Below are 144,179 nucleotides of genomic sequence, written 5' to 3' on the forward strand. Positions count from 1 at the left end.
ATTGGCTAAATTATATTGTTATCATCATGTGCATGTGCCATTATGTAACAGCAAATTCCACCATTATGTATAAAAATATGGAAAAATCTTTTAATAAAGCCTAATAACTAGACGGAAAACTTGACTGGATGTGAAATCCTTGGTCCTCTTGATAATCTCAATTATTCAGGTTATTGGTTCTAGAGCCTCTCAAATTCAGTTGTAATTTCTTCAGTATTCTTACTTGCTTCTTTTTCCTTTTAACTTGTAAACAAAAATATTGTGAAAAATGTTAGACTGTCAAAATCTCCATATTGATTATGACTGCAGTGACTAAGTTAATTTAGGCATACATCTTTTAATCCAGTTACTGTGTGTCTTCATTCTTGTATGGGACCCACCATCTGAAGTGAATTCGTCTCCACCCCCCGCTTCTACTGTAATGGCCTCATACCATTTCCCTGCCACAGTTTTCTTTCACCACTCCCCAAATATTTCATAAAATATTAATATAACTACCATTAAGTACTGCTAGGAATTAAAATGTATTACGATTCCATGCAACAGCTCTAAGTCAAAGGTAGAATCATCCCCTTTTCCATTTGGGAAAATTGATTTCAGAAAGGATGGTAATTGACCCATTTACAGTTCTAGATATTTAAGCTGGCACAAAAGGAAATTAATAAGTCATGGTGCATACAGAATAGGGCCCTGTAAACATTAAAATGATGATGGGAAAGCTAATGAGGCTTACAAAGCCCTTAGGCTTTATAAAAGCCTTAGAATTTATAAAAAATCTCAAACAGGGAAGAAGTCTTCAAATTGTCAACTGTGGTTGCCTCTGGGAATTGATTATATGTGAACTTCTTTTTGAAGAAAATGGTGAATATGGGAACACCACAGATATGACAGAGGCATAGTAAGGAGATAGTTGACAAAAGCAAACATCATCTACTCTTTATTTTTTATTATGAAATAAATAGACACCGAGAATTAGAACCCACCCATAAACCCACAACCAGTTTTCTCAGATTTTAATAATTATTTGCTTATTTTAAAAAGAAATACATAAAGAGATTTCCCACTGCATCCTTTCCCCAATTTCATTTTTCTTCCATCCTAGAGATCACCTGTTCCAGGTTGGATGATTATTTCCATGAATGCATTTACATTCTTCCTATATTTAGTCATGAAAAATATAAGTAACATTGATTTACATATTTTCAAGCTTTGTATAAATATGTCATACTCTATCATACAAAATACTCTCTACTTCAATTTCATTAATACTATTTTTGAGATTTATCCATTTTAACTTGCACTGTAACTTCTATTCAGTGTAATGATTAATTGCTTTTGGCTTTTCATTCTCACAAACAATGCTTCAGAGGGCCTTCATGGGTACCTCCCTGAGACATGAGGCAATAGAGGAAATGCTGGGTCAAAGATTAAATCTTCATCTTTACTAGATAATGCCAATTTTGGCTAAATACAAGCACTTCCAATAGCATTGTATGAATGCTCCTAAAGCTCCACATCTTTCCAGTAATTGACACTGTGATTTAAAACAGTTCATTGTGGTTTCATTTTGCAAGTCCCTTACTAGTAACGACGTATAAAGTCAATTTTCCTAATACTCCCCAAATCCTTTCTCTGGTGTGAATCATCATTAACATATGCAAAGTTTTTACAAATATATTAGATTCAATAATTTTCTTGCTGTTCTTAAGAATTTACACTTCAGGGCTGGGGTTGTGGCTCAGGGGTAGAGCACTCGCCTAGCATGTGTGAGGCACTGTGTTCGATTCTCAGCACCACATAAATAAAACAAAAATAAAAAGGTCCACTGACAACTAAAAAAAATGATATTAAAAAATTATAAAAAAAAAAAAGAATTTACACTTCAGCCAGGTGCAGTGGCACACGGCTGTAATCCCCGACTAGGGAGGCTGAGGCAGGAGGATTCAGAGTTCAAAGTCAGCCTCAGCAATTTAGTGAGGCCTTAAGCAAATTAGTGAGATGTGTTTCAAAATAAAAAATAAAAAGGGCTGGGGATATGGCTCAGTGGTTACCTGGATTCAATCCTCAGTACAAAAAAAAAGAAAGAAAGAAAGAAAAAAGGGTTTACATTTCATAAGTAAATTTCAGAACAACTTGTAAAATTAAAGGGCGAATGGGTCCATTGAGGAATTCTGGCTGGAATTGCAATGAATTCATGAATTAGGAAGAACAGCTAACTTTGTTGAGTCTTTTCAGTCTAGGCTATATTTTCTTGTTATTCTTCAGTTTTCTGGGGTTAGAAAATCTATTGTTTTATATTTAAGTAGTAATATAACTGTCTCAGCCTCTGGAATTGAACTCCATTCAGCACATGATTTTCACATTGTTCACTGTTGTCTTCTCATGCCTTAAATAGTATCTAGCAAATACTAGCTACTCCATACTCAATGGGAAACATATATATCTATATTGGCCTATTATTTTCCTCATTTGATTACCTTTCAAATTTGATTCCAATTTTGAAATTCACTGGATAAAAACTTAAAAACTTTACATTTTTTTTTTTTTTTTTTTGCGGTGCTGGGGATCGAACCCAGGGCTTTAGTGTTTGCGAGGCAAGCACTCTACCGACTGAGCTCTCTCCCCAGCCCAAAAACTTTACATTTTTTTGTGTAGTATAAGACAATTTATATGTTTTTAAAATTACCTGAATTCACCCATACAATCAGTTGGTTTGGTGTTTTTTTAATGGCACCTATGAATTTTTTTAAAGAATTAATTGTAATCATTTCTATTATTTCCTAGACCTAAATTTAAGTTTTGTATTCTTTCCAGTGAATCCTAATTTTCTTTATTTTAGTGTTTATACAAGTCATTCTCTTTAGAAACTTTCTAAAACTGGTTATAATAGTTCTACTACCTGTGTCTATATTGATTATTCACTTGGAGTACAAAGATTCCCTTATGTTCTAAAATTTTTATGTTTTTCCAACTTTGATCTGATGTTTCCCAGGGATACTGTCTACCTTGTCCACTAATGAATATTGTTTTCAGTGTGGGATTGAATGAGTTAACATGAGTTATGTATAACAGTGCCTAATGCATAATAGGCACCCAATACATATTAGGTTATCTGCTATAGTTGACATACTATGTGAAGTACTTTACATGCAAATTCCTCATTTAATAAGCATCAATTTACAACAGACAGAATTTCATTTAATGCTCACATTTCTACAATATAGTATCTTTTATCATCCCTATTTAAAGAATGAAAGAAAAAATCCTGAGGTTTAGATAAGTCAAACGAGTTGTTCAAAGTCACACAATGCCATTAGTAGTGATTTTCCAAAATCTAAGTTCTCAGTCCTCGGAAGTACCTAGTGCCTAGAAGAGACTGGACTAAAATAAGGCTGTGTGGTATGTAAGAACCAGATAATGGAGAGTCTCACTGACAATTACAAGGCTGTGGATATTAGTTTAAGAACAATTGCTAGCAAAAAAAACGTTTTAACTAGAAATATGTTAATTCTTAAACTTTAAAACATCAATTTGGGTGCATTATGGAAAATGGATTTAAGGGTAGCAAAAATGAATACTGGAAGACCCATTAGAAAGCTGTAACACTGATCTATGTGAGATGAACCCTAGACTTAAGGTAACAACATTGAAGATAAAATGTTCCAGAAATATTTAGGAGATTAGATTTATAAGACTTGGTGATTGGTTGGATTGGGTGGTGAGAGGGATTCCCCAATGTGAATTCTCTGATGATGAGCAAGGTGTGCATGCTGCCTGAAGGTTTTCTTGCATTCTTTACATTCATAGGGTCTCTCTCCAGTATGAATTCTTTGATGCTGGGCAAGGGATCCACAGTAACTAAAAGCCTTTCCGCAAACATTACATTCATAAGGTTTTTCTCCAGTATGAACTCTCTGATGTTGAGTAAGGGATGAGTCATTGCTAAAAGCCTTCCCACATTTAATACATTCATAGGGTTTCTCTCCAGTATGAACTCTTTGATGTTGAGCAAGGTAGGCAATCTGGCTGAATGCTTTCCTACATTCCTGGCATTTATAAGGTTTTTCTCCTGTATGAATTCTCTGATGTTGAGCAAGGTGTGAATTCTGACTGAAGGCTTTCCCACATTCCTTACATTCATAAGGTCTCTCTCCAGTATGTATTCTCTGATGTACAGTAAGGTATGCACGAAGGCTAAATGCTTTTCCACAAACATTACATTCATAAGGTTTCTCTCCAGTATGAACTCTCTGGTGTTGAGCAATGGATGACCTATTGCTAAATGCTTTTCCACATTCAATACATTCATAAGGTTTCTCCCCAGTGTGAACTCTCTGATGTTGAGCAAGATAGGCAAACTGGCTGAAGGCTTTCCTACATACCTTACATTCGTAAGGTTTTTCTCCAGTATGAACTCTCAGATGTTGAACTAGATGTGCATTCTGACTGAAAGCTTTTCTACATTCCTTACATTCATAGGGTTTTTCTCCAGTATGAATCCTGTGATGTTGAACAAGGTTTGATCTCTGGCTGAAGGCTTTCCCACATTCCACACATTTATAGGGTTTCTCTCCAGTATGAATTCTTTGATGAAGAGTAAGGGATGAGCTCTGGCTAAAGACTTTTTCACAATCATTACATTTCAAAAGTTTCTTCTCTGCATAGACATTCTTGGGTTTAATACTCACCAAATTGTTTCTTAAGCTTTTCTTGCATGTTTCATGTTTATACACTTTTTCCTCTTTGGGGATTATTTGTTGTGTATGAAGCAGTGTGTCCTGATGGAAACTTCCCCAAGATTTGTTATGTTCTTCTTTTCCCTCATCAACAAGGGCTTCTTCATAAGGGATTGTCTCTTTCTTCAAACATGCCTTCTGATTTTCTGGTTGTCTTTCGAAAGGGCCCTCACATTTCCAATCTTCTCTCAAACTGGAGTACTCAAGGCCAAAGCTTGTAAGTTTTTCTATTATATTCTGGGATGACTGTTTTTCATAAAGTTCCTGCTTTGGCATTAATTCTTCAGTCTCACACATAGATTCCCAGCCTGAAAAAGTTATAATAAGAAAAAGAGTCTCTTCTATTCTGTGTCAGAAAGATCATTTATTAAATTACATTTATAAAGTTACCCATGTAAGCTGGGCATGGTGGCACATGTCTGTAATCCCAGTGACTTGGGAGACTGAGGCAGGAGGATTGTCAGTTCGAAGCCAACCTGAGGAACTTAGTGAGGCCCTAAGCAACTTACTTAGACACTATCGAAAAATAAAAAAATAAAAAAGGGCTGGGGAATTCTTGGTACTAAAATAAAGTTAATCATGTGAATTTCATAGCAAATAAACCCAAAGGAACATTGACTTTCATAGTTTTGAAGTTGGCAAGAACCGAAATTGAAATGGATCATTTAGAAACCTACAGAAGAATGATTAGAATTATAAGAAAATCAGTAAGGTAAATCTCAGGGTGAGAAGGAATTATATGGATATGGTTGGACTCAGATATAATTTTAGGTCTACTTTATTCAATACAGATATTGAAATGGTCTCCATTCTTATAGCTGTTTCATTTAAGAACATTCATTGAACAAATATTTAGGTTGTACCAGATACTGTCCTACATGCTTTTTTAATGCCATAAAAAATAAAGATCCTTACCTTCATGGACTTTATTTTCTTAGAAAAGTCCGAAAATAAATAAGCAAATTTTATTGTGCATTATAAGATATAAAATATTCAGGAAGAGGAAAGCAGGTTAAGTAAGGGAAATCAGGAGTGCTGGTGAAGTCAAAGGTAAGAATCATTAATTAGTTAGCTGGGTGTGGTGGTGCATGCCTGTAATCCCAGCAATTTAAGAGGCTGAGGCAGGAGGATGGCAAGTTCAAGGTCAGACTGGGCAGTTTAGTGAGACCCTGACTTGAAATAAAAAATAAAAAGGGGTAGGGATGTGGCTCCATGGTAAAGCACACCTGTGTTCACTCCATAGTACAAAAAAAAAAAAAAAAAAAAAAGAAAGAAATTCATAAATTAACATTCAAGCAAAGATTTGAAGGAAGTGAAGAAGTTAGTCACCTAACTATAGGTGCAGAAGAGAGCTGGTTTAAAAAGGTTCAAAAGTAGAAGCATGCCTGGAGTATTTAGTGAACAGTGAGAAGGACTATTCCTTTTCACACTAGAAATATGGCTAAAAAGGACTGAGTAGTAGGAGATGAAGTTAGGAGGTAAAAGGTGACCAGGTTATTTAAGTTTTATAGACCTTTTAAGGAATTTGGCTTTTGCTCTGTATAGATGGAGTGCTCTGAGTACAGGTTGCTGTATTATGAAATTACTGTAAGGTAGGAAGCAAGGGGAAAGGTAAGGAGACTTATTACAGTAATCCTGGTGAGAGATGATAGTCACTCAGCCCAGGGAGATATCAGTAGAGGTTTGGAGAGGTGGTAAGATCCTAGGTATATTTTATAGGTAGATCCAAGAGGATACCCTGACAGGATATGGAATGTGATAGAAAGAGATGAATCAAGCATGATTTCAAAGTTTATGGTCTGAGCATTGGAAGCTATCAATAATGATAGAGGAGGAGGATGGGTATTGCAGGTTTGGGCAAAAAGGTATGGAAGATCTGGAGTTCAGTTTTAAACATATTTAAGGTATCCTTTAGAGTGAGCAAGTGGACTCATGATGCTGGAACTTAAGAGGTTATTGTGGACTAGGATTTAAAACTGGAAGTTGTCAGTATATAGAGAGTATTTAAAGATATCATATATCTGAAAAAATAAGTGTAGGTAAAGAGAAGAGAAAAGAGCACTCCCAACATTAAAATATATGGCAAAAGAGAATTAGTCAAAGAGAAGTGGCAAATGTAAATAAAAAGGAGTCAGGACTTCAATAATACCACATGATATTAAAGGTTATAATATAAACCAACTTGTTTCATGATTACTCTGAATAACAATCAAATATACTATTACATAAAAAATAAGGTATTAAGATATATTAGGCAAGGAATGTCCAAAAATTATTAATAGTAATAAAAATAAAGTAGCTATTAAAAAGAATTTTGATTATGTGGTGGTTTGAAAAAAATCCACAAGTGATTTTTAAAAAGAGGGCACATAATAGAACATAGGAGCTATGGGAGAGGTTATTGTTTATGCATCTACATTTTTATTAAATAAAAATATAAAAAATGTATTTTGGGGCTGGGATATAGCTCAGTGGCAAACTGGGTTTGACCCCAAGTTCCAAAAAAAGATTTAAAAGAAGAACCCAACCAAAAAAAAAAAAAAAAAAAGGATTAAAAATTGTATTTTTCAGTGGTAGAGCACTTGCCTTGCATAAATGAGGCACTGGGTTCGATTCTTAGCACCACATAAAAATGAGTAAATAAAGTATTGTGTCCACCTACTACTAAAAATATTAAAAGAAAAGAAAAGAAAGATACCTTTAACATTGACAACCACCATCACCAAATGGGGAAAATACCCTAGAAATAAACTACATGAAATGAGCAAAATCAAGTCAGACGTGAGTGGTGCATGCCTGTAATCCCAGCAACTCAGGAGGCTGAGGTGGAAGGAACAAGACCCTGTCTCAAAATAACAAAAAGTAAAAAGGGCTGGGGAATGTGGCTCAGTGGTAAAGCACATCTTAGTTAAATCCCCTGTACCAAAAGAAAAAAATACTTGAAAAAATAAAAGGCCTGGTGGGGTGCAGGCCAGTGGTAGAGTGCTTGCCTCACATGCACGAGGCCCTTGGGTTCAATAACCAGGTCTGGGCGGGGGCAGAGGGGAAAGAAAGAGAAAAAACAAAAACAATGAAACCAAGAATTCATGCTTTAAAAAGATCAGCAAAACTGATAAGCCTTTAGCTAAACTGACTATGGAAAAAAAAAAAAAAGAAAGAGAGAAGACCTAATTAAAATCAGGAATAGTGACATTACTGTCACTTTTACAGACGGAATTACAAGAGGGCACAATGAATGGCTGTACACCAACGAACTGGGTAACTTGAATGAAGTGGACAAATACTTGGAAGCACACAACCCAAAATCATAACAACAGGAAATCTGAAGAACACTACAATAAATAAGGAGACTGAGTCAATAATTTAAAACTTCCCAACAAAGAAAAGGCCAGGATCAGATGGCTTACCTGATGACTTCTATCAATATTCGAAGAAGAAATAACATCAATACTCTTCAAACAGAAAACTGAAGAGCAAACATATCCAAACTCATTTATGAGGCCAGCATTATCTTGATACCAAGGCCAAACATATTATTAAGAAAACCATAAATCGATATCTCATAAGAATACTGACTCAAAATACCTCAACAAAATGCTGCCAAACAGACTTCAACTGCATACTGAAAGAATTACACAACATGACAAAGTTTGAGTCATTCCTGAAACATAAGGAAGATTCAACATATGAAGACTGATCAATACAAAACATCACAATAACAGAATGAAAGAAATCACATGCTCATCTCAATTAATGCAGAAAAACAGCTGACAAAAGTCAACAACGTTTTGTATCCTTTCAACTTTTCATGGTAAAAATTCTCAACAAACTAAAACTACAGGAAAACTTCTGAAACATAATAAAAGTTGTACAGGTATAAAAACCCCACAGCAAAGATCACATTCAATGAAGAAAGACTACAAGTTGTTTTAAAAATATTTGTTAGACGTCAACAGACCTTTATTTTATTCATTTACTTATATGTGGTGCTGAGAATCCAACCCAGTGCTTCACATACTAGGCAAGCACTCTACCACTGAGCCACAACCCCAGCCCAAGACTGAAAGTTTCCTTCCAAGATCAGAAACAAGGCAAGGATGCCTCCTATGCCCCTTCTACTAAATCACAGTATTTGAAGTCCTAGCTGAAGCAATGAGGAAAGATAAAGAAATTAAAAGCACCCAAATTGGTAAAGAAGTAAAATTATCCTCACAGATGTCATGATCTTATATGTAGATACCCTAAAAATTCTACGAAAAAACTAGAGCCAATAAAAGAATTCAGCAGGGCTTGAGGTATAGCTCGATGTCAGGATACAAAACAAACAACACAAAAATCAGGTGCATTTCATACATTAATAATGAATAGTCTGAAAAGAAAATTAGGAAATAAGGAATAAATTTAACTAAAGTGGTGAAATACTTATACACTGAAAATTATATAACACTGCTGTAAGAAATTAAAGATACCAATATATGGAAAGATATCCTCTGTTCATTCATTGTAAGATTTAATATTAAGATGTCAAAACTTCCCAAAGTGATTATATGTTCAATGCAATTCATATTAAAATCCCAATAATCTTTTTCCAGAAATAGAAAATCTGATCTTGAAATTTATATGGCACCTCAAAGGATTATGAATAGCCACAACAATTTTGAAAAAGAAAAATGTTGGGAGTTCTTACACTTCCTGACTTCAAAATTTACTACAAAAGTACAGTAACTAAAACAGTATACTTCCGGCATAAAGACAGACACACAAACCAATGAAATAGAACAGGAAACACACAAGTAAACCCTCATATATGTGGTTGAATTATTTTCCACAAGAGTGCCAAGATCATTCAATGAAAAAGGACACTTTTCAATAAATGGTTCTGGGAAAATTGGGTATCTACATGAAAAATAATGAAGATGGGCTCTTATCTTACATAGTATACAAAATTGAACTCAAAATGAAAAAAGAAGACCTAAATTACAAAACTTGCAGAAAGAGGTAAAAAGATTCATAACATCAGATTTGGCAATAATTTCTTAGTTATAACACTAAAAGCAAGACAACAAAAGAATACCTAAACAAACTGGACTTCAAATTTAAAACTTTTGAGAGTGAAAAAGCAAGTAACAGAATCGAAGAAAATATTTGCAAATCATTTATCAGATAAGATATTAATATTCAGAATATACAAAGAACTCCTACAACTCAACAACGAAAACCCAATCCAAAAACAGGCAAAGGACATAGCCATTTCTCCAAAGATATACAAATGGCCAACAAACAAGCACATGAAAATATGTTCAACATCACTAATCACTAGGTAAATGCAAATGAAAACTGTAATATGCTACCTCACATTCATTAGGATGGCTACTATTAAAACAAAATGAAACAAAACCAGAAAGTTGGTAAGGATGTGGAGAAAAGTGGAACACCTGTGCATTGTTGGTAAGAATGCACAATGGTGTAGCCACTATGGAAAACACTATGAAAGTATGACAATTTCTTAAAAAATTAAAAGTAGAATACCATATGATCTAACAGTTCTACTTCTGGGTATGTGCCCTAAAGAATCTAAAACAGAGAACTGAAGAGATATTTGTACACTCATTCATAACTGCATTATTCACAATAGCTAAAAGGTGGAAGCAACCAAAGTATCCAACAATGGGTCAATAGAAAAACAATGTGGTATACACATAAAATGGAATTTAATTCAGACTTAAAAGGGGAAAAATGGGCTGGGGATATAGCTCAGTTGGTCTCGCATGCACAAGGCCCTGGGTTCAATCTCCAGCACCGCAAAAAAAAAAATAAATAAAAAATAAATAAATAAATAAATAAATAAATAAAATAAAAGGGGAAAAATTCTGACATATGCTACTACATGAATGAATCTTTAAAACATTATGTTAAATAAGACAGTCACAACAAGATAAATATTATATGATTCCACTTATATGAGGTACTTTGAGAAGTTCAGCAAAAAAGCAGTTTAGTTACAATGACAAGACTGCCTAGTTCATAAAAGGCTTACAATGCTGCACAAATTACAGAAAATATAGTTTTAGATGACTTTCAAGCTGGCAAGATGCAGGTCAAAAAGACTCCACGAGGTACTTTCAAGTAAGGAAGAATTGAAGCTAGGAGCATCAATTTACCTTGAGTTGGAAGGTCTTAAGCATATCTAACTGGAGTTTTTGTTGTTGTTTTGTGGTACTGGGTGTGGAACCTAAGGCCTTGCACATGCTAGGCAAGAGCTCTACACCCTCAGCTCTTTTTGATACAGGGTCTTGCTAAGTTGCCCCAACTGTCCTTGAACTTGCAATCCTCCTGCCTTAGCCTTGTGAGTAGCTGTGATTATTGTGAGAAATGCAGTAATGGCTTAAATGGAAATTTAGGAAAAGAAGAATGGCACTATGTAAAGAGATAACAACCAATGATTACCCAGAGTTCATAAAAAAATGAGAAAGGTCGGACACAAAAATCATACTAAATCTCAAATTCAGCAGTTAAAATGAAATTTATATCAAGAGGACCACGTGCATTAGCATGTGTGAGGCCCTGGGTTTTATCCACAGCATCGATAAAACAACAAATTTATATCTAGATACAACACTGAAAATACAATAACAAGGGAAAAAAGAAAGTTCTCAAAAATAGTAAGGAAGAATACATTAAGAGAGCTGACTTCTTAATATCAACAACAAAAAGTCAGAAATGTATGGAAAGATATTTTTAAAGAGATGACATAAATACCTGTCAATTTGTTCTTGTATGCAAGACAGAAAAATCAACATACAAAACAAATGAATGTGGGCTGGGATTGTGGCTTCGTGGTAGAGTGCTTGCCTAGTATGCATGAGGCACTGGGTTCGAATCCCAGCACCACATATCAATCAATCAATCAATAAAATAAAGGTCCATCAACAACTAAAAAAATATAAAAACAAAAACAAAAAAACCCCACAAATGAACAAAGCAATAACAATAGCAAGAGAATTAATATGAATAGTATACCTCTAAAATATTTATAAAGAATTTGCCTTGGCAAAAATTTCTGGCGTAGAATGATTGAAAAAAATGACAAACGTAAATCTAAACAACACAACAAAATATAACTTCATAGAACAAAATCAATTGTAAGATTAAAAGAAAGCCGGGTATGGTGGTGCATGCCTGAAATCTGATCGGCTTAGGACTCTGCAGCAAGAGAACTGCAAGTTCAAAGCCAGCCTCAGCAACTTAGCAAGACCCTAAGCAACTGAGCAAGACCCTGTCTCAAAATAAAATATGAAAAGGGCTGGTGACGTGGCTCAGTGGTTAAGAGCCTCTGGGTTTAAGCCTAGATACTCCCCGCTCCAAAAAAAAGATTAAAAGAAAATAAGGAAGAACTGAAATGAGGATAATGAAGTTAATAAAATGTAAGGCTCTTGCATTTTTAAGGAAAGAAAATAGAAGGCTTAATTTCAGATTTTGTTAGAGTGATTATAAATGTTAAATTTTCTAAGGAAATCAGTACTAAATAGAAATATCATTTTCAAATTAGCAGATGGAGAAAAGTGAAGAAACAAGAAAAAACTGAAAAAGCACCAATTGATAAAAGCAAAAATAAGATGGTGAAAATAAAAACTCCGTTAGTAATACTAAAAAATTTGACTGACTGATCATTTACTTCGAAGACAAAGATTATCAGATTGGACTAAAAAAACATTGATCTATATACTGTTTACAAGATAAACAAGTAAAAAATAAGAGCAAAGAAGTAAAAAAAAACTATATCAAGTAAATATTAACAAAAGAAGACTAATACTGCTCTAATAACATCAAACAAAATTTTTTTTGCTTAATTAGACCATCACTAGATTTAAGGATCATCACTAAATTTAACAATAAATAAAAATTCACCAGAAAGATGAAACGATTCCAAAAATACATGAAAAAATTAAATACCTTCAAAATATAAAGAACCAGTTGTCAGAATTACATATTTACTATATAATTAGCACCAAAGTAGAAACTTTTTTCAATAATTACCACCAAAGTAGAAATTTTTAATATATCTCTTTCAGAAACATTGCTTAAGCAGATTAAAAAAAAATCATTAAGGACACAGATTTGACCAGAACAGCTAATGAGATTAATCAAATGAACATATATCAAAAACTATGTTCAGCTGTGGTGGTGTATGCCTGTAATCCCAGTGACTTGGGAGGTTGAGACAGAAGGATCACAAGTTCAAGGCCAGCTCTCAGCAATTTAGTGAGGCCATAAGCAACTTAGTAAGACTCTGTTTCAAAATAAAAGAATAAAAAGGACTGGGGATATGATTCAGTGGTAAAGTGTCCCTGGGTTCAATCCCCAGTACCAAAACAAACAAAAAAATGTTAGGGTTAACGAACAGAAATATACATTATTTAGAATATTTACCTAAATTAGCCCCTAAGACATAAAGTAAGTCTCAAAAATTTCGAAGAGCACATATTGAACAGACCACATTCTCTAACCACAATGCAATTAAGTCAATACCAAATAACTTAAAACTCCAAATAACTTATGGATCAAGAAGAAATCAATGAGAATTAGAAGATGCTTAGCTAAACATAATGACAAAAATATTACATTATCAAAACACATGCACTATGTTGCTCATATAGCCTTAAATACTAGTTATAGAAATGAAAAGCCTCAAAAACCATGAATCATCTACTTTAAAAGTTAAAAATAAAAGGGCTTGTGGTAGAGTGCTTGTATAGCATGTGCTAGGCCCTTGGTTTGAACCCTACCCAACTGGGCAGGGGGAAGACGTTAGGATAAATAAATAGAAGGGAAATTCAATAAAGCAGAGAAACACTTTATTAAAAAGATAAATTATATAGAATTAGGGAAGAAAAATATGTCTGAAAACACAAGCAAAAAGATAAACCCCTGTGAGCCTTCTTCCACCTATTTGGAAGGAGAAAGGGGTCAAAATGACATATCCTGTCAACTTTAGATAAGAGAAAATGATGAACAATTTTATTCAATAAGTTTTGTGACTCAGTGATGGAGTGCTTGCCTAGAATGTGTGAGGCACTGAGTTGGATTCTCAGCACCACAATATAAATAAATAAAAATAAATAAATAAAGGTCCATCAACAACTAAAAAAATGCTTAAAAATAAATAAATAAATTTGAAAACTGTAAATTCTTAGAAAAAAATCATAATTTACTGTAGGAGAAATAGAAAACCTAAAATATAACAAGTTGAATTATTAGTTTAAATTATTTTCACAGAGATTAACCAAATTCTACCAAACAATCAAAAGACAATTTTGAGGGGTTGGGGGTGTAGCTCAGTGGCAGAGCGCTTGCCTAGCACATGTGAGGCACTGGGTTTGATTCTTAGCAGCACATAAAATAAATAAAATATAGGTATTCTGCCCATCTACAACTACAAAAAAATTCAAAAAATTTTTTTGATTTTGGTACAAATTCTTCTAAAAAAGAATTCATGAAAGTAGTACAACCTTGATTCCAAAATCTAACAAGAAGAATATATGAGGGGAAAAATAAAGGACTAATTATAAAAACAGCCATGAAACACCTAAACAAAACTCTGGCAAAAAACAACTATCAATAAATTAAAAAGATATTAAGATGAGTTTATCTCATTGGTTCAGTGTCAAAAATATAATATGTAATCCATTAAATTAACAATCAAAAATTAAAACCACTTAATCACATACAGATAAAGAAAAACATTTAGTAAAACTTAAAAGTTTGCCATGATCAAAACTCTAGCTAATAGGAAAGAAAGGTATCTACGAAAACTTTTAAACATCAGAATTTTTTTAAAGTTTCTTTTAGTTGTCAATGGATCTTTATTTTATTTATTTATATATGGTGCTGAGAATCAAACCCAGTGCTTCATGCATGCTAGGCAAGCGCTCTACCACTGAGCTACAACCCCAGCCCCTACATCAGAATTATTGATAATAAAATATTACAGTACTCTCACTTGAAATTGTGTACCAGAAGTACACAAGAATACCTACTATTTCCACTTGAATTCATACTGTGCTAGAGATACAAGGCAGAGCAATGGAAAAAGGAAATTAAAGGTATAAAAATTTAAAATGAAGAAACTGCTGTTGTTCACTAGATATGTCTGCCCACATAGAAAATTCAAAGAAATTTAAAAATTATTAGCATTAACAGGAGAGACTGGCAAGGTTGCTGAATATAAAAGGTCAATGAATAAATTTAATTTCATTTCTATAAATGAACAACAGAAAACAGACAACATTTAACACAGCAACAAAACTAAGATGCCTTGGAGTTAATTTAACAGAAAATGTACACACTGTTAGGGATTAAATTATAAAACACTGGAAAAAATGAAAAAAAAAAACTAAATAATTTACAAGCTACATGTTTATGAATAGCAAAATTTCCAAAATTGATTATGAATAAAATTTGAATCACAGTCAATAGCTTTTTGTTGTTTTCTGGGAGAAACTGACAGGTTAATTCTAAACTTTATTTAGATGGGCAAAGAGCAAAATAAAAATGCTGAAGAATGTAAACAAGGTGTAGTGATTTTTTTTTGTAAACAAGATGTTGGGGAAACAGTCTTATAGTAAAGTATTTTTAAGATAGTACAGTACTCATCATGGAATAGAATGAACCTCAAAATCAGACACATAAATATAGTAAAATTTGATATATTACAAGGTAACATTCAGAACAACAGAAAAAGGGATCATTTATTCAATAAGCATCTGGGACACTTGGTACTTCAAATAATCCTCAAAAATCAATTCCTACTGGATCATGGGCCTAAATATACAAGGAAAATCTTTAGATGACAAATTTGGAATATCCATATGATCTCACAACATTTCTGAGAAAAATTTCTTAAAACTATTATCAAAAATATGAACTATAAATATGTATGTGAAAGATATATATATATATATTGTCATATATATTGGCAAATAACAACTAGCAATAAATGAAAAAGATATTATGATGAGTTTATCTCATTGGTTCAATGTTTTATATGTATATGTATATAGTACATGGTGATCTCCTTAAAATGAGCAAATGACTTGAGCAGACACTTCGCAAAAGAAGAAATCCCAATGGCTATTATAAATGGGAAAGATGGTCAATTTCTTTAGTAATCAAGGATGCTCACATTGTAAATATAAGGATATCATCTACCTGACAGGTTGTCAAAAAATTTTGAACTTACAAATTATGAGTGTTGAGCAACAGGTACTCTCACACACCACTTTTTGAAATGTAAATTAATACAAGCATTGTCTGATAAATTCATGCCTATATTATCCACATGAATTCCAGCATGTGTGTACCAGCAGTCATGTATAATGTGCATAGCAGTAGCATTTATAATAGCATAAATGTAACAACTGAAGTGACCATCAATGGATAAAATCCACAATGGAGGGTATGTAAAATTTTTTTTAATCAATCAATGGTTCACAGCTACAAAAGTCAACATGGATTAAATCTCAGGAAAATAATTTCAAGTATGAAAGAAAAAAGGTCACTGAATCACATGCATAGTATGTTTTTATCCAAAAAAAGAATGAAAATATATATTCATACATATATGTGTGTGTATATATATATATACACACACACACAGAAAACATAAATATAAATAAATACATAAAGTTGACTATATTGTATATACTCAACTTTTAATGAATGAATATACACTATGCATAAAAAGTGAGTATATATATTCTCAACTTTATATTTATATATTTCTCTCTATATATACATACATGTGTGTGTACATATTTTCACTTTTTTTTTTTTTTTTGGTATTGGGGATTGAACCCAGGGGTATTTAACCACTGAGACACATCTCCAACCCTTTTTATTTTTTAAGACAGGGCCTCACTAAGTTGTAGAAGTTGGCCTTAAACTTGTCATCCTTCTGCCTCAGTCTCCTGAGTTGCTGTGTGCCACCATGCTGTTATGTTCTCAACTTTTTTTCCCTGACTCATTATGGAGATTTTTACTTATTTTTTTAGATATATATGACACTGGGGTGTACTTTGATATATTACACATACATGGAATATAACTTAGTCTAATTAGGCACCCATTCTTGCAGTTGTACATGCTGTGGAGTTTCACTGGTATATTCTCGACTTTTTATGGATGAAAACACACTGTGTTTAAATACACACACACATGTACATTTTGTTTTGGCATCTCATAACAATAAAGAAAAGCCAGGACATAATAAGCAAAATCATAAGATAACAGACACCTCAGAGAGGGGTAGGGATGGGACATGGGTAAAGGAGTCATGTATCATCATAAAGAGGCCCTCAAGGACTTGAAATGGCATTGACAATTTTTTCTTTCTTAAGCTAAGAAGCAGTTATGTGGAGCCAAGCATAGTGGTACACACCTATCATCCCAGCTACTCAGAAGGCTGAGGCAGGAGGATTGCAAATCTGAGGTAAACCTAGGCAACTTATCAAGACCCTGTCTCAAAATAAAAGTATAAAAAGGGGTGCATTGTAGCTCAGTGGTAGAGTGCTTGCATAGAATGTGCAAGGCCCTGAATTCAATTCCCTGTACCACAAAAGAAAAAAAAAAAGTAATACATAGGTTTTTGTTCTATTATTTAAACCACATACATGTGCTAATGTATTTTTGAGTGATGTACTTAATATTAATGAAATTTAATCATAAATTCTTTGATACTATAATTGCACATCAAAGATTTTTTCTTAGAAAATTGATCAAGGACATAAAGGATTGGGTAGAGGCAACTGGGGAGTGACCTGGGGAGGGGGTTGACAGAACGTTTACAAAGAATAAACATTTATCTTTCATTTTACCTGTTTCCTATGTCTATCTGAAAATCCTTCCCATGTTGCAATCCTAAACTTTTAGTCTCTTCTTCCTTAAATGTTTTCCAGCTGCTGATCTCTGTTTTCATTAAAGACCAACATCTTCAGTTACCCACACTCCTCTGCCTCTCAACTTTTCTCTGAGTTTCTTTTATGTCAGCTTTCTCTTCCTATGTGTTGTTCTATAGCTATATTATATCCCTGCGACTAGCCTATCAATTGTTTGATTATTTGTACACATATATAACACCCTAGCATCTTGGGGAGTGAGTTGGGGAATGGAATTCAAAATACTCTGTTTAAATTGAAAATTCAAAAATGTTGATTAAAGGTAAATGAAGTAATCATTCAGAGAAAAATGAGTTTGGAAACATACTACTATTATTATTAATAGCAGCTAATAGGTATTGAGTTCATACTATAAGATGGAAGTGTTTAAAGTACTTTAAAAGTATTATCCCATTGTGGAGATGACAAAACAAAAAGCACAGGTGAAGGGGCTGGGGTTGTAGCTCAGTGGTAGAACACCTGGGCTTTGGGTTCGATCCTCAGCACCAAATAAAAATAAATAAATGTGTGCCAGGTGCCACGGCGCATGCTTAATCCCAGTGACTCAGGAGTCTGAGATAGGTTGATCACGAATTCAAAGCCAGTCTCAGCAAAAGCAAGGCAATAAGCAACTCAGTGAGACCCTGCCTCTAAATAAAATACAAAATAGGGCTGGGGATGTGGCTCAGTGTTCGAGTGCCCCTAAGTTCAATCCCCGGCACCCCCCTGACAAAAAAATTAATTAATTAATTAATTAATTAAAGGTATTGTGTCCATTCACAACTAAACACACACACACACACACACACACACACACAGGTTAAGCAACATTCCTAAAATTTCACTGGCATGTAAATGTTAGGCAGGATTTGAATCTGGTACTTCATTTATGGTTATCTGTATGGTTTAAGCTTATCAAATTGGGAAAAGTTGTTCTGTTTTGTTTTGTTTTGTTTTGTACTAATGATTGAACCTAAGGGCAGTCTACCACCACTTTTACTTGTTTTTTACTTTGAGACAGGGTCATATTAAGTTGCTCAGGCTAGCCTTGAACTGGTGGTCCTCCTGCCTCAGCTTCCTGAGTCACTGGAATTACAGGCATGTGTCCCTGTACCTGGGCTGAGAAAAGATTTTTTTTTAAACATTGGAAGAGGAGGGCTGGGGATATAACTTTAGTAGTAGAACGCTTGCCTAGCTAGCATGTGTGAAGCCCTGGATACAATCCCTAGTGCCAAAAGAAAAAAGAAAAAAAATACTAGGATAGGATTATGAAACAGAAAAGGAACAGGACTCAGAGAATAGTAAATAAGTTACAAGAAAGGAGAGGATGAAGTGTGAAAAGGAGAGTTAACAATAACAAATGTGGGAGAACATCCTAGAAGGCCCTAAGTTTCTGTTAAGTCCTAGAACATGTGAGAATATGCCTACAAAGAGTGAAGAGGTGATTTCTTTGAATCAAACTGAGCTGTAACTTACAAAGGTTTTGTTTGTTTGTTTTTCAGTGCTAGGGATGGAACCCAGGGTCTTGCATGTGTTAGACAAATGCTCTGCCAATGAACCACATCCCCATCCTATCTGCAAAGGGTTTTGCCTGCCTATTTCCTCTTCACTCACCTGAGCACAAGCCACTTGTGAACTCTCTCTTCACCATCCACGGTTCTTTTCCTTGTTCCAACAATAATATCACACTTGGCTTAGAAAAGCAAAGACCTGCACATATGTAAAGAAACAGTACTTGGTCATCTGTGGATAGCCCAAAATTCAGATTCGATTCTTGGCCAGTCAGGGAAGATGGAGCTTACAGGAAGTCAAAGAAAAATGTGTAAAGGACACGTATCAGAAGGACAAGGAAGATAAAGTTTCAGATGTAGATTTATTGTCTTGTCCACTGCCAACACCACAAACATTAAAGCATTTGTTTGGCACAGGCAGCAGACACTTTTGGATAGCAGCTACCTAGAAGTTCATAGAGGTGGTAGCAAACAGCCCTTTATGAATAGAAGTACAATTCTGCAAGGGGGAGATATCCTTACCCAGTGACACCAAGATCCTATAGTTTTCCAACATCACATTACTGTATAAATGCCTCTGAGAGGAATTCAGACAGTTCCACTCCTCTTGGGAGAAGTCCACAGCCACATCTCTGAATGTCACCAACTCCTGAAAGGAAATAAATCAATTAACTTCCTCTCTGACCATACTCACCTCATTTACTCTGACCCAGGCATACAGGATTCTCCCTTATACTACAACCTTAAATATGTCAACCATGTTCCCCCTGAGGGCTGATGTACTTCTCAGACTACTCTGAATGAAAGAGCAATGCTGGTCAGGCATGAGGGTGCACACCTGTAATCCCAGCTACTAATGAGGCTAAGGGAGGAGGATCGCAAGTTTGAGGCCAACCTCAGCAACTTAGCAAGATCCTGTCTCAAAATAAAAAATAAGAACCAGGGATGTAATTCAGTGGTGAGCACCCCTGTGCCTCTGTGTTCAATCCCCTAAATCTCTCTTTCTCTCTTCTCTTCTTTTCTTCCTCTCTCTCTCTCTCTCTCTCTGATAACAGACACACACACACACACACACACACACACACACACACACAGAGCAATGCTCCTAACCCAATTCCCTGCCTGTTCTCATAATCCTGCTTTATTTTTCTCCACAGTACTTATTTTTTTATTTATTGTCTATCCTCTCCCCCACCACTGCTATATCCTCAAAGGATGGCATCTGATCCACATGAGGCATCCAGCTACTTACTGAATGAATTGAATTAATGAATGAATTGTTTGAAAATTTCAAGAAGCTATACAGGGATACAAAGTGACATAAGGTGGGCTGGAGTTGTGACTCAGTGGTAGAGCACTTGCCTGGCATGTATGCGGCCCTGGGTTCAATACTCAGCACCACATATAAATAAATAAAATAAAAGATCTATTGACAACTAAAAATATATATTTTTTAAAAAGTGACATAAGGAAAAAAAGTGACATAAGGAAGTACTTCATATATTTCTGAAAACTATGCTACACTAAGCACAGCAAATCATCAATTCCATTAAAATTCAAATACTTTAACCCAGATTTTTGAATTTTTGTGTAAAGAAATGTATGTTTCTTTAATGTGACCACTTGTTGATGAAACTAACATACGTTATGTGTATTTTTAATTAAATTTTTTTACAAAAATAAAAAGTGTGAACATGTCAAGGCAATAAAAAGACATGACTTCTTTTCACATTTGATAGTTTTGTCTCCATTAAAGAAACTGTCCTAGCCGGGTGCAGTGGTGCATGCCTGTGATCCCAGTGGCTCAGGAGGCTAAGACAGGAGAATCACAAATTCAAAGCCATCCTCAGCAAAAGTGAGGCACTAAGCAACTCAGGGAGACCCTGTCTCTAAATAAAATACAAAATAAGGCTTAAGGTGAGGTTCAGTAGCCGAGTGCCCCTGAGTTCAATTCCTGGTTATCCCCACTCCCCCCCAAAAAAGAAACTGTCCCTAAAGAAACAAAGGTCTCCAAGAATTTTTCAACTCAGTAACATTTTTTTCTTACTTAATTACATGACAGATAATATGAATAGTTCCCTCTCTGCAACTGCTAACAGTTTGGCTGGTATGGTATAAATGCTTACCAAAATGTTTTCCTCAGCTTATATAAATATATGTAGTATGTATATGTATATGTAATGTATGTATATGTACATATTTATATATGACATTTTTCACTAATTCTTTAGGTTAATCTATAGAGTCAACAAAAATAAAAACCAAGTCAATATAAGGAGTTTAAATTCTAAACTTAAAACACTTTATTCCCTAACAAATTATGATAACAGTTATCCCTCCACATTTGTGGGTTCCACATCTGCAAATTCAACTGAGATAAAAATATTTTGGGGGAAAATTGTGTTGAATAGGTATAGACAATTTTTTCTTATCATTATTCCCTAAACAATGCAGTATAACATACATAGCATTTAGCATGTATTAAGTATTATAAGTAAATCTAGTGATGATTTAAAGTATATGGGAGGATTTGCATAGGTTATATAGAAATACTACACTAATTTATGACAGAGACTTGAGCATCCTTAGGTTTTCATATTGGCAGGGGTTCTAGAACCAATACCCCAGGGATTCTGAAGGACAACTATACTTCAAAATTCATTCATAATTATCAGTCAAATCAGTCTGAAGCAAAAAATAGTTCCCTTCACCTTTTTGCCCTTAGAAAAACAATGCTTTCGGCTGAGTGGACTACTCCCCTGATGCCCTGTCATCTGGTGACTCTTATTTTCCACATTCCTTGTGCCATGGTATTTGGAGGTGATGCAGGTGACCTCTTTGCTCTTCACATTGTTTCCAGACCATTTTTCCCTTCCTTCTTTCTAAAAGACAGTTTTAAATATCATGAAATTAGACCATGTCACTCACTATCCCTCCTTATTTTAGTTGTCTTAACAATTCTGGTAGGTATCAATTCTCTCTCATTCCTGGAACACTTCACCAACTGGCTCATTGTCCTCTCAAATGCTATTCCTAGCATAATATTTGGCTATTTCAATAGCCATATAAGTAACTCCCAACAACTTGGTCTGTTAGTCCTCCTGTTACAATTACCTTGTCCTCCATACTTCCACAGTCATTCACGTCCATGATCATGACCAGATCTTATCATTGTCAGTAAGTACCAATGCCTCCAAAATTTCAACTGCCCTACTCTGATTTATACCTCCTATATTTCAACTATTACCCTCTAATACCCAATCAGGATAACTCTTTGACTCCACTAGAACCTATAAGTCATTGATCTAACCACATTTTCACTGTTCCTCATCCCCACACAACCTCACTTTGTACCACAACAATTTGTTATGTACACCCCTTGCATATACCCTCAACTTCCCTGCCCTTCCCTTGACTGTATTCATTTGGTTAAACCACAGCCATCTGTCCACTTACTCTGTACCTATAACCAGCAGAGGTGAACTTCACTGGAGAAAAATCACACCAACTATGCTAACTAGTCTCACTTTAAATTCATGATCACTAATCTCAAGTGAGTCAAAATCTGTCTTCCATGATACATTTCCCTAGGACATTTGTTTCCCCACTGCTTTAAGTGACCACTTGATACTTTCCCTTTTCCCTCAAATCTTTAATACATCCTCTTCCTCCATCCTCACTCTCATGTGATGATCTGGTGTTCTGTTACACTGAAAAAACAAGTCCTTTGATGAGAATTTCCACAAACTCCCATAACACCTATACATTGACTACACCTATATACTCTAACTTGCCCTTATTACTATAAACGAAAGCTCACTTTCCTAGCAAAGGTCAACCTCTCAGCTCCTCTCACCTACTCAAGCACATTTTTTCCAGCAATTCCCTCCTCTCCCTTTGTCTTCAAAATGTCCCTTCCTACTGAAATGTTAACATCAGGCTACCCACTGTGTGAGTCATTTTTCTGCCACTGAAACAAAATACCGGAGATAATCAGCTCATAAGGAAGAAAAGTTTTTATTTCAGTTCCTGGTTTCAGAGGTTTCAGTTCATGGTTGGCCCTACTGTGCTGAAAACTGTGATTGTGCAGTATGTTATAGTATACTCATTTGGTGTGTGGCAGAGGAGCTGCTTACCTGATGGCAGTGAGAGAGAGAGAGAGAGAGAGAGATAGATAGATAGATAGATATGGGGGGGTGCCAAAAGAAAGAGAGAGTGGGGGTGACAGGAAGGGGCCAAGTTCTCAGTATCCCCTTCCAGGGCATACCAACAATGACCTAAGATCTTCTACTACCTCCCACTAGTCCACAGGCTAGGGACCAAGATCTCAACACATGGGCCTTTGGGGGACATTCAAGATCCAAATTTTAGCACCCACCATTCTGAAACTTAGTCAACTACACATTTTCCTTAAGTTATCATTCATTTTTTCCTACTCTTACAATAATTTGACTATGCTCTTTATTATTTCCATTCACTCCCCACGGCTGTGAAGAATATCAAATGTGTTAACAGGATCACTATGACTGCTCTGATGAGAACAGATTAAAAGAGGACAAGAATGGAAGGTGAAAAAAAAAAAAAAGAATGGAAGGTGAAATTCAAGTTAGGAAACTAGCATTAATCCAAATGAGAGATGATTCAGAATAGAATGGAAATGGTGGTAGTAAAAAGTAGTCTGGGGCTGGGGAGATAGCTCAGCTGGTAGAGTGCTTGCCTCGCAAGCACAAGGCCCTGAGTTCGATCCCCAGTACCAAAAAAAAAAAAAAAAGTAGTCTGATTCTGGATATATTTTGAAGGTAGAAAAAGCAGAACTCTGTAATGGAAGATTTTTACTTGTTATAGGAGTGTAATATAAGAGTTTCTTAGTTGATTTCCCTGTCTCTAATCTTGTCCCATTCAGTTTATTTTCAACAGCAACCACAGTGAGCTTACTAAAATGAGAATCAGATCATGTCACTCATGCTCCTAAACTTCCACTGGCTCGTTTCACTCAATTTGATAGATGTTTGCATTTGAGATATTATGAAACCAAATGAAGATATTGAGTAGGCAATCAGATACAAAAGTCAAGTTCAGGAGAGAGGTCTAAACTATATACAGTTTGGTGGTTGTTGGCATAATAGATAGTATGTCAAGCTATGAGACAGGATGATATCATCTAAGAGTGAGTTTAGATAGAGGATGGAAGAGGACCAGGACTAAGCCCTGTGGTATCCAAAATTAAAAAGTGCTTAACAAAAATTCATTGAATGCTTGCATGATTTTGGGCAGGGACCAGAATGAAGAAGTTGACTTGTATCTGTTATCTGAGGGAACAGCATGCCAAGAAGTGGCTCAGAGGTAGAGTGCCTGCCTGGCATGTGTGAGGCACTGGGTTTGTGACTAGAGTGAGACCCCCGGTTGTGATACCCTAACTGGGGCACATAAATAAATGAATAAATAAATGAATAAAATAAAGGTCCATCAACAACTAATATATATATATATATATATAATACTTTTTTAAAAAGAATGTATTTAACTCATTACAAGGAAGCTAGTAAGAACTGACTGAATGGGTGAAATCAGATAAGGTGAAGAGGGATAGTCAATAGGGTCCTGCAGGCCATTCATTTATCCTGAAAGAGATGGGAATACCATTGGAGGGTTTTCAGAAGTGACATGATTGGTTACTCAGAAAAGTTTCAGCAGAAGGAAAGTTAATGTTCGCTTGTTTTCAAAAGCAAGAAGGTACTTCAGGAAAGAGAAAAATCCTAACTCACCTGGTACATGGCATTGAGAAGTCCAAAAGCCATTCCTTCTTCCTCCTGGTTCTTCCCTTGAGAAATGGCAGTGACCTCAGTTGACTGACATGGGAAAGGGAACATGAGAAACTTCCCTTGCAGCATCCAGAATTACCAGTCTAGACTTTTAGGCTTCTCTTCCCTCTGGTTGCAATCTTCCCTCAAATACAGAAAGCATAATGGAGACCTAGGAATTTGTTTGCATACAATTTAACTCATTTCTAAATCACTTCCCAATTTATCATTTTAACAGATGACTTTCAGATTTAACAAAGACTCCGTGGATGCAATCATTTACATAAAGACATAACAAATAAGAGTTAGCAAGGTTTGATTGACTCCACAGTCCTTCTTCCCAACAGATCAGTGATTCTGAAACTTGGTGGCACATTGTCATCACTTGGCTAAAAGACACTGGGTGGGACACAATCTCACTCACTTCCTTCACATACCCCAAATCTTAAAAACTACTACAGTGTCAAACGACATACACCAGTTAAAGGCTAGGGGCATACAAGGTCTCTCACACCTCAAGCCTCAGTTAGGGTATCACAACCGGGGGTCTCACTCTAGTCACAAAGAGGCCGCGGGTACTGGTACCACAGGGGGGTGGAGACCACTCACCCACTCCTCCCTTTCTCACTCACCCTCTAGGGTACCAACCATCGACTCACTCCCATCCACAGTCACACAGACACGACTTGGTCACGCACATCGGGTGGCGGTCTCACAGGTTCGGTACGGACCACTGTCTCACACTCAGCGTCACCCAGGGCACCCGGGTAGGGGCGTCGGGCAGACCCACAGGCCACTCCTCAGCCCACACCCTCACCTGCAGAACTGAACTGAGGGAAGATCCCGTTCGCGCCCCAAGGCTCAGGGAATCTCCTCCACTCGGGCCTCGCCCGCCACCCTCAGTTGGACGGAACCCAGCCTCAGCGGGCCAGGAAAGAAGCACCTCAGCTCCCTCAGCTCCCGGAGGACACAAAGGGGCCGCCGGCCCAGCTCCCGCGGGGGCCGCTGGGAAACGTAGTCCGAGGCGAAAAAGGCCGCAGCGTTGCGGAGTCGGGCTCCGCGGGCGCCGCTCTGCGCCGGGTCCTCCCGCTCCGCCTCTCTCTGGCTTTCCAGAGCGTAGTCCGAAAGTCTTGATTTCTCTGGACTCTGACTGGGCCGGGCACCGGGACTGGCCGGAATGTCACATTGGATGGTCTGGGTTTGAAGTGCGCAGACCCAAGCGGGCGGCCCACCTCCCTTGGTCACCTAGGCGGGGAACTTAGAGTGCGCGCTCGCCGCGGGGGAAGAGGTTTGCGCCTGGACCGCAGAGGGTGAGTGCGGAGTGCACAGCTGTGCGGGAACACTCGTAGGAATGCGGGGCGGGGTGCAGGGAGGTGAAGGGCGCAGGCGTATGGTGCTTCCGCCCGGTCCTGCTTCCTCGCCCAGGGCCTCTGTCGCGGGATCGTTACCTTGAAGACTGAGAGCGGCGGGGATAGGACAGAGAGTGTCACCCGTGGCATGTGGTTCCTTTATTTGTGATTTGGTGACGGTGGGTGTGAATAGCTCCCCTTCCTAAAATGGCTCTTCTACCAGGTTTCTTTGAAGTTTCCCTTTAAAGTGCATACATACAGATACAAATGTCACATCTCCAAAGAGGCTGTTCCTAATGGCACCTCTTCCCCTCACACTCCACAGATCCTTAATCTGACTATATACTGTTAGAACACTTAATGTTTATATGTAAAGTTCTTATTTATTGTCTCCCCTCAAACCATTTGATTGTGCTCTTGCGTGTGAATACAGGACCATTTGAGTCATTGTATGTGGTTCTGAGTGTAATTGTGTGAAACTTCGTGTTGGGGTGGACAAACTGCATTTCTGTGATTATGTGTATGATTGTTACTTTTTCGTATGTGACATTTTTAATGTTAACTGTGGAACTGTGCTGTGATAGGGACTGATTTGTGGAAGTGGAGTAGGAATGTATATAACATACCATGCAATTGTGCCCTGTGGTATAAAATTAGAAACCACCTACTGTGTGCCATATGCCATTTGAGGTGCTGGGATAGATACAGAGAAACTTTAAAAAATAGTGATGAAGGATAACTTCAAGAGACCTAATAGATGTATAATTGGGTAGTACATGGAAATATGGATGTACACAAATAAAAAGTACCAGAAGGGCTGGGGCTATGGCTTAGTGGTGGAGCGCTTGCCCCTCAACTGTGAGGCACTGAGTTGGATCCTCAGCACCACATAAAAATAAATAAAATAAATAAAATAAAGGTATTGTGTCCATCTACAACTAAATGAACTACATGGTAAAAAAAAAATGAAATGGTAACTACATGGTAAAAAAAAATAAGACTCATAAGACTCCCCAAGAGATTAATTACTGTTTAAACAAAAATAAAAACAATTTAATTTTGAGTTTATAACATATATAGAAGCAAATTTTGTGAAAATAATAACCTTAAGGCCAAAAGAGAAGTAAATAGAATTATTAAGCTTCCTAAATTCTGTGTAAAGTAATATCACTTAAACAGTTATTAGGGTAAGTGAAAGATATACACTATAAATCCTTTGAAAAAGATTAATAAATGTCAATAAAACACTAGCCATATCAAGAATGAAAAAAAAAACCACTGGTGTACATACTTTAGATATCAAAAGAATAAGAGGAAGTTACTAGCTTTACAACAATAACTGAAAAATTGGATAAAATGTATAAATTCTTGGGAAAATACAATTTGCTAAAACCTACCTAAAAAATCTCAAAAAGTGACTGGATGCCATGCCACACAACTGTAATCCCATCAACTCTGGAGGTGGAGGCAGCAGGATCACAGGTTCTAGGCTAGCTTCAGCAACTTAGTGAGGGCCTAAGCAACATAGTGTGACCAATCTCAAAATATAAAATAAAAAGCTGGGGATATAGCTCAGTGGCAAAGTACCCCTGGGCTCAATTCCCAATACCAAAAGAATTTTTAAAAAATCTGATAAATTAATCTATTATTTAAAAAAGAAAAAACAGAGCTGGGAGTATAGCTTCATGGTAGAGTGCCTGCCTAGCATGCACATGCACAAAGCACTAGGTTTAACCCTGAGTATTGCAATAACAAAATAAAAAGAAAAAAGTTCTGACAAAGAAATGCTGATAACCGGTGGGCTTTATCCATCAAGTTCTGCAAGCCTTTAAGAAAGCAATAAAACCAACTAGATATGGTGGCGTGCCCCGTAGTCCCAGATACTCAGGAGGCTGCGGCAGGAGGATCCCAAGTTTGAGGCCAGCCTGAGCAATTTAGACTCTGTCTCAAAATTCAAAAAGATTGGGGGTGAATTCCACTGGTGGAGTGCTAGCCCTAACCCGTGAGTTCAATCCTTAGTAACACAACATATACAGAGAGACAGAAAAACAATAAAATCAATGTGTAATAATATAGCTCAGTGCTACAGCACTTGCCTACCATGAGAGAGGCCCTGGATTTGATCCCCAGTACCATAAGGACACCATTAAAAGACTGCAAAACCAACTTTCAAAGAGGGAGAATATATTCACAGTATATATATCTGGCAGAGGATACTCATCGAGAATCTTTAAATAACTCATACAAATCAATAAGAAAAAAGTTACCCACTAGATATTCATATATTGCTGGTGGGACTGCAAATTGGTGCAACCACTATGGAAAGCAGTTTGGAGATTCCTGAGAAAACTTGGAGTGGAACCACCATTTGGCCCAGTCATCCCACTCCTAGGTTTATACCCAAAGGACTTAAAATCGGCATACTACACTAACAGCCACATCAATGTTTTAGCAGCTCAAATCACAATAGCAAAGCTAAGGAACCAACCTAGTTGCCCTTCAACAGATGAATGGATACAGAAACTGTGGTATATATACACCATGGAATATTACTTAACTTTAAAGAAGAATGAAATTATAGCATTTGCCGGTAAATGGATGGAACTGACAAATATTATGCTAGTTGAAATAAGCCAATCCCAAAGAACGAAAGGCCGGATGTTTTCTCTGATATGCGGTTGCTAATTCACAATAGGGGGTGGGGAAGAATAGAGATATTTTGGACTAGATAGAGGGGAGTGAAGGGAGGGGAGGATGCATGGGGGTAGGAATGATAGTTGAATGAATTGGATATTATTACCCTATGTGCATATGTGATTACATGACCTGTGTAACCCTACATCATGTACAATCAGATGAATGAGAAGTTATACTCCGTTTATGGATGATATGTCAAAATGCATTCTACTGTCATGTATAACTAATTAGAAAAAATAAAATATATTTAGAAAAATTACCCACTACATAAATGAGCAAAAAAATTAAAAAAAAATTTTTTTAGTTGTCAATGGATCTTTCATTTTTATTTATTTATATGTGGTGCTGAGTATTGAACCCAGTATTGAACCATGTATAAAGATACATGCCAGGCAAGCACTCTACCACTGAGCCGCAACTCAAGCCCAAATGAGCAAAAATTTAAAAGCACTCAATGATAAAACTATGTAAAGTTAATCAAGGGAATGCAAATTAAAACCAACTTGTAGTAATACCATACAACCATCATAGGTGCCAAAAAGGCAAATACCAAATGTTAGCAAAGATGTAGAGTACCAGAATCCTCATACACTACTAATAGGAATTTTACTTGGTAGAAATATTGTGGGAAACTGGTAGTAGCTAATGCAATTTAACATGTGACCATATGATACAGTAATCCCACTCTTAGCATATATCCCACAGAAATGAATACAATTTTGCCCAGATAATGTTGTAAAAATTAATCAAAGCAAAATTAACAATAGCACTCAAATTCCTATTGCTACATTTATGAGTTCCAATGAAGTAGGTATTTTGGCATTCACATTTTTTTTTTGGTACTGGGAATTGAACCTAGGGGCATTTTGCCACTGAACCAAGTCCCCAGCTCTTTTTATTTTTTGTTTTGAGATAGGGTCTTGCTACATTGCATAGGACCTGGCTAAGTTGTTGAAACTGACCTTGAACTTATGATCCTCCTATCATAAACTCCTGAATCACCAGCATTATACCCCAGCCCCACATTCTTTTTTTTTAATTTATTTTTATTGTAAACAAATGTGATGCATGTTGTTTCTGTTTGTACATGGAGTAACAGCATGCCATTTGCATAATCATACATTTACATAGGGTAATGGTGTTTGAATCATTCTGTTATTTTTTCCTTCACCCCCACCCCTGCCACCCCTCTTTTCCCACTATACAGTCCCTCCTTCCTCCATTCTTGCACCCCTCCCACCCCTCATTATTTGTCATCATCCGCTTATCAGTGAGATCATTCATCCTTTGGATTTTTGAGATTGGCTTATCTCACTTAGCATGATATTCTCCAATTTCATCCATTTGCCTGCAAGTGCCATAATTTTATTATTCTTTATAGCTGAATAATATTCATATATATATATATATATATATATATATATCTCACAGTTTCTTTATCCATTCATCAATTGAAGGACATCTAGGTTGGTTCCACAGTCTGGCTATTGTGAATTGAGCAGCTATGAACATTAATGTGGCTGTATCTCTGAAGTATGCTGATTTTAAGTCCTTTGGGTATAGGCCGAGGAGTGGGATAGCTGGGTCAAATGGTGGGTCCATTCTAAGTTTTCTAAGGAATCTCCACACTGCTTTCCAGAGTGGCTGCACTAATTTGCAGCCCCACCAGCAGTGTATGAGTGTACCTTTTTCCCCACGTCCTCTCCAACACCTACTGTTGCTTGTATTCTTGATAATCACCATTCTAATTGGGGTGAGATGGAATCTTAGTGTAGTTTTGATTTGTATTTCTCTTATTACTAAAGATGGTGAACATCTTTTCATATGTTTGTTGATTGCTTGAAGATCTTCTTCTGTGAAGTGTCTGTTCATTTCCTTAGCCCATTTGTTGATTGGGTTATTTGTATTCTTGGTGTAGAGTTTTTGAGTTCTTTATAGATTCTGGAAATTAGTGCTCTATCTGAAGTATGAGTGTCAAAGATATTCTCCCACTCTGTAGGCTCTCTCTTCGCATTGCTGATAGTTTCCTTTGCTGAGAGAAAGCTATTTAGTTTGAATCTGCCCCAGTTATTGATTCTTGCTTTTATTTCTTGTGCTATGGGAGTCCTGTTAAGGAAGTCTGATCCTAAGCCAACAAGTTGAAGATTTGGACCTACTTTTTCTTCTATAAGATGCAGGGTCTCTGGTCTGATTCCGAGGTCCTTGATCCATTTTGAGTTGAATTTTGTGCAGGGTGAGAGATAGGGGTTTATTTTCATTCTGTTGCATATGGATTTCCAGTTTTCCCAGCACCATTTGTTGAAGAGGCTATCTTTTCTCTATTGCATATTTTTGGCACCTTTGTCTAGTATGAGAAAATTGTATTTATTTGGGTTTGTGTCTGTGTCCTCTATTCTGTACCATTGATCTACTTGTCTATTTTGGTACCAATACCATGACGTTTTTGTTACTATTGCTTTGTAGTATAGTTGAAGGTCTGGTATTGCGATACCCCCTGCTTCACTCTTCCTGCTAAGGATTGCTTTAGCTATTCTGGGTTTCTTATTCTTCCAGATGAATTTCATGATTTCTTGTTCTATTTCTGTAAGGTACATCATTGGGATTTTAATTGGAATTGCATTGAATCTGTATAGCACTTTAGGTAGTATGGCCATTTTGACAATATTAATTCTGCCTATCCAAGAACATGGGAGATCTTTCCATTTTCTAAGGTCTTCCTCAATTTCTTTCTTCAGTGTTTTGTAGTTTTCATTGTAGAGATCTTTTACCTCTTTTGTTAGATTGATTCCCAAGTATTTTATTTTTTTGAGGCTATTGCAAATGGAGTTGTTGTCCTCATTTCCCTTTCAGCTGTTTCGTCGCTTGCATATAAAAATGCTTTAGATTTATGCGTGTTGATTTTATAGCCTGCTATTTTGCTGAGTTCATTGATGAGGTCTAGAAGTTTTCTGGAGGAGTTTTTTGGATCCTCTAAATATAGAATCATGTCATCATCAAATAGTGACAGCTTAAGTTCCTCTTTTCCTTTTCATATCCCTTTAATTTCTATAGTCTAATTGCTCTAGCTAGAGTTTCGAGGACAATGTTGAATAGAAGTGGTGAAAGTGGCCGAGTTCTACAAGACTTTCAAAGAAGAACTTATTCCATTACTTCTCAAAGTATTCCAGGAAATAGAAAAGGAGGGTACCCCACCAAATTCATTCTATGAAGCTAATATCACCCTCATATGCAAACCAGGCAAAGACACATCAAGGAAAGAAAATTTTAGACCAATATCCTTGATAAATATAGATGCAAAGATCCTTGACAAAATAGTGGCAAACCATATCCAAAAACATATTAAGAAAATTGTGCACCACGATCAAGTGGGGTTCATCCCTGGAATGCAAGGATGGTTTAACATCTGTAAATCAATAAACGTAATCCATCATGTCAATAGACTTAAGGATAAGAATCATATGGTTATTTCAATTGATGCAGAAAAAGTGTTCGACAAAATACAACACCCCTTCATGCTCAAAACACTAGAAAAAATAGGGATAGTAGGAACATACCTGAACATTGTAAAGGCTATTTATGCTAAGCCCATGGCCAGCATCATTCTTAATGGAGAAAAACTGAAACCATTCCCTTTAAAAATGGGAACAAGACAGGGATGTCCTCTTTCACCACTTCTATTCAACATTGTCCTCGAAACTCTAGCCAGAGCAATTAGGCAGATTAAAGAAATTAAAGGGATACGAATAGGAAAAGAGGAACTTAAGCTGACACTATTTGCTGATGACAGGATTCTATATTTAGAGGATCCAAAAAATTCCCCCACATTCTTTTTGTATCCTACATTGACTTTGAGCTTAGCTTTTGATTTGATGCAGTTGGAGGTTTGGAAAACACTTTTATCTTGAGGTCCTCTCCCTCTTACTTGTATCTGCTATCACATGAAGAAGCCATGTTTAGTTTTCTAAAGGATAAGAGGCTACATGAAAGAGAATAAAGAATCACCATAGTAACAGCTATGGGATAGTTTTAAAAAATTGGAGAAATCTTCATAATAAATCCAAGTATTTACTAATAAGGGAACATTTAAATAAGCTATGATATATCTCTACAATGGAATATTATTCACTCTTTTTTTATTAGAAGGAGATATTCTATCTATTTATGTGCAAAGAACTCCAGGATGTATCAGTAATGTGAAAAGAAAGGAAGGTGCAAAAGAATGTGTATAGTACACCGCCTTCTACATAAAATAGGAATGGCAGTAAATATAAGGGTATAATAGAAGAATCACTTATATAGGGGGAAGAAAATTATATTCCACCACTAGAATTTAGAAAGGATAAGCTTATGTTCATGAAACGGAGCAGTGTGAAGAGGAACTGTAGTGATAAAATGAGAAAGATAACAGGTTTGCTTCTATTGTCTATTACCACCCAAAGACAAAAAGCACCCCAGGAGTGAGGATATTCTCTTGTTTCCCATAACACTCTGCTACTCCTCCATCTTAATCCAGTTAACCCCCCTGAATTTTCAGGGAACTGTGAGGAAGAACAATTCTTGGAGAAGCTTGTAAGGAAAATGAAGTTTAGGCTTCTGACTTTTGGACATTTTTTATGGTGTCCTGGGGTGCAGGGCTCTCCCAACTAAGGATGCCAGTGAATGTCTAGCTCAGCAACACTACCTTTTGGGAGTTGGGTACTGTCCTACTGGGTGTATTATACATTTGGAACCAGTAACTTATGTATAATGATGTTTCTCCCACAGGTGGAATGCAAGATCCAGGAACCTTGTACTATGATACACTCTAGATGATTCATGTATTTAAATGGGAAGAAGAAAACCATAAAAGTACTAGATGAAGCCAGGCACGTTGGCACACTTCTATAATCCCAGCTACTCTGCAGGCTGAGGCAGGAGGATCAAAAGTTCAAAGCCAGCCCCAGCCACTTAGTGAGGCCCTAAGCAACTTAGTGAGATCCTGCCTCAAAATAAAAAATAAAAAGAGCCGTGGATGTGGTTCAGTGGTTACGTACCCCTGGGTACAATCCTTGGTACCTTCCCCTCCCAAAAAGTACTAGATGAAAATATCGTAGATTTTTTAATGACCTAAGACAGGGAAAGGCCTGTCTAATTATGACTCAAAAAATCAGACATTACTAAGTGAGATGGTATAGCCCTGTAATCCCAGCTACACCAAAGACTGCAGCAGGAGGATCTCAAGTTTGAGGCCAGCCACCGCAACTTAGCAAGATCCCCCATTTCAAAGGGGTTGAGGATGTAGCTCAGTGGTAGAGTTGCCCTGAATTTAATCCCAATATCAAAATAATAAACAAACTCCCCAAAACCTCAGAAGTCATAAAGACAGAAAAGATGGATGAATTTAATGGTACATTTTTTTTTTTTTATGTCTGCATTGGTAAGTGATGTAAACACAATGTCCTTCTGGCATTGCAAGCGGAAAAGGCTTTAGCTTTATCCATAGGTCTGAGCGTTACAGTTCAAGAACAAAAGATAGTCATCCAAAATCTTTAACTCATATAGATTAATAAGGAAAAGAGGAGTTGGCAGAGTTAGGAGGCTCTTCAGGCAGTTTGATCATAACAGATCAATTCAATTCCATATGACAATATGTAGTCATTAGAAGTAAATTACGGGCTGGACACGGTGGTGCACTCCTATAATCTCAATGGCTTGGGAGGCTGAGGCAGGAGGATCCTGAGTTCATAGCCAGCCTCAGCAACTTAGTGAGGCGCTAAGCAACTCAGTGAGACCCTGTCTCCAAATAAAATATAAAAAAGCACCCCAGGGGGTTCAATCCTTAGTACCCCCCCAAAAAGAAAATAAATAAATAAATAAAGGAAGTAAACTTATCACATGCATTACATGCCATATGTTATAAAAGATGAGTACATTTCGTAAATCATAACTAGCTATAAATAGATATACTTAAGAAGGGTGCTACAAAAATCAGGAATATATCTACCACAATGACCTAAAGTGATGTTATTACTGCATTTTATCATTTTAAATGGCCAATTTCCTCTTTATCAATTTTTTTATCCAGTTATGTATTTAGCAGTACTGGGGATTGAACTAGGGCCTTACATATGCTAGGCAAGTTCTCTACTACAGAGCTATACCCCCAACCCTTTTTGATTTTTTGAGACAGGGTCTCAAATTTGTAATCCCCTTGAGTAGCTGGGATTATAAGTGTGCACTAAAGACTTTTTACCTTAATGTGCATGACTAGTTTTGTCATTATTGATTATGGAATGATTAGCAGTACAAAAATTAATAAAAGTTGATCTTCAAATAGTAGTTGAAGTCAAAGAAACTTTTACTTTCATGGATTCTCAGGGTATTTTATCAACAGTTGCTGCATCATGTGTAATGAATGGCTTTACTGTTGTCTAAAGTTCTAAAATTCTAAACAAACTATATTTCTATAGTTAGGCAGAAATAGCTTTTAGTCTGAAAGTAATGGCTAAAAGCAATTTTAGTTACTCTGCCTGTATGAGGAATGGATTCTCTGGTTGCCTTTTCATATTCCTATAAATACATTTATTTTGCCCTGTAGTCACAATGATTTCCAAACAGCTGTAGATTTATCTTATACCAGTGTTCTTACTTTATATATATCATCATAATAAAATTTGTGAGGAAAATGTTTTATTGCTGTTCTTTAAAAAAATCCATTCATCTCTACTAGGTTGCCATTGGCTCAGAAAAATATGTTGGTTATTACTTGACCTACCAGGGAATCCAGCAATGAAAATATTGCCTTTTTCTTCAAAATCTCTGTGGTGTATTGCTTATATGTCCCTGGATGTGCTCACCACAGTGTATTGGCAATACCTGCATATATACATTAATTTTCTTACTGGGCTACAATAATTTCAGGGAGCAAATATGTCTACTTTTATTTTTTTTTTCATGGTGCTAGGGCCTCATGCATGCGAGGCAAGGACTCTACCAACTGAGCTGCATCCCCAACCCTCTACTTTACTTTTTTAAAGTTTTTTGTAGTTGTAGATGAACAGAATGCCTTTATTTTATTTGTTTATTTTTATGTGGTGCTAAGGGTTGAACCCAGTCCCTCACACTGCTTGGCAAGCACTCTGCCACTGAGCTACAGTCCCAGCCCCATCTACTTTACTTTTGAATGCCTCTAAAATCTCCTGACATGGGGCCATGACCTTCCTAAATTTCTGATATTTGAGCTAGAGATCCATTTTCAGAAATTAGACCATGGAAATAACTGTACATATGCTGAAACACATATGTACAAGGTAAATTCCATAAAACATGATTAAAAAATTTTTTTTTGATACCAGAGATTGAGTCCAAGGGTCCTTAACCACTGAGCCATATCCCTAGTCCTTTTTATGTTTTATTTTGAGACCGGGTCTTGCTAAGTTGCTTAGGGCCTTGCTAAGTTGCAGAGTCAGGCTGTGAACTTGCAATCCTCCTGCTTCAGTCTGAGGAATCACTGGGATTACAGGTATGCTCTACCCATGCCCAGCCATAAAGTGTGATTTACGACAATTTTTACAAAATGGAATCTGAAACATCAGATTGTGTTGCATAAACTGTGATATACCAGAAGGAATGCTTCTAAGCTTAAGAACAGTGTCCATGGCACATTGAGGAAGGACAGGGACCAGACTCCTAAATGTATCACTATCTGCCACCAAGTTAAAAAATATAGGAAATGTTTTATCCTGAAATACAAGCAGGTCTTAATGCTAATTTAATTTTAAAAAAAGGAAACACTAACACTTAGACACATCTATGAGATGTGTAATGCCTTTTTGTTTCCTCCTGTGATCCCTCTCTTGGAGAAAAGTAGAACTGAGGGAGGAAGTAGGAGTCATGAGACACCAGGCTTTCACTAGTAACTCTCCCACAGACCAAGTCTGATGGTGCTCCACATCCAACCACCTGAATTAAGAGAGATTAAAACCATTTTGTTCCTTATTTTGAAAGAGAAAGGTCAGGTTCCCTTCTCTGTGGGATTCATTATTCCCCAAGTTCACAGTAGCATACTAAAGTACATTAGGCTTATGTAGGCGGTCCAGTGAAAATTTCATTGGGGGGGGGGGGGAGGATGAGAATTCCTGACTTTTGTGCCTCCTTTATTCTCAAAGAGCCTACTTTGGGTTTTAGACTAAGGTCTAAACTTCTGATCTGATTTAAACTCCTGATGAGATCTGTAAATCATGGCCTCAGATAAAAACTGTTACACTCAAACTGTCTGTCACTCTTGGGAACTGAGCATTACACGAATTAATCCTTTCAATGCTCGCCAAAACCCTTTAAGGAGTTACTATTTTCTCAAATTAAGAGTATTAAGAACAAAGGCAGAAAAGTTAACCCACTAGTCCAAGGGGCTGGGGAGATAGCTCAGTTAGTAGAGTGCTTGCCTCGCAAGCACAAGGCCCTGAGTTCGATCCCCAGTACCGAAAAAAAAAAAAAGTTAACCTGCTAGTCCAAAGTAAATGTAGTAAATGTAGTAAATGGCTGAGTCTGTTTAGAATCCAGGTAGTCTGGTGACACACTACTCCATCAATCATGCACAATTTCAGGTCACAGTTCAGTAGCACTGTCCGACACAATCCAGGAAGGTTGGGGCAGGAGTATCGCAAATTCGAGGCCAGCCTGGGCAAATTAGTAAGATCCCGTGTAAAAATATAAAGGACTAAAAATGTAGCTCGGCAGTAGAGCGCATGCCTACCATTGTGTGAGGCCCTGGGTTCAATCTCCAGCACCGGGGTGGGGGTGGGAAGAAAAAGGAAAAAAAAGTAACACCGTTTCTGACCATATTGCACGGTCAGAATTAAACAGTGACGAGAACACATGACGCGACCATTGGGTCACAATATGATTGTAATTTCGCACAATCTCAAAACTCCACACCCCAAATTCCGCAGAAGTCTCTCACACATACACACGTCACATAACATCAGTCCTCCCTCTTCTGAGTGCCGCCCGAAGCTTGAAGTTCAGACCGACCGGGCCTCCAAGAAGATCTTTTCCCATCTTCACCCCAAAAGAGCTAGTCAGTCCAGGGTGGAGCCCGATCAGACGGAACTAAACTGAGAGAGCTGTGCTTGTTTCACGGACCAGATAGCCTAACGCTTCCAACCTGCCCATCCAGCCAACGTAAAGAGGAAGTGATTTTTTACAGAAAAATAGAGTTGGACCGCGAAGGCCTCTGGGAGCTGTAGTCCTCAGTAAGAAAGCGGCGGACCTATTCAGGTTTCAGTACCAACTTGCACTCCCAGGATCCTGAGAAAGGGCTTCAAGGGTGGCAGCTCCCACAACATCTCTAGATGATCCTCCAGTGCGGAGCCGCGTGCCCTTAAATGCCGCCTTTGGCATTCACACAGCTCGTAAATAGCTCGGTCCTGCCGGGTGAGCCGCGGGGTCCTCTGGGAAGTGTTGCCCAGCTTCTAACGGATCGGAGCTAGTGCTGCTCTCTGCACCACCACTGCCACCGCCGACCTCGGTGGCTCGTATCAGAATCCTCACGGGCTGTGCCCCTTGGGCGGCGCTGGGGAGTGAAGTCGCGGCCTGTGTTGGTGGCCTGGGTGGTGAGTCCTCGGAAGGCCTGGAGCTCTGAGCCCGGGACTCTTTGTGCTGGGTGGGAGTACGGGCCTGCGGACCCGGCGCAGGTGTCGGAGGAGGAACGCGGTGAGGGGCGACGCCTGTGCGGTTGGTTTCCTGAGACCGTGGCAGTGGCGTGTGAAGGACCGTGACCGATTAGCGTGCTGTGATTGGCATTTGTGCTTTCCCTTTTATGTTTCGTTGTGAACGTGGTTGCGAACATGCACGACTGTGGGCTCGCGAGTGAATGAGAACCTCCGAGGATGGAAGGTAGGGTTGGTGAGACTGAACGAGTGCTGCATTTCTTTCGTTTTGGTAATTGGAAGTATGTTTCTATATGAAACATCAGTAGCCCCAACAATATTCAACTTTGTTTTCATATATTAGTCAGTTGGTTTTATGTATTTGCAAAATTCATTCTCCTTACTCCCTTCATTCCCCAAGTCTCAAATTACAGAAAATAAAAACCATTCATAATTCTACCAACTTTGCTACCACTGCCAAAATTTATTAACCATCTTTTTACCCTACCTTTTGTAAATGTACAGGCATGCATTTGTTTTTACGTTTGTGCATAATGACTTAAATATTGCAAGCATACTTATACTTATTCTATAGCCTGTTTTTCATTTAACAATATATAAATAGTACCATTAAAACTATTATAAATTTATGCCCTCAATTTAGTTTTTTATGTATACCTTTCAATACACTTATCCCTGTTGAGTAGTTTGGATCTTTTCAACTTCTTGCAATTATAAACACTGTGCTTATCAGGAACTATTTGGCACATTTTATAGTGCTCATTTTTTGTTACTTTTTTTTTTTGAGGAGGTGGGTAGGCTCCTAGAAATGGAATTGATAATTCAAAATGTATATTAAAGAATTCCTAAATCTCTCCAAGTATTCCCAGCCTAAGATTCTAATAATCTGCAATATTATTGGCATACTATAAGACTGCCTGTATCCATACACCCATGATAACAATGGATATTATAAATAATAGTAATCTTTGTTAACCTCATGGCTACAATTTTTTTGCATAAAAATTTAATTTTCAATTATTGGGTTACTACTGAAGTCAAGTATTTTTAGAAATCTTTTTTATTTTGGGTGAATTTTTTCTGAAGTAGTGTAATACTTTCAAATTTCTTTCCAGAGTTGTTCTATTAAGGATCACTCATAGAGTCACCACGTATTAAATGCTGTGTAGCAGGTACAAATTTTAGGTGCTTGGGACAAAGGAGTGAACAAGAGACAAACCTCCTGATATCATGGTACTTACACTGTTGTGGGCCAGATAATAAACAAGGTAAGTAAATTAAATATCAAATTTATTAAATGGTGAAAAATGCTAAGAGAAAATATAATGTGGGAGCATATTTAGAATTAGAGATGGGAATTAGAGTTTTAGATGGGGCAGCCAGAAAAGGCATCTTAAGAAGATAGTAATAAAGACATGGAGGAGTAAAGGAACAATTTATGTGTATAACTGAGGAAGGGTTATCACATGCAGAAGGAATAAGAGTTGTAAAAGATTCTGAGCTGGCAACATGCTTGTTACAGTGAGGAGACTGATGTGGCTGAAATAAAGCAAATGAGGCAGGGGAAGTTATGGGAGAAGAGAGAAGAAAACTGAGTGGAGAGAAGGGCAGATCAAGTTTGGCCTGTGGCCCTTAGAAGTGATTTTGACTTTGATGGGAAGCTGTTGGAGAGTTTTGTGCACGCGAGTGATAGTATTATCTGTTTACACTTTGCTAGTCATGCTTTGTCTGCTCTGGTAAGAATGGACTATGGAGAAAGAATGAAAAAAAGGTAGGGAGGGAGCAAAGCAAGAAGCCAAAAGACCTGTTAGGAAGCTATTGCAGTAATTCAGGATATTCAAAAAATTTCCTAAGAAATAAATTTCCTTCATCAACTTTTACTCACTCTTCTGTATTATTTGTGCAAGAAAGCCTGAATAAATGGATTCTTTCCATTTGTAGGGTTTTGGGATATCGAATTGGTTCCTCTCATCTCTTAGTTCTTCTCCTTATTACCATTATATATTCATCAATTTTAACATCTTTTTCATGTTTCAAATATTTACTGTTACTTTCTTTTAGAAGCTCAAATTCCTCATCTTTGACCACCCTTCAAGATGGCTTCTGAGTCCTTGTAACACATCCCCAGTGGTCTTTTTTTTTTTTTTTTTAATTTTTTAGATGTTGATAGACCTTTATTTTATTCATTTTTTTTTAAATGTGGTGCTGAGAATCGAACCCAGTGCCTCACTTGTGCTGAGCAAGTGCTCTGCCACTGAGCCACAACCCCAGCCCACCCCAGTGGTCTTTGATAGTGTCCTACATTTCTGTGATGACAGGATACCACAGGTCATTTTGAATATTTCCTGCTCTACCTAGGCATGAAATCAGAGTGTTTTTCTGTGGTACCCTGATGTCTTTTAGTGGGAAATGATATTTTAAGACCACAGTTATTGAGCTGGGGCTGTGGCTTAGTGGTAGAGTGCTTGCCTGGCATGTGAGGTACTGGGTTCTATCCTCAGCACCACATTAAAAAAAAAAAAAAAAAAAAAAAAAAAAAAAGAATAAATAAAATAAAGGTATTACCTAGGCCTAAAAAATAATAATAATAATCCCACAGTTATAGTGCTTATTACTATTATTTCTAGTTTTTGTGTGTTTATGTGAACAGAGCTAAGAGATTTTTTAACAGCTCAATTAAGGTATAATTCATATATATTTTACCCATTTAAAGTAAACAAACCCAAGACTCTGTCTCAAAATAAAAACTAAAAAGGGCTGGCTGGTGATGTAACTTAGTGGTAGAGTACCCCTCGTTTCAACCTCCAGTTCCTAAATAAATGAAGTGTACAATTCCATTTAAAACATACACATACATCAGGTTATGGAACTATCCACAATAAAATTTTAGAGCATTTTTGTCCTTGCTAAAAGAGACATTGTACTCATTAGCAGTTATTCCAGTAGCATTTCCCTCATTCCCATTCAGCCTAATCAACCACTAATCTGTTTTCTGTCCCTTTACTTTTTTTTTTTTTTTTTTTTTTTGAGGGGCTGGGGATTGAACCCAGGGCCTTGTGCTGGCAAGGCAGGCACTCTACCAACTGAGCCATATCCCCAGCCCCCTTTACTTTTTTTTAAGCCTGTTCTAGATGTTTCATAATACATGATGTCAGATAATGTGTGACCTTTTTGGACAGACTTCTTTCACTTGATATGTATTCATTAATCTTGTAGCAGGAAATATATTCTTTTTTTTTTTTTTTGGCAGTACTGGGGATCAAACCCAGGGCCTTGTGCTTGCAAGGCAAGCACTCTACCGACTGAGCTATCTCCCCAGCCCAGGAAATATATTCTTAAAAAAATAGACATCATGAGTTCATACTGTTTTTTCTATTATTGAACATTACCATTGCAGGATTTTAAGTTTTTGGGGTTTTTTTGTATTTTTTATTGACTCACGTATGTATCCGTATATGTATATACAAATAAGATAGTTTCATGCTGGTCTCTGGAGCACACCTGTAATCCCAGCAGCTTGGGAGAAATAAGGTAGGAGGATCAAAAGTTCAAAGCTAGCCTCAGCAATTTAGCAAGACCCTAAGCAATTTAGTGAGACCTTATCTCAAAGTAAAAAAATAAAAATAAAAAAGGACTGGGGATGTGACTCAGTGGTTTAAGTGCCTCTGGGTTCAATCCCTGGTACAGAAAAAAAAAAAAAAAGAAAAGAAAAGAAAGAAAAGTTTCAGAACAACTTTATCAGTATTTACATTCCTACTGAATATAATTTCACTTTCACTTTGTTGTTGTTGTTGTTGTTGTTGTTGTTGTTTTTGGGTACTGGGAACTGAACCCAGGGGCACTCAACCACTGAGCCATATCCATAGCCCCTTTTTTGTATTTTATTTAGAGGCAGGCTCTCACTGAGTTGTTTAGGACCTCACTAAATTGCTGAGGCTGGCTTTGAACTTGTGATCCTCCTTCCTCAACTTTGTGAGCCACTGGAATTACAAGCATGCACCAGTGCCTCTGGCTCACATTTCTTTATAGGTCTATTTGTTATAAGGATAGATCCCTCTAAGGAAGTATAATCCAATTATTGTGCTTTTAAAAAACTAGAAGTAATTTCTTTGCTTAAGCTATAAACTTGATAAATGATTCACTTTATTTTGCTTTTGATTTTTAGGTATAGCTTTTATTTTAATGTGATTTAACTTTGTTTTATAATTGTGTAAAGCAACATTTACATGGTTGGAAAGTCAAATATATAAAACCAAGTATCTTAAAATATCTATATATATAACAAATATAAAGAGCAAAGAGAAGTTTTGAGTTTATTCTCTTTGTGTCTCTACCACCTTGTCCTTCCATACTCCTTTTAGTAACTTCTAAAAATTTGTTAGTGTTTTGGTTTTTATTTATTTATTTATTTATTTAAGTTGTAGATGGATACAACACCTGTACTTATTTTTATGTGTTGCTGAGGATCAAACCCAGGACCTCATACATGCCAGGCAAGCGCTCTACCACTGAGCCACAACCCGAGCTGAATTTTTCTGGCTTTTAAATTTAAGCAAATATTTGTAAAGCGGTAGTTTTCTAACCTTGTTTTTTCATCTCACTTTCTCCAGCCCTTTTATCTTAAATAAATTTGAGGGTTGGCTTGACAAATTGAGTGATAATTTTTTGCTAATTATGATTGAAATTATGTTAATTTTATAGATAATATTGGGAAAATGGGCATCTTTGCCAAACTGACTTTTTGTATTTTTCAAAGTTGAGTGTAGGAGGCAGACACCTGTAATCCCAGCGACTCTGTAGAGACTGAGGCAGAAGGATTGCAAGTTCAAGACCAGCTTCGGTAACTTAGTGAGATCCTGTCTTAAAATAACAAAATAAATAGGGCTGGGGATGTGGCTCAGTGGTAGAGCATCCCTGGGTTCAATCCCCGGTAAACCCTCCCCTCCCCACCCCTCCAAAAAAAGAGTGCATTTACTCATTTAGTTCACTTTTATGAACTTGAATCAATGGAAGAAGTTTTCTTGGTTAGGCTCTTACACAGCTTTTGTTTGAATTATTTCTTTTGTTTTAGAGTTTTTGTCACTTTTGTGAATTCTGAATAGATTAGTTAAAATGGCACCCAGATCTCCTACAGTGTTTCATCACCTTTCTTCTGGTGTTTGCTTTGGTGTAATTTTGTCTCCTAGAGTTCCTGTAAAGTTGATTCTGACAGGATTTTTTTTTGGGGGGGGTACTAGGATGCTTTAGTACTCTGGGGACAGACCCTCAGAGTTCCCTCTTATTTCATTTTTGTTGATGTTACTCCCACCCCACCCCACCCACCTTTCTTTTTGTAGTACTAGGGATTGAACTGGGGATTGAATTACCATTGAGCTACATTCCCAACCATTTTTACTTTTTATTCTGAGACAGTATCTCACTAAGTTGCTGAAGCTGTCCTCCAACTTGTGATTCTCTTGCCTCAGCTTCCCAAGTAACTGGGATTTCAGGCATGTACCAACACAACTGATCCATGCCTTTTTAAAAAAACTGTTTATGTTTAAAGTGGGGCTTTTTGGTGGACACATAATTGGGTCTTGATTTCTCATCTCGTCTAACAATCTTAATTGGTGTGTTCAGAACATTTACCCTTGTAATTTTATTTTGTACCACCAGTTAAATCCAGTGTCATTTAACCACTGAGCCACATCCCCAGCCTTTTTTTGTTTTTATTTTTTTGAGACAGAATCTTACTAAGTTGCTTAGAATCTTCCTAAGTTGCTGAGGCTGACCTTGATCTAGGCACGTGTCACTGTGCACGGCTACCCTTCTAATTTTTTATGTAGTTAGATTGATATCTACCGTCTTCCTAATTAAATTATTTTGTTCCATTTGTTACACTTTTATTTCCTCTTCTTTGTCTCATCTTAATTGAAATTTTTGTGATTTCATTTAATCCAATTTATCTAATTTATACTGTTTAAAACTTTTTAATGTTTTTTATTTTAACTTTTTTTTGGTGTTGGGGATTGAACCCGGGGTCTTGTGCATGCGAGGCATGCACTCTGCCAACTGAGCTATATCCCCAGCCCTAAAACTTTTTGATGTTGCCTCCGAATTTTCAATATTATTTTTAACTAATCTAAGTACACTTTCCAAAAATGCTAGACTGCCTTGTACAGTTTGGGAGCCTTATAACTGAGTGTTCCCAATCCTCTCGCCCATCCTTTTGACATTCCTGTTACTCAGTTCACTTATCTATGTGCTATAATCAGCCAGGACATTGTTATCACTTTTGCTTTAAATAAACAATTATCTTTTAGATCAATTAAGGATAAAAGAGGACTGGGGTTGTAGCTCAGTGGTAGAACATTTGCCTGGCATGTGTGAGACACTGGGTTTGGTTCTCAGCACCACATATAAATAAATAAAATAAAGCTCCATTGACAACTAAAACAATTTTTTAAAGATTTTTTTAAAAAAGAATAAAAGACCCAAAATATTTTTACTTTACTTTCACTTTTCCTTCTCTGCCTTCCTTTCTTTATGTAGATCAATTTTTTAATATATAGCAATTTTCTTCTTCCTGAAGAATTCCTATTTAACATTTTGCTCAGTATAGGTCATCTTGGTAAATTACCTTAGTTTTCTTTGTTTGAGAAAGCATTTTTCCCATTCATGTTTGAAGAATAATTTTCTTGGACAGAGAATTCTAGGTTGGTGGGATTTTTTTCATTCCACTCTTCTTGCTTGGGTGCCAGAGTTTTTTTGAGTACTTCCGATATAGTAATCATACTTAACTTAATCGCACAAACTTTACTGTATCTTTTCATATGTAAATTATTGTGCCAGGCCCAAAATCATGAAGCCAAATGAGCAGTCCATGCCATAAATGGCTCATAGTCCTAGGGAAACAGACAAATCAACTGATACTGTTGTACAGTGAGAAATGCCACAAATTGGGCAAGCTTATAGGGTACAGGAATATAAATAGATTCTCCAGAGAGATATCCCAGTCAGGTTGATAAAATGTTTTTTTATTTCTTTAAAAACAGGAAAGCACTGATCAAAGGAAAGATGGAACTTATCAGGAATCAGGAGATGGTTCTGGGTAGGGGACATGATATGCAGTGCTGCTAAGAAGCAGTGATAAGGGTTGGGGTATAGCTCAGTTGGTAGAGTGCTTGCCTTGCAAGCCTGAGGCCCTGGGTTCAATCCCCAGCACTTCAAAAAAAAAAAAAAAGCAGTGATGTTTTGTATGTTTTAAGAAAGACATGTCATTATATATGGCTGGATTTTAATTTCAGGCATTGAAAGGTGAGACTAATAAGGCATTCAGAAACAAAATTTTTAAAGGAGTCATTGAAGAAATGTAAGCAAGAGAGTGTTAAGATATGTCTTATGGGTATAGAATTCTTGATTAAATCCTGGAATTTTTTTAAAATTTATTTTTATTGTAAACAAATGGAATACATGTTGTTTTTCTGTTTGTACATGGAGTAAAGGCATACCATTTCTGTAAAAATACATTTACATAGGGTAATGGTGTTTGATTCATTCTGTTATTTTTTCCTTCCCCCCCACCCCTGCCAACCCCTTTTCCCTCTATGCAATCCCTCCTTCCTCCATTTTTGCCCCCTCCCACCCCCCGTTACGTGTCATCATCCACTTATCAGCGAGATCATTCGTCCCCTGGTTTTTTGAGATTGGCTTATCTCACTTAGCATGATATTCTCCAATTTCATCCATTTGCCTGCAAATGCCATAATTTTATTATTCTTTATGGCTGAGTAATATTCCATTGTGTGTGTATGTATATGTATGTATATATATATATATATATATATATATATATATATATATATATACATCACAGTTTCTTTATCCATTCATCAATTGAAGAACATCTAGTTTGGTTCCACAATCTGGCTATTGTGAATTGAGCAGCTATGAACATTGATGTGGCTGTGTCTCTGTAGTATGCTGATTTTAAGTCCTTTGGGTATAGGCCAAGGAGTGGGATAGCTGGGTCAAATGGTGGGTCCATTCCAAGCTGTCTGAGGAATCTCCACACTGCTTTCCAGAGTGGCGGCACTGTTTTCAACCCCACCAGCAATGTATGAGTGTACCTTTTTCCCCACATCCTCTCCAACACCTATTGTTGCTTGTATTCTTGATAGCTGCCATTCTAATTGGGGTGAGATGGAATCTTAGGGTAGTTTTGATTTGCATTAGCCCATTTGTTGATTGGATTATTTGTATTCTTGGTGTAGAGTTTTTTGAGTTCTTTATAGATTCTGGAAATTAGTGCTCTATCTGAAGTATGAGTGATATTCTCCCACTCTGTAGGCTCTCTCTTCACATTACTGATAGTTTCCTTTGCTGAGAGAAAGCTTTTTAGTTTGAATCTATCCCAGTTGTTGATTCTTGCTTTTATTTCTTGTGCTATGGGAGTCCTGTTAAGGAAGTCTGATCCTAAGCCAACAAGTTGAAGATTTGGACCTACTTTTTCTTCTATAAGATGCAGGGTCTCTGGTCTGATTCCGAGGTCCTTGATTCATTTTGAGTTGAGTTTTGTGCAGGGTGAGAGATAGGGGTTTATTTTCATTCTGTTGCATATGGATTTCCAGTTTTCCCAGCACCATTTGTTGAAGAGGCTATCTTTTCTCCATTGCATATTTTTGGAGCCTTTGTCTAGTATGAGAAAATTGTATTTATTTGGGTTTGTGTCCATGTCCTCTATTCTGTACCATTGATCTACCTTTCTATTTTGGTACCAATACCATGCCATTTTTGTTACTATTGCTTTGTAGTATAGTTGAAGGTCTGGTATTGCGATACCCCCTGCTTCACTCTTCCTGCTAAGGATTGCTTTAGCTATTCTGGGTTTTTTATTCTTCCAGATGAATTTCATAATTTCTTGCTCTATTTCTGTAAGGTACATCATTGGGATTTTAATTGAAATTGCATTGAATCTATATAGCACTTTAGGTAGTATGGCCATTTTGACAATATTAATTCTGCCTATCCAAGAACATGGGAGATCTTTCCATCTTCTAAAGTTTTCTTTAATTTCTTTCTTTAGTGTTCTGTAGTTCTCGTTGTAGAGGTCTTTCACCTCTTTTTTTAGATTGATTCCCAAGTATTTTTTTTCGAGGCTATTGTTAATGGGGTAGTTTTTCCCTAAATTCTCTTTCTGAAGATTCATCACTTATGTATAAAAATGCATTAGATTTATGAGCATTGATCTTATAACCTGCTACTTTACTGAATTCACTTATGAGTTCTAAAAGTTTTCTGGTGGAATTTCCTGGTTCCTCTAAATATATAATCATGTCATCAGCAAATAGGGATAGTTTGAGTTCTTCTTTTCCTATTCGTATCCCTTTAATTTCTTTGGTCTGTCTAATTGCTCTGGCTAGAGTCTCAAGGACGATGTTGAATAAAAGTGGCGAAAGAGGGCATCCCTGCCTTGTTCCAGTTTTTAGGGGGAATGCTTTCAGTTTTTCACCATTTAGAATGATACTGGCCATGGGTTTAGCATAGATGGCCTTTACAATGTTAAGGAATGTTCCCACTATCCCTATTTTTTCTAGTGTTTTGAGCATGAAGGGATGCTGTATTTTATCGAATGCTTTTTCTGCATCTATTGAAATAATCATGTGATTCTTAACTTTAAGTCTGTTGATATGGTGAATGACATTTATTGATTTCTGAATGTTGAACCAACCTTGCGTCCCTGGGATAAAACCCATTTGATCGTGGTGCACTATCTTTTTAATATATACTTGTATGCGATTTGCTAAAATTTTGTTGATAATTTTTGCGTCGATGTTCATTAAGGATATTGGTCTGAAATTTTCTTTCCTTGAAGTGTCTCTGTCTGGTTTAGGTATCAGGGTGATATTGGCTTCATAGAATGATTTTGGGAGGGTTCCCTCCTCTTCTATTTCATGGAATACTTTGAGGAGTATTCAAATGAGCTCTTCTTTAAAGGTTTTGTAGAACTCGGCTGAGAACCCATCTGGTCCCGGACTTTTCTTTGTTGGTAGGCTTTGATGACTTCTTCTATTTCATTACTTGAAATTGATCTATTTAAATTGTGTATATCCTCATGGTTCAGTTTAGGTAATTCATATGTCTTTAGAAACCTGTTTACGTCTTCGAGATTTTCTGTTTTGTTGGAGTATAGATTTTCAAAATAGCTTCTAATTATGTTTTGTATTTCACTTGTGTCTAGTGATATTTTCTTGTTCATTCCGAATTTTAGTAATTTGAGTTTTCTCTCTCTTTCTCTTTGTCAGTGTGGCTAAGGGTTTATCAATTTTGTTTATTTTTTCAAAGAACCAACTATTTATTTTGTTAATTTTTCCGATTGTTTCTTTTGTTTCAATTTTGTTGATTTTGGCTCTGATTTTAACTATTTCCTGTCTTCTACTACTTTTGGTGTTGGTCTGTTCTTTTTCTAGGGCTTTGAGCTGTAGTGTTAAGTCGTTTATTTGTTGATTTTTTCTTCTTTTATTGAATGCGCTCCAAGAAATAAATCTTCCTCTAAGTACTGCTTTCATAGTGTCCCAGAGATTTTGATATGATGTGTCTTTGTTCTCGTTTACTTCTAAGTATTTTTTTTTTATTTTTCTCCTGATGTCTTCTGTTATCCATTCATCATATAATAGTGTATTATTTAATCTCCAGGTGTTGGAGTAGTTTCTGTTTTTTATTCTGTCATTTATTTCTAATTTCAATCCATTATGATCTGATAGAATACACGGTAGTATCTCTATCTTCTTGTATTTGGTAGCATTAGCTTTATGGCATAAAATATGGTCTGTTTTAGAGAAGGATCCATGTGCTGCTGAGAAGAAAGTGTATTCACTCTTTGTTGGATGGTATATGTCCATTAAGTCTAAATTATTGATTGTGTTATTGAGATCTATGGTTTCTTTATTCAGTTTTTGTTTGGAAGATCTGTTCATTGGTGAGAGAGGTGTGTTAAAATCGCCTAGTATTATTGTGTTGTTGTCTATTTGATTTCTGGAATTGAGAAGGATTTGTTTGACGTACATGGATGAGCCAATGTTCGAGGCATAGATATTTATGATTGTCATGTCTTGCTGATTTATGCTTCCCTTAAGCAGTATGAAATGTCCTTCTTTATCCCTTCTGACTAACTTTGGCTTGAAGTTCACATTATCTGAAATGAGGATAGATACTCCAGCTTTTTTTGCTGTGTCCATGTGCATGGTATGTTTTTTCCCATCCTTTCACCTTTAGTCTATGGGTATCTCTTTCTATGAGATGAGTCTCTTGCAGGCAGCATATTGTTGAATTTTTCTTTTTAATCCAATCTGCCAGTCTATGTCTTTTGATTGATGAGTTCAGGCCATTAACATTCAGGGTTATTATTGTGATATGATTTGTATTCCCGGTCATTTGGCTCATTTTTTTTTTTTTTTTTTTTTGACATGCCTTGGAATCTCCTTTATTTGGCTATTCCTTTAGGCTAGTTCCTCCCTTTGCTGATTTGCATCATTGTTTTTCATTTCTTCCTCATGGAATATTTTGCTGAGAATGTTCTGTAACGCTGGCTTTCTTTTTGTAAATTCTTTTAGCTTTTGTTTATCATGGAAGGATATTATTTCGTCGTCAAATCTGAAGATAAGTTTTGCTGGGTATAAGATTCTTGCTTGGCATCTGTTTTCTTTCAGGGCTTGATAAATGTTATTGCAGGCCCTTCTAGCTTTTAGGGTCTGGATTAAAAAATCTACTGATACCCGTGTTGGTTTTCCCCTGAATGTAATTTGATTCTTTTCTCTCGCAGCCTTTAAAATTCTGTCTTCATTTTGTATGTTAGGTATTTTCATAATAATGTGCCTTGGTGTGGATCTGTTGTAATTTTGTATATTTGGAGTCCTATAAGCCTCTTGTACTTGATTTTCCATTTCATTCTTCAGATTTGGGAAATTTTCTGATGTTATTTCATTGAATAGATTGTTCATTCCTTTGGTTTGTTTCTCTGTGCCTTCCTCAATCCCAATAATTCTTAAATTTGGTCTTTTCAGATATCCTATAATTCTTGTAGATTCTGTTCATGATTTCTTACCATCTTCTCTGTTTGGTCAACTTTGTTTCAGGATTAAATATTTTGTCTTCAATGTCTGAGGTTCTGTCTTCCAAGTGTTCTATCCTATTGGTTATGCTTTCTATGGAGTTTTTAATTTGGTTTATTGTTTCCTTCATTTCAAGGAGTTCTGTTTAGCTTTTTTTCAGTATCTCTCTTTATTGAAATGATCTTTTGCTACCGTATTTGCTCTTTTAACTGTTGATTGGTGTGATCTTTTAATGCCTGTATTTGCTCTTTCATCTCCTCCTTCAATGCCTGCATTTGCTCTTTCATCTCCTCGTTTGCTTTCCTGATCGTTTTAATTATGTACATTCTGAACTCCCTTTCTTATATTTCTTCTGCCTTGCTGTCATTGGGTTTTATTGGTACAGCATCTAGGTTTGTTTGGGACATTTTCTTCCCTTGTTTTCTCATATTGGTCAGATATCAGTGGGACTCTGAGATATTACAGATTCCTCTATTGGCTTATAGTGTCCCTGTAGATTTCCAGTGTATCACCTCCCAGCCTTCAGTAGCCTGAAGTCTTGGAGGAACTTGATAATGCAGTGCTCTGGAAGAAAGCTGCCCCTGGCCTGCTGCTGGGTCCAGGGGTGGGGTCTGGCTCTCTGTGGAAAGCCTCTCACTGGGCGGGCCTGCTTGGAGCAGCTGCCTGTGGACTGGGCCTGCCACTAGAGGGAGCCTGGCTGTTCACGGAAGGGGTAGCCCGGCTTCTCTGGGAAGCCTCTAGCTGCCCAGTCCTGCTCCAAGAAGCTGCCCACTGTCTGGACCTGCTGCCTGGGCCGAGCTTCGCCCAGTGGGAGAGACTCACCCAGCAGCTCTGCATTGGTCCAGGTCTTCAATACCTCCCCTTCTTGAATCCTGAGTTCTGGAGCAACACGAGATGCAGTCACCCTCTAGTCCGCCATCTTGGTCCCCTCAAATCCTGAAATTTTTAAAAAAAGTGGTTTTAAAGGATATTTTTGGTATAATTAGTAGAGTAGAAATAGCAATAATGTATTAGCTTTTATTACTTTGGCAGAGTTCAATAATTTTGGTGTGAAAATGGCAATACATGTAGGAGGATATTTTAGTTTTTGATGTACAAGCTGAAAGAGTTAAGGGTGAAGTTTGTATGGTTTTAGAGAAGGAAAGAATAAATATGGTAAAATGAAAGCAATCGTTAAATGTACGTGAAGGATTTATTTGCCCTTTCAACATTTCTGTAGTTTGAATTTTTAAAAATAGATACAAATTGGGAGAAAAATATGAAGAATATATACATACGAGTGTGTTTATAGTGAACTAGAGGAAAGGAGTTTGGTTTTAAACTGTTTTAGGAAGCTTATCTCTCATTTTCAATCTCCTGCTAAAGAAAAAGTTCTGTTAATAGGCAGTTCTTAATGCTTAACAAAGATGCGTGGGAAACTTCCTTCTCAAATACGAGGGCCCTGAAATTCCCTAAGATCAAGGAAAGGCTTATAAACAAACCTTGGTCCTTTCATTATTGACTTTTTTTCATTTATTTATTTATTTTAAACTAGAGATTTTGTTATCTGAAGTAAACAAACACACATGGATATACATATGTATTCATACCTAAATATACATACACATCTGTATCTCTATATATTAACATATGCACAGACCCAAGTATATATTCTCTTTCTACATATATTATTTTCCCTGAAGAAAAATTTGCATTTTAACTGTATCAGAACTCATTTCAGGAAGGAATTGTGCATGACATTCCAAAATCTGAATAAACTGATATACCTGGAAGTTAAGTTCATTGCAAGGAGAAAGAAAAATTACACTTGTTATCAGTATAATATCTAGGCAATGAATTTGTTTCTGAAATATTTCCCCAATTAGTCTGCTTAACTTTGAGCTTCTCCAATATGCTGTATTCTCTTTCCCTTAGGCCTTGCCAATTGCCATTGCTTTGCCTCTAATACTTTCTCATCCTGTACTCCACCCTAGTGACTTAATTTTATACTATTATCTTAATCCTAACTTCATGTAGTGGGTATTTGTGCCCAGTGTCAAAATAAACTGAGGGTCTTTTGCTGAGTGCCTTCCAAGCATACACATCTCAAAGGTTTGTTGTGTTGAGAAGTCTTAATGTTTGAGAAGTCTCTCAGTGGTGTAGAGACCTAGAAAGAGCTTTGCTTTCATCCTTACAATGAGGAAAAAACTGGAACAACTGCAAAATACTGACTTTTCTTGAACCTGTCAGAGAACTGAGGTCACAAGACAACCAAGTAATTTTCAATCTGGGGGAGAACAGATAGCTTGCTGGGAAAAACAGAATTCAAGTTATACTTTCCTAGTATGAACACTTCCAGACAGCATATAAGCTAGAAAGAAAACTTTTTAGTAAATCATTAAAGGTTGGATGCAATCTAGTAAGAATGTGAAACCACTAGGGTAGTTGCAAAATTTGAGAGTTTTCAACTTCTTGTAGACTTCCCCTCCAAAAATGTCACCAGAACACTCATAGGTAAGATGAGGTGAAGTCCTGAGAAATCTTTTCTTGTGGTTCTAGCTGGAAGAGAGGAACAGCAGTCCAAACCTGTCTTCCCTATCTCCCCTGTAGAACAGAAACTTTTGTCTACATAAAGAAAAGCAGCAAAAACTGTTGCCTTAGGGTACTTGTGAAAACTGCAGTTTATGAAGGGAACAACAAAAAAGCACTACCTCTGGGATGGGGGGGAATATGTGCTAGGCCCAGCACTATAGCTGGAGGAGAGGCAAGAGCACTTGTGAAGGTCACATATCCAAGATTCAGGGACCCACGCCTGTGTTAAGACTGAGGTTAGTGATAAATCTTACCTGGCCCCAGACCAAGACAATAATCAAGTAAAAACAATAGAAGAATGCAGCTGGGAGGTCTTCAAGAGAGATTTCTCTGAAAGCAAACAACACCCAAAGCCAAAGAAGAATCATACATTGAGAAAACAAGCATGGCAAACCAACCCTTTCCTTAAACAAAAATATTATAAGAATTTGAAACCACTAGTGCATTGGGGGTAATGATAGCCATGACAGATACATTGACTAGATTATCATAAACTCATTCAAAGGAAAGGCATGTCCTCTCAATGCATAAAAATACTTACCTTCTTATCTTCTTTGGTATCCAAGGTGTCTAGCTTTCAACAAAAATTTTGAGGCATGTAAAAAGCCAAGAAAAAACAAACTTCAAAGATACAAAGGAAATAATCATAACCAGACTTAGATATGACATAGATGTTTGAAGAAACCATCAGGAATTTAAAATAACTATGACTAGTCAGGTATAGTGACACATGTCTATAATCCCAGTGACTCAGGAGGCTGAGTCAGGAGGATTGCAAATTTGAGACCAGCCTCAGACACTTAGCAGGTCCTAAGCAACTTAATGAGACCCTGCCTCAAAATAAAAAATAAAAGGACTGGGGATGTAACTCGGTGGTAAACCCAGGCTTAATCCCCAGGACATGAATAAATAAAGTAATTAATAAAATAACTGACTAATATATAATAAACCAGATAGTTAATTGCAACAGAAATGGAAACTATATGGAAGAATCAAATAGAAATATTAGAAATCAAAATTACAGTTAACAGAGATCATAATGCTTACAATAGACTCATTAGTAGATTGGACACAGATGAGGGAAGAATCTGTGAATTTAAAGGTAGGTCAATAGAAATTATTCATACTGAAGCACAATGCAGAAAAGGAGGGGGGAACAGCGTAGAGCCTCCAGGAGCAATGGAACATACCAACAGTCTCACATAACTGTAATTGGAATCCTAGGAAAGAATGAGAAAGAAAAAAAATGAAGAAATAATGGCTGAGGATTTTCCAGAATTGGTGACAGAAAACCATAGATCCAAGAAGCTCAGAGGAAAAAAGCAGGATCTAATACTAAAACAAACATGTGTCTAGGTATATCTTATTTATCTTAACAACTGAAAACCAAAGGTAAAGAAGAAATCTTGAAGGTTAAAAAAAAAAAAAAAAACAACATTGCCTATTAAGGAACAAAGATAAGATATAACAAACCTCAGATCTATGCAAGCAAGAAAACATTGAAGAATATATATTTTAGTTATAGGTGGACACAATACCTTTATTTAATTGTTATATGGTGCTGAGGAACAAACCCAGGGCCTCAGGTGCGCTACGCAAGCACTCTACCACTGAGCCACAACCCCAGCTCCAAGAAATATTTTTAAAGCACAGAAATAAAAAGTTGTTAATCCAGAATTCTATACCAAGCGCAAAAAAAAAAAAAAAAAAAAAAATCCTTCAAAAACGAAGGGGGGAAGTGACATCACCAAGATGATGGAGTAGGAAACCTTGGACCCTTCCCCATTTCCCCAAACACTTCCATTCAGTAACAATTCATGGCAGATTTCTTTTGTGAGAAAACAAAGCAATGGAAAAAGCTGCTACATCGAGAAGAACATAAAACCAGACTCACTGAAGCCTCAAGGCAGATTCAGTACACCTTCTTGATGGAGACTCTGCCCCTGGTACAGAGCTGTTCATTAAGGCACAGGATGCCTTAATTCTCAGCCTTACCCAAGGGAGGGGAGGGGTTCATTTCCAGGTCCACTGCCGCATCTTCTGAGTGGGTTTCTCAAAGGACAAGCTGAGCATGGGTAGTGCATGCCTGTAATCCTAATCACGTGGGAAGCTGAGGCAGGAGATTGGCAAATTCAAGGCCAGCCTCAGCAATTTAGTAAGGCACTAAGCAGCTTAGTGAGACCTTGTCTCAAAATTTAAAAAATAAAATAAAACAGGCTTGGGATGTGGCTAAGTGGTTCAATACCCTGGGTTTAATCCCTGGTACCAAAAAAAAAAGTAGGAAACTTATTATAAAAGTAAATATATAGACAAATGTGTAATGTATTACTGTAATGACAGGCAAATCACTTTCAATTCTAGTATAACTATTAAGAGACAAAAGTATTAAAAATAAAACATGTTAAAGGATACATAATATGAATAGATGTAAATTATAACAGTAATAACAAAGCATGGAAGAAAAGTTAAAATGTATTTTTGTATGTGATTGAACTTAAGCTGTTATAAGCTTAATATAGACTTCATATATATAAAATGTTTTATGTAAGACTAATAGAAAACAACTTACAAAATAGTAATAGAAAATCCTCTCCTAGCAATAATTACAGTAAATGTAAATGGATTAAACTCCTCAACCAAGAGACATAGACTGAGTAGATGGATGTAAAAACAAGATCGAAGTATATGCTGCCTAAGAAACTCACTTAAGAGGTAAGGACATATATAGGCTGAAAATGAAGGGATGGAAAAATAATAATCCAAATTATAATTGTAACCCAAAGAAAGCAGGGTGACTATACTTAGACAAAAAAAGACTGTGAGTCAAAAACTATCTCGAGTTGAAGGACATTTTATAATGAGAAAAGGAAGATATAACAGTTACATATATATATATATATTAAATGTGTATATATATATACACATTTAATACCTGAACATCCAGATATATAAAGGAAACACTAACAGAACTAAAGGGAGAATTACATGGAAATAACATATAATTAGAAACTTAAGTATCACATTTTCTTCTTTTCTCCCTCTTCTTCGTCCTCCTCTTTCTGCTTTCTTCCTCTTCTTCCTCCTCTTTTTTCTTCTTCTCCTCCTCTTCACTGGGATTGTAGTCAGGTACTACCACACCCAGTATAATACCTTATTTTTAATAATAAATGGTACAGCCATTGAGAAGATCAATAAGGAAATAGGGTTTTAATAACACTATTGGGCAACTGGACCTAACATACACATAGAACATTCTACCCAACGGCAACAGAATACCTATTCTTTAGCACAAATGGACCTTTCTTCAGGATACATCACATGTTAGATCACAAAACAAATATTAACAAATTTAAGAGTACTGAAATCATACCAAAAATCCTTTCTGACTGTAGTGGAATGAAACTTGAAATCAATATCAGAAAGAAAACTGAAAAATTCACAAATATGTTGAAATTAACAGTCTTGAACAACCATTAGCTCAAAGAGGAAAGAAGATAATTTGAAATAAATGAAACCAAAAATACAACATATGAACACTTATGGGATATAGCAAAAGCACTACGAGTGGTTCACAACAATAAACCACTACATTAAAAAGAAAAAATGGCCAGGTGGGTGACCCACCTGTAATCCCAGCCTCTTAGGAGGCTGAGGCAGGAGGATTGCAAGAGGCCAGCCTCAGCAACTTAGTAAGGCCCTAAACAAATTGAAAATGAAAAAGGGGGCTAGGGATATAGCTCAGTGATAAAGTGTCCGTGGGTTCAATTTCCAGTACTGGGGGAAAAAAGAAAACAGGGCTGGGGTTGTGGCTCAGTGGTAAAATGCTTGCCTAGCATTTTTGAGGCACTGGGTTTGATCCTCAGTACCACATAAAAATAAATAAACAAAATAAGGATATTGTATCCATCTACAATTTAAAAAAGTTTTTTTTAATGATCTTAAATAGTAAACAGACTAACTTTAGATCTCAAGGAATTAGAAGAACAAACTCAGATCAAAGATAGCAAAAATGTAAAATTAAAATGAGAGATGAAATAGAACAATTATATGAATGAAAAATAACAGTTGGTATTTTTTGACTAAATAAAATTGACAAACCCTTGGTTAGACTAAGGAAAAATTTAAAAACAGAAGATTTAGATAAGTGAAATTGGAAATGAAAAATGAAACTTACACGACTGATAACACAGAAATAAAAGGACATAAGAGTATTGTGAACACTACTCAGCAAACAGGATGACCTAGAAGTAAATTCATAGAAATTTAGAACCTATCAGGACTAAATCATGAAGAAACCGAAAGTCTTGAACAGACTTATATCTACTATTAAGATGCAGTCAGTTACCAAAAACCTCACCCCTGTCAAAAGAAAACAGCTCAGGACCAAATGACTTCACTGATGAATTATACAAAACATTTAAAGAAGGGTACAAAACCTCAGAAATCTCTTAACATTGAAAAGAACAGAACACTTCCAAATTCATGAGACCAGAAATTAACAAGATAACAAAGCCAGACAAAGACACCACAAGAAAAGAAAATTATAGGCTAGTGTTCCTTAGGAATACAAAAGCAAAACAAAATATTAGAAAACTGAATCAGGTCATCGAGTGGCCAGATGTGGTGGCGCATGCCTGTAATCCCAGCGATTCAGGAGGCTGAGGCAGGAGGATTACCAGTTCAGAACCAGCCTCCGTAAAAGTGTGGTGGTAAGCAACTCAGTGAGACCCTCTCTAAATAAAATGCAAAATTGGGCTGGGGATGTGGGGATGTGGCTCAGTGGTCCAATGCTCCTGAGTTCAATCCCCGGTACCCCCCCACCACCCCCACACACAAAAAGTCATAGAGCATGAGCAAATGGAATTTATCCTTGGGATGGTTCAAAATATGAGAAATCAGTTTATGCAACATACCATGTTACCAGAATAAAGTCATATGATGATCTCAATAGATTCTGAAAAAACATTTAACAAAATTTGACACTCTTTTATGAAAAAAGATCTAAACAAATTAGGTATTCAAGGAATGTACCTCAACATAATAAAGGCCATATACGACAAGTTCATGGATGACTCCATACTTAACTAAAAAATATTGAGAACTTTGTCTCTAAAATCAAGATTAAGATAAGCCAGTCTTGCCAATTCTGTTTAACATTTGGATATATACCCAGAGCAATTAGACAAAACAAAGAAAGAAGAGGTGTCTAAATCAGAAAGGAAAAATAACCCACTCAGGAGGCTGAGGCAGGTGAATTGCAGGTTTGAAGCCAGCCTCAGCAACTTCAGGAGACTGTAAGCAACCTAGTGAGACCCTCTCTGAAAATAAAAAATAAAAAGGACTGGGGATGTGGCTCAGTGGTTGAGTGCCCTTGGGTTCAATCCTTAGTCTCAACCCCCTCCCCAGAAAAAAAAATAAAATTGTCTCTGTTTGCAGTATAACATGGTCACTCATTTTATATATATATATATGTGTGTGTGTGAACTTTTGAAAGGAATAAATGAATTCACTAAAATTGCAGGATAAAAAAATCAACATACAAAATCACTTGCATTTTTTATGTTAATTATGAACTATTAGAAATTAAGAAAACATACAATAGCACTAAAAGGATTAATATACCTAGGACAAACTTAAATAAGGAAGTGAGAGACTAATATACTGAAAACACAAAACCTTGGGGAAAAAAATTTAACAACCCAAGGGGAAAGATGTACAATGTTAATGGGTTATAAAAATATTGTTAAAATGTTTGTACTAATTAAAGTGATCTACAGATTCAGTGCAATCCCTACCAAAATCCCAATGCCAAAATAGAAAAGCAATTCTATAATTCATATGAAACTACAAAAGACTACAAATAGGCAAATCAATCTTGAAAAATGACAGAGCTGAATGGATCACACTGATTTCAAAATAGAGTAAGTATAGGGGACTGGGATTGTGGCTCAGTGGTGGAGCGCTTGCCTTGCATGTGTGAGGCACTGGGTTCAATTCTCAGCACCACATAAAATGAATAAATAAAATAAAGGTATTGTGTCCATGTACAACTAAAAAACTTTTTAAATAGAGTGTAGAACTTCATTAATCAAAACAGAATGGTTTAGGCATAAAGGCAGACATCTAGCCCATTAGAAGAGAGAGCCCAGAATAAATCTACTCTTGTATGATCAGTTGATCTTTAGCAAAGCTGCCAAGAGTACATATGGGGAAAGTATGTTCTTTTCAATAAATGTTGGGAAGATTGAATTTAATATAAATGTAGAGTAATTAAATTGAAACTTTATCTTATGCACAAAAATCAAATAAAAATGGATTAAATGCTTAAACATAACACCCGAAACTAAATCTCTTTGAAGAAAACAGGGGAAAGGCTTTGTGACCATGATTTAATGGATATGACTCTAAAATCACAGGTAAGAAAAACTAAAGTAAGTGAGACTACATCAAAATGAAAGGTTTCTCCACAGCAGAGACAACCACAGAGGGAAAACTCAGACTGTGAGAGGGGAATAAATATTTGCATGTCATATGTCTGAGAAAAAGTTTGTCCTCAAAATGTATAAGAAACTTCTACAACTCAGTTGTAAAAAAAGAAATAGAATACATGCGAATGACCAGCAGGTATATGAAAAGATGCTTGACAACATTACTTATCAGGGAAAATGCAAATAAAAAACAAAATGAGATATCAGCTCCCACCTATTAAGATGGTTATTATAAAAAAAAAAAAAGGTAACAAGTGTTGGTGAGAATATGGAGAAATTAGAATCTTTGTACTGTTGGTGGGGATATAAAATGGTGCAGGCATTTTAAAGCTCCTTAAAAAATTAAAAATAGAACTACCATATATTATTCAAGAATCCCACTTCTGGGTGTATGTCCATAATGACTGAAATCAGAACTTTGAAGAGATTTTAGCACTGCTGTGTTCATTTCAGCACTCTTCACAATAACCAAGATATGGAAAAAACCTAAACATCCATAAGCAGATTAATGGATAAAGAAAATGTGGTACACAAGAAGAATGAAATTTGAAGAAATTATGCTAAAGTGAAATACATCAGCCACATATAAATACTGCATGTTGTATCTTAAATAGTCAGATTCACAGAATTAAATGTGGAATGGAAGTTGCAAGGGATTGAAGACAGGGGAAATAAGGAGTTATCAGTGGGTATAATGTTTGAGTCAAACATGATTTATAAACTCTGTAGATCTGTTGTACATTGTACCTGTCATCAACAAAAATGTATCATACACTAAAAATTGTTGAGAGTAGATATCAAGTTTTCTGGCCATAATGAAATAAAATTTTAAAATGAAAGTAAAATAAGGACTTCCTTTAGACAGAGAAAATTCATTTTCAGCAGACCTTCTCTATAAGAAATTCTAAAGGATGTTTTTGTTTTGTTTGTTTCCAGCAAATAGAAAATAGCTAGGAAGATGGTGGATCTGAATTCAACTATATCAATAATAAATTTAAATATCACTATTTTAAACACAAGTTAAAAGATAAGAAAAAGTTTACCATTTTCCATAACAGCATTCATTTAACTGCTCTCTGTAAGAAACTCTTTTAAACATACATATGTGGGGCTGGGATTGTGACTCAGTGGTAGAGCACTTACCTAGCATGTGTGAGGCACTGGGTTTGATCCTCAGCACCATATAAAATAAATAAAATAAAGGTATTGTGTCCATCTACAATTAAAAATATTTGAAAAAAAAATACAGATGTGCTTGGGGTGTAGCTTACTGGTAGAGTGTGTGCTTTATAAATGCAAGGCCCTGGGTTCAATCTGCAGCATGTGCGTGCACACACACACACATTAAAACTGAATGATAGAGAAAAGTATACCACAGAAATACAGTAATAACCAAAAGAAAAATGGAATATCGATTTTAATATTAGACAAAGTAGGCTTTAAAACAAGTAATATCAGGGATGAAAAGAGACATTACATAGTGATGGAGGAAGCAGTTTTCTAAGAAGGGACAGTACTCCTTAATATGTATGCAGTTCACAATAGAACTTCAAAATAAATGAAGAACTGAAACGAGAAATAGGCAAACACAGTTATAGTTGGGGACTTAAAAATTCCTTTCTCATAACAGAGAAAGAATAATTTAAGAAATCCTCTTTCATTAATTGATGGAAAATGAAAGCAGAAAATCAGTAAGATTTCAGAAGACCCCCCCCAAAACATCAATATTCAAATGTTGAATGTCAGCTTTAGTGATCAAATGTCAATGACTTTTATAGACACCAAACAGCAGAATACATGTCTTCCTCAAATAATGTGGACATTCACCAAGATAGATCATATATTGGAATATAAAACAAGCCTCAACAATTTTCAAGCAATGGAAGTCATTCAAAGCATGTTCTCAGACCATAGCAGAACAACAGTAGAAATCAAGAACAGAAAGATGTCTAAAAAATGTCCAAATAATTGGCTTATATATTTCAAAACAGTGCATGGATCAATGGGGAAATCTCAGAAGAAAAAAATACTTTGAGATACTTTGAAAATGAAAATCCAATATATCAAAATGTGCGGGATGCTGTAAATTAGTGCATAGATGGAAATTTACAGCATTAAATGGTATAATTGGAGCTCAAATTAGTACTACACTTCTACCTTAAGAAACTAGATGGGAGGCATTCTTGCAAAACCAAGGAAGCAAGAAGCAATGCACACTTCTCTTTCTACCCTAACACTTTGCCTCCTTCCCATTGTCCCACCCCTCCTATCTGTAGCCCATATAGGAAGGTGCTAACTGAAGTTCAAGGAGTGAGAAGCATTGTCTGAAGTTTTACAGAAATGCCTGGGAAATAATGTGCCTCTGCATGATCCTATTCAAATCCAACCAGAATGTTCTGTCCTGCCACACCAGGCCCAGCTCCCACCACACGTTCCTGTATTGTCCCTGGACTGGGTTGCAGCATGTATTTTCTTCATGAACTCAACTGGATACTTACAGAAAAGATGGGAAGTCCTGACATAAACCACCTTAAGTGACACAATTTGGGGAAGAGAATAGCTACTCTGAAGGAAGAGCAAGAAACTATCGAACATGGCTACACATTCTCCTTTGTGTTCTTCCAAGAATCCATCCATTTCACTTAAATAGTCAAACTGACATGTTCATAATACACCATTATTAATATTTTAACTTGTACAAAATCTAAAGGATTTACACTCTTCTTTCTTCTACTAAGTTTGGGCTTACTTTGTTTTTTCACGTTAGAAGTGTCAATTTTAAAATAGGGAAAGGCAAATCAAAACTACTCTGAGATTCCATCTCACGCCAGTAAGAATGGCAGTTATCAAGAATACAAATAATAATAAATGCTGAAGAGATGTGAAGAAAAAGTTACACTTTTACACTGTTGGGATTAGAAATTAGTACAATTACTAGGGAAATCAATATGGAGGTTCCTCAAGACTAGGAAGGGAACTACCATATGATCCAAGTATACCACTCCTTGGTATTTATCCTGAAGAGTTAAAGTCATCATACTGCAAACATAACCATGTTTTTATAGCAGCACAATAGCCAAACTATGGAACCAGCCTAGGTGTCCCATCTATGAATGAATGGATAAAGAAAATATGGTATACACACAATGGAGTTTTATTCAGCCATAAAGAAAAATGAAATTATGATATTTGCAGGAAAATGAATGGAACTAGAGACCATTATGTTAAGTGAGATAAGTCAAACTTAGAAGGTTAAGGGTCATGTGTTTTCTCTCATATGGAAGCTAGAGAGGAAAAAGGAAAAGAAATGTGGGGGTGGATCTCTTGAAAATCAAAGGGAGATCAGTAGAGGAAAGGAACCAGGGTTGGGAGGTGAGGAGGAAGGGGGAAAGTGCTGGGGAGTGATATTGGTCAAATTCTAATTATCCTTTATGTGCATGTACAGATATGCAACAACAAACCCCATCAGTATGTACAACTGTAATGCACCAGTAAATGTGGCAACAGAAAGTGTCTCTTCTAAGGTAAACATTAAGCGTGCAAGGACATACATTTCTGAGAAAGACCTAATTGCATGGCACAATTTTTTTAAAGTTATGTTCTAATTTTCATTGAATTTGTAACTTCTCTTGTGTTTGGGAATAAGATAAGAATATACCTCTCACCTCTTCTATTAGCATTGTAGTGATATTCCTAACCTGTACATTAGGGAAGAAAAAATAGACATACAGATTAGAAAGTAAAGGGTTACAGAGGGAGAAAGAGCAAATCAAACTCAAAGCAAATAAAAGGAAGGGGATTTTTTTTTTCTCACAGTACTGAGGAGCAAAGCCCAGGCCTCCTGCATGCTAGACTAGGGAAAGGAATATTAATTAGAGCAGAATTCTATTTTTTAAAAAAAGAAAATCAGCGAACCAGAATCAGTTTGAAAATCAATTACTGTAATTCACCTGAAGAAGATTGAAGAACCATATGAACATCATCTCAATTGATGGAGAAAGAGCACTTGGCAAAATTCCTTGATTCATATAAACAAAAATAAAAACAAAAACCTCTTAGCAAACGAGAATAGACAGGAACTACCTTTACTAAAGGGTATCTACATTATAACTTCAGTCATTAACTCATCTTTCTGCACTTGAGATCCTGAATAAACAATGCCTGGCCTCATCCAAACTGTTGGATAGTTTTCTTTGGTTTTGTTGTTTTATTTTTTTTTTTCTAAAATAATAACAACAAAACCCTCACCTTGCGACAGAAGCCCAGCATACTAGCCTGTGTCATGGTCAGTGCATGACAACAGATACTGTGAACCATCACACTTTGTTTTCATTTCCTGTGCTCCCGATGGTCAATCCCGAGCCTCCTTTTCTTCCCAATAAGACTGATTTTTACGTTAATGTCTGATTGAATTCCTTCCACAGGATTGCTCTGGGGCCTCTGTGGGTAACTGTGTGTCTCTTCAGAGTAATTACGGTATTTTTCTGCTAAGAAGAGTCTTCATTCTAGCAGTAGATGCAGCCTATAAAACAGTTTAACTAGATACTATAAAACCAAAGAAAAAAGAAGTTACACAAACACTGTAATCTAATTGGTTTAAGTAAGTGGATTATGAACTCCAACACTATTTTATTTCTATATTAATGTTGAACAAATAAGTATATTGTAGAGAGACTAGCCAGATTTGCTGGAAAAAGAAGTTACAAATAAGCCAAAAAGGAACACCACAATGAACCCCAAGGGGCTGGATTAGAGTTCAAAATAAGTTCGAAGTTGTGTTTTTTTGTTTTTTGTTTTGAGTGTTTTTTGGGGATTGAACTCAGAGGCACTTGACCACTGAGCCACATCCCCAGCCCTACTTTGTATTTTTATTAAGAGACAAGGTCTCACTGAGTTGCTTAGTGCCTCACCATTACTGAGGCTGACTTTGAACTCAGGATCCTCCTGCCTCAGCCTCCCAAGCCTACAGGTGTGTGCCACTGTGAAGTTGTGTTTAATATAAAAGAAGGTAGGTAGGTTCAGAAATATCAATATGTGTTTTTCACATAAGGGATGGGTGCTTGTCGGCTTTAGAAGTGCATTTGCTCAGAGATGAGGTGAGGTGGAGGAAGGGAAGCGGATGAGGAGAGGGAGATGAAAAACATAATGATAGAACAGGGGAAGGGATCCAGGCCTCAACCTGAGAAAACTTATCTGCCCTCAAACAAACAGACATGCCACCCCAATTTATTAGTGTTTGGTTTGTTCAAATTTTGAGACGTATCATTTTTTACCACCAAACTTGTACTTAGAATTAATTTTGGCTGAACGTAATAGGGTATTAGACAATGAAGGCATTTTTTTTATGTCACTTGGAGATGCTGTGTTGGCTTCCACCTGTAACCCTAGCAACCCAGGAGGCCGAGGCAGGAGGATCTCAAGTTCAAAGCAGCCTCAGCAATTTAGCGACACACTGAGCAACTTAATGAGACCATATCTCTAAATAAAAAATAAAAAGGGCTGGGGATGTGGCTAGGTGGCTAAGCACCCCATGGGGTTCAATCCTCAGTACCAAAAAAAAAAAAAACCAAAAAAACGAGATTACTGTAAATGTGTACTCGATGTTTGTCACCAGTGATGACCTAAATCAACATGACATGCTGAGTCTCTGCATTTGAATCTGACAAAGATCAAAAAGCAACTCAGGGACTGCTTATTACGGGTGCATGGACAGGCCGTTCCCTCTCCATTGCTTGAAGAAAGTGAAATTCCAAGCTAATCTAGAACACGAATATATCCAGAACTTCAGAATATTACAAGCAGGTTTTAAGAGGATGGGAGTTGACAAAATAGTTCCTGTAGATAAATTAGTAAGAGGAAACTTTCAATACAGTTTTGAGTGTTCAATGGTTCAAGAAGTTTTTTGATGTAAACTTTAATGGAAAAGAGCTGCCAGACAAGGTCAAGAAACTATTGGCTCCCATATCGCCCCAATTCTGAAGAAACTGCCAGAGCAGTGCAGCTCCACGGAAACCTTCAACACAGAACCACTGTGACCCCTGAGACTGGCCCAGGGGTGGTGTGAAAGAATCCTGGTGTGGACCATAGCCACCAGAAATGGCCAAATTGATGCAGCAGGTCAACATGTTGAAACTCACTGTTAAGACTTGGATAAAGAGATTTCTACTTCAGGAAGCTAAGGAACTTGAATCGATTTGTCAGCAGAATGATGGGGGAAAGGTCTCTGTATTGTAGAGGATTGTAGACATTCCCTGCCGCAGATGAAGGCTTTGTGATACTTGATGAAGGAGGCCCATGGGAGAAACAAGAAGAGTATTAAAAGCCTGGACCAGCAGAGTAGCATCAGAAGTTTTTACACTAAATCATGTGCTTAATTGTAAAATACACCCTTTTATAATTCTTAGAGGACTACTGTTTGTTTGTTTTGTACCAGGGATTGAACCACTGAGCCACATCCCCAGCCCTTTTTATATTTTATTCAGAGACAGGGTCTCATTGAGTTGCTTAGGGCTTGCTAAATTGCTGAGGCTGGCTTTGAACTCTCAATCCTCCTGCCTTAGCCTCCAGAGCTGGGATTACAGGCATGCACCACAGCATCTGGACCACTGTTTTCATAAGCAAGGAGTACCTCTTAAGTACACTTTGAGGGCTGGGGTTGTGGCTCAGGGTTGTGATTCAGTGGTAGAGCAGTTGCCTAGCATGTGTAAGGCACTGGGTTTGATTCTCAGCACCGCATATTTCAGTTGTCCATCAACAACTGAAAAAAAAAAAGAAAGATGCGCTTTGCATCAGGCTCGTTGGTGCACGCCTATAATCCCAGTGGCTCAGGATGAGGCAGGTGGAACCTAAGTTCAAAGCCAGCCTCAGCAATTTAGCAAGATGCTAAGTAATTGACTGAAACCCTGTCTCTAAATACAAAAAAGGGTTGGGTATGTGATTCAGTGGTGAAGTGCCCTCGGGTTCAATCCCCTGTAAAAAAGTGCACCTTGCAGAAGTTTTCCTTTTCCAATAAGTTTGAGTTAGGGGCTTTTACCTTGTAGCAGACTAGTACTAATATCTAGTTGGTTTACCTGGGGGACAAAGAGGCTGACCACACTGGATAGCTAGAGAAGGTGTTATTGTGTAATACACTGAGATGGCGACCTCAGTAGAGAAATGTAAAAATTGAATTGAATTTTAAGCTAATGTGAAATCTTGTCAGAAAACATTTTAATAAATGCCTTAAGAGTAAATTGTGCTTCCATATTTCAAAATATAAAATATAACATGCCAGGAAGTTTTATGTATATGACCTTATGTCTGGGAAGGAAGGTCAGGCCCTGGAACCTTTGGAACCTGCGTTGCAGACCTCACAGACTTGCTCGAATCCTCACAGGCCTACACTTTGGCCCAAAGTTGCTCTGTAAAGCCACTTAGTGTCATTGACCGATTGCTAAAAGCAAGCAGCATGGTTACCTGGATGAATTGAGGGTGTTTCTCAGTCCTGAGATGTTGGAGGTGAAGAGTTTTTCATTGAGCATTTCTGATGAATTTTCCATTTATTCCTGAAATTTCTGTGCATTGTGTTTTTTAAGAAATGAAGTATGTCTAGTTTTTTTTAACAACTACTTTTGGGCACTTGCCCACATCTCCGGGATTCAAATCACATTTGTGTCCCATTTTACTATCTTTAAATCTACATGTAACAAGTTTCTCTTCTGTGTTCACCTGACCCACTGGGGACTCTGACTCCTTAAGTTTGCTGCTTAACATCGAAAGTGCAGCAGGCAGTGATCTTGCTGCTGGTTCTTGCTGAACCTCTGTAAGAGGAATGATCAGTGAAGACCATCACTACCTTGGAATCTACAAGGCTAGGGTGTTTTCAGTGTCTGCCATCCACAGCTGTCCACTATATCTGAATACTTTGCCAGTGCACTAATCTCTTTGAAGATAAATTTCACTAGTGTGTTACTAATGTTAATTTCTTTTACAGAAAATACACTACCATGTCTGTGTTAATTATTAATATTTAAAATATTTCCTTCTTTAACTCTCCCTCATTTGCTTTGTCCATGGCCTATTCTTTCCCTTTGGCAAAATTCTGCAAAATGTATGTTACCCACTTTGAGATTGTTCAACCTATGATGTGTGTGTATGGATTTGTTTATGGTGGTAGCTTGTCCTGACATGTATGCAGAAAACAGGTGTTTTATGATAAAAATCACCAGATAGGGCAAACTCTGTGTGGAATTCAAAGAAAAACCCAGATTCATTCATTAATAATTCAAAAAACTGTAGGTAACCAAGTATTGTTCTAGTGATAATGGTATTATTTCTCTTTTGTGACCTTTTAGACTTTTGTTGCCCTAAAATTTCATTTTATCAGGAACCCATTTTCCACCTGGTCTTTCTTGATAGGATTTCTGTCTTCTTTTAAATAGTTTCTAAATAAAACTCTGTATTTCAAGAAAAAGAATACCACTATAAGATTCCAGACTATTTTAGTGGCTCCTTTTATTATCAAATCTTGGCTTTTTCTATCTTTGATCCATCTTTACTGGTCATTGTTGGTTCCTGTACCTAACACTTCAAGGTTATAAAGATAATTACCAAATATCCATTTTGATGTGAGCCATTGTCATATCCATGTCCAACTGGAAAGGAAGGAGTTGAGCTTGTTTATAATGCTTTTTTTTTTAAAAAATCAGAAAACAGCTGAGGATATACCAATTATTGGTAGAATGTTTGCCTGGTATGTGGCCCTGGGTTTGATCCCCAGAGCTACTATAACTACTACTATTTATAATATTAATACCAGACTGCTACTACTACTAATAATAATACCAGAAAACAAGTTTTCATAACTCCTTCCCCTAGCAGACGTTACCTCTTATGAGCCAGTACTGTTTCACGTGGTAACTCATAACTGTAAGGGAACATAACTGGCAAAAGGGGGTGAGATTGCCCTCCTTGACCTAGATTAATCATAGTTCATCCCTAGGAGAAGGCAGATTGCCACTGTGGCAAAATTGAGGATTAATTTGCAAGGAAGAATGTGGAAGCAATGGCAATGGTGTCTGTCATATCTGCCTGTAGGCATGCAGGTTCTCTATCCTTAGGGAGATACCAGGTTTCTCACAACATCCAAACTTTATGTCCTGAGGTGACAGTATATCATAAAAAGTAGAGTTAGTGAATTAGCCAACCTGTAAATATCTTTTTATTATACTTGATAGAAAAGCTGCGTGCTGGACATGGATTTGTTATGCCTCTGGGCAGTGTGTACCAGGACTGTGGATTAGGCTGCAGCAGAGAGGCACAAGGAGCATACAGGGAAAGGCCGGAGTAAGTGCTCGAGGATTTACATTTGCTGTGAGCCATTGGCGTGTGTGCATCTTCTGGCTGTACTGTAGGACGCGAATTCGCTGGGAACATGCTTTCTTGCTGATATTTTACTAGTAGAAATCTCATAATGAACCCTCTTAGAAACGTACTTGCTGTACTCTGTTGCTTTGTCTTATTTTAAATTCAGAATTAAGGGAATGCATTATTTTAGTTGTAATTCTGCCAATATTTCTCTCTAGAGGCCTCTTGTCATTTCTGTCTTCACTGAAATTTTTTGTCCCCAAGAAAGGCAGGACAGTTTTTTCTAAGAAGTTGAGTTGGTGTAGTGGATTCTTTGTTATTAGAACTTATATAATTGTAGGGGCTGGCGTTGTAGCTCAGTGGTAGAGCTCTTGCCTAGCATGTGTGAGGCACTGGGTTCCATCCTTGGCACCATGTGAAAAATAAGTAAATAAAATAAAGGTATTATGTCCATCTGTAACTAAAAATATCTTTTTAAAAAACAGTATTTGGACCCATAGTAACCACTATGTAACTACTAGTTTAATAAAGTTTAAAACAAAAAAGAACAAATGAAAAAACTCCTCATGTAGCTCTAGGATTTTGAATTGGTGAATATTCATGATGTGTGGAAAAGCACAATACACACTATGATCTCAATCATGCAAAATGGGATACTGTGTGCCCACGTAGGACTTGGAAGGATGCATCAGCTAAGCTGCTTGTGAATGGATGACTTTGTTCTTTGGTTTTGTTTTTCTGTTTCCTGTAATGCACATATTAACTTTGCTCCAAGGCAAATTTCTTTGCTTTTTTGTCTTTTTCTCACTATAATTTATCTGGCCAAATTTTCTTTTAAAATTTTCCTTTAGGTAAACTCTTCACATGCATGACAAAAATCATTTCAAATAAGTCAACAACAAAAATTACTAGACTGTAAAGTAATAGAGGTAGACTTGGTACATGCCTATAATTTCAGAGACTCAAGAGGCTGAGGCAGGAGGATCACAAGTTCCAGAACAGCCTCAGCAATTTAGTGAGATCCTATCTCAAAATAAAAAATAAAAAGGACCATGGATATAGGTCAGTGGTAAAGTGCTCCTGGGTTCAAGCCACAGTACCAAAAAATAAAAATTAAAAAATTTTTAAAAAATGATATGCATGCTTTCATGAAGCTGTATTTTTTCTCTGGCAAAGAAGTATTGATAAATTCATGGAATATCTCTCACATACACATTCCTGTTCCAATCCACCCCACATGTAAGCGCCATAGTACCATATTAGTTACACTTATTATCACCTGTGTGTTGTGAATATTTTTGACCTGTCTGATGGATCCAGGTATCATTCTGCTATAGGGTGGTCTTTAATCTTTATATAGATACAGGTTTCTGAAACACAAGACAAGCCTCTCCTATCCTAATTAATGACTTTTACTCTCTTCCCCCAGCTCTGCCTCCTTGGAACCCTGTCCCTTCCTAGAAAGAAGAGGAAATGACTGAGTCCCAGGTAAATATTAACTTGTCTCTTTGTTACCTATCTTATTCTGGAATGCAGTTTTAAGGGGACAGTTGTAATCCATACAGTAAATCAGAAGGGCCTATGTACATAAAACATTTTCAGAGGAAATAGAAGAGTAAAACTAGGGAAGAGTTCAGATGTGACTACTTTATGAAATGAGTCCATTCAAAGAGGTTAGTTTTCAAATATGAATATCATTTTTATAAGTACAGCAAATGAGAGCAGAAATTCATTACTTAATTTTCATTGTATATACACATAAAAACAAACATTTCCTAACAGAAATAAGCTTTTCATTGGCACTTAGGTCAATGAAACTGTGTGACTTCTTATAATTGATAAACTGGCTTTTGGTTAATGTTTTGATTGGATAAAATAATATTTATGTCTAAATAACCTAGCATTAAAATTCAAATGAACATCAAAAGGAAATTTGGAATAAAATATAGGATTTCGGGGCTGAGTTGTGGCTCAGTGGTAGAGCACTTGCCTAGCATGTGTGAGGCACTGGGTTTGATTCTCAGCACCACATATAAATAAATGAATAAAATAAAGGTCTATCAACATCTAAAAAATTTTTGTTTTAAATATATAGGATTTCATATGATAGATTACCATACAATAAAAAAAGATGAGATTGCTGGTACACGTAACAAGATGGGTAAATCTCACCAACATGGAGCAAAAGAAGCCAGAAGCAAAAAGTATATACCAAATGGTTCCATTCGTATAAAGTTCAAAAACTGGCAAAACTAATCTTCTGTGATAGAAGTCAGAATAGTGGTTACCTGTGAGAGGGTATTAACTGGGAAAAGGTATGAGGTAAGCTGGAGTGTTGAAAATATCTAGTGTTTTGACTTGAGTAACAAGTCTTAAGTATCTTAAAAAGTGTATCAGGTTGTGGGCTGGGGATACAGCTCAGTTGGTAGAGTGCTTGCCTTTCATGCACAAGGCTCTAGGTTTAAAGAAGAAGTAAATTTTGGGCTGGGGTTATGGCTCAGTGGTAGAGTGCTTGCCTAGCACATGGGAGGCCCTGGGTTCTATCCTCAATACCACAGAAAAATAAAGGTATTTTAAAAAAAGAAATGTTACTAATAATTTTTTTAAGTATATCAGGTTGTATACTTACAATCAGCACATTGTACCACATTAATCTATGCATCCCATACTTCAATTTAAAAATAAAACTAGATTATCTGAAGAAAGAGGTGGGCTATGTGGCTTTCAAATGACCCTATGTAATTATCGTTTTCAGTGGGCATTTGCTGCTGATGGAGCAACAATATAAAGTTATAATTTGTGATAAATTCTTATAATTTTAGTCTACTAGATTGTGAGCAGGGAGCGTGCTGTACTTTTTTCTGACATATCTCTAGTCCCTAGAACATAATCTAGTACACATTTTGTTTGAATATTCATAGTTTTAATGAATTGAACCCACAATCCCTATTTCTTTTTTATTTACCCTTAGAATAAGTGATATTCTGTCTCCTCTTCAAGGATAATTCCTTTTCCTCAGAACTTAACCCTTTTGCTTCACACTTCTTTTGTGATCTTTCTCTTTCACATTTACCCTCCACTCAGATATTGAACATCTCGCTCACTCCACTGCCTTCTCACCCTCAGCTTAAAGCTTTCATGTGCTGAGATATACAGTGTTATCTTTGGCCATCTACCAGCTTCCCTAGTTTTTGTCTCAGGCATGCACATTAAATAAGGAAAGAACATCTTATTTGCTGCTGTGAAGCTTTTCTCTTTATCTTTACTTCAGCCTTTGACTATGTTGTGTCAGGTGTTCCATATTGTTTATCCTACTGGAAGTTTGTTGAGCTCCTTAGATATCTGTGTTAGTGTTTTTCACCAAATTTAGGAAGTTTTCAGTTATTATTTCTTTGAATATTTTTCTATCTATCTTCTATTTAAAATTTAATACTTTAGTACTTAAATCGTGTATATGTTGATGCTTTTATTGCTGTCTCCTAGTCCTCTGAGTCTATAATTTTTCTTCATGCTTTTTTCCTTCTTCAAATTGCCTAATTTGTTTATATGATAGATAACTGATCTGACTTCAAGTTTTGAAAGTGAATACATATATGCCACTGACAGGAAATAACATGCAATGTCATGGGTAAATCTAGAAACAGATTATTATCCTAGCAAACCCTAGTCATTACCCCTACCCCAGTTTGATCACCATAGATTATTTCTGCCTGTCTTTTAATTTTATGTAATCTGTGTACTCGGTATTGGGCTTCTTTTGTTTGACAACATGTTTGTCAAATTCATCTATGAATTAACCATTCAGTTTCATTATATATTATTATTTAGTTATGTGAATAAACCACATTTTATTCATATGAGCTTTAATGGGCATTTAAGTGATTTTTATTTTGGAGAAATTATAAATAGTTGCTGTAAACTTTCTTATAGATGTTCTTTTTTGCACATATGTACACATCCCTTAGGATATATACCAAAAGATGAACTGCTGGACCATAAGTTATATATGAGACCAGCTTTTATTGAAAACAAATAGTTTTCCAAAGTGATTGTCCATGATTATTCCCTAACAGTATCTGAGGGCTCCCAGTTGCTCCAAGATAACCTTCTTGAGTATTTTCTATACTCACTAGTTTGCCTTTTTGATATAGTAAGAACTCAGGTGATAAAAGAGAAAATTAAATCTGGGTCCATAAAAATTGTATTCTTTTTGATACAATAACCATAAATTATATAAATCAATAATAATTTTAGTAATACATATGGCAGACTCAATCTATTATGTAAACATATTTATAAGCCAGTAATTAGAATGAAATTCAGTAGAAAACTGTATGTAGGATATGAAAGAAATAATTTGCAATTGAAAAAATAAAAAAGGTAATAAAAGTTATAAATAATAATATAAATAATGTCAAAGTTTTACATAGATTATAAATCTTCATAAGGAGTCCAAGAAGTGAATACTTTATTTCCACTATTCAAATAAAATAGATTTAAAGAAAAGAGAAAGATTAAGAAACTTGCTCAAGGTTGCAGATTCTATTAAAACCAGGAGTCCGAACAGTTTGACTGTGGGACGTTTATTCCTGACCATTTTTCTGTGTGGCTTCAGTTACCCTCATGATTAATAAAATGCAAATAAGGGGGGCCGGGGTTGTGGCTCAGTGGTGGAACACTTGCCTAGCATGTGTTGAGGCACTGGGTTCAATTCTTAGCACCACATATAAATAAAATAAAGGTCCATCAACAACTAAAGAAATATTTTTAAAAAATTAAAATAATAAAATAGAAGGGAAACCAGTAGGATAAAGGGAACAGAGGAGGGAAGATGGAAGGGAAAGCGAAGGTACTGGGAAATGAAATTGAACAATTTGTTAGGTCCGTGTATGAGTATATCACAGTGAATGCCACTATTTATAATTATAATGCACCAATAGAACATTAAAACAAATGGATGATAAGTGGAAAACAATATCTACCAAAGAATCTTTTAAAGGATTGAATCTTGGTCCCTTTTCTATTGGCTTCTCTTGCCTACCTTTTTTGAAAAATGACTTTCCTAAATATTGGAATCTTTGTTAATAGCTGCTTTTTTTTCTTTCAACACTTTGAATATATTGTCCCTTTATTATTGGACCTCCAATGATTCCGCTGTTAATTTTATCGTTATTCCCTTGAAGATAACGATTTTTTTCTCTTGCTGCTGTGAAGCTTTTCTCTTTATCTTTACTTCAGCCTTTGACTATGTTGTGTCTAGGTGTTCCATATTGTTTATCCTACTGGAAGTTTGTTGAGCTCCTTAGATATCTGTGTTAGTGTTTTTCACCAAATTTAGGAAGTTTTCAGTTATTATTTCTTTGAATATTTTTCTATCCTTTCCTCTATTTAAAATTTAATACTTTAGTACTTAAATCGTATATATGTTGATGCTTTTATTGCTGTCTCCTGTCCTCTGAGTCTATAATTTTTCTTCATGCTTTTTTCCTTCTTCAAATTGCATAATTTGTTTATATGATAGATAACTGATCTGACTTCAAGTTTGCTGATTCTTCCTTTTTTGTATCTTATTGACACATTATAATTATACACAAGAGTGGGATTTGTTGTCACATATTTGTACATGCACACAATATAACAATTTCATCAGTTTCTTTCCCAAGGATCTCCCCTTTCCTTCCCCTCTTCTCTTTCCCTGGTCCTCTTCCTCTATTCTTCTGGTCTCCCTTCTATTTTCATGAGCTCTCCACATCTTCCACCCGCCCCCTTTTTCTCTAGCTTCTGCTTTCAAGAGAAAACATGACCCTTGACGGAGTTTGGCTTATTTCAGTCAACATAATGCTCTCAAGTTCCATCCATTTTCCTGCAAATGACATAATTGCAGATTCTTTCTTCTGGCAACTCAGACTGTCATGCATCTGTGAGAAAATCTCAGCTTGGCCAGTGAGGAGTTGCTAACCAAAACTTTCCTATTAGAAGAATACCATGTCAGATAGAAATAGTCTACAGTCTAATAGCTTCCCCCATGTTTAACCTTTGGCTAGGTACAATGTGTGACTCTCGAACTGGGGGCTGTTTGCCAACTGTAGTTGGGAATCTCATTAGTATACCTCCATGGCCACCACAAAGGTAGTACTTGAAGTGTTTTCTGACTGACATGAGTATTTTTATCTGTCAGGATTATAGTTAACTGCCTGTGGTAGAAATCCCATAACCCATTTGCTTAAACAGGACAGAAGTTTATTTCTTGTGTTTAAGTTTAGTTGACAATAGACTAGGGCTGGTCCTCTACCTTAAAATAGAAGGAATCTGGCCAGGGAACCAGATTCCTTCTATTTTATTGCTCTGCCCTTCTTAATAGTTGACTTCTACCTCATTATTCCATATGGCTATATTTGCCATAGCATCATAATTATTTCAAATGCCTTGACCTTCATCAGGAAAGACTTCCTGGAGATAATATCCTATTGGTGCCACAGCTTTCTCTGAACCCTTAGTATTAGTGGATATTAATGCTCATAGGGTCCTAAAAGGTCCTAAAATAAATTCTCAGAAACACTGGGATTAGCTGTTGAGGACTTTCTTCTGTCTCGTCCTATTTCTGGTAGAAATTCCTCAAAAGATAAGGAAATATACTTTCCTCTCCTTTTTCCAGTGCCATTTAAGGATTTTTCTTATGTTCACATTCTTTTGGGCATTTTAATTTTGAACTAGGAAGGGAGTGTCAGATTTCTGTATTCAGATCACATTGCTTTTAAGAAACTTTTCTTGAAAAATCTCTCATTTCTGAAACTCATTCTATAACTTTCTTCATACTATTTTCTCATAGTTGCAGTTCTAATTTTAGTGCTGACCATTTATCAGGACATCTTTTCTTTTTTATCTGTAGGATTCTGTGACCCTCTTTTTTTAAAGTATACAAGCTCTTTGAGCAATTGGATCTCATTTTCATGGCTATAGACACATAGTAAAGGCTGATAATTAATTTCCAACAAAGATTTCTCCTCTTCTTGCCAGCACATGGTGGCACATGCCCATAATCCTAGCTACTTGAGAGGCTGAGGCAGGAGGATTACAAGTTCCAGGCCAGACTCAGCAATTTAGTGAGGCCCTAAGCAACTTAGCAAGACCATGTCTCAAAATAAAAAAAATAAAAAGGAATGGGAATGTTGGTCAAGGGTTAAGGTACCCTGGGTTCAATCCCTGGTACCAAAAAAATAAGTAAAAAGATTTCTCCTTTTCTTGAACAGTATGTACAACTGCTAAATTAATGTCCTACTGTACCTCAAATCTCATGACTCTTTCTCTCCCTGCCTTTGCTTCCATTGAAATCCTGCTTTCATTTTTCCTGCCCTTGGTATTTAGGAGGTCCCAATGAGTTAATGTGGAAGTTTTATTTTTCCATTTCTTTTAAACTCAGAATAAATTGGTACCCAATGTCTTCTCTTTAACCCTTGGTAGTTATTAAAGAGATATGCTTGCTAAATCAGTGAATGAACATACACTGACAGAATGTTGCTAATATGATTGTTGTTTTTTTGTTTTAATTGTTTGGAAAATAATAATAGGCCAGGTTCTTTTTTATAACCTCTTACTTCTGATAATATCTGAACAAGGTTCAATATGTTGTGTCAACATCCCCTGAAATGGAGACTTCCAATTGAATAGGAATGTGTTGTTATAGGAAACAGTGACATTCAAAGATGTGGCTATTGACTTCACCCAGGAGGAATGGAAACAACTGGATCCTGCTCAGAGGAACCTGTACCGGAATGTGATGTTAGAAAACTATAACAATTTAATCACAGTAGGTAAGACTAGTTTACTGTATAATTCAAATTCTAAAAAAAAAGTACCTTTTTTCCCAAATATGCTTTAAATATATGGAACTTGTAATTTTTTTCTTTGTCATAGTTCTAGGGATTGAGCCCAGGGGCACTTAACCACTGAACTGTCCCAACCAGCCCTTTTTATTTTTTATTTAGAGACAGGGTCTTGCTAAGTTGCTCAGGGTGTCCTTGAACTTGTGATCCTCTTGCCTTAGCCTCCCAAGTCACTGGGATTACAGGTGTGCTGACCACTGTGCCCAGTGGGAACCTTTAGATGTTATTTTTTGACCTTGAGATGCTTTTGCTCATGTAACTGCTCATATTGCACCTTTCAAAACAAAAGATCATCATTGGTTATGATCAGCATTCCCAGAAGCCTCATTTTCTTGTCCTTCACAAAGCCAAGTTGCCCTGGATCAGCCAATATTCCTGGTTTGTTCTTTGTTCCTGGTGTATATGTATGCCCAAATCTATGTCATTTCTCTTGACAGGCTATCCATTCACCAAACCTGATGTGATTTTCAAGTTGGAGCAAGAAGAAGAACCATGGGTGGTAGAAGAAGAAGTATTTAGGAGACATTGTTCAGGTTAGTGGGAGGGAACCGGTCAGGTAAGGAGGCGGGTAAAACCCTGTTAATGTTTAATCAGTGAGGAGTCAATCCAACTGAAATGTTCTCCAGAAGTATTTTCTAAAAACCTGTAGACTTTTGTAGTAATAACTAGTATGGATTCTATAAACCAAGATGTCATTTTTTGATAGTATTCTTAACTTCTTTCCTCAGAACTTAGAAGTCTGATTGACCTTCTAACCTAGGTGCTAGGCAATAACCTTTCCTAATCAATTTCCAACCTGATTCTAATAGAGTTCTGTTATTAAATCTGAAGTCTCTCTGCCCACATTTTTACATAGAATTCTTTACTTTTGCATACTGACATCAATTTTGAGTTGGTCAGATAGACCTATTGACATTTATAGCCCTTTACTTCCTATTCTGTTGTCCTTTTGATCACAGTCACACTTTCTACTGTAGTTCTAGTTTTTGCTTTCAATCATGATTACCCCTTTATCTTCAGTAAAAATTTTAGTCAATGCTGACTTTCTGTTAGTTTCCATTTTCTTCTATTTTTGTCATGTGTATATGCGCATGTGTGTGATGTGCATACACATATACATGGATACACAGACATATACATGCATTTAATGTATGCATAACATGCATAAATGCATATACATATACATTTTTGGAGGGTTTTACCCTCCAAAGAGACTGTAATAATTTATATTTCTACCAATAATTTCTGCCAACATAGTCTGTTAGCATTTTTAAAAGTCTTTGCCAATGTGATAGGTTAAAAAAAATTGATTTGGGGGCTGGGGAGATAGCTCAGTTGGTAAAGTGCTTGCCTTACAAGCATAGGGCCCTGGGTTTTAAAAAAAAAACAAAATTGATTCGAATTTACATTTCCTTTATTATGAGTGAAAGCAAGTATTTTTTCATATTTTTTAAAATCTATATTTATTTTTAATGAACAGTATGTCTTTTGCCCTTTAAGTTCTTAATCTGTATGACCCTTTAACATGGCAATGTGACTGGCCTTCTATGTATTATATGTGTTTTTTCATATTTTTCCTCAGCTATTCTTCTTCGATATACTTTTTACTACCATGGTTTTTTAAAAAAATTCATCTAGTTAAAAGCAATCTTTCCTACAGAAGATTACCCTGTTTTTCTCTTCTTTTATGTATGTGGATTAATTATATTTACATATTTGTTAATAATGATTCATCCTCACATTTGCTCTGAAATTAAATAATTGTTCCAACATTGTAAGACTTTGATGTCATTGTTACACAGGTTTCATAAATAGAATTTGGGAACTTTCTTTCATTCTGTAGAATACTTACATGGCATTGATATTATAATTCCCCTAAAACATAGGTAGATCTTAAGTGTTGAACTATTTGGACCATGTGGATCTTTTTGTTGTTGTTGTTTTATTTTTTGGGAGGTACTGGGGATTGAACTCAGGGGCACTTGGCCACTGAGCCCATCCTCAACCCTGTTTTGTATTTTATTTAGAGACAGGGTCTCACCGAGTTGCTTGGTGCCTTACTTTTGGTGAGGCTGACTTTGAACTCTCAGTCCTCCTGCCTCAGCTTCCTGGGCCACTGAGATTACAAGTATGTGCAGCTATGCCTGGCAACCATGTGGACTTTTTAGGGAAAGATTTTTTGACAACCCTTTTCTTTCTTTCTTTCTTTCTTTTTTTTTTTTAATAATTGTCCTATACAGATATTTTTGTCTTTTTTGGCATTAACTTATTTTAAAAAATATTTTGTTTTAGTTGTAGGTGGACTCAATACCTTTATTTTATTTTATGTGGTGCTGAGGATCGAACCCAGGGCCTCGCACATACTAGGCAAGCACTCCACCATTGAGCTACAACCCTAGCCCCTGGTATTAACTTTTGATTATCACTCTGTGTTGCCTTCTCAATAATTACTTTACGTATAGTCTCCAATTTACCAATTCCCCATCAAACTGTGTTTATTGATCTTTATAACCCCTCTACTATTTAAAAAAAATTTTTTTAGTTGTAGATGGACACAGTACCTTTATTTTATTTATTTATTTTTATGTGGTGCTGAGGATCAAACCCAGTGCCTCACATGTGCTAGGCAAGTGCTCTACCATTGAGCTACAATCTCAACCCCCCTCTACGATTTTTTAAAGTCAGTAGTTGTATTTTGTATACTTATAAATTCTTCCTTTTCTTTTTTAGAATCTTTCTGGGTAGTCCCAATAATTTCTGTATTTTATTTCCCTTCATGTTTTTATTTTTTATTTCTTTAGATATATTATACATTGTTCTTTTGTATTCTATATCTGACAACTCCAGTATTTTAAACTCTCAGATTTTTTTTAAAGATTTTTTAAAAAATTTAGTTATAGATGAACATAATACTTTTACTTTATTTATTTTTATGTGGTGCTGAGAATCAAACCCAGTGCCTCACGCATGGTAGGCAACACTCCAACCCCTACAAAGAGCCACAACCCCAGCCCCTCAGATTTAATTTTGCTGTCTCATTTTTAGTTGCTTCTTCACATACGTGATGATTGCTGATTGTGAGCTCAAAAGGTTTTTATCTTGATTCATAACAATCTTGTCCTAAATTGAGGTTGCTTTCTCCTGAGGATTATTTGCACATGCTTCTGTGGGATAGCAAGAAGCATTGCCAATTCCTTCTTTGTGGGAGCCTCAGTTAAGTTTCTACTATGGGCCAAAGGCTTATAATAACTTCATTTATTCAGTTAGCAGGCTTTCTGTTTTTTTTCGGCCTGGACGCATTCAAATCATCCTCCAGCTTGCTTACTAATTCCCTCTCCCAGATCTGGTTTTAGCTAATAATAGTGGTCTTTGGTTTGTTCTTTTTTTTTTTTTTTTTTTCTTTTTCTTAAACTAGGGATTTGAAGGGGAGCTTTACCACGGAGCTACATCCCCAGCCCTTTTTATTTTTTGAGACTAGGTCTCTCTAAGTTGCCAAGGCTGACCTCAAACTTGGGATCTTCTTGCCTTCTTGATTATGGAAGCATGCCTCCACTCCCAGATTCTTCATTTTGTGTGTGTGTGAGATAGGTAGGTGCTTTATAGGTATAAAGATTAATGCTACTTTGTATAAGCTTAGTTTTTGCAAGATGAGGTTATTACACCATAATTCTGATAGTAAAGGTCTTACTTTTTTCCTACTTGCATAGTATTGTCCATTTCAGTGGTGGCTTTGCTTTCTTCTCTTCCAGTTATTTCCTTGGTTCTGCTTGTAAGCATTTTATCCCATTTTGTTTTCTCGTTGTTTCTTCCTCATGTATTCAAATTTCTATTTACAAACATTAAGCTTTTTTTTTTTTTTTTTTTTTTTTTTGCGGTGCTGGGGATTGAACCCAGGGCCTTATGCTTGCAAGGCAAGCACTCTACCAACTGAGCTATATCCCCAGCCCCAAACGTTAAGCTTTTAAAAATTCATGGCAATATTTTATTTAGTCAGGATTATCACTTAGGGATTTTTAGCTTGTATTTTTGTCTGCTTTCTTTATATTTGTTCTTTTCTTTCTATTATAATTTTTTATAGATCCAATTCCAATTCCTTCTCATTTCTCAGTTTTTCTTTGACCTACTATTTTTAAAAGGATAATGTTGGGGAAGAAAAAGGAGTATTCTGCTCTAAAGCAGAAGTCAGCAACTAACCAAGTCTAAGCCAGGTACTTTCTATTGTAAATAAAGTTTTATTTGGAATATAGCCACACCCAATTAATTATATATTGTCTGTAACTGCTTTCACATTACAATAGCAAAGTTGAATAGTTGCAACAGACTATGTAGCCCACAAAGCCTAAAATATTTACTAAGAGTTTAAGAAAAAGTTTGCCAAACATTATCTATAGAAATGAATCTCTACTTCATTTTGAAGTCCTTCATTCTTTTTTTTTTTTTAATTTTTTTTGTTCTTTTTCGTTATACATGACAATAGAATGTATTTTGACATATCATACATACATGAAGTATAACTTCCCATTTTTGTGGTTGAACATGATGTGGAGTTACACTGGTGGTGTATTTGTGTATGAACATTGGGAAAGTTATATCCAATTCATTCCACTGTCTTTCCCATTCCCATCCTCCCTCCCTTCCCCCCCACTCCTTCCTGTCCAATCCAGTGAACCTACATGCCTCCCTCCCCACTAAAACCTTTTGATGGTTGATGGTTGTGGGTAAATAAGTATGTTTAGGCTTTATTTCTTCACATTCAGAAAGGACTTGTAGCTACAAGTCTAAATATTAAACCCTCTGTAATGTTACAATAAACCAAACTTATGTCCTCACTTCAACAGATGTTTTCCTAAGAAGATAGTTATGTTGAAGTATTTCCTTGTTTAGGTCCTGCCTTTTCTTGGGCTATCAAGTCTCTGGTAACCAATCTATATTCCCAAATTTCAACACTGTTAGCACTGGTTAATTTATTCTGACATTCAAGGTGTCATTTTTTTTTTCTTTTGATACTTCAACTATTTATTGTGCCCAGGATCAGCATGAATAGGTGGCTTCTCTTGGAATCTTTCTTCCCCTGATCCAGTCTTCATATTATTTATCAGTGTCAACTCGTGTATTATAACTGGGTCTCCAACTCCTTCTTAGGTCATATTCCTTGTTTGTAGAAAGGAAAAGATAACACAGACTTTTTGTACTCCATCATATAAAACATGAAATCTTAAAAAAAATTTTTTTTAGTTGTAGATAGACCTTTATTTTTTTTATTTACATGCGATGGTGAGGATCGAACCCAGTGCCTCACATGTTAGGCAAGCGCTGTACCACTGAGCTACAGCATCAGCTCTAAAACATGGAATCTTTTCTGTCACATTTGATATTTTGGTCTTGCCTTTGAGATTTTCTCCTGCTTGGATAATACCCTGATGACCTGATTTTGTCTTTTCCTTCCACATCTTTTGCTTGATTGTGCTCTTCTTCTTTCTAGTAACTTAGGTGACCCAAGAGCTTAGCATTCTGTCTTTATAACCTGCAGCCATTGTCTCTTTTATTACCTGCTTCCAGAACAATTTCACAGGAATTTTTCCCACTGGCAGAGAGAGGGAGAAAAATCTCCATTTCCCCATTGCAAATATTTTGTGTCACTCTTTAGTATATAGACTTTCACTTATTCTCCCTGTGTTCAAGCCAGTTTCTTTTCTTCATATTCCTCTGCCTGGTCCCTGACCCTAAAGTCTTTCTGATTTCATTTCTCCAAACTAACCAAAGAGTACTCTCCCATCTGCTCTAGGGTAAAGGAATAATAGGCAACTCATTGCACAACGTAGGCATCTGTTTGACACTTGGACTTGCAATCAGCCACTTCATTCTCATCTTTCATGGTACATGATTTCTCTCTCTCTCTCTCTCTTTTCGTACCAGGGATTGAATCTAGGGTTGCTTAACCAAGCCACATCCTCAGCCTTTTTTTTTTTAATACTTCATTTAGAGACAGAGTCTAAGTTGCTCAGGGCCTTGCTAAATTGCTGAGGCTGACTTTGAACTTAGAATCCTCTTGTCTCCGCCTCCCAAGCTGCTGGGATTACAGGCATGCACTACCGTGCCCATCTGATCTCTCTAATTCTTGAGTCTTTATCTAGTTATGTCATAGGATTTTGCTTTTTGGTATTGTCCTCTGCAGACACTTAAGTTTCAGCTTTCTAAATTCTTCTTTCAGGTTCTTCATCTTCTATCAGCTAAAAATTAGGTTTACATTGATCATCCATTGTTGTCTTGTTTTTGTTTTTGTTAACTTATGCCTTTTTGTTTATCTTATTGTTGCTCCCTGTTGAGCAACAAGGTCCGATGTATCTCCTTAGGGCCCGCCCAAAGGAGAATTCGGGGCCGAGCAGGATGATGAGTGTCGGTGGCTAAGGAACCACACCAGAGCCGGGAGGTCTGTCAGCGCACGTGGAGAAGCAGGAACTCGTTTATTGAGGAGGTTACACAGGTTTTATGTAGGATGGGGGCTAGGTGGGAGCTAATTAACTTAAAAATTAACAAGGCACGGGGGATTCACGCAGGGGAGAGTTCCATAGGACTATATGGCAAGCACAAGTTGATCACGTTCGCAGAACTGCTACTAACCAATCCCTGACAGTAGGAGGTAGAGATAAGCAGGCCAACCAGGGAGTTACACATAACTGGTTGCTGGGTAAGAACATACCTCCCAGGTTTCAGGGGAGGGTGGCAGTGCAAGGAGGTCTGAGTAAACTGTTAGTGAGTCAGGCAGTGCCATGTATGAGGAGGGGGTTGCCATGAGGGTGCAGTCGCCATTATAGGGTGTGTCCCCTATATCTTATATTATTATAGTCTGGGGTGGAATCAGAGAAAAACTCATGTATTTATTGTAAGCACATTTAATCTTAGTTTTCCACCATTTTTTACCCCCCACTCCCAGCTCACTATTTGTGCTCTACTATGTCAACCTAGGTGGGCTCCTCCAGTTTTATGCTCCAATTCTTATATCTACTTTTTACCTTCCTTTTGTTTATTCTTATTGTTTTGATTACTACAGTGTTCAGAACAATTTTATTTATCCACTTTTTTGAATATACAGCACATGCTCATAGTACAAAAATTTATATACATACATATATAGTTTTAGATATCTTTATTTTATTTACTTGTTGCACACAATATCTTTATTTTATTTACTTGTTGAACACAGCGCCTCACACATGCTAGACAAGTGCTCTACAACTAAGCTACAATCCCAACCCCTCATAGTACAAAATTTTTAAAGTAGAAAAGCCAATAATGTTAAAAGGTAATTCTTCTCTTACCTATTTCTCCTCTGGGACGGCCACCTCTAGGATCATTTCCTTTGAGCTATTACATATATTTTCAAAAATTTATATTGAAATCTCTTTGATAGATGTCATCTTTATACTAGTGAATATTCTTTTCCAAGAGTGTTATACCTTCTGTCTTAGATTCCTAGGACTACTGAAACAAAGTACCACAAACTGGGTAGTTAAAATAATAGAAATTTACTCTTACAGTTCTGGAGGCTAGAAGTCCAAAATTAAGGTGTCATCTGGAGGCTAGAAGTCCAAAATCAGGGTGTCATAGGGCCATGTTCTCTCTGAAAGCCAAAGAAGTATCCTTCCTTGTCTCTTAGCTTCTCCTTCACAAACCAGCTGTTCCTTGGTTTGTGACAGCATGACTCCAATCTGTGTCTCTGTCTCATGTAGCATTCTTTTTTAAAACACCAGTCACATTGTATTAGTGGTTTAGCCTACTCTAGTATGACCTTATCTAACTAATCTGCAATGACCCTAATGGCCAATTGAGGCCATATTTTGAAGTTAGGACTTCACCATATTTTTGGTGGGGCACACACACCACCTTCCCATTTTTTCAGGTGTGTATGTTCATTTAGTTTTCTTCTTAAGATTTCTGGGAATTTCTTTTTTTCTTTATTTTTTCATGTATTTATAGTCTGTATAAATGTGGTTATTTCTTCTATTACGTGTCCTAAGTAGTTGTTTCTATATACAAAGATTATTGAAACTGAGTATTAATTAGTATTTAGTGAATTTCTTTTTTTTTTTTTTTTTCCGGTACTGGGGATCGAACTCAGGGCCTTGTGCTTGTGAGGCAAGCACTCTACCAGCTGAGCTATCTCCCCAGTCTGTGAATTTCTTTTTATAATAACTTTTCAGGTGACTTGACTTTTCAGGACAAATAATTATACCTTTCTAAATTTTTATATCTCTGATTTATGTAATTGCACTTACAGTGTAAGAGTACTGGTGATAATACTCATCTTTTCTTACTCTTGACTTCGATTTCTTTCTGGATTTTACCCAGGAAGTATAGTGCTGCTGTTTGTGTTGTACATTACTTTTTTCTCCAGTATCTATCTAGTCCCATTTCATATTTTTTTAATGAAAATAAGTGTTGTTTTAACATCTTTTTAATTATCTATGGATTATTTCCTTTTTTCTTAATTGACCTATGAACATACTTCCTTATAAAATAGGGCTTCTGATATTGAAACATACTTATATTCTTGGAAAAAATCTACACAATTATGATATATTTTATACTTAATGGGCATCTGGGTCACTTCTTTCCCTCTGGGTCACTCTGACATTTTACATATTTTAATCATAAATGAAACTGGTATGTAGTTTGCTTTTTTAGTGTATCATCTTGGTCAAGTTTTAGTATTAATATGTTTCAGACACAAAAATAGGGAATTCTTCTATTTTCTTTGTCTATTTACTTATTTTTTGTAACATTTTACACAGAATAGGATTTGATCCTAAATGCTTTATGGAATGCCTATGTAAATCTCTCTGGACAAATTGTCTTTATGTTCCTTCTTTTTTAAAAATATTTTGTTTTAGTTGTAGGTGGACATAATACCTTTGTTTTATTGTTATATGGTGCTGAGAATTGAACCCAGGGCCTCATGCATGCTAGGCGAGTGCTGTACCACTGAGCCATAACCCCAGCCCCTTTATGTTCTCTTTTTAGGAAGTTTTTATATTTTCCTCTTCATTTAATGGAAATTGGTGTGTGTTAGTTTTCTATATCTTCGAGAATCAGTTTTCATAATTTACATTTTCCAGAAAAGGATTCACATCAGTATATAAAACCACATTTTAATTGAATACTATACAGTGGTCATGATTTTTTTTAGGGTTTCTCTATCATTATTTCTTCTTACTTTATTTGTGCATTATCTAACAGATTATTTTCTTTCAGATCCCATTTAAAAAGTCAAAGCCATTTGAATTTATAAATATTTGCCTTCACTCACATTTACTTTCCTGAAATTTCATTCTTAAAACTGAGGAGGTAGGAGATAAGAGGTGCTTGAAGTTTGTTTAATAAAGGGAGACAAAACATTAAATAAGAATCAATCCCATTGTAACATTTGTTGACATTATAATATTGAAAAAAATTCACAAGTGACATTTATTTGCAATCTGTTTTAGGAGAAATATGGGGAAATGATGAGCATCAGAAAACCCAAGACAGACTTTTGAGACAAGTTTTCAAGAAAACACTGACTGAAGAAAAAGTCAATGAATATCCTAAGAAATTTGCAAATGCATTTACTGTAAACTCAGATTTTATTCCTACCAGACATAATCTCTATGAATATGACTTGTTTGGAAAGTGTCTAGAACATAATTTTGACTGTCATAATAATATGAAATGCCTTATAAGAAAGGAACATTTTGAATACAGTGAAGCTGTGAAATCATATGACAATAGGTCGACCCTCCTTGTAGTAACCCCCTTTAAGTGTAACCATTGTGGAACAGGCTTTAGTCAAACATTGGACCTCATCAGACACCTAAGAATTCATACTGGAGAGAAATCCTATGAATGTAACAAATGTAGAAAAGTTTTCAGTCACAAGGAAAAACTAACTAAACATCATAAAATTCATAGTAGGGAACAGTGTTTTGAATGTAATGAATGTGGGAAAGTTTTCATTAAAATGTCAAATCTGATTAGACACCAAAGAATTCATACTGGAGAGAAGCCCTATGCATGTAAGGAATGTGGGAAATCCTTCAGCCAGAAATCGAATCTCATTGATCATGAAAAAATCCATACTGGAGAGAAACCTTATGAATGTAATGAGTGTGGAAAAGCCTTCAGCCAGAAGCAAAGCCTCATTGCACATCAGAAGGTTCACACTGGGGAGAAACCTTATGCATGTAATGAATGTGGCAAAGCCTTCCCTCGAATTGCCTCCCTTGCTCTTCATATGAGAAGTCATACAGGGGAAAAACCTTATAAGTGTGATAAGTGTGGAAAAGCCTTCTCTCAGTTTTCAATGCTTATTATACATGTAAGAATCCATACAGGTGAGAAACCCTATGAATGCAATGAATGTGGAAAAGCCTTTTCTCAAAGTTCAGCCCTTACTGTACATATGAGAAGTCACACTGGTGAGAAACCCTATGAATGTAAGGAATGTAGAAAAGCCTTCAGCCACAAGAAAAACTTCATTACACACCAGAAAATTCACACTAGAGAGAAACCTTATGAATGTAACGAATGTGGGAAAGCTTTTATTCAGATGTCAAATCTTGTCAGACACCAGAGAATTCATACTGGAGAAAAACCCTATATATGTAAGGAATGTGGCAAAGCTTTTAGCCAGAAGTCAAATCTCATTGCTCATGAAAAAATTCATTCTGGAGAGAAACCCTATGAATGTAATGAATGTGGTAAAGCCTTCAGCCAAAAGCAAAACTTTATTACACATCAGAAAGTTCATACTGGAGAGAAACCTTACGATTGTAATAAATGTGGTAAAGCCTTCTCTCAAATTGCATCCCTTACTCTTCATTTGAGAAGTCACACAGGGGAAAAGCCTTATGAATGCGATAAGTGTGGGAAAGCCTTCTCTCAGTGCTCACTGCTTAATTTACATATGAGAAGTCATACTGGTGAGAAGCCCTATGTGTGTAATGAATGTGGAAAAGCCTTCTCTCAGAGAACTTCCCTTATCGTGCATATGAGAGGTCACACAGGTGAGAAACCTTACGAATGTAATAAATGTGGAAAAGCCTTTTCCCAGAGCTCGTCCCTTACCATACACATACGAGGTCATACAGGTGAGAAACCCTTTGACTGTAGTAAATGTGGAAAAGCCTTCTCTCAGATCTCATCCCTTACTCTTCATATGAGAAAACATACAGGTGAAAAGCCCTATCACTGTATTGAGTGTGGGAAAGCTTTCAGCCAAAAGTCACACCTTGTTAGACACCAGAGAATTCACACTCATTAGCACTCCCTGTGCTATGGGAAAGCCTTCAAAGGAAGGAATACCTCATGGCACATTACACAATTGATTCTAGAACAGAGAACTATGAACATGGGAAACCTTCATGAAGATGTCATGAATTTATGAAACATTAGAGAATTCTTTCCAATGTGATCGAATGTTGGAGAAAGCTGACTGTCAAAACCTTAGCAGACACCTTACTTATTCATAATCATGTTCTCATTTAACTCTGAAAGAAAATACCTGCTTTCAGCATATCAGCATTATAGTTGAGTTCTTAGCAGTGTACTAAGCAAAAAAAAGAAGACAGGGATAAAAATAACATTTTATGTAAGATTAGAAAATGTGTTGATAGAAAATATCCAAAAATAACCCAATAATGAATATGAGACATCTGTAAAGTTATAAACCATGTTGAAGGGCACAAAGGAACGTCTGAAAGTGGAGGGAAATAATGTCTGAAAAGACTTGACATTTGTAAGAATACATGTTCTCTCCCAACTCTTTAAAGTACTTCCCCTCAAAATTTAGTTAGTTATATTTTAAAGAATTTCACAAACTGATTTGAAAAATTTATATGAATGGTAAAAGTCCACACATAGCTGAAACAAAACAACTAGGAAAGGATATACTCTATATCATCACCTGCATTACATAAAGCTGTTGTCATTTAAACTGTCATTGAGTAAATAAATGAATCAGTGGAAACAAATTAAGGATTTACACAGAATTCCAGGAAGATATGGGAACTTCATATATGACATTTTATTGAAATCATCAGGGTAAGGATAGCCTGTTCATAAATGGAAGATTCACATGAGCAATTTAGTGCTCTATCTTTTACCATATACAAAAATAGAACCCAAAGAGATTAGACCCGGAATGTAAAAAGTAAAACTCTAAAACTATGTTGAATATATTAAAGTAAAAAGATTTCTTTCAAAATTCATAAACAAGGCTGGGATTGTGGCTCAGTGGTGGAGTGTTTGCCTAGCATGCGTGAGGTGCTAGGTTTGAACCTTAGCACCACATTCAAAACTAAAATACAAGTCATTAAAAAACACAAACATGGAACAATCAATTCTCTTTTGTTATATGTGCACCCACAGATATGTATGTACAAAGAGATCTATCACTGTGTTCACTGCATCATGACTTGTATTGCCCAAAATTGGACTATAACATATAAATTTCCATCAATAGAGGGATTGAGCAATACAATATGTTCATTTCTATGATAGAATTCTACACAGTATTTAGAAGATACAAAATTCACATAATTACATGGATTGATCACAATTGTAATATTGAGAGAAAAAAGCAAACTGCACTGAGACCTGGCATAACATTTGTATAAGTAAACAGTGCCAGGGACAGTACTGTATGTTGATCCTGGGTCCATCTATTTATCAGTTGCCTTTTGAGATGTGGAAAGGTTTGCTGGGAGTTGTTACACTGATCTGTAATATTTCTTAATAAAAGAATGAAGCAAATATGACAGTGGTAACAAGTCTGGTTGTCAAAATCAGTTATGTGGAGGTTTTAAAAATACCTTCTTGCCTTATGTTCCTTTTTTTTTTTTCTTTTTTTTTTTAACTAGGTGGGGGAAACATGGGCCTATAGAAACAATTTTAAAATGGGCTTTTAGGGGCTGGGGAGATAACTCAGTTGGTAGAGTGCTTGCCTTGTAAGCACAAGGCCCTGGGTTCGATCCCCAGCACCCAAAAAATAAATAAATAAATAAATAAATAAATAAATAAAATGGACTTTTATGCTTGATGGTTTATTAATATTCATAGAAAATTCTCTTTACACAAAACAAGCCTCACTTAAGGTATTGCTTTGTTTACTGTCTCTTCATAACATTAAATTGGAATGAAAAATGAGCAGAATATATATATAGCATTAGTTTGAGGCTGAATTTTAAGCTTTTAAATAATTTTTAACACAAGTTCTTCCCCAAGTTGAAAGCAATGAAGAAACAAAAATTAATTTGGGGGATTTTTTTCATTTGGGAGAAGGAAAAACTTCACCTACATTTTGGTTGCTGAACTATATATACTATAAAATATAGTTAATACTCTAATGTCAGGACAAGAATAGTTACCAGCATCAGAACAGGAGCAGTTTCAGTATATCTCAACAAAGCTTTCTTCAGTTTCTAGATTCTTAAATGGTACAGATAAGACAATTAGAGACCAGTTACACAGGGAAAAAATGCAAATGTGCTCCTGGACCTTAAATTGTGACCCGACAGCCAGTGAAAGAGAATAGCTGGAAGCACATACCTGTAATCCCAGTGACTCAGGAAGCTGAGGCAGGAGGATTGAAAATTCAAGGCCAGCCTCAGCAACATAGCAAGATCCTGCCTTAAAATAAAAAATAAAAATGGCTGGCGATGTGGCTCAGTGGTTAAGTGCTCTGGGTTCAATCTCCAGTACCAGAAAATATGTTTTCCCTCTCTCCCAACTTAACTCATAGCTTGTCTGCCATCAAAAGGTTCATGTGGCCGGACTAAATGGGGATGTGGCCCAGTGGTCAAGTGCCCCTGAGTTCAATCCCTGGTACCCACTCCTGCCCCCGCAAAAAGCTCCACATGCTAGACATGGTATTGCATACCTGTAATCCCAGTGGCTTGGGAGACTGAGACAGGAAGATGGCAACTTCAAAGCCAGCCTCACAAACTTATTGAGGCCCTGAGTAACTTAGCAAGACCCTATCTCAAAATAAGAAAATAAAAAAGGACTGGGGATGTGGCTCAGTGGCTAAGTGCTCCTGGGTTCAATCTCTAGTCCAGAAAAGAAAACAAAAACAAAAAACTTTGTGTGTGCCTTACCCATCTCTATCAACCAACCTTATCAGTTTCAGGTACCAGGTGCATCATTACAGCCAGCATGCTCTGGCCATGACTCTGAGGACAAACAACATAAGCAATAAAAACAACTGAGGGGCCATCAAAATGGCAAATTCCCAGGGCCCTTCACTTGTTACTTGCCATGGTTCATTACTTCCATTTCCCACCTATTTGTTCTCTGAAGAGCTTCAGCAGTTCATCCTTATCACAAGGCAGAGATGTTTATACAGAATGTGGCGTTGATATGGAAATTAACATTTGGCTCCAGGATAACCAACTGACCATGTCTTCGTCAAGAGTTAAAGTGCCCTCACAGGAGAAGAAAAACACACCTTTGAAGTGTACCCAGAACCAACGAACATTTCTGAACCTCAGCCATCCTTGCAAAGAGTCCTTGCACATGAATAAAACTCCCCCTTTGTACAAAGCCAGCCTGATCCTCTGTCACTCCTGTCCCTTCTCAACTAGAGCCCTAATAAAAGCCTTGCGTGTATGCTTACTCGCTTGACTTACCTTTACTTCCTCTGTTACCAAGTCAAATTCTCATGTCCAGCATCACAGATACTGGAGATTTTGTTTGTTCTAGGTAAGGGCCCAGTGAATGTGCAAGGCTCACTTCCTGTTGGAAGAAGGTTGGGCATTCAACTTGCTTTTTTGAACACTTGGAAGCTCTGGGTTTGGTTTTCACGTGTCTTGGCTTTCCAACTGTAGGAGGTAAGGTTTCTCTGAGGGGAGACAAATTTTCACGTCATTTTATGCAGTATTTTGAGCTAGGAATTTAAAGTCCTGAGGTCAAGGGGTTTTTTTCCTTACCTTTTCTAGTCCAATTAGGAACAACAACTCCTTAGTCTCATGATACTCATTAGTTTGGCCAAAAATATTCCAAGGTATCAAATAACATGGTCATTCAAAACCTTGCCTTTTTAAAGTATTCAATTACAAATACCCAATGGTAATATGCTTCCTATCTCTTACTACCTCTTTATCACTGAAAAGTAGAGTTGCTACTGCCTTAAAATATATCAGATTAGATAATCAAACCCCAGAACCTGTGAAAACTCATCTTTTATACAGTGTTCCTTGAGAGCCATTCTTGGTTTCAAAAATCTTCATCAGTCAGGATTTTCCCACAGATTTATATATGATTATGTAAATATATATTAATATGATACATGAACATTATACCATGTATTGTCACATATATTTAATATATGATTTTAATGTATAATTTTATATCTTTAATTTTTTCTTTTTGGTACCAGGGATTGAACCCAGGGATGCTTAACCACTGAGCCACATCCCCAGCCTTTTTTTATATACTGTTTTGAGACAGAGGCTCACTAAGTTGCTTAGGGTCTCACTAAGTTGCTGAGGCTACCCTTGAACTTGCGATCCTCCTGCCTTAGCTTCCCAATTCACTGGGATTAGAGGCATGTGCCACCACACCAGCCTACACTGATATGTTTTAGAAAATACATGTAGATAATACTTCTCAAATTCATTAGTTACTTCTGCAAGAAGAAAGGATAGATTAGGAGAGGGGTGATACAAGGAGGTTTTTAAAAACATAGTGTCCCTGGTGGCACATGCCTGTAATCACAACAACCTGGGAGCCTGAGACAGGAGGATCAAAAGCCAGCCTCAGCAAAAGCAAGGTGCTAAGCAATTCAGTGAGACCCTGTCTCTAAATAATATACAAAATAGGAGTGGGGATGGGGCTCAGTGGTTGAGTGCCCCTGAGTTCAATCCCCAGTACCAAAAAAAGAAAAAAAGAAAGAAAAGAAAAATACTATGTATGTCTTACTTACTAGAAGCTAACAATGAAGAGGTTTCTAAGTTACATGATCTAGCAAAAGCAGCACAATGTCTCTGTTGGGAGAAAAACCATTACCCTTTTAAGACCTGGTGTAAGCGGAAGTGCTTCACACCACTTATGCATAACTTAACAGCCCAGTGTGGCCAGTCAAAAGTCTCCCAGGCATGGAGGCCGACCATAGACTACTGCAGGCTGAATGCCAAGGCCCTGTGGTATTAACCATTATCACCATTACCAATGGCACACACTGGAGGTTGGAATGTTGCCATAGACTTGGTCAATTTCTTTCTCTCAGTTTCCCTAAAGGAGGAAGATTGATGTCAGTGCACTTTTACATAGAAAGGCTTGCAATTTACTTTTCACTGTCCTCCCACAAGGGGCACCTTAATTCTCGGCCTTTTGTCAACAAAGGGTGAGCTTGATTAAAGCCCAAGTCTTGTCAGACGTTTTGGTCATATATTATAAAGATGACTTTTTTTTCTTTTCTTTTTTTGGTGCTTTATCCCTAAGCAACATCTCCAACCCCCCTTTTTTTTTAACTTTTTATTTTGAGATAGGATCTCATTAAGTTGCCAAAATTGACCTTGAACATGCAATCCTCTTGCCTTCCAAGTTGCTGAAATTTCTTTGGACCACCTGGAAAGGAAAAACAGAATATTCTAGAGAAAGTTAAACAGAATTTCCTGTTCCTGACTGCAGCCACTAATAAGAAGGGTGCACAACAGCCGTGGGCCTCTTATGATACTGAAGATAGTATGTGCTCCATCTAGGTAGCCTTTGGTGATATTTCAAGGTGACATGAAAGGTAGCCATCTTTGAAAGTGGCTCTTGTCAACAAGAAGTCATGGTGGAGTCATTCACTGCCTATAAACTTTTTTTTTATATATACTTTTTAGTTGCCAATGGATCTTTTGTTCAATTTTTTATTTACATGTGGTGCTGAGTATTGAACTCAGGGCCTCACACCTGCCAGGCAAGTGCTCTACCACTGAGCCACAACTCCAACCCTGCCTTTAAGACTTTTGCAGCCTGCTATCCCAAAGGAAATATAGGTGTCCACAACCCTTATGCATGCTGATGGGAATCTGTGGCAGCAGGAACCTGCCACTGGGGTGTCAGGCCTCTGACATTTGGAACATGCCCACAACCTGAAGTTTCTCTTAGAAATATTCCCTTTTAATAGGAGCTTCTCACTTGCTATTGGACTCTGGTGAAGATGAAATGTCTCACCAGGGAAGCACCTTATATAATTTTGAGGCCTGAGCTTCCCATCCTTTCCTCATTTCTCACCAATAAAACTAGCTCTTAACTGGGTGCTGTAGTGCACACCTGTAATCCCAGCAACATGGGAGGCGGAGGCAGTAGGATCATGAGTCCCAGGTCAGCTTCAGTTACTTAGGGAGACCCTGACTCAAATTAAAAACTAAAAATGGTTGAGTATGTAGCTCAGTGATAGAGCTTTCCTGGGTTCAATCCCCAGTATCACCAAGAAATAAAATACCTGGACAAGCCCAGAAGTTTCACCATAAAATGGAAATAGTACATCCAAGATCAAGTTAGCCCAGGACCCCTAAGCTGGTGGCCACCCTGCTGGAGGGAATAGAGCATCTCATAGGAGATGCCCTGGCCTCTCCCGTAGTACTTGGGGAAGGTGGTAAGAATTTGACCAAGTTCTGATGAATACATGGTCTGGTTTATCAGTGGTTCAGAACCAAAACTGGATGAGGATAGCCCACCCAGTGCACTGAGTTGCTGTGGTGTTGATGACTGTGAGTCGCCCCACCTGAAACTTCTTGTTACATCTCTATTCATTCCTGGATCAATGCAAATGGTCTAGCCATTTGGTCAGGAGACTGGCAACAAAATTATCAGATTATTAAGAAATCTCTGTATATTAGTCAGCTTTGAATTACTACGATGAAATATGTGATAAAAGCTACTTATGAAGTAAAGAGACTTCTATGTTCTATGGGTTAAGGCCCCTGGTAAGGGTAGCAAGAGTACATTGGAGCAAGTGCTCACATCTCAAGCAAAAAGCAGAGAGAGAAGATGGTCTGGGTCCAGCAGTCACCTTTGGGGGCTTTCCCCACAATTACCTAAGCACCTCTCACTAGGTTCTACCTCCTAAGGGCACACAGAGACTCCCAGAACCACCATCCTGGGAACCAAGCCTTTACCTTCGGACACTGTGGGAATATTCCTTCAAACCACAGCATTCTGTATGGGAACAAGGACTACAGCAACAACCTGCTACATGGAGTGAGCAGATCTTTATTGTTCATGTATATGCTGAGAAGGGACTTTCAAACATGAACACAAATGGAGCTATTAAGCTGAAAGAGGCTGTGTACTAACTGCAATGGTTGCCAGCTGGGTAGATCAGTGACCCAGTCATGGAAGTTCACCTCAACTGCAGGAATGGGCCAAACCCAGGGAAGTAATCATTAAAGATACAGAAGTCAAGGATGTTATTCAATCTTCATTTCTGCCAATAAGCAAGAGAGGCACAACATGGAGAATTAGGATGCAGCAAGACATCAACTTGGATCTGGCGTGTTGATCGCACTGGACCTTTAACACCAGTTATGAATTCCACTAGTGACTCACTGTTGAGGGCCGTCTTGGACAAGATGGCGCCTGGCAATGAGCCAAAGGGCACTGGGTACCAAAATAAGGAAGTACCCAAAAAGGTTGCTTGCCTACTAGTTCCTTGGAGACTTATGACGTGTTGACGCCAGGCTCTAGGATTGGCTATCTAATATCATGCCATGCATGGACAGCTCGTGATCCATATAGTGCTATGCTGACATTCCTCTGCATGCTCTCCTGCGTGAGAGAAAGCTTTGCTATAATTGGCTGATAAGCTAGGAGCCTGGGGGAGGAGAAAGGGAGAGGGTGGAAGAAGGGAGATGGGGCAGAACAAAGGAGGCAGGAAAACAGGGAGGACGCAATAAATCTGGTCAACTAAAGATTGGTGGTGTCTCCTTTCTTCGCGCCGGTTCTGCTGGATGGAACAACTCACAGGACAACTACTATGGATATGGAAATACCATGTTTTAGACAGTTTTGAATCACTGTTAACAAAATCCCCAACAGGAACAACTTAGAGGAGGAAAAGTTTATTTGGGCTCACAGTTTCAGAGGTCTTAGTCTACAGATAGCCGACTCCATTGCTCTGGGCCTAAGGTGAGGCAGAACATCATGGGTAAAGGTTCTGGCAGAGGAAACAGCTCAGGACATGGCAAACAGGAATCATAGAGAGCTATACTCATCAAGGACAAAATATAAACCCCAAAGGAACACCCCCAGTAATCTACTTCCTTTAGACACATCTGTGTGTCTACAGTTACCAACCAGTTAACCAATATCAATAGAGTAATCCATTGATTAGGTCACCTGAAGTAATCTAGTCATTTCATCTCTGAAAATTCTTGAATTGCCTCACACATGAGATGTGAGAGAACATAGCTAAATCATAAAACCATTCGCATAATAATGCTTGCACCACTAGAAAATCTCTGCCATTTGTTTGGGTACTTTATAGGATTTCAGGCAGAAAAAGGGTACTTACTATAACAGTGGACACAATCAAACAGCATGTGCTGGACTTTCCATGCTCCATACCCACAAAGTAATGAAACTATTGAACAACAGAATGGAAAACTAAAGCAACAATTAAAAAAGGGACATCAAGAAAGATTGTTAGTGGGATGGTATTCTGGCCTCACTAGAAGCATCTGGACACTCGACAGAGAAACAGCATTGGAAACACCTGACTAGTCTGTGACTGAGGCACCCCAATCAGTATACCCAACCACTCTTTTCCTCTTTTCTCCTCTGGAACCCTCTGCCCAAGGGTGGTTTGTGGTCCATGCAGCAGTAGTGCCATACACAGCTCCTCCTTCACTCAGAGTTGGAAACCATGCTTCCCCTGAGTGCTTACCTCCTTTAGAACCCTGTGCGGAAGGGAAAGGGAGCTATAGACTGTCAATATAAGAATTACATTGGTTGTATCAGGAGTTCTCAACATCCCTGGACAGGAGTACAGGTTGGTGGTGCTATATAACATGCAAAATGTGTACAGGACCTAACCTTATTTCCTGGATTCAGTGATCACAGCAGAAAGGAAACACACAGCAAGGGCGATGGGTCTATTTACATTAGGATACATCAGACACTTCAAACTTCAGCAGATAAGACAGGAGTTTCTCTAGCCTTGGAAGTTAACAGGGGCGAGGGTGGGAGCTGGGGAGGAACACTGACATCTTTTTTCCCCTCTCAAGGACTCCTGATAATACTTGAATTGACAACGACCTCATCAAAACCAGCACATCCCTACAGATGGTTTAAAACTCGTCGCTTCCTTCACTAGCCTCTGATACAAATGGATCCAGGAAGTGGGAGACCACCCCTAGGAAATTTGGTGAAAGTCTCAATGCTTCTCAACCATCCTCATGAGACAAATGGAAAATAGTAATATTTGTATGGCACACTAGAGTTGTATATGTTAGAGAGAAAGTTAAGCTGATATAATAAAGATCCCAAAATACGATGACCTGAATAACATCTTTATTCCTACCTCATGTAAGATTCTAGGGGTGAACAGGCCAGGGCTGGTAGGATATCTTTGCCTTCCTGAATAAGTATTTTTCATCTTTGGGGTAAGGAGGTTCTTAAAATTCTATATCTCCTAGCCAGCAGGGCAGGAGGAGGACAGCAGAAGCAGAAACAATGCTTCCTAGAGTTGCAACCCAGAAATAATTATCCTTTGTGCTTCTATGGAAAAGAACCAAAGTAATGCCCTTTTGTCCTGACCTGACTCCATTGTATGCTTGCTTATAATGTTTTCTTTTCAGCCTCCTGAAGCTGTATCTATGTTGACAGTACAGTAGGACCTTCCTGTGTCCCTATGGCCCTGATGTATAACAAAATGACTCTAAAATGTATAATCGGGCTGAGGATGTAACTGGTTGAGTGCTTGCCTCGCACTTGTGAGGCACTGGGTCCAAACCTCAGCAACACATAAAAATAAATAAAGGTGTTGTGTCCATCTACAACTAAAAAAATATTTTAAAAAAAATCTGTCTCGACAGGGTCTGTCTGCCTTCCATGTGCCTCAATTGTTCTTGGGGTTTGCCTTTATAAATTCTACTTCCAAAATTCGGGTGCTGGGAGTTCTTACCAGGGATTGAACTCAGGGGCACTCCACCCCTGAGCCACATCTTCAGCACTATTTTGTATTTAAAGACAGAGTCTCACTGAGTTGCTTAGCACCTCGTTTTTGCTGAGGCTGGCATTGAACTTGCAATCCTTCTGCCTCAGCCTCCTGAGCCACTGGGATTACAGGTGTGCACCACTCTGCCTGGCTGGTGCTAGGAGTTCTTTGAGGCATTAGCCTGCTCTCAGCTGCTGCTTGCCTGGCATGCTCATTAATGGACCTTTTTTCCCTTTCAATTTGGCTCAATATGCATGGTGGTTTGTAATTCTCACTCATTCTGTAACATCTCATTGCTACATAAATTGGACTTCTTAAAATTAGAAATGTGCATCAAAGGACATTATCAAGAAAGTAAAAAATAATCTACAGAATGGGAGAAAATATTTGTAAATCAAGTACAGGATGGGGATCTAGTATCTAAATCATATTAAGGATTCTTTATTACTGAACAAGGCAAACAACCAAATTAAAATCTGAGCAAAGAACTTGAATAGACATTTCTCCAAAGAAGATATATGATGTCCAATAAGCATATGAAAAGATGTTTAACTCATTAGTCTTTAGGAAATGCAAATCAAAACCTCAGTCAGGTATCATTTCATATCTACTAGGATGGATATAATTTTTTTGTGTGTGTGGTGCTGGGGATTTGAACCCAGGGCCTTGTGCTTATGAGGCAAGCACTCTACCAACTGAGCTATATCCCCAACCCTGGATATAATTTTTAAAAAGGAAAGTTAAGTGTTACTTATGTGGAGAACTGGAAATATCCACATCAAAGAGAGAACTCTGAGAAACTCTGGAGCTGCAGTTTCCACTCCAGGTTTGGACAGAAGGGCCTGGGACCACTGTTCTTTAGGACTCAATCCACACCAAAGGATGAATTTACAATTTTATCTCCCATTAACAGTTAGCTCTCAGGCAGACCATTCAACTTCCTGTGCTTGACATCATCATTAGTAATTTGTGTTGACTATTTGTATATGTTACATTCTTTGAAGTAATTCTTACAAAATCTTGGAATTATTCTAGTTGTACAGATGACTAAACTGAGCCTGAAAGAAATAAAATCACTTCAAGTTCTCCTAACCTAAGGGATTAATATCTACACATTTGGGTCTAATTCCAAAGCCCATACTTAGGTCAATCATCAAAAGAGAAGAGATTTCCACTGCACTTTCTGGAAGAATATGTGAAGAGTTACTGTGTAAGTGTCTTTTAAAAAGCTGACCAAGAAGGTAATTCATCCCACTTATCACTGAAGTACAGGAAGTCATCTCATGGCTTCAATGGATTTACTTTTATCCACTATCCAATCTACTATCCCCTTGTGTTGAGCTTTGTGAATAAAGTAAAAAATCTCAGTAGATATAGCAAATTAATATGGCAGGTAGACACTAGAAATCAATCTGAAAACATGTACTTACAGGGAAGTATTTAGTCCAGCTGTCTCTAAAAAGGGCCAAATCAAAATGGCAGGAATCCTGCTCAAAATTCCTGCACAGTCTTACCATTCAAATATAGGAGCTGCTGAAGGGGCCCAGGAGGGCTGGAGATGTAGCTTAGTAGTAGAGTGCTTGTCTAGCATACATGAAGCCGTGGGTTCAATCCCCAGTACCACATGCACACTCTATGAAAAATAATAAACTACACAAAATTTTGCATTGTTTTCTTGGAAAAAGCAATACTTTGAAATACTTGAAAAGAAAGAAAATCTTCTGTAGGAGGGAGATAGCAAATGTCACCATGTGAAGAAACATAGTCACACTTCCTTTGGGCTCATTTACAGTTACTTGAGCCAATTTTAAGTTACCAATTTTCAAACAGTAATTTTTTAAAATTATGGAAACAATATTTCAAAAATCCTGAATAATTTCAAGTTTTATGAAAAACGATTAATATAAACTTCTTACTAATATGAATTCCTTTTCTTCTTGGTAATAGAAACTATGGAAAAAATACAGTATATTAAAAAATGCCATTTTACTTAAGTCACTTTAGGACTCCAAGTCTTTTCATTAACTTTATAAGGTATATAAATATGTCTATATATGTGTGTATACACAGTGCAGACAGATGGAGTTCTTATCTGTCTCAGGTCTTGACTCCAAAGTCAACTTCAACTGGGTATGGGAGCACATGCCTATAATACCAGTGACTCCCCAGGCTAGGCAGGATTACAAATTCAAGATCCTCAGCAATTTAATGGACCCTGTCTTAAAGTAAAAAGTTAAAAGGACTGAGGATGTGGCTCAGTGGTAAAGCTCTATGAAGATAGGGATTTTTGTATCTCCATTTCTTAAATTAGAGCAAACCGGCACAGAGTGGTACTTATTACAACTTTATTATTTGGTACTAGGGATTAAACCCAAAGGTGCCTTATCCCTGAACAACATCCCTAGCCCTTTTATTTTGAGACAGAATCTTGCTAAGTTGCTTAGGGCCTCGCTAAATTGCTGAGGCTTGCCTTGAACTTGTAATCTTCTTGTCTCAGCCTTCCGAATTGCTGGGATTACAGGCATGTGCCACCACAATGCAAAAATGCAATGCAAAAAGTTTCAAGGATGTATACATACTCTTCAGATGTAGACACACACTCACATAAACACAAATTTCAGATGACCCTAATAACAATCAGAAACTAATAAAGCATAATTTCCATGGATGCCAAAAGATGAAGTTAATGTATCACCACAAGACAACAGGAGGAATAGTTGCAGATGAAGAAAATTTAGTTACCTCATCATGAGGAGAAACTTCTGATTACAATATGTAAACACCTATGCTAAACACATGGGTAAAAAAATATTTTTATCAACATTATAGATGAAGTTCAGCTGCAAAAGCAAAGGATTAAACAGAGGCTTAGGTTTGTCACCTTTGAGTAAGAAATTAGCTGCCACACTTAGACCAAAAATCAATTAGTGAATAATTCAGTCTCTTCACTGGTCTGAGTCCTTCTTCTTTTTCCTTGAAGCCTGGTAAGATTACTGTATACCTTGGGAAACTTTCCAAAATAAGTTACTACTCAATACTTAAAAATTATTAAGATACATATTCAGGGGACTGGGGTTGTGGCTCAGTGGTAGAGCACTCACATGGCACGCATGAGGCCCTGGGTTTGATCCTCAGCACCACATAAAAATAAAATAAAGGTATTGTGTCCACCTACAACTATAAATATGTATATGTGTGTTTGTGTATATATATAAATATTTATATATAAATACATATTCAAAATAAGTATTCCTATATCTCCAAGAAAAATAGAGAAATGATATGAATTAAATATAAGATATTAATGCATTTTAGGTTAGATATGTTTGGCAATGCTTTATAATCATACTTGTTTCTTTCTGCTTAAGGTCTGAAATATTGAGTGATACTAAATCTGTAGTTTATGTTGTATACAGCAAAATTGTCTTGTCAGTATTTAAGGAAATTAATTTTCTGAATTTGGAATATGTATAAACTGTTAAATTATGAAAGTAGTAATCACTTTCACTTCATGCACATATATAAATCCTCCACTCTTGCCTAATGTGTTTGTACTAAATTTTTTTTTTTTGGTACCAGGGATTGAACCTAGGGACTTTTAATCACTGAGCCACATTCCTAGCTTTTTTATATTTTATCTAGAGACAGAGTCTCCCTGAGTTGCTGAGGGCCTGAGTTGCTGAGGCTTGCTTTGAACTTGCCATCTTCCTGTCTCAGCCTCCCAAGCTGCTGAGATTATAGGTATGTGCCACTGCATCTGGCTTGTTCTAATCTTTTTAAAAATATATACTTTTTCACAGATTCTAACTGATTCTAACTGCTCAAGATAGCTAAGTTTTCATATCACCAAAACTTGCTTCCCTACATACATTAAGATACAATATGAATATATTGCTTCATATTCTCATCCTCTCCAATATTCCAAAGAATAGTAATGATTTGTTGTCTAAAAATTTTAGGCATCTTGAGGTTGGGTGTGGGAGTGAGGGTTGGCTGCGAATTGGCACTGGGAAATTTGGGGAGTGACAGAGTGCTTTCATGTTGAGTTATGATAGTTACACAACTGAATAAATTAATTAAAATCATTGAACTATATGCTTAAAATGTTACATCAATGGTTCAGTGGTTAAGCACTCCTGGGGTCAATCCCTGGTAAGTACCCTCCAAAAATGTTACATCAATAAGACCATTTAAAAAACCAACATTTATCAAAGAAAATATATAAAGTACAGGGAGATAAAATTCTTACCTACAGTCTTATCACTTTGGTGTATATAACTTCAGGCATACCAGAATGTGTCCATTCAATCTATTGTGATTGGATTTTTAAGTTGTTTCTAGTCTTTCATTAGTAACTAATGTTAAAAAAAAAAAAACAAACAACATACTTTTTGTAAAAAAAAAAAAAAATTAGGCATCAAATGCTTTTTTTTTTTTTTTTTTAAGGTACCAGGGATTAAGTCACATCCCCAGTCCTATTTTGTATTTTATTTAAAGGTCTGAGTGCCTCAGTGCTTCACTTTTGCTGAGGCTGTCTTTGAACTCATGATCCTCCTGCCTGAGCCACTGGGATTACAGGCATGAACCACCATACCCAGCTCAAATGCTTAATTTTTACCATTAGTTGAAAATAGCTCATTCTTTGTTCTTTCAAAGAAGTTATCTATAAACCAAGTTTACAGCCCACCCACAAACGACACCGTTTTACATTGCTACCTTATCGTATTCTGTCACATAGCATGTTTAAACACTTACTGAAAAAAGAAAATCAAATAACTCCCCTTCAGATGAAGTGTCATTCATTCAACTGACGGATCCATAATTCTCTTAGATTCTGGTCTTTCATTACAGGCCTATGGTGAGTCACTGATACAAACTATTTGAACTTCTTAAGGGAAAATTTAAAGTATCAGTCCTTCTTGTAAAAAAGACTAATACATACTAAAGTAATTTTTATCAACAAATTGTAACAATGCTCTCAGCTTAAAGAAGGTTGTGGGAGCTGGGGCTGTAGCTCAGTGGCAGAGTGGTTGCCTAGCACTTGTGAGGCACTGGGTTCGATCCTTAGCACCACAAAAAAATAAATAAATACAATAAAGGCATGCTCTCCATCTACGACTACAAAAAATTTAAAAAAAGAAGGTTGTGTACTCAATTTTCATGTATTTGTTATATAATATTTCTCCTTTGGATAAATAATTAGGCCCTATAAATATTTTTTTTCAGAATTAAACTCCAGGGTGCTTTACCACTGAGCTTCATCCCTAGTCCTTTCTCTCTCTCTCTTTTCGAAACAGGTTCTCCCTAAGTTGCTAAGGTCAGTCTTGAACGTTTCAATCCTCTGCCTCCTGAGTCTCTGGGATTACAGGCATGTGATTACAGGCATTATGCCTAGCTTATGCCATATAAAAGATTAAGTATAGCAAACACAGGGTATATGAGTTGGTATTCTAATTCCAAGCAGAAAAATCTAATTCAAATTAACATAAGCAAAAAGAAAATTTATTGAATCATGAAAACAAAAAAGTAAAGGATGGTGCAGACATGGATGACTGGTTCCAGATCAAACAATGTCATCAGATTTCTGTTTCTCGTGTCCATTTTTCTCTCTTAGAAATCTCTGGGAAGGCTTTCCACATGGGTGGCAAAGGCTACTGGTGAGTTTGAAACCCCATTAAATCCTCAAAGCTTGCAATTTCAGAAAGAATAAGATCTCTTTTACTACTCATAACAATACTTCAAGAGCTCTATTGGTCCAGAAAGGCCATTTGTGAAACTCTTATTAATATCTAGGTTGATGGGAAATAAATGGTCAGCCCATGACCAATCTTCTGCTGTCCCTAATTAAAAATTTCATTAAATCATGTGCATTGAGGGTGGGGTACTGAACAGATGAATAAGTAAGAGATGTCTACTAATCCAGTCATTTCAAATAATGGAGGATGGTGAACTAAAGGCTTTTTCATATGTACTACATACATAGGCTTACTAATCAAACAATTTGCTGATATTCAATAAGGAGTGGCTGGTACCTAAATGTTTTCTTTCCTATACTTGTTATAATCAGAGTGTTTCTCTATTATGAATTCTCTGATGTCGTCTGAGAGCTGAGGCACAGCTAAAATTATTCCCACACTCATTACATTTATAGGGTTTCTCTCCAGCATGAATTCTCTGGTGTAATCTAAGGGACAAGATTTGATGGAAAGCCTTCCCACATTCATTACATTCATAGGGTTTCTCTCCTGTATGAACTCTCTGATGTTGATTAAGGTAGGAGCCACAGCTGAAGGCCTTCCCACATTTGCTACATTCATAGGGTTTCTCTCCCGCATGACTTCTTTTATGGTGAATTAGAACTAAAGCATCACTGAAGGCTTTCCCACATTTACTGCATTCAAATGGTCTCTCTCCAGTATGAATTCTATGATGGCGATTAAGTTGTGAGTCAGTCCTGAAGAACTTGCCACACTTGATGCACTCATAGGGCTTTTCTCCGGTATGAATTCTCTGATGCTGATTAAGGTGTGAGCGATAGCCAAAGGTCTTCTCACATTCATTACATTTGAAGGGTTTCTCTCCTGTGTGAATTCTTTGATGAAGAGTGAGGGCTATGCGTCTGCTGAAGGCCTTTCCACACTGATTACATTCATAAGGCTTCTCTCCAGTGTGAATCCTCTGGTGCTGATTAAGGTGTGCACTCTGTCTGAAGGCTTTGTTACATTCCTTACATTCATATGGTTTCTCTCCTGTGTGAATTCGTTGATGTTCAACAAGGAAGGCATAACGGCTAAAGGCCTTCCCACATTCATTGCAAGCAAATGGTTTCTCTCCAGTGTGGATTCTCTGGTGCTGAGCCAGGTGTGCGCTCTGCCTGAAGGCTTTGTTACATTCCTTACATTCATATGGCTTCTCTCCAATATGAGTTCTCTGATGTTCACTGAGAAAGAAGTCATGGCTAAAGGCTTTCCCACAGTCACTGCATGCATATGCTTTCTCTCCACTGTGAGTTCTCTGAGGTTGAGTAAAGAATGAGTAACAGCTAAAGGCCTCGCCACATTCATCATATTCATGGGTTAATTTTCCAAAATGATTATGTTGAGTTGGATGTTCAGTGAGTAATGAGTGGATACTTAAGAGATTTGAAAAATCATTACTTTCATAAGGTTTCTCACCAGAAGGAATTCGTGTATCTTTACTAAAGTGAGTACTCTGATTCAGTTCTCCATATTCATTACCTATCAAAGATTCCTTCTCAGCATGGAGTCTTTTATATTCAATTATGACTGAATTTGGGGGGAAGAACTTATCATAAATATCAAATTTATGTGCTTGTTTTCCTGTGGGAATTCTCTGTTGTGTTAAAAGTACTGACTTCAGGGGGATCCTTCTTCCAGAATTATTATATTCATTGCCTCTTTTCCCAGTAGAGATGTCCTTAAGAGTTGTCATTTGCCTGAAATGGCTCTCCTGATTTCCCCGATGCCACTCAAACCGCTCATATTTACAGGCTTCTCTGAAACTGGAGCATTCAAGGTCATGACTTGTGAGTCTTTCTGTTATCATCCCCTGGGATATTTCTTCCTCATCAATGAACAATTTTGGAGACAATTCCTTGATTTCACACCAAGACTCCCAGTCTGAAAAATATCAAGAAAATAAATGTCTTCTTCTTCCCTTCACTAGGAGAAAATAAATTGTTAAAGAAGGAAAGAATTTAACTGGGGGAAAGGAGAGAATAAAATACATGGTTCTAACATCTCCCAAACAGGGCCATGCAATATGAACTAAGTACAAAGAACAAAGAGGTTGATAGAGGAGATCATATGTGTTGGGGAGGCAGTGATAGCAAATCAGGTACGAAGTAGGGCCTAAGAGGTAGACAAAGCTGAATGCCAGAAAGATAGGGAATTGAGGATGATTGATTAAGTCCTGATTGTTTTACCTGCCTATAGTCTTTAAACACTCCAGTCCATCCTACACTGATATATACATATAACTGAAAGTTCTGTGAGGGCAGGGATTGATGTTTACTCCTTTTCCTTCCTATGGTGGCATCTACTGCCTTAAGCAATGACATGGATGCTGCCAGATTAATATCTTGTAATATTTTCCACTAATGCTGTTCAACAACTTCTAAGATTTTATCAGGGTCTAGAGAAAAATTATTATTGTTTTAAGTATCTTGAAAAAATAAGATGATCAATTTTTCTCATAGAGAGAAAAATGATGCCTGCTAAGTAGACAATACTATCAGGAAAGGATCTTAGTTGGGACAAGGTGAAATGAAAGCTTTTTTAAAAAATGATCTAAAAAAAAGAGAAAAATAAGAAAGTTCTTTTTATGTCACCCCCATAACAATTAGGCAATATATTAAAATGTACAGAATCTATGACTATATATGCCCAGGACCTACTAGAGGGAAAAACGTCTGACATAGTGTCCTCCCTTTTATAAACTCTAAAGGGAGAGATAAAACTTGTGCACACAATGATTCAATGTGGCACATAATGAAAGACTAGATAATAATGAGATAGATCATTATTAGAATAAATGTTGGGAAAAAAGAGAGCAAAATTCACTAAGGAACGATTTGGCTTCCAAAATATGGCTACTATTTTACTAACTGAGCCACTTTCAAATTAGGATATATTGAGGCATTACTTTAGAACTGCACATGTCAGTGTGTTGGAGTTAATGAGATGGAATCTTTCCAATGACAGTTTATCATCTGTTGAAAAGAAAATCTTCCTCCAGACTACATCAGCACAAAACTCAAAAGCAAAAAACAGATGATGTATGTATCTATATCTTCCTTCTTTCCAACAAAACCAGGTAAAGCCCCCAACCTTGTCAGTTCTCCTGTGCACAGTCTTGGATCCTCTCCTACCTTGGCCCCTATCAAAGTCCAGCCTGAGGGGGCTTTGTTCACTTGTTTTCTGTTAGGTTCTAAATGTTGTTCATTCTTTCCTCAGAAATGTGACTTTTGTTCACTTGCCTACTCTCCCAGACTTCCTGTCCTGTTATAGGACAGCTATGTCCAGGCCCATTATATTCCTTCTTGCCAATAAAAATTTTTTCTCTACTCCAGGCAAATGTATAAAATTAAAAAAATTATACAATATCTAAGTGTTATTCCAAGTAAAAGAAGCCTAAAGGGGGAAGACTACAGGTATTTTCCAACATGGGGGATTCTGAGGTGCCTGGAGTGCCAACCTCTTTTTCTTTCTTTTCTCTCTCTCTCTCTTTTCTTTTCTTTTCTTCCTTTCTTTTTAAGGCATATGAATACTGGAGCAGAATGAATTCCACATGGGAGAATGTCCTCGGCAAATTATAGAGCAGGAAATAATTATTGTATGTGTGGAAGATATATTTACTGTAATCAGAGTAGAGATTTACTTAGAAGCCAATGATATCATAATAGCATTCAACAAAAAGAGAAGAATATTCACCTATATCAGTAGCTGAGGAGAAAAAGGAAATTATGGATTCAGGTAAAGCAGAACAGAATCAAATGGAAACCCATGTGGCACAGTAAAACAACACTGCCTTTGAAGCCAGGCAAAGATGGGATTGAATTCTATCTCTGCATCTAGGTAGCTACCCTTAACAAACTGATAAACCTACTTCTTGAGCCTCAGTTTTCTATTTGGCAAAATGAGGTCACCTTGCAAGTATGTTATGAGAACAAGAGATAATATATTTATAACACATGTGCCAGTGTTGGGCTCATTACAGATCCTCAGTGATGCTTATAAGATAATCTGTACTCAGTAATTCTTGTACCCATACCACTAGTAGGCACAGATATTATTACTACATCAATGTTTGAGTAGGGATTATGCAACTAGATAACTGTCAAGTGATAAGACAGAAAATAGGAAAGGTAAATTCTCTGGGATTAAAATCAATCCAGGCAATGTAATTGATATTTGAGATATATAATTCCCAGGTAGTTATATTCTGTAACTAGATGGAAGTTAGAACGGAGTATGATCAACTTTGGATCCAATCAGAACCATATGGTAAGTAGGCTGATCTATGGCATTAGAAGAGGAAAAGTTCTTACTAGATCATGGACCTAGTCTCCCACATGCTGATCTGGTGGGCAACGGACAAACTGATATACAGCCAGCCCTCTGTATCTGCAGATTGTACATCCATGGATTCAACCAACTGTGGATTGAAAATATTAGAAAAAAATGTATTTGTACTAAACATTCATAGACATTTTTCGTGTCATTGTTCCCCAAACAATATAGTCCAACACCTTACATAACATTTATATTGTATTAGGCATTATAAGTAATATAGAGATTATTTCAATTATATGAGAGGATGTGTATAAGGGATTTGAGTTTCCAAGGGTTTTGGAATCCACAGGGGACCTGGATCCAAAAGCCTGCAGATACTAAGAGACAATTATATTGAAAAAGTAAATCATTATATTACTTGCATGAAACCCAGGAAATTCTATTGGGAAATCTGGGGAGAAAAACCTGGGACCTATGGGGAAATCTCAAGAAGGAAAATGAGGTTAATTGCTAACATGCAAATTATGTTGCAAAGAATAGCTAGACCAATGACATAGACAATCCCCTTCTTTAAAAGACTATCTAGGGCTTTCTGCACAGAACCAGGTCCAAGTCCCAGAGCCAGCACGGCGAGCTCTGGACCACAGGCGCTTCAGGGACCAGGAGGGGGCAGCCAGGGACTTCCCCCAAGCAGCCCGGCTCCCTCCGGCGGGAGGCGCCTTTCAAGGCTAGCTTCTCGGACCAGACCGCCCAGTGAGAGCCTTTCTACACAGAGCCAGCCACAAGTCCCCGAGCCAGCAAGGAGCTCCGACCCGCAGGCAGACTCTGAGACCAGGGCAGGGCAGCCAGAGACTTCTCCAGGCGGCCCTGCCCCCTCCAGCTGCAGGCTCTTTCCATGGGGCGATCCAAGATGGTGGACTAGAGGGTGACTGCATCTCCTGTCGCTCCAGAACCCAGGATTCAAGAAGGGGAGGCTTTGAGAGACTTGGACTAAAATAGGGCAACGGGGTGAGTCTCCCCAACCCGGTGAAGCTCGGCCTGGGTGGCAGGCCCAGATAGGGGCGGCTTATCAGAGCAGGGCAGGGCAGCTAGAGTCTTCCCCAGGTAGCCCTGCTCACTCCGGTGGTGGGCTCCTCCCACACGGCCAGCTTCTCGGAGCAGGCCACCCAGTGAGAGCCTTTCCGCACAGAGCCAGCTCCAAGCCTTGGAACCAGTAGCAGACTAGGGGCAGCTTTCTTCGGAAGCACTGCATTATCAAGTTCCTCCAAGACTTCAGGCCATGGAAGGCTGGGAGGTGATACACTGGAAATCTACAGGGACACTATAAGTCAATAGAGAAAATCTACAATATCTCAGAGTCCCACTGACATCTGACCAATATGAGAAAACAAGGGAAGAAAATGTCCCAAACAAACCTAGATACTATATCAATAAAAATGACAGCACAGCAGAAGAAATGTCAGAAAGGGAGTTCAGAATGTACATAATTAAAACAATCAGGGAAGCAAACGAGGAGATGAAAGAGCAAATGCAGGCATTGAAGGAGGAGATGAAAGAGCAAATGCAGGCATTAAATGATCGCACCAATCAACAGTTAAAAGAGCAAATATGGGAAGCAAGAGATCATTTTAATAAAGAGTTAGAGATACTGAAAAAAAAAACAAACAAACAGAAATCCTTGAAATGAAGGAAACAATAAACCAAGTTAAGAACTCCATAGAAAGCATAACCAATAGGATAGAACACTTGGAAGACAGAACCTCAGACATTGAAGACAAAATATTTAATCTTGAAAACAAAGTTGACCAAACAGAGAAGATGGTAAGAAATCATGAACAGAATCTACAAGAATTATGGGATATCATGAAAAGGCCAAATTTAAGAATTATTGGGATTGAGGAAGGCTTAGAGAAACAAACCAAAGGAATGAACAATCTATTCAATGAAATAATATCAGAAAATTTCCCATATCTGAAGAATGAAATAGAAAACCAAGTACAAGAGGCTTATAGGACTCCAAATATACAAAATTACAACAGACCCACACCAAGGCACATTATTATGAAAATACCTAACATACAAAATAAAGACGGAATTTTAAAGGCTGCAAGAGAAAATAATCAAATTACATTCAGGGGGAAACCAATAAGAATATCAGCAGATTTTTCAATCCAGACTCTAAAAGCTAGAAGGGCCTGGAAAACATTTACCAAGTCCTGAAAGAAAATGAATGCCAACAAGAATCTTATACCCAGCAAAACTTACTTTCAGATTTGATGACGAAATAAGATCCTTCCATGATAAACAAAAGCTAAAGGAATTTACAAAAAGAAAGCCGGCATTACAGAACATTCTCAGCAAAATATTCCATGAGGAAGAGATGAAAAACAACGATGCAAATCAGCAATGGGAGGAACTAATCTAAAGGATTAGCCAAATAAAGGAGAAAGCAAATCATGTCAAAAAACAAAAATGAGTCAAATGACTGGGAATACAAATCATATCACAATAATAACCCTGAATGTTAATGGCCTGAACTCATCAATCAAAAGACATAGACTGGCAGATTGGATTAAAAAGAAAAATTCAACAATATGCTGCCTGCAAGAGACTCATCTCATAGAAAGAGATACCCATAGACTAAAGGTGAAAGGATGGAAAAAAACATACCATGCACACAGACACAGCAAAAAAGCTTGAGTATCCATCCTCATTTCAGATAATGTGGACTTCAAGCCAAAAGTAGTCAGAAGGGATAAAGAAGGACATCACATACTGCTTAAGGGAAGCATAAATCAGCAAGACATAACAATCATAAATATCTATGCCCCGAACATTGGCTCATCCATGTACGTCAAACAAATCCTTCTCAATTCCAGAAATCGAATAGACCACAACACAATAACACTAGGCGATTTTAACACACCTCTCTCACCACTGGATAGATCTTCCAAACAAAAATTGAATAAAGAAACCATAGATCTCAATAACACAATCAACAATTTAGACTTAACCGACATATATAGAATATACCATCCAACAAAGAACGAATACACTTTCTTCTCAGCAGCACATGGATCCTTCTCTAAAACAGACCATATTTTATGCCACAAAGCTACTGTTAGCAAATACAAGAAGATAGAGATACTACCTTGTACTCTATCAGATCATAATGGATTGAAATTAGAAATAAATGACAGAATAAAAAACAGAAACTTCTCCAATACCTGGAGATTAAATAATACACTATTATATGATGAATGGATAACAGAAGACATCAGGAGGGAAATAAAAAAATTCTTAGAAGTGAACGAGAACAAAGACACATCATATCAAAATCTCTGGGACACTATGAAAGCAGTACTTCGAGGAAGATTTATTTCATGGGGCGCATTCAACAAAAGAAGTAGAAATCAACAAATAAACGACTTAATACTACAGCTCAAAGCCCTAGAAAAAGAAGAGCAGACCAACACCAAAAGTAGTAGAAGACAGGAAATAGTTAAAATCAGAGCCAAAATCAACAAAATTGAAACAAAAGAAACAATCGGAAAAATTAACAAAATAAATAGTTGGTTCTTTGAAAAAATAAACAAAATTGATAAACCCTTAGCCACACTAACAAAGAGAAAGAGGGAGAAAACTCTAATTACTAAAATTGGAATGAACAAGGAAATATCACAACAGACACGAGTGAAATACAAAACATAATTAGAAGCTATTTTGAAAATCTATACTCCAACAAAACAGAAAACCTCGAAGACATCAACAAGTTTCTAGAGACATATGAATTACCTAAACTGAACGAGGAGGACATACACAACTTAAATAAATCAATTTCAAGCAATGAAATAGAAGAGGTCATCAAAAGCCTACCAAAAAAAAAAAAAGTCCAGGACCAGATGGGTTCTCAGGTGAGTTCTACAAAACCTTTAAAGAAGAGCTCATTCCAAAACTCCTCAAAGTATTCCATGAAACAGAAGAGGAGGGAACCCTCCCAAAATCATTCTATGAAGCCAATATCACCCTGATACCTAAACCAGACAGAGACACATCGAGGAAAGAAAATTTCAGACCAATATCCTTAATGAACATCGACGCAAAAATTCTCAACAAAATTTTAGCAAATCACATACAAAAATATATTAAAAAGATAGTGCACCACGATCAAGTGGGTTTTATCCCAGGGATGCAAGGTTGGTTCAACATCAGGAAATCAATAAATGTCATTCACCATATCAACAGACTTAAAATTAAGAATCACATAATTATTTCTCAATAGATGCAGAAAAAGCATTCGATAAAATACAGCATCCCTTCATGCTCAAAACACTAGAAAAAATTGGGATAGCGGGAACATTCCTAAACATTGTAAAGGCCATCTACACTAAGCCCATGGCCAATATCATTCTAAATGGTGAAAAAATGAAAGCATTCCCCCTAAAAACTGGAACAAGGCAGGGATGCCCTCTTTCACCACTTCTATTCAACATTGTCCTTGAGACTCTAGCCAGAGCAATTAGACAAACCAAAGAAATTAAAGGGATATGAATTGGAAAAGAAGAACTCAAACTGTCCCTGTTCGCTGATGACATGATTATATATTTAGAGGAACCAGGAAATTCCACCAGAAAACTTTTAGAACTCATAAGTGAATTCAGTAAAGTAGCAGGTTACAAGATCAATGCTCATAAATCCAATGCATTTTTATACATAAGTGATGAATCTTCAGAAAGAGAAATTAGGAAAACTACCCCATTCACAATAGCCTCGAAAAAAAAATACTTGGGAATCAATCTAACAAAAGAGGTGAAAGACCTCTACAATGAGAACTACAGAACACTAAAGAAAGAAATTAAAGAAAACCTTAGAAGATGGAAAGATCTCCCAAGTTCTTGGATAGGCAGAATTAATACTGTCAAAATGGCCATACTACTTAAAGTGCTATACAGATTCAATGCACTTCCAATTAAAATCCCAATGATGTACCTTACAGAAATAGAGTAAGCAATTATGAAATTCATCTGGAAGAATAAAAAACCCATAATACCTAATGCAATCCTCAGTAGAAAGAGCGAAGCAGGGGGTATCGCAATACCAGACCTTCAACTCTATTACAAAGCAATAGTAACAAAAACGGCATGGTATTGGTACCAAAGTAGACAGGTAGATCAATGGTACAGAATAGAGGACATGGACACAAACCCAAATAAATACAATTTTCTCATACTAGACAAAGGCTCCAAAAATATGCAATGGAGAAAAGATAGCCTCTTCAACAAATGGTGCTGGAAAAACTGGAAAACCATATGCAACAGAATGAAAATAAACCCCTATCTCTCACCCTGCACAAAAATCAACTCAAAATGGATCAAGGACCTCGGAATCAGACCAGAGACCCTGCATCTTATAGAAGAAAAAGTAGGTCCAAATTTTCAACTTGTTGGCTTAGGATGAGACTTCCTTAACAGGACTCCCATAGCACAAGAAATAAAAGCAAGAATCAACAACTGGGATAGATTCAAACTAAAAAGCTTTCTCTCAGCAAAGGAAACTATCAGTAATGTGAAGAGAGAGCCTACAGAGTGGGAGAATATCTTTGCCACTCATACTTCAGATAGAGCACTAATTTCCAGAATCTATAGAGAACTCAAAAAACTCTACACCAAGAATACAAATAATCCAATCAACAAATGGGCTAAGGAAATGAACAGACACTTCACAGAAGAAGATCTACAAGCAATCAACAGATATATGAAAAAATGTTCAACATCTCTAGTAATAAGAGAAATGCAAATCAAAACTACCCTAAGATTCCATCTTACCCCAATTAGAATGGTGATTATCAAGAACACAAGCAACAATAGGTGTGGGCGAGGATGTGGGGGAAAAGGTACACTCATACATTGCTGGTGGGGTTGCAAATTAGTGCAGCCACTCTGGAAAGTAGTATGGAGATTCCTCAGAAATCTTGGAATGGAACCACCATTTGACCCAGCTATCCCACTTCTTGGCCTATACCCAAAGGACTTAAAATCAGCATACTACAGAGATACAGCCACATCAATGTTCATAGCTGCTCAATTCACCATAGCCAGATTGTGGAACCAACCTAGATACTCTTCAGTTGATGAATGGATAAAGAAACTGTGGCATATATATGCAATGGAATATTACTCAGCCATGAAGAATGATAAAATTATGGCATTTGCAGGCAAATGGATGAAATTGGAGAATATCATGCTACGTGAGATAAGCCAATCTCAAAAAACCAAAGGATGAATGATCTCGCTGATAAGCGGATGAGGACATATAATGGGGGGTGAGAGGGGTTAGTGTTAGGGTTAGGGTTAGGTTTAGGGTTAGGGATAAGGAGGGTGGTAAGAATGGAGGAAGGAAGGATTGTATAGAGGGAAAAGAGGGGTGGGAGGGGTGGGGGGAAGGGAAAAAATAACAGAATGAATCAAACAACATTACCCTATGTAAATTTATGATTACACAAATGGTATGCCTTGACTCCATGTACAAATAGAGAAACAACATGTACCCCTTTTGTTTACAATAAAAAAAAAAAGACTATCTAGGGCTATACTGTCTAATATAGTAGCCACTAGCTATAAGTGGCAATTTAAATATTTAAATTAATTAAAATTAAAAACTTAAAAATTCATCTCCTCAATTCCACTCGACACAAAGTGGTTAACCAAATGTGGCTAATGTCTACTGTATTGGAAAACACCGTCTTAAGATTATTTCCACCATTACGGAAAATTTTAACACTGGATAGAGATCCAAGTTAATATGACAATGATCTTATGGTTAATGAGGAAAGACAGAAAAGCAGGGACAGTTAAAAGAAAATCAGAAGAGTTTTGAAAAGAGGAAAAAGGATAATGATCAGAACAATCTTATACATCTCAGTAAGCTGAGGAGTACGAAAATAAAGAAAAGTACCTGGATTTAGTCAAACTCTATAGAGGGGCAGAAGTTAGGTTTCAAGTTGCCAAGACAGTGGGAAATAATTTGAAGTAAAGGCAGTAAGAGATTACAAATGGCATCTATTACAAGAGAGGAAGTATGGTTTGCAGGAACGCTAAAAAGGTTCTGTAAAATGTTATAAATGTTAAAGAAGATTTAAACAAGCAAATGTAAGATATAATTGCACCAAAAGAAAAAGTAATATGTGCATACTTTTACCTCATGTTAATTAAATCAGGTAAATTCCAATCAGAATTCTGCAAGGATTTTATTTCTGAGCTTAGAAAATTAAAGAACACATGGACAAAATTATCAATACTATAAAATAAAATTCTGAAGAAAAGATGATGTTTTAGAACCCATAATATGGCCCAAGACATTGCATTTCCTCCTTTCAAAAACTTGGTGAAAGAGTGAAACCAGGTGACTTGTAAAAGTCTCTGTCATTGTAGGCAATGTCAACAGAAAATCACCTGAATCATAAATACTAATGTGATACGGTGAACAGAGTAAAGCAGACCATGAATCTGCTAATCACATCTGGTTGAAGGGAAGCTCACAGGGAGAATATATGGAAGGATTTCCATATCATTTTGGATCTGTCTAAACACTACAGCTAAGAATCTGCATTAGATTATTTTTCTTTTTAAACAAATACACAATTTTAAAATATAAAAAATAAAAATATTCTTTCCAAAATATCCCCCAAGACCACAACCACTGTTAGCTAATGCCAACATTTAACATCCTCCTAGAATTCTCTTTCCCTGTAGAGATAAATAAATACAATTTATATATACATACACTATTTACAACCTGCTTTTCCCCCCCATAAAACACCACAGATAGCTTTCAGTGTCAGCATAAATAAAACTACCTCTTTCAAAGGCTGAATGAACCATACGTCAGGTAATAAAACAACTAATAACAGATTTTTGCATTTGTATCTCCCAAACTAAATTACTTACAAGCCAAGAATGAGTTCTGCCCTCAATTTATTTAGTACAGTTACATTTGGTGTTTATAATTACATGCTTAAATATTTAATTAATTAAGTGCTAAAAGAAAATTGTTTTAATGAAAACTATGTTGAAAGTTTTAGAGAAAAATAGGATAGAAGTGAGTTGCTTAAAACCTGTTTTTGAGTTAGGTAAGAAATCAAACTGTAAACACCTGATTAAAAGCAAAACTCTAAAGAATTCTGTACCCATGTTGGACTGTAATGTTTTGTACTATACATCATACATTATGAGTGTGATTTATTTAAGAAAGATGGAGGCTGAATTCCAATCAAAAGATCATATTCAAATAAAAAGCACTGGCTCTGTATCAAAAGGCTAATGAAGGAGCTGAAGATGTAGCTCAGTAGTACAGCAGATGCTTAGGATGTGCAAGGCCATAGGTTCAACCCCCAGTAACAAAAAGAAAGGCTAATGAATGTCCATTTACATGTTTTAAAGTTAAACATATAATATTTATCTATTTATTTATTTTAATTTATATATATATATATATTAGTTGTTGATGGTCCTTTATTTTATTCATTTATATGCAGTGCTAAGAATCGAACCCAGTGCCTCACACATGCTAGGCAAGCACTCTACCATTGAGCCACAACCCCAGCCCTAAAAATATAATATTTACTTAATTAATTATAAATTGATGTTTATAATTACATGCTTAACATAAACATAAAGATATATATGCCTCACATATATACATTTACATATGTGTCTTTTTGTGAAACACGTATGTATTTTTAAATATATGTTTTTATTATTCCTTGTAGTCAACATTTTAAAAAATTAATCACTTAGAAATTAAATACTAAGGGCATGGATTGTAGCTCAGTGGTAGAGTGCTTGCCTACCACGTGTGATGCACTGGGTTCAATACTCAGCCCCACATATAAATAAATAAAAGTTCATCAGCAACTAAAAATATATACATACATATTTTAAAAACGTTCCTAAAAAAATAAATAAAATACTAAGGAATAATCTTGGTTAAATTATATTGTTATATTGTGTACATGTACAAATCCCAACTATTATATACAACTATAACGCACCAATAAAAATAATGGGAAAGTAATCAAATAAACAGCATCTAATAATGTGTTTCTGCATAATTTTGTATTTCTCCAAGATCCATTTCTAATAGTAGAAGCATTAAACTGTACATATTTAAAATATTAATATTCACTGTCAGTCAAATTGCCTTCTGAAAAGTTTATCAATTAACAGTATAGGAAGAGCACATCTCAAAACTCACCCACACTGGCTAACATCATCTAAAATCATTGCCTACATAAGTAAATAGCTCACTCTTCTTGCAATTTTGATTATAAAACTGAGTATCTTTTTATGCAAATTTGTATATCTTTTATATATTTTATGGTGTCTTTTTGGTGAACTCCTTATTCATTTGCTTTGCATACATTTTAATTGAACTATATATCTTATAGGTGATTTGTAGAAGTTATTTACATATTTAGGGTATTAAGTTTATATAAGTATTTTTCCCTTAAATCATCACTTTTTGTTGTTGTATGTCCTCTTCATTTATATTACTTTTGATAAAAAAATTAAAAACTGTATAAACCGAAAGATTTCAATTTTTCCAATATAGATTCTAGCTTTGATGTCATTCTAGGAAGAACTTTCTAAAAACGAGTATTATACAAATATTATTCATAACTTTAAAGAAACTCTCTTTGCCTCATTGATTTGAAAAGCTACTCTTCTTACTCTAAATTCTCATATAAACCTGAATGTTACACTGATCTACTCATTGTTCTTATGCTTTCTATATTTTCTATACTGTTCCACTAGTTTATTTCACTGTTCTGATATGAGATCAATCAGCAAAATTCTTACATATTAAAAACTGAATCAGTTTATTAAATTTAATAATCCATATGATTAAACAGGCAACTCAGAAAGGTTGGCAATAGAAAAAAATATGAACTTATATAATTTCTATAAGTTTTCTTCTATTTATTTATTTGGTACTGGGGATTGAAAAACTGGTGCTGGGGCTGGAGTTGTGGCTCAGAGGATTTGATCCTCAGCAACACATAAAATAAATAAAGGCATTGTGTCCATCTACAATATGTATATATATGTATATGTTTATATACATATTTATATAAATATATAAACATATATACATGTTTATATACATCTATATGTATATAGTATACATATGTATATATTTATTTTATTTTTTTTTTATTTTTTATTTTTATTTTTTTGGGTGCTGGGGATCAAACCCAGGGCCTTGTGCTTACAAGGCAAGAACTCTACTAACTGAGCTATCTCCCCACCCCTATATTTTTTTTAAAAAAAGAAAAACTGGGGTGCTTTTTCACTGAGTTACATCCCCATCCCTATTTATTATTTAGTTCTGGAATAGGGGCTCACCAAGTTGCTTAGGGTCTCCCTAAGTTGCCAAGGCTGGTATTGAACTTCGGATCTCCTGCCTGAACCTCCCAAGTAGTTGGAATTACAGGCATACACCATTGAGCCTGGCCCATTAAATTTTTATAGAAGAAAATAAGTTGCAGTAGAGAAAAATTAATCACCTCAAAAGATGCTGGAAATATAAATCCCTGCTAATTAAAATACATACTTTAAGCAAAGAATAAAAGAAAATAGTCACATTTAAGGTTTAAACAATCCCCTGATGTCAGAAAGAATAAAAACTGACTGTAACTGTTAGGCACAGGATGAGGAAACTGATTGATATAGCCAAATTAAAAAGAAGAAAAAACAAAGAAGATATAAATACTAGAAAAGAAACTATATCTAGTAAACATTTTTCCTTTTCCTCCTAAGTACACAAAAATTGCATCTGCCAGCTTTCCCTTGTAGCCATGTAAGTTTTGGCAAATCAGAAGTGATAGACATCACAAATGTCACTTCCAAGCTAGCCCATTAAAAATGTCCTGAGAGATCCCTCAACATCCATCCATCTTTACTTTTTTTTCTCTTTTTGTGTGTATGTGTGTCTGAAACTCCTCTCTGCCCCTCCCCTTTCTTTTCTCTCTTTCTCTTTCTCCCTCCCTGTCTTGCTGGCTTCAGTAGAAGACTCCAAGGAGATGATGATGCAAACAGACAAAAGGATGTTGTCAATCTGAATGACAGCATGCAGCAGAGGCCCCAGATAATGGCATACTGGATTATGACATGTCTAAAAAAATTCTTTACATTTTTATTCACTAAGACTTTGTTAAAGCAATTATCATTCTCTAACAAATTCAGAGAAGTGAATAAAATAGTACAATAAGCTGGCTAGACAGATGATAAATACAGGCAAATTAATGCTCTATGTGCCAGTGATAACTACTTAGGACACTAAACAGAAATTAAGCTTACTAAATTAAGGAAAACAGTATAGCACTGGTTTATAAATAAACAAATGGAATGAAAAGCAGAGGGGAGATACAAGAGTCACACAAATATAAGAACTTGGTATACTGATGGAGGGAGCATTATCATCATCAGTGAAGTCAATAAACAGTACTGGGAAAATTCTATGTTAAAAAAACTCACACACTATATTTAAAAATTGAAGTTCACATAGATTATAGGCCAGAAGTGAAAAACAAAACCTTAAAACTACTGAAAATAAAACAGGAGAACTGGGTACATTGGTGTCTTCCTGTAATCCCTGCTACATGGGAAGCTGAGACAGGCGCAACACAAGCTTGAGGCCAGCCCAGACAAATCAGTAAGACCATCTCAAAATAAAAAATAAAAATAAAGGGCTGAGCTAGGCACGATGACAAAGGCCTATAATCCCAGTGACTCGGGAGGCTGAGATAGGAGGATCAAAAGTTCAAGGCCAGCCTCAGCAACTTAGCAAGGACCTATATCAAAAAATTTTTAAAAGGAGGGGTTGAGGGGTATAGCTCAATGGTAGAGCACCCCTGAGTTCAATCCCCGGTACTGCAAAAAACCAAAGAGGAGAATATTTTTATGACCCCAGTTACTAGGGGAAGATTTAGTAAATGAGACTATAAAGCACAAACTAAAAAGAAAAAGACGAATGAATCTGACATTAACATTAAAAACTTTTATGTTGGAAAAGCTATCACAAGTTAAAAGACAAGAGACAGTCTGGGAAAAGAAAACAAAGATACTTACTATAGAAAAATGAATAATGCTCAAAATGTATAAAAAGTTCTACAAATCAATAAAGACAAATAACAAAACCCCTCCAAAATGTGTTGCAAATAAGAACAGGCATCTCAGAAGAGAAAAACTTCAAGAACAGTGAGTGCATTCTTGGGAAGATACTCAATATCCTTAGTAAATTAAAACAACCATAATGGCAAAATTTTAAGTTAGACAATACAAAGAACAATATAAAAAAGTAAGCTAGTGAATATCAAGAAAGGAAGAAAAAGGAATCCTCATTTGCTCTCCTTCTTCTTCTCCCCCTCTTTTTTTTTTTTTTTTGGCAATGAGAATTAAGCATGGGGCACTTTACCACTGAGCCACCTGTCCAGTCCTTTTTAAGACAAGATCTTGCTAAGTTGCTTAGGACCTTGCTAAGTTGTTGAGGCTGGCTTTGAACTTGTTATACTCCTGCCTCCTAAGTTGCTATCTCATATGCTCTTCTACATATAAACTGATATAAACTTCTAAGAACAATTTGGGTATTTAGTAAATTAGAATGCAGACTTCTATATTCTAACAATTTTACTTTTAGATACAAATCCTTGAGAAACAGGGAGACATGTACATGAAAACATACCCTCCTATGTAGGACAGTAAAAAATGGAAACAACCTAAATTGACCATCAGTAGGGAAATGATTAAATAAATGTGATAAATTCAAACCATGGAATACTATATAGCAGTTAAAAAAGAATGTGTATATATATATATATATATATATGTATATGTGTATATATATATGTGTGTATGTATATATATATATAAATTTACCAAGAATAAATCTTAAAAGCAATATTAATAAAATAAGTTACAGAATAAGGTAAGAATACTACCCAGAAAAATAAAAACTAGGGCATAGGACACTTTCCTATATATTTAATTTTATCAAAAGAAAAGAACCAACATATTTCCTAAAATCTGTCTCAGGAAAGGTGACCCAAAATGGTCAATAAAAAAACATGCTCCAACATAGTGACTTTAAAGTTAAAAGGAAAAATCATCTGACAGAACAGAACAAAACATAAAACTACATATACATAAAAGAAAAATATCAAGCTGGAAACAGACTTCTTCAAAAAAACATTCAACAACAATATTATACTAAAAGTTACTTAAGGAAGAATGGCTATGAACCACGTAGAGCTTGCCAAGTTCAGGAATTAAGGTAACAAGGACAACCTACGGATGAGTAAGTGAATTAAACCTTACAGTTTCAGCACCTTCCTTTGCAGGGAAAACTGACACCAGTCAAACCTGTAAACACCTTTCTAAGATGGCAGCTCATGCTATTGGAGACACTGATAAAAATGTACAGCTCAGATCTAAGCAGTAGTAGAAAACCTCTGAGAAGAGAGAAAAAAGATTTGGACAATTTAATATTATTAAAACAACCTAAACAGAGCAAAGTTGAAATGGAGACAGTCAGAATTGAATGTTGAAACAGCAGTAAATGATAGGAGCTGAAGAGGTTTAATGAATAATGTCAAATTCACTTCAAACCTCCAAAGAAGGAAGAGAGAGATTTTTTCTAAGGATCAGGTCATCTCATCAGAACTCAGCATGATGGAAATCAACAGGGCAGGCTTGGATGATGTCTGTATCAACATAAATGGACGATTTTGTTGATATTTGCCCCAAATTAGCTAACACCTCAAGTTCCAGTAATTGTGGATAATTATGAAACAACCAGTTGTTCTCGTGCGTGTGTGGTACTGGGGATTGAACCCAGGGGCTCTCAATCACTAAGCTACATACCCAGACTTTTTTATTTTTTATTTTGAAACAGGGTCTTCCAAAGTTTCCCACGCTGGCCTCAAACTTGCAATCCTCCTGTCTCAGTCTCCCTAGTCACTAGGATTATAGGTGTGTGCCACTGTGCCGAGCAATCAGTTGGTATCTTATACTAATTCTGTAACAAAAAGCATTTTGTAACTATTAAGATAATTTTCTGATTGGGTGTAAAAGAAAAAAAGAAAAGCCAGTTCTGAACAAGGTAAAACTTGGGGAGATATTGTTTGCATGAACTGTTTTTGAGGAAATTATAGAAAACAAGTCAGTCAATCAAGAGATATCAGCAGAAGGACTGGTGGAAAACACTGAATATATTTAACTACAAAACTAAGACTAAATGAAACATTGACATAAATGGGACAGAACAGCACGTAAATGTAATATGCCCTGACGTGAAAAAGCATACAATTAAAATTTGGGAGAAGAGGGAGCATGGATAATGAACAAAATAATTTACTCAATGACACATCTGTAACATAAGAATCAAAAGATATTTTTGAAAGCTGCCCAATCAAGTAACAGAAGGAATAAATACTATCTAAAGAAATAGCACTATGCAGGGCATGGTGGCACATGCCTATAATCCCAGCCTCAGCAAAAGCAAGGTGCTAAGCAACTCAGTGAGACCTTGTCTCCAAATAAAATGCAAAATAGGGCTGGAGATGAGGCTCAGTGGTCGTGTCACTGAGTTCAATCCCTGGTCCCTCCCCCAGAACCCCCCCACAAAAAAAAAAAGAAAAGATGAGAAAAAGAAAAGAAAAAAAAAGAAACAGCACTATAAACAAAAGAAGAATCTTAATTAAGGCTACAGACTTAAACATTAAAAAAGCAAAGACTTCAGAAACATGATATATGAAAGTTTTTTTTTTAACTAAAAACTAAAACCCAGAAAATAGAATACACAGAATTAAACCCCAAAATATAAAAAATGTAACTGGATGTGTACCCATTAAAATGAAAAGGTATTCGGGTGGTTCACAAAGGAAAATTTGAATCTGTATTCATAAGAACCTCATTTAAAACAAGTGATTCAAAAAAGTTGAAAATAAAAGGCTGGGTAAAGGCCCTGAATGAAGCATAAAAAGTCAAGGAAACAGATTCTCCCCTGCAGCCTTAGGAAGGAACACAGGCTGGTAACGTCCTGTAAAACATATTTTTGACTTCTGACCTCCAGATGTATAAGGTAATGTATCTGTGTGGTTTTAGATCATTAAATGTGTATATTTATTATTGCAGCAATAGAAAAGTAATACAGAAAGCAGACAACCTTTCTGGGGAGGAATCTGTCAAGTCCTAACAAAACTACAAGTGTACTTATTCAGCAACCCCACATCTAGGGGGGTTTATCTTAAGATAAAGCCTCAACAATGTGAAAATTATATGCATAAAGTTATTAAACACAACATTGTTTATAATAAAAAAATACTGGGCTGGGGCTGTAGCTTAGTGGTAGAGTGCTTGCCTAGCATGTGTGAGGCACTTGGTTCACTTCTCAGCACCACATAAAAATAAATAAATAAAATAAAGATATTGTGCCCGTTTACAACTAAAAAAAAATGTTTAAAAAATAATAATAAAATACTGCAAACAGCCTAAAGGTCCATACATTAGAGTGGTTGAACAATTCATGATTACATGCACATAATGAAGGGTTAAACAGCTGTTAAAATGCAAAAGATCATGAAGTTATATAGAGTGAGTTCCTGTGTACATGATTATGTGGACAAAGAAAAATGCAGAGTATCTACAATGTGCTATGTTTTACCTACGAAAGAAGATACAGGAAACTATACATACATCTGTAGTTTGAATGTAGTCAGTAAATTTGTATCTCACAGATTAATAACTAGAAAATTCAGTACATATATTTTACGTGTAACTAAAATTGAGCAAGTAAGTAAATATACTTTCTCATTGTCAGAAAAGGAAATTACAAATAAGTAAAAGAGGAAGGCTACAATAAACCCAGCTTAGAGCTATACCAGAGTCAAATTATTAATATAAGTGAAGAGTTTTAATATGTAAAAAGACAGAGGCAGAAATAAAAATAAAAGTGTTATTTCCTATTTCTGTCTGCTGTGATGGCCTGATAGCAATGAGGACACCCAGAACCCAGACTTTAGTTTCTAAGCATCATTTACCACAAAAGAAACCAGGTTTCTTGGAGAAGTGACAGATTCAAGGTTGGGGCAAGGAAAACAAGATGAACCTGGGATACTTTGTAGTGCCAGAAGGAAGGAAGTGCTCAAAAAATGGAGAGGGACATGTGAAAAGCTCAAAGGAACCAACATGGAGATTCCAATGGCCAAAACTGGAACAAACGGAACAACAAAATAATGATTCGTTGGATTTAAGTCACAGAAAAAAAACCCATAAATCTAGAAATATAAAGATGAATCTCTTTAAATTCTATGAAGTCATTATTTCATAGAAAAAAATGCATAGGGGCTGGGGATATAGCTCAGTTGCTAGGTTCAATCCTCAGCACTGCCAAAAAAAAAAAAAATGCATGAATTTCTAAATATAATTGAATACATAAGTAACATATACATAAAAAATACATAAGAAACAGTTCTTCCATACAGAATAATCCTATTTTTATATGTGCATACATACTTATAAGAATATACATATATGTGTATACATATATACAAGACTATATACATATTCCTGTGGTGTTAAATAAGCAAAAGTTTTATAAGAAACTGAATAGTCTCAAGGTATCTCCCCCAAGATATTTACTAATTATAAATAGAAAAACAAGAACTTTATAATGGAAAAGGCACCACCTTCACTAGGTAAGCAAAGTCAGTATCGTAGATAATAAGGCATATTAACATTATAAATTATAAATTCTTTGGTATGATTCACTAAGAGGGACAACAACATTATTTCTGCAGCATTCTTTCAAAATATGCATACTCAATCTAACCATAAGAAAATATCAGATAAACCCAAATGAGTCCAAGTGGATGTAACGGACCATTTGTCCAGAGTGAAGCATCTCTTAAGACTCCAGGAGAGATTTCTCCACGATGAAACTGATAGTTTACTTAATGTATCTGAGTGCCTTGAGAGATTTAGATAATTCTTGGGGAATTGGGAATTGAATTAGAGATATGTTTGTAGAAAATTAAACAGAAAACAAAACAAATAAAATCTCTAGATCATTAACAACTCTGGGGAAAACAAAAAGTTATAAAGAAAAAGTAATCTTGATATATGCACAGTTTGGCTATGACTAGCATTAAATCGTCATAACAATATAAACACTGAATAATGAGAGAGTGGAAATTAATATATCTGTGTGGGTGCATATGTGTTGGGTTCAGAACAAGAAATTGCTAAACCTTAATTTTCTTAGTAAGAAGGTATTGGATAAGGATTAAATCTGAAAAAAAATCAAGAAATAGCAATATTAAACATATTTTTAGAGGCATGAAGGAAACACCAAAAGAAATTTTAAAAGAGAAGAAAGTAGTTCCCTCTAGAGAGAGAGCAACTGGAGAGCAGAATAAATGAATTGTTTTTTAAGGAAAAAAGTTTTGTAAAGCTACTGGATTTTTTTAAAAGAATGTGCACGTATATCTTTAATAATAATTTTGACAAAAGTAAAAGCTCAAAAAAGAAATCTAAAAAAAGATACAATTCTGACCATAATAGAGAAAAAGAAATGGGAAGGTTTGAGAGTTAAGGTATAGGTAGAAGACTAAAAATTGAAATTTGATAATATTGGGAGGAAAAACCCCAAGGTGTAGTTGAGGTTTCTAGGGGAGCACATGCTAAAGAGATTTTCTTGCCACCTGAAATCCAGGGAAGCCTCCTCAAGACCACTTGAGTGGGCACCTTAAATGGTCTTCCCTGCCCAGTTATCTGTCACTCACCTGCACACTGACCATGTGACATCTCTCTTTCCAACATCCAAGGTTCCTTTCCTTGCTCCAACAAGGAGATCATATTGGGCTTAGAAATGGAGAGGCCTATTTGTGGGGTAAGAAAAATGAAAGCCAGAGACAGATAGACAAATCAACACACTGCAGTTGTTCCAGGTCCCAGAACCAATTTCTTGGTTATCAGGCAAGAATTGACCTTCAAGTCTCAAAGAATGGAATAGTGCTTGTGTGGAAAATGAGGAAGATGAAGCTTCTTCCATAGCAGTGGCTCTCAAAGCTCTAGAGCAGATATAGCCATCACCTTGGCACTAGTGCGAAATGCAAATTCTCAGGCCCCAAAAGACCTACTGAATCAAAAACTACATTGGCTCTGAAGCTCTAACAGGCATCAGGATTATTGGAGGGCTTTTTAAAAGCTAGATTTCACTAGGTAAGGTGGCACACGCCTGTAATCCCAAAGGCTCAGGAGGCTGAGGCAGGGAGATCGTGAGTTCAAAGCCAGCCTCGGCAAGAGTGAGGCGCTAAGCAACTCAAAGAGACCCTGTCTCTAAATAACATACAAAACAGGGCTGGGGATGTGGCTCAGTGGTTGAGTGCCCCTGAGTTCAATCCCCAGTACTCCTCCCCTACAAAAAAGCCAGATTACTAGATCCATTCCCAGAATTCCCGATTTTGTAGATCTAGAGTGGGGTCCTAAAATTTGCATTTAACATATTCCCAGGGCTTGCTGATGTTGTTCTTTCAAACCACCATTCTACAGGGAAGGGAACTACTCATTTCCAACTCTATAAAACTACTTCCAATCACTTCTGGGAATGGAAGGTAGGAATTCAGCTAAGCACTTTCAAGATAGAGGAAGCAAAAACACTTGAGGGAAATTTTGGAATTATGGGGGAAAAACATCCTTACCAAGCCATACCAAGTTCCTGTAGTTTTCTAACATGACTTCTCTGTATAAATCCTTCTGAGATGGGTCCAACCATTCCCACTCTTCTTGGGAAAAGTATAGAGCCACATCTTTGAAGGTCACCAACCCCTGCAATAAAAATAAATTCTTGTTCACCAAGTGCTTAGATTCCCATATGATCCTAGCAAAAACTATGAATTCATCCAGAGTTCAAAACTCTAAATAATCCAGGAAAATAATTATATTAGAAAAAAATTACATGTGCCTGGCTCAGTGGTACACACCTCTGATTCCAGCAGTTCAGGAGGACAAGGCAGTAGGATCACAGGTTGGAAGCCAGCCTCAGCAACTTAGAGAGGTTCTAAGCAACTTAGCAAGACCATGTCTCAAAATAAAAAATAAAAAATAAAGAACTGGGGGTGAAGTTCAGTAATTAAGCATCCTTGAGTTCAAACCCTGGTACAAAAAAAAAAAGGAAAGAAGGAAAGAGGAAGGAAGGAAGGAAGGAAGGAAGGAAGGAAGGAAGGAAGGAAGGAAGGAAGGAAGGAAGGAAGGAAGGAAGGAAAAGGAAAGGAAGGAAGAAAGAAAGAAAGAAAGAAAAGAAGTACATGCTCAAGTTTGTAAAATACTTTGAAGGAAGAGAAATATTATAAAGAGATTCACCACTTAAAATTCTTAAACTTTAGTGAAAAAGACACATACACACACAGAAATTAACTTATAACATGAAAAAGTATAGGTATATGAGCAAGGGCTAAGTTGTTAAGTTACACATATATTCCCCAAACTGGGATATCACAGTAGAGTAGGGACGGAGGATCTTGAATTGTGCTTTAACAAAAAAGAGTATGATCTGAATTTAGACTCTTTATGTAAGGAAAATTTCCAGGACTGTATCCAGAAGAAATAAGGAAGAATAAGTAAAGAGATTTAGATAGAATTTTCTTTAGAAGATTATACCAAAAAATCTGGAAACAACTTACAGGTCCAAAAATAGAGTTTAGTCACTGAATTCTAAGCTGCATGAAAGAAAGGCTCTCTCTTTCAACTGATGGATATCCAGTGTCTATAATGAAACTAATCACATGGTAAAAACTACTTCCCACTCAGTGAAAAGACTGGTGAAATTTTCTATTTCTGTATGAAGGAATACGCAATGCTTAAAAGTGATGGGGTTCCAGTCTTTAGAATGTGTTTTCATTTCTACCAAATATAATGAAATATCAAATATGGAAATAGGGCTGAATGTGTCTGGAGAAAAAAAAATTATACAACTAGATACAATTGTGTAATTCCCATGTGTTGCTCTTTTTTCTGTGGCTGGGAGGCTGACCTACACTCACTGCCTCAATGCACTCCCTTGACACTGCTATTGTCAATTGGGTTCAACTGCTTGCAAGAGATGTAAGGGAAGTGAGTAGGTTAAATATTTATTCCAATAAGTTTCCCCCCTGAACCCCTACCCTGGGTGATCTCTGTTCTTCAATCAAAGCTCACAGTACCTGTCAGCGGCCCTCTCCATTCAATTTTCTGCTTTATGAGTCCCAGGATACAGTACCACCCTTTTCAGTTTCTTCATATCCTGATAATACCTTATAAATTGTCCCCTTTTGAGTTTCTTGCCAGAACCCCAATTGACGAACATTTTGATTTCGAAAACATAGATTCCTCAAACACTGTAAGACTACTATACTATACTTCCCTAAAAAATTCACTCTCCTGTTCTCCTGATAACTATTTCATACTGTTTCTTTCTCAATTCACCTACTTCTCCCTTGTTCACTTTGAACTTGATCCTCCTGCCTCTCTCCATACTTGCCAACCTGTATCTATACTGTATATACTCTGTCTTCTCTCTCATTATGGATAAAACTCCAGGTTCTTATGCACAGCCAATCCTTCACTTGCCCACAAAAGGACAATGTCACCTTTTTTCCTTGTATTACCAACTCTTCTCACTTTATTGGATCATTCCTATCAGTATACAAACTAGTGCAATATCTTCTACCTTATAAAGAAATATATAAATAATAAAATTCCCTTCCATGATCTCACTCTAGTTATTGTTCCATTTCTCTATTCCTCTTAATAACAAAACTCCTCCAAAGAGTTGTCTAGACCAGGGATATCCAACAGAAACATGTGAGTCACATATGTAATTCTAGATTTTTCAGTAATCATATTTTTAAAAGCAAATAGAAATAATTAAATAATATTTTTCATTTAACCAATGTATCTAGAATATTATTAAGATATAATTTAAAGATATTTAAGAGTAAATGATATAACTGATATAGAAGATTATTAATAAGACATTATTCTCTTTGTACTGAATCTTCAAATTATGGCATATATTTTACAATTATGGCATATCTCAATTTGGAGTAGCCATATGTGGCTACTGGCTACATTATCATAGGTCCATACTCTCCATCTCCATTATTCCTTCCTCCCCTTTCATTATCTCTTGAACCCACTGCAATGATGCTTTCATCCAAATTGCTCTATGAAGTAGTTCTTGTCAAACTAATCAGTCACTTTTATGCTACCAAATTCAATAGTCAATTTTCAGGCTTCATCACCTTCACTCTCTTGGAATTTAACTCACTGATGGTTCTCTTCTTAAACATTTTCTACTCTTGGCTTCTAGGACCCACATACTCTGGTTGTCCATCAATCCTTCCCTCCCCTCCCTCTCTCTGTTTCTCTCTCTCTCTCTCTCTGGTCTTGAACTCTTAGACTCAAGTGATCCTCCCACCTCAGCCTCCCAAGTAGCTGAAGCTACAGGTATGCACCACAACACTCAGTTCTTTTCAGTCTCTTGCTGGTTCCTCCTCTTCTTGTCTTGTTAAAATGTCCCCAACTTGGTCCTTGGATCTCTTTCCTACCTACATTTGCCAGAACTTTTTCCTACCTACATTTGCCAAGAATTTTATCTTGTCTCATGGCTTTAAATTCACATTTCTAGTCCTGAACGCCAAGATATATAATCAACATTCCATGTGGCCTCTCAGTATATCCAGAACTCAATTCTTGGTTCCAATAGTCTCCATCATGAATTTCTGAGTAAATGGTATGGCTATTTGTGTAGCTACCCAGCCAAAAATGATTGCAGTCATCTTTGACTTCTTTCTTCTTCTTACACTCCACAAACAATCCCTCATGAAATCCCATTTTCTATCTCCAATACATATGCAGAGTTTCTCCAGCTCTCATGCTCCCTACATGGTCCAGATTGCTATCACCTCTCACCTGGCTTACCACAGTAGTCTCCTGACTGGTCTCCCTGCTTTCACCCTATTTCCCATGCTTTCTATTTTATTTTAAAACATAAATCCAATCATATCATAAGCACTCCAATGGCTCTCCTTCACATTTAGAACAAAACTCAAAGTTCTGATGATGACATTCAAGGGCCTACATAGCTACACTATGACCTCGCAATGCTGACTCCCTCCCACCCCCTGGACACTGGCTCATTGCTATCCTGGATGAAACCAAACATGCTCCCACCATGATAACACGGTCCTTGCTATTCTTTCTACACTAGATTTCCACAAACTTACTCTTTACTTTCACTGAAGTTTTGTTTTGCTGTAGTGTCACCTCCTCAGAGAGGCCATTTTTAATCTCCCTGTTTAATAGAGTACTCAATCATACATAATCATACTCTAGCACTCATCCCCAACTCTAAAGAAGATAGTTTGGATTCATCACACATTTGAGAATAACACTAAGTAAAAAAAGATATTAAAAGTTTTGTAGAAGGATTAGATGAATAAATGGCAGAGAAGAAGGATAAAGGTGCCCCGGGCTATTTGTGATTCTCCCTGTGGCCCCAAAGTTCTGAAAAAGGAGCTGAAATTTCTGAAAACATCAACTTACCTGAGACATGACTTTACAAAGTCCAACAGCCATTTCTTCCTTCCTTTTTCAGTTTGCGTTTTTGATTAAGAACAAGTCCTAAGAAGGGAGAGTTAAGAAAAAAAATGACATCCCAGTTCTATTTTACTAGTGTAAGACCCACAAAAATAGAATTACTGCCCCTTGATGGTCTCCATAGCCTTCTTTTTATGATTTTATTCTTATAATTTTATTAATAATGCATAAATAGTTAATTGACAGGTATCATCAACTTCTTTAATTCACTGACCTAAATTAACTATTCTGTTGAAAAAGCATTTTCTGTATTATCCAACTTACCAATGATTGTTCATAAGCTGGTTAAGAATGTATCTTGTACCCAAGTTTACACAATAAATAAATCTAACTTTTACAATCAGTCATTATATCTTTAAAAAACAAGCAAACAAACAATGTCACATTTCTTCAACTTTTAAAACATTTGTCCCTAGTTGCTTGTTGGGATTAGAAGCACAGGACTGACAAACAAATATGAGATAAAAAAATCTTCTGTGAAACTGTCCATCATGAATGCTCTTCTGACAGGCAGGACTTATACTGATGTATCAAAAATACATTTTGATGAATGATGGAAAAAATACCCTTGTTTATTTCTTCAATTTCTTATCCTTTAAGTGTCCACATTAATAAATCTTACAGTCCATGTGAGACATCTTAACATGTGAAATATGCAGTGTTTACCATGGCAAATGTTTACCTTGCCAGTCGAGGGCCTGGCAAGCTGGGAAACGCTACACAATTCTCACATCCTTATATGAACAAGAATCATCCTTTCTAAGAGCTGAGGAAAAGATCAATGCCGAATTTAACCCCAAACAACACAAAACCCAACTCAACAAAATCTATAGTCTATCCCAGGGCCAACAAGTGGGTTTTGACCTGGCCCCTGGCTGCTCATCTGACCTCATGTCTTACCCCTCTCCCTTTTGCTCACCTCTCTCCAGGTACGCAGGTCTCCTAATTGTTAATCAAATACCATGGACACTCCTCCTTCACAGTGGTTACCTTTGCTTTTCCTTATTCCTGGAACACTCTTCTCCCCCAAATCAGCAAGGCTCTCTTTCCCTCTTTATTCCTGTCTGTGTTCAGCTGTTACTACATCAGAGGGGCTTTCCTGAAAATTCTATCTAAAGAGAACACCATTCCAGTCACTCTTTTCCCTTATCCTGATTTATTTTTCTTCTTAGCATGTATCATCATTGAAAATGTCACATTCATTTTGTTTATTGTTTGCCTTTCCACACAAAATTGTAAGATCCAAGATAACTAGGACTTATTTGGTTCACTGATCTATTTGAGAACGATGTCAGGCTATTCCATGTACTCAAAAATATTGGATAAATGAATAAATAAATCTTACTGTGCTTCTTGTAATATACATAGTGTTATTATATATGCTGTGCATGCCACTATCTCGTTCAATACTTAAAAAACTGCAAAGGTAGGTATTATTTTCCCCATTTTGCTGATAAGTGAAAGTGAATTCAAGATGTTTAAACAACCAACTCAGTCATAAATTCAACTGAAGTGAGACTTAAAAACTGATCTTCTGTCAAGAACCCACAATGTCTGAATGGAAAATAGTCAACAAAAATCTCTGAGGGATCTTTTCTCATGCTTTCTCTCTCCTACTCACTTTCTCTCTCTCTCCTCCTTGCTTTTCACACTCTCTCTTGGGCGCGCCCTTTCTCTTTTCCTGTCATTTTCTCTCTTACTCTGCAGGGAGATACTCTGTTTGCTTAATAAACCCTCTTATGTAAAAAAAAAAAAATCTCTGAGGAACCAGTGCCATATATTCCTTAGAGAAGCACCTTCAGATGACAGATGTTATCTATTACTCCACAGAAAAGCAGCCTGAGGAAAAAATTGCCAAACTACAATTCTAAACCAACAAAAACTGCAGCCTAAAATAAGCTGCATGTTCTCTCAGTCAATATTTTTTTTCACTCTGAAATGGGAAGTTATATTTGACCTAGAATTTAGGATCACAACCCCCAGATTCTAGGTTATACTGTACTAGCCAGCTCTAGGAATGTTAGTGCAATGCAGCTTGGAATAGTCCATAAAAGCCTCTGCAAGCTGAGAGGAGAAGCAATGTATTCTTCTTGGCATATGAAAGCAGAAGTCTTAAGTAGCATCTGCATAAAATAAATTTCTTTTAAGTTTCTGATTTTTTTTTAATTCAGAAAGCTGAGTATCCCTTGGGTAGTATATTTCTAAGTTTGAAGTGGGCCATCGGTTTCTGAAAGAAGGCAAAGGAAAAAACTTGGGTTTAATATAGCTCCCAGACCCAGGTTGATTCTTCAGTCCTTCTCTCACAGGCTACATGAACTTGGGCAAGTTAATTCATCTCTCTGAATCTTTCTTTCCTCAGTGTCGAGACTGCATGAGCCAGAATGAACTGGACATAACTTTACTATGTTCAGAGATGAATACACAACCAATGAAACTCCACATCATGTACAACCACAAGAATGGGATCCTAATTAGAACAATTTATATTCCATGTATGTATAATATGTCAAAATACACCCTGTCATGTATATCTAAAAAGAACAAATAAAAAAATAAAAAGAATGCATGAGCCAACATGTGGCTCAGAGAAGAGTCACTCTTCCTCTTGCTTAGATTCTGTACTCCCATTTGGAAAAGAAAAGAGAACATTTTTTTTAATTAACTGAGAAAATCAAAACCAAAAACTTAGCTCACATGATACAACAGAAAAAGGGCCCAGATCAGCCTCTCTCAGCACCAGACATGAAGGTTTTGACAAGGACCCATCTATAATCTCAAACTCAATGATGTAAGTGGAAGAAGACTGGGCTTTCAGGTTGTACTTTCCTCCCCTAAAAGTAGCCAGTTTGAGGATGGTCTCAATACATCGTCTTTAGACTGGGTCCTGTGTAAGGAAGCAAATCAGATTATGTTTCCATGTTTCAGTGGTCCCTGGTAGAAATCCAGAGACTATCATCTCCACCACTCTCAGAATCCAAAGCTCCCATTATTCACTCTTACAATGTGTGAAAAATCAATGTATTAATTAAAATCAAGAACTCTTCATCCAAACTGTTCAGTTTTGAGTCCTGGTTCGGTCACTTGGTAACTGTGTGAACTTGGGGAAATAATTTTAATCTTTCTGTACCTCACAATCACGAACTAGGTCCTGGACAATCAAGCCCACCATCTCACATATATGTACGAATTCTCACCCAATCACACACATATAGTCTCACAGCCACATCCATAATCACACACAGCCATATGAGCACAAAGATAGGTGGTTACACACAACAGAGACAGTTATACAGTCACACACACAATGGCACACTGCACAAGGTCATAATAGTCACAATTACTCATACAAAATGATGCCTTCAGAAACCGATGGTCATGTCACAAAATCACATCGGCTGTAATTCCAACACAGATGTATCCACACAGACAGGTGGTCAAACAGTCACCGACACACAATGTCACACCTCGGTCTCTCACAAACCTATTCACAGTAACACACAGCTACACCTGCAGGGGCGGGCGCATACAAACACACAGTTTTTCCGCCAGGGACAGATGGCCACAGTCACACAAGCACACACAGGCACGCACACATACCGGGAGACACAAGATAAAATTCTGTCACACCCGCAGCCCGTCACATAGTTGTACCCAGTGGCACTGACACAGACTGGCACACAACCTCTTCAGCTGCGCCTGCGGAGTTCCCATCCCGGTCCCCTGCCGTACCGGCTGAACCCGGCCCCTATTCTCGCCCCGGGGCCGGGCCTAACTCACCTCCCGGCGCCGCGGGTTATGGAACCCAGCCCCACCACCCGGACCGACGACGTCACTGCCCAGAATCCTCCGCGAGGAGGAGCCGGGAGAGGACCCAGGTTAACCCGAACCCTGCGGGATCTGAACTAGCTACTCAGCGTTCTGCGACTGGCCCCGCGAACCACGAGCCCCAGAAAGCTTTGCGCCGCGGCCTTCTTTGACTGAACTACATTTCCCAGAGTGCGCTGCGCCCACCACTCTTGGCGCTTGCGCCTACAGGCAGCCGCTGTCAGCCTTACTGTGCCAGTTACTGTGCAAGACTCTAAGCGCTGGAATGATCGTGGGTTTCTTTTGTGAGAACTTTGTGGCTCCGCGAACAAGTGATTGTGATTCAACGCTTGAGGGTCCTTGCTGCACTCCTATGTTTGAGCACCAAGGGGGCGACGGATTCAGTCAGCGCTCTGAGCTTCTGAATTTTAAATCACATGCCGCGATTGTGGTCATTTTGACAAATTTTGGATGTGTGGCGCCGAGGGCAGAGTATGTGAGCGAAAACTGGCTGATTTTTTTTGGAGGGGTGGGGGGCGGTGACCGTTTCTGTCACAGTGTTCTTGTTCCTGAAGTCGCAGTTTACCTGCAAAAGTCTGCGAAGGTTCTTCATTTATGGATTTATCTTTACGGCCGAAACTGTGTATCTCTGTGTGTGGCTGGTTGTTTCCCAATCTAACTGTTCTTCACCTCATCTTTCGCCGGGGCAAGCTCAGTGTTCCTTTTATATCCCTTCTCTCCCTGTACCCTAATGGGGCAATTATGTTCTTCTTGTATGCAAAAGTTGCTCTTTTGCACCAGAGTCGTTAGTAATTTGGTAGCCCAAGCTCTGGTGTTCCTCTGTTGTTTGCACATTTTTGGGGGGGCGGGAGAGGCGGGTACCAGAGATTGAACCAGGGACACATAACCACTAAGGCACATCCCCAGCCCTTTTTGTATTTTACTTAGAGACAGAGTCTCAATGAGTTGCTTAGGGCCTCATTAAGTTGCTTAGAATTCAAGCGGTTGCAGGAGAACTGCCTCCAGAGAGCACCCCCAACCCATGACCTAAGGACCTCTCACTAGACCCCACCTCTTAAAGGTGCCACCACCTCCCCTTACTGCCACCCTGGGGACCACACCTCCAATACATGAACTTTGAGGAGATTCAACTAAACCATATCCAAACCACAGCACTTATATATGTTCTATTTTGGAGACGACTGATCTTGTTCTGATGGTGCATTGAGTTAGGATAGTAAAGGGTGGAGGTAATGATAAATGGTGAAATTGGGTTACAATATGAGTATAAAATTTACAGGAGTTGCTGATACTTGTTGTGAATATGAAGGAAAAAGAATACATGAATAATGGTTAAATGTTTTTCTTGAGCACCTGAATGAACAGTAGTATCATTTAACAAGATAGGGAACAATGGGTATGTAGCAAGTATTGGGGGGATTATCATGTTAAGTTGGTGATGCTTCTTGGATATGAAAGAGGTGATACTAAATATGAATTTGGATATGTGTGTGTGAAGCTCATTGGAAAGGTTTGCATTGGAGATACAAATTTGGGAATTTTAATTAAGATGATTAGCTGGAAGTATACCATGCTCAACTGAGAGTGGCTTATATAATAAAGACATTTACTTCCCCACTTACCTGACTTGAATAATCATTTCAAGATCCCCTGCTCTTACCTTTTTTCTGTTCTGTAATCCTCAATGTGATGGCAGTGACTCTGCATCTAATTACAAGTTGGCTGCAGTAGCTCAGGTCCTCGCACAACAAAGTCACAAATGCTAAGAAAGTGAATAATTTCCACTTTCAGCCTCACTTATGAGATGTGGATTCTGCCAGCCAGGAAGAAAGGGGAAAGGAATGACTACTGTGTGACCACCCACAGAGACGGTCATATATGTCACCCTCTTCTAGATGTTTTGAGGATATGGGAGATCATCTAGGAGAATGTGTGAACAAAGAATAGTGTTGACAACTGAGCTTTTTACATGTTGAAAAGAGGAGGATACAGTAAATGAGACTGGAGGAGGGGGCTGAGGTTTTTGCTCAGTGGTAGAGCGCTTGCCTAGCATGTGTGAGGCACTGGTTGAATCCTCAGCACCACATTAAAAAATAAAGACTAGAAAAAGAATTCTGTTTGAAAAAAAAAGATATAGGGGAAAATTTCTGGATGTACCATTTTGTATAGTTTTGACTGTAGAGATGTTTTACATACTGAAAAATAGATACATGAAATTCACAAATATATATACATATGTGTGCGTATATATATATATATATGATATATATATATATATATATATGAACATACTTTTTTTTTTTGTACCAGAGATTGAACTCAGGGACATTTAACCACTGAGCCACATCCCCAGCACTTTTTTTTTATTTTGAAATGGTCTTCTTAAATTGGTTAGGGCCTTTACTAACTTGCTGGGGCTGGCTTTGACCTTAAGATTCTCCAGTCTCAGCCTCCTTAGTCACTGGGATTATAGGCTTGTGCCACCACACCTGGCTTAACAAGTATATTGATTTTCTATTGCAATGTAACAATTTATCACAAATTATTTACTATTTCATAGGTTCTCTGGGCAGTCTTTTTGTTTGTGGTTTTCATATCCCATCCTAACATTAAGAGTCAGAAGGCCTCTGGAGTTCTATAAATGCCTCAGGAGCATGTTTTCATTGGGCCACTGCAAGCAAAATGTAACAAGAAAAAGTGACAGTTCAGCCAAAAATGAGCCAGAATTACATTTGGAAGACTTTGGGCGATATTCTCACAGAAATCTCTCAAAGTCCTCATCACCTATCATTACACCATTCCCACTCTGAAAATTTCTTCTGTCCCATCCTAGGAAATATTATTTCCTGGTCTGAAGAACTAGCTCAGTTAAGCCAGAAATTACAAGAAGGGAGAAGTTCCTCCTTCTACCTCAGTCAGCATCTCCAGGACCTCCTCACCCAGGAAGACTGACAGCCACCAGGGACAGGGCCTCGGAGAGCAACTGGCTGAGGGCTGCAGGCTGGGAGAACACCTTGTCCACAGGCTCATTGCTGATGAGGTGGCCGTAGGCCTGAGCTGCTCCAAGGTCACCTGTTCACAGGATACTCCACATCTCCACTAGGAACATTTCACCAGTTGTCCTGGATTCCACATCCCACTCAGGCCATGGCAGGATGAGTAGAGCCTGGGTGGGAAGAGAAAGGAGAACTGTACTGTCCTGGAGGTCACAGTATTCCACCTGTCTCTGTCCTCCCTGGTGGTGTGTAGCCTCTAGGGTAAGAGGCAGCATCCATCAGTGCCAAAGACAGGAGACAGTTTCTTCCAGTGCAGAGAGCCTGGACTCTGGGGACAGTTTGCTGGGTCCTCTCCCCAGAGTCTTACAAAGTTAAGGTCTTAGCCATTCTCATGGAGGAAAGCTTTCAGGTGGTTGGCATTAAATAATTTCTTTGTGGCTATAGAATTCATGGCAGTTTGTTTCTTGAACGTTTCAAAGCATTGAACAGAGAAACAGAGGGAGGATCTTTGTTGCTTGGAGCCTCTGACTTTCCTGCTTGGAGTCTTCTTCTTCACCTTTGCTATAAAACAACATAAAAACAACAGTGATAGACCACAACTTCTGTCATATTCCGTTGGTTAGAAGCAGTGCACAGGTCTCACCTACCCTCAAAGGGATGGCATTACCCAGTGTGTAGTTGTGCCACGTTAGCTCAGACGCAGGTAAGGGCGTGGAGTCAAGAACCCAGACTCTGGGAGCTGGGTGGAAGCAGGCATGCAAACTAATTATTGTGGGAACAGCTGTACATTTAAAAGGCTTCCTACCCAATCACAATGTGCCATGGGGGATCAGACCACCATGCTCCTATACGGGTTCCCTTGGTTACTCTAGGTCCATTTGGGGCAGTTGCTTGGCAGAGCGGAATGCTCCTCTCTGCAGGTTTTCTTGACGGGCTGATGTGCGAAGGTTTTCCTTACACACTTGAGACGTTCACTGCTGCCAGCCAGGAGAAGGATTTCTCCCAACATGGAGGAAGTCACTGCAACCTGCCACAGTCTCTCAGTGACCTCACAAAGGACTGCTGTGATGTGAAACACTCTGGGCTGCCATCCTAGTGCCTTGTGTTACAGGAAGGTCACAGAATGTGGTGACTGAGCCTGAGGGGTGTGGAGAGCCTGAAAGCACTCGGCTGCAGTCACCCTTACTAACACATTTCCTCCCATCCCTCAGGCTGCCAGCTCAGATTTCTCGTTCCCTGATGACCAGTTCCCTGGAGTGCCCTTTTGCACCTTTTCCATCGAAAAAGCAGATTTCCTCCCTCACATGTATGTGTGCTTCAGCACTTGCTGATGCTCAGGAATGCGGCTGTGGATTCCTCTCAGGAGTGGGACAGACTGGACTGGGGACAGAGGGATGCTGGTGCTGGAGAGCTAGAGCCACCTCATCTACCTGGGTGAGAGTCACAATTTGAACCTAGAAATTCCTGCTTGCTGTTACTCTCAACTGTTGGATTGTCTTTAAATATCTAGACGTATTTCTTTTTAAAACAATCTTTGAGTCATAGATGGACACATAATTTTATTTCATTTATTTATTTTTATGTGGTGCAGAGGATGGAACTCAATGCCTCACACGTACTAGGCTAGTGCTCTGCCCCTGAACCATAAGCTCAGCCCTGGATTGTGTTTTACTGGCAGCCCACAACATCCTCGGTGACCCAACTTCTCCATCCTTCAGGAATCTTGTGTGCCTTTTTCTTGCCCTGTCACTGTTTCTCTTCCTTAACAACCAAGGTTCCAGATGGAAATTTTATTCATGTGATCATGTTTTAATATTTTGACTTCTGGGCAGGGCTGTGCATTTATCAGCCAGATGTGCTCTTATTAGAAAAAGGTCAAGAGCCCTGGATGGTTTTGAAGGATGAAGTAAGAGGATCTCACCCAGGTGAGCATGGACTGAAGAGGCACATGATAGCTCGGCTGCTTGGTGAGGCAGCAGCACCCCTGGAATATCCAGCTGGAATATCACTTCACTGGCCAAAAATCTCTTCTGAAGGCCTGCAAAATACACACAGAGCCTTTTGCAAGAGAACTTTCTCTTCATTCCAGACGACTCTCCATTTCTATGCTCTCATTATCCCCTGTGTTACAAAATGGAAAATGCCCTTCTATTTTTCTAGTGGTACTTATTTTATGGATGGAATGGGTAAGCTCCTTTCTCTACCTTTTTCATTTTTTGTATTTGTTAATTTCTTCATTCTCCTACTCACCTTTTTTTTTGTGTGTGTGGTGCTGGGGACTGAACCCAAGGTTTTATGCTTGGGAGGAAAGCACTCTACCAACTGAGCTATATCCCCAGCCCCAATTTCTTCATTCTCTAAAACAAATTATACTTTTGCTTTCTATTTTATCTTGACCTCTTGAGGTCTTCCTATATTACCTACTTTTTCCTTGCTTTTTTTCCTGCACTCATTAATTCATGCTTTTAGCTGACATTCTTTTATCTGATTTTTAAATTTTGTTTTGGTTTAGAAGAGTTAGCAAAGAGTATAAGATGTATTTAAAAAGCTTTTATGCTTTCCTATGTCAAGAACATGGCCACAAATCTGCATAATCGATTCTGTAGTAAAAAAGACCCAATAGCCTGTGGTTTGAAATCAGGATAAAACAGTGAAAACAGTTCTGGCCAGTAAGGAGGAAGAGACACAAAAGAGGTTAAAGCCGATGGAGGACAACCAGGGGAATACAGTGCAGAAGAGACAGCTGATTTGTCCAGGTCCCAGGTCCCTAGTTTCTCCATTTACTCCTCTAATGACGATGATGATTTCTTACCTGTTGTTGAGGACTTATTCTGTGCCGGGTGCTTCCTGGAAATAGTGTATGATTCCCTTTTCCCACAAAAGAAACTCATAGAATAAATGAAGAAGAGCTCTGCCAAGGTCATTGATTCTCCCAACACCAAAAGATGGTATCAGTAAAGTAAAATTATCTGAAACTATGGTCTGTTATCTTTCTGCTGTGGTTCACTGCTCATACCTTGTGACTGAACTGCCTTTGAACTCGTTTGGTTGTTGCTTGAGTCCTTGCTCAGCTCCTAAGAAATTCTGTCCCAAGAAAAACTCCCAAGTTCACAAGAAAAACTTATAGCACAAACAAATGCCATTTTGACTGAATCCTAGTTGCGTATGAAAAATTAGTCACTAAAGAGTTAAGATTTCTGCTTTATTTCTAGCTCGTGCCGGATTCATGTTGCTTCAACAGAATTCTCAAATTATTTTCCTGTCTGAAATATCACCCATAACTAACTCCATCACTGTAAATACAACATACCCCGTGTTGTGGAGTTCCTCGTATAGTGCTGATTCTGGACTACATTGCTTTCTATGTATCAGACTGATGCTCTGTTGTTTCCAACCTTCCTGTATTTTAGCTTAGAATTATATAAGATGTTCATCATAGTGTCTTGCATGTTACTTGCAGATTTGTAGGTATTTTATGAAATACTTTCCTTGGCCTTGTCTAGAAGGGAAAAAGAAGATCTTGGGAGGGCTTTGAAAGCATACAACAGCCACATTTTCTATCAAATGGATGAGTAATACTATGATATAAAGAATAAATAAAACACTCTGGGTGGGATTATATGACAAAAAGTGGTTTGGCTATGCAAGTGGAAGAAATGAGCAAGGTTCAGTATTTACATGTACAATGACAAAAAAAGAATGAGAAGGGTTCATCACATTCCTTCACATTTCTCTGTGACTACTTATGGCCTGGGTATGCCTTTGTCTCCTGATTATCCAAGGCTTCTGGAAGCACCATGTGTAACAGTTTCCATAGAGATGGAAGGGGTGAAATGGTGAGACAGGTCACATGATGAGATTACTCCATTGGTGGACTTGGTCCCTAATTTTGTAATGGCATCCTCTACTATATCCTGTGTACCACTCACCATCCTTTTTTCTTGTAATATGTTTATTCTATAATTATATTCTAATGACTCACATGTGCTAAAAATTCATGAGCATACTATCTGAAACACAGCTTTAGGTCTTTAGTTTCTTATGCTGTTTTTGAAGTGGTATGCAGACAATCCTTTTTGATCAATCTCCTCAGATGAAGATGACTAAAGAAAAGATTTTCTCTCATCACCTGCCTGAATTTTTATTACCACTTAAACAGTTTGACTTCTTTCTGGCCCTTTTGTTGAGACTGCAGAGAATTTGTGAATTTTAAAACTCATTTCCTTCCCATGAATCTTAGGATTTACTCTGTATCATTTCCTATCTCCTACAAAAGCAGTTTCCAAATTGCACATGGGCTTTAAAAGTATGACCTTGGGGTGAAGGGCACAAGCAAGATTTGGGAGTGTTATGGCTTAGATGTTAGTTGTCCCCCAAAAGCTCATGTGTCAGACAATTTAAGAAGGTTTAGAGGTGAAAAGATTGTGTCATGAGGGCCTTAACCCAATCAGTAAATTAACACCCTGGTAGGGATGAACTGAATGTGAGCTGAGGCCAGGTAGGATGTGGTTGGAGGAGGTAGGTTAATGGGACTTTGGGGTGTCTATTTTGGGAATTGAGCCTAATCTCCCTGCTTCTTGATCGTCATGTCCTGGAGCATTTTTCTCCATCACACACATCTGCCATGATGTTCTCCCTCCTCTCAGTCCCCAAGGAATGGAGCTGACTGTGAAGGGACTGATAACTCTTGTGTTTTATAAGCCCACAAATAAAATGTTCCTCCACAGATTGTTCTTGTTAGGTCTTTTGGTCACATTGGCAAAAGAGCTGAATCAAACAGGGAAAATTATGTATTATCAAGGGATAACTCCCAATAATAGAGTTGAGAATTCATTTGATCCTGTTTGTGGAACCTTTCTACTTGCATCACTTCACCTCTGTCAGCCCTACTGTGTCCTATGCCCACAAAGCCCCTGGGCAGAGAGTGAACCTGGGGTTGAAGCAATGCTTAAAACAACAGGAGACCTTCATGTAATCGATGTGAAGCTGCTGCTGGAGGCCGCCTTCCACTTGCACCTCATTCCTGCTCCTAGGAGCACACATGCTCTTGTACTGAGTACAGGCCCTAAGGTCCCCTTAGGACGAATAGGAAACTGTTGCTGCAAGAAAGCAGAGTTCCTTAGGGTCACATGGAAATTCATGTTGATAATTAGCCTTGGAACCACTGTACAACATCCAATTAATTTTCCCTTCAACAAGCAGTTTCCAAATTGCACATTGGTGTAAAATCTGAGACAGTGGCCTGAAGGTCAAGGGATTTATGGAAAGATCATTGTTTATCAAGATGTGTGTCCCAAAGATAGGATCGTGAATTCACATTGATTCTGCATTTGCAATCTTGCCACTGGTACATTTTGTCTGTGTTCTTCTAGTTGTTTTTCTAAAGCAGATACTCAGACCACTTGTGCGATACACCTACTAAGTTTCTAGATAGAAAGGGAACCTGGGGTTGACATAAGAGTAAACTCAGATCCCTTTGTGAATTAAATTGGAAACTGCCTGTGGAAGAGGCTGCCATTTGCATTCCACTACTTGTCACATTAGCCTTTTCTAAACTTCATTTTCAAATCTGTTTGTTCCTCTTAGATATACATGACAGTAGGGAACTTGAGACCTCTAAATTTCCTAACCTCCTACAGAAGCAGGTTTGATCTGTCTTTGTTAGTATGATCACCCACCCTAAGATCCAGAAATATAGGGATCTCTATTAAACACAGAGGTTATGCCAATAAAAAGGTATTTTACAAAATTCAGGTGGCATTAGATATCTTAACTACAACTTATGGGAGCATCTGTGACATTATACAAACTAAATGCTGTGGTTACATTCCTGACAACTCTGGCAATGTAACTAATATCCTTAAAGATTCACATTCCCACTAGAGGCAATGTCCTCACAGGCCTTGTCATGGTAACAACTTCTTAGCTCTTGGTCATCCGGCATCTCCTGGTGAAAAATATGCTGGTCTCTACCATCATCACCATCATCATCATCATCATCATCATCACCACCACCACCATCATCATCATCGTCATCGTCATGATCTTCGTGATGTTTACTGACATGTTCAGATGCTGGGACATTTATTGTTGTATTAACCTCATTCCAGAACTCATGTTTTCTTTTGTCTCTTGTACAGCACCCTCCCCCCAGGTGACTTTACAACCTGTTTTCTCCAAACTAGATTCATCCCTCAGACCCATCAACACACCCACAACATTTCTAAAAGGGAAACCAAAGTGCTTGTCCCATGTCACCCCATCTCAGCCTGAAGCAGCCAGAGCAGTCCTCGCCCATTTCACCTTTCAGCACTAAGGGCGCCCTTACTCAGAGGGGGAATGAGACAGGAAAAAAAGACAGAGAGTAATTATCAGGTGGGAAAGATGAGGTTTATAA

General features: G+C 37.1%; 3 protein-coding genes and 1 pseudogene across 26 annotated transcripts; 2 read left to right on the top strand and 2 right to left on the bottom strand.

The window, feature by feature from the left end:
- Positions 1 to 2,595: 2,595 nt before the first annotated feature.
- Znf570 (zinc finger protein 570) lies at positions 2,596 to 26,144 on the bottom strand. 6 transcript variants are annotated; one of them, XM_047527492.1, is made up of 6 exons: positions 25,798 to 26,144; positions 24,945 to 25,028; positions 21,891 to 22,061; positions 19,702 to 19,828; positions 19,283 to 19,378; positions 2,596 to 5,044 (listed from the first exon to the last, which is right to left on the bottom strand). In XM_047527492.1, the coding sequence occupies exons 2-6, from the start codon at positions 24,975 to 24,977 to the stop codon at positions 3,687 to 3,689; spliced, it is 1,785 nt and encodes a 594-aa protein (XP_047383448.1). In that variant the 5' UTR covers positions 24,978 to 25,028; positions 25,798 to 26,144; the 3' UTR covers positions 2,596 to 3,686. The 6 variants fall into 6 exon arrangements, with proteins under 6 accessions (XP_047383448.1, XP_047383443.1, XP_047383442.1 ...); XM_047527487.1 differs by having other exon boundaries at positions 24,945 to 25,120; positions 25,798 to 25,935; XM_047527486.1 differs by having other exon boundaries at positions 24,945 to 25,152; positions 25,798 to 25,933.
- On the top strand, positions 25,988 to 89,933 carry LOC124966346 (zinc finger protein 569). Of its 8 annotated transcripts, none has more exons than XM_047527460.1 (7): positions 38,157 to 38,902; positions 39,792 to 39,944; positions 63,270 to 63,348; positions 70,599 to 70,657; positions 76,854 to 76,980; positions 77,490 to 77,585; positions 86,538 to 89,933. In XM_047527460.1, exons 4-7 carry the CDS (start codon positions 70,643 to 70,645, stop codon positions 88,349 to 88,351), a joined length of 2,052 nt encoding a protein of 683 aa, XP_047383416.1. In that variant the 5' UTR covers positions 38,157 to 38,902; positions 39,792 to 39,944; positions 63,270 to 63,348; positions 70,599 to 70,642; the 3' UTR covers positions 88,352 to 89,933. The 8 variants fall into 8 exon arrangements, with proteins under 8 accessions (XP_047383418.1, XP_047383421.1, XP_047383420.1 ...); XM_047527458.1 differs by lacking the exon at positions 63,270 to 63,348 and adding an exon at positions 69,040 to 69,148; XM_047527462.1 differs by lacking the exons at positions 38,157 to 38,902; positions 63,270 to 63,348 and adding an exon at positions 25,988 to 26,290.
- On the top strand, positions 63,262 to 66,355 carry LOC124966082 (microtubule-associated protein RP/EB family member 1-like; annotated as a pseudogene).
- A 13,786-nt stretch (positions 89,934 to 103,719) lies between the features above and the next one.
- Znf527 (zinc finger protein 527) lies at positions 103,720 to 134,864 on the bottom strand. 12 transcript variants are annotated; one of them, XM_047527502.1, is made up of 6 exons: positions 134,691 to 134,709; positions 133,656 to 133,845; positions 130,908 to 130,985; positions 127,025 to 127,151; positions 126,107 to 126,202; positions 103,720 to 105,873 (listed from the first exon to the last, which is right to left on the bottom strand). In XM_047527502.1, the coding sequence occupies exons 3-6, from the start codon at positions 130,938 to 130,940 to the stop codon at positions 104,297 to 104,299; spliced, it is 1,833 nt and encodes a 610-aa protein (XP_047383458.1). In that variant the 5' UTR covers positions 130,941 to 130,985; positions 133,656 to 133,845; positions 134,691 to 134,709; the 3' UTR covers positions 103,720 to 104,296. The 12 variants fall into 12 exon arrangements, with proteins under 12 accessions (XP_047383458.1, XP_047383456.1, XP_047383460.1 ...); XM_047527500.1 differs by lacking the exon at positions 134,691 to 134,709 and adding an exon at positions 134,559 to 134,671; XM_047527504.1 differs by lacking the exons at positions 133,656 to 133,845; positions 134,691 to 134,709 and adding an exon at positions 134,739 to 134,864 and having other exon boundaries at positions 127,035 to 127,151.
- Between the last annotated feature and the right edge of the window lie 9,315 nt (positions 134,865 to 144,179).

This window comes from Sciurus carolinensis, chromosome 16 (assembly GCF_902686445.1).
Source record: "Sciurus carolinensis chromosome 16, mSciCar1.2, whole genome shotgun sequence".
Taxonomy (NCBI): Eukaryota; Metazoa; Chordata; class Mammalia; order Rodentia; family Sciuridae; genus Sciurus; species Sciurus carolinensis.

Coding starts and splice junctions, on each gene's coding strand:
- Znf570 (XM_047527487.1), bottom strand. CDS start 25,070: ATGCTGCAAGGGAAGTTTCTCATGTTCCCTTTCCCATGTCAGTCAACT. Junction 19,829..21,890: donor GTTTTTCTAAGGGCAAAAAG/GTGAAGGGAACT, acceptor ATTTCCTTTCAG/GAGTTGGTGACATTCAGAGA. Junction 19,379..19,701: donor TAGGATCTTGGTGTCACTGG/GTAAGGATATCT, acceptor ACATATGTGCAG/GTCTTTGCTTTTCTAAGCCA.
- LOC124966346 (XM_047527462.1), top strand. Junction 76,981..77,489: donor TAACAATTTAATCACAGTAG/GTAAGACTAGTT, acceptor TTCTCTTGACAG/GCTATCCATTCACCAAACCT. Junction 77,586..86,537: donor ATTTAGGAGACATTGTTCAG/GTTAGTGGGAGG, acceptor AATCTGTTTTAG/GAGAAATATGGGGAAATGAT.
- Znf527 (XM_047527497.1), bottom strand. CDS start 130,940: ATGGCTGTTGGACTTTGTAAAGTCATGTCTCAG. Junction 127,152..130,907: donor TTTGTAAAGTCATGTCTCAG/GTAAGTTGATGT, acceptor TTTTTATTGCAG/GGGTTGGTGACCTTCAAAGA. Junction 105,874..126,106: donor GTCACATGGTCAGTGTGCAG/GTGAGTGACAGA, acceptor GATATTTTTCAG/ACTGGGAGTCTTGGTGTGAA.